The sequence below is a fragment of the Pinus tabuliformis genome, chromosome 7 (genome assembly GCF_031772625.1).
Source record: "Pinus tabuliformis cultivar Carrire ecotype Pingquan chromosome 7, CPIR1, whole genome shotgun sequence".
NCBI lineage: Eukaryota > Viridiplantae > Streptophyta > Pinopsida > Pinales > Pinaceae > Pinus > Pinus tabuliformis.
This window is the reverse complement of record NC_142293.1, coordinates 1830757819-1830882908: the sequence shown is the minus strand read 5'-3', so window position 1 is coordinate 1830882908 and position 125090 is coordinate 1830757819. Positions and strand designations below refer to the sequence as shown.

At 39.9% G+C, this 125090-nt stretch overlaps 1 protein-coding gene across 1 annotated transcript; it reads left to right on the top strand.

Annotated features, from left to right (window-relative positions):
* Window positions 1-12747: 12747 nt before the first annotated feature.
* LOC149255725 (uncharacterized) lies at window positions 12748-118145 on the top strand. The gene is made up of 8 exons (XM_089455119.1): window positions 12748-12815; window positions 13680-13749; window positions 14147-14263; window positions 17354-17492; window positions 17593-17951; window positions 56697-58266; window positions 117282-117517; window positions 117736-118145. Exons 1-8 carry the CDS (start codon window positions 12748-12750, stop codon window positions 117826-117828), a joined length of 2652 nt encoding a protein of 883 aa, XP_089311245.1. The 3' UTR covers window positions 117829-118145.
* Window positions 118146-125090: the final 6945 nt, after the last annotated feature.

Below are 125090 nucleotides of genomic sequence, written 5' to 3'. Positions count from 1 at the left end.
TAAGAATAGTTCTAGAAGGTCATACTTAGTGAACACCTGGGTGGGTATGTACCTTGAGAGACAATGATGGTGTCTATAAATCATTGGTCTTGCCAGCATTGTAGCTCATGGTCTCGTGAAGAGATGGAGCTATTAGTCAAGGCCTTGCACTATGACAATGTTGAGTGATATGATGCTATAACAGATGGGATTACCAATCCGACTCTTCTTATGAGATATCTTCAAAGTGATTGAGTGTGACCAGGTACCATTATGAATACCTCCCTAGTTAAGAGGGAGTGTTGTTGAAAAGTGTAACTAGGCGCGGTCTTCATAAGGACTTGTAATTATGAATTTATGAAATGAAGAAGACAAAAAATAAAATAAAATATATTTTGTAATACTTGCATCATGGGTTTCATGAGCAAGGAGTTTTTATTATAGGTCAAAGACTTCTTCTTGATGTCTTTAGGGATTTGTCATCTTGCCATAAATGTATAATTCAAAGTCATATATAGGAAGTGTTGTTACACTTGTAAAAGTCCTCCAAGATAGACAAGCACAATCATCCTATGCTGGACTCAATGCCTGCAGAAAGAAGTTTCATGTCGGCTCCAATATATATATATATATATATATATAAGTGACATGTCAACTTGATTATGGAGACATGTCGGTTCACTTATTCATGTTGGCCTAATATGGAGCCTAACCACTAGATATAGCCAACTCAGATCATTCCGCAGAAACAATTTTTCGATCACTCTCTGACTTCGGATAATAGAAGGATAGATAGAACTTCGGATAATTGATAAGAAGTTGGAGACAAAACTTCGGATAAATGATAAGAAGCTGGAGACAGAACTTCGGATGGGTGACAAGAAGCTGGAGACAGAATTTTGGATGGAGATTTCAGTGGGAATTCAGATCCCTCTTTAGTATACATCACAGTGACAGTAAGGAGAAGACTGTTCGGTGCTAGTGCTACTTGAAGACAAGGTCAGCATGATGTCAAGGTCAATGCTACTCAATGCAGGAAAGTGATAAAGAGAAGAACATGAGGAGGATGATTGTGTCTTGGTCTAGGAGATAGTTCTGGTCAAGTATTATTGTCAAGGACAATTTACTCATCTAGTGGAGAATCTATAAGAAGAGAGTTGCGGGTTTTCCCCTCAAGAGGAGGGGTTTTAGCCCTGGCTTGAAGCCTAATCATTGTGTCACTGTTCTTATTGTTTTGATTGCTATTTGATGTACTGCACATAAATAATAAATGACAACAATAATAGTTACACAAGTAGTAACCATGTGAGAGAATTTAAAATAATGTCTGCCCTACCCAAATTCTCAAGATGATTAAATACAAGTTCCATACCCTAGTACATGACAAAATCCAATGGAAACATTGCAATCCCCTCAATCTTGAAATCTTGAAAAATGATAAGTCTGCTGGATTTTGAGTGTGATCTAAAATTCTACTTTCTGCATATGAAATCCAATGAGGTTGGAACCACTCTCAAACATCTTGAGTCATTTCATGGTAATGTTAAAAATTTAAGTCAAAAGATGAAAATGAAAGAGAAAGGAGAATGTCACTTCTACTTTAAGAATTTAACATTACCATGAATTGCATATCAACACTAGGGCCAAATTCTTGTTTCCAATCTTCACTCCTAAATTGGCAGTGAGCAATTTTTTTTTAGGGAGCATATGGAGCAAATTTCGGGAGTGTGGGGAGCGAATTCTGGGAGTGCTCTCCTGGGGTCGCTCTCGATATGCTGTTGCCCGGAGCGCGCTTCGGGAGTGGGTTCAAGGGAGGGGGCTGCTCCCTCGCAACCTTGGTGAAATTTGAGTGTTTCCACTCCTTGAACCAATTAGAGTGTATATTTTCAACACTGAAACCAGCTATGGCGACTAGGGGTTCCCAAACCCTATAATTCTTTTCAAAACTCTCCAAGAGTTTTTTTCTCAAAATACAAGTGAATGAATGAGGAGAGTCTTCTCACTTTTTCTCTTTTATAAATTTGTGGCCACTTTTGCTACCATTTTACCTTTTTAATTTTTATAAAGTTATTTTATAATAGTTTCACTTTGTAAAGTTAAAATGACTTTTCACTTGCCTAGGAAATGCCCCCTTTTCACCCCTTAGACTTTGTAATGTTTCCTTGGGCAAATTAAGTCCCCTTATCAAATTTTCCCCACCTTAACCTATGGAACCATGTTAGGCTAGCGGACTCTGTCATATGCTTCCTAAGTGGTCGGGGACATTATACTCCTCCTTGCGCAAAATTGCTTCTCCTCAAGTAATTTTAACTCTGGATGCTTGAGCACCTGTGCACCTTCCTAGGTGGCATCCTCCATAGGTAAATCCTTCTATTTCACCAGGTACTCATTCACTGTCCTACTTTGCAGTTTCCTCTCCCTTGTTTCTAGCTTCTTCTTTGGAACCAAGATCAACTCTCCTTCCTCGCCTAATGGTGGGAGTTTTGTAGAAGTGATGACATGTTGTCCCAGGGCCTTTTTAAGACACGCGACATGAAAGACGTTGTGAATCTTGCATCCCTCAGGAATCTCAAGCTCATAGGCCACTTCTCCTACACGTCTCATGATTCTGTATGGCCTGTAGAACTTGGGTTTCAACGTTTCCGCCCCCTTTGTTTTGAGTGACGACTCTCTGTGGGGCTGAAGACAGAGGTATATCGTATCTCCCACTTCAAAGCTGCGTTCCACTTTGTGCCTGTCTGCATACAATTCCTGCTGGTTCTAAACCATCTACAAATTGTCCTTGAGGATCCTTAAAATATCTTGGCTCTCCTGAATCCAGTGCTTGGCCAGAAGTGCTCGACTATCCCCAAATATCCTATCTGCAAATGTTGGGGCATCGTATCCATATAATGCTTTGAAGGGTGTCATGCCAATAGACATGTGGAAAGTGGTGTTGTAGCAATGCTCTCCCAAATGCAACCACTTTACCCATGCCTTTTGCTGGCTAGTTACATAATTCCAGAGATAGCCCTCCAACCATTTGTTGACTATCTTTGTCTATCCATCAGTCTGTGGGTGATAACTGGTGCTTGATGTCAACATAGTACCCACAAGTTTGAATAACTCTTGCCAGAAGGCGCCCATGAATTGACTATCCCCTTCATTGACGATGGTCTTCGACAACCCATGTAATCAGAAGACCTCCTTAAAGAATAGCTCGGCCACCTGCACTGCTGAATATTTTGATGGTATGGTGAAGAAATGAGCAAATTTTGTGAGCCGATCTACCACCACATATATACAGTCTTTGCCTTGTGTCGGAGGTAGCCCAGTGATAAAGTCCATGGAAATGTTCTCCCATTTCTACTTCAGAATAGGGAGTGGTTGCAGTAAACTTGCTGGATGAGTGTGTTCGTGTGATATCCCCTAGCTTGATAATTTATGTAATTAAATGTGCATACGTGTATTTCTGGTTAAGTATGTTAGTTGTAAGACATTTTAAAATTTTAATTATTAGTAATTTATTATTGATAATAATTGATTGTAAATGTGTAATTATGATGTTTTATTTTTGTAAATAAAGAAAATTTGGAAAATTAGTTTTTGATAGATGGCTAAAAGAGATGAGGCTGCAAATTATTGTTGAAATATTTATTACCTATCAATAAGTCCCAGGCATCTAATCTGAATGATTAGATTTATTAAGGAAGTATGATATTGGCCAATTAATTGTTCCCTAAAAGATAGGGAGCTGTCTTTAGGAGCGAGAAACATAAGCTCATTAATGAGATGATAACTCCCTGCCACCTGTTCGTGAGATGGAGGCAATTATTAACCACCAAAAGTGTGGTAGATGGGATTGGGATAAAAATCTTGTCTACTTGCTATCAACATCATATCAGCGTCATACCACCATCTAGCTATGTGATCACAAGCAGTCTCCCTCAATTCTTTCTTCCAATGGTCATCTAAAGTTGGCTGCATATGACTTCTACTAGCTTGAGGACCATGTGCATCTAATGGAGAGGAGAGTGTGATAGTGAAATAACTTTTGATTTTCATATCACCCTTCTTTTTCATTTTACCCTTACCCTTTTTTTTCTTGTATGGACTCCAAAGAGGGAGGAACATAGCGGAAGGGGTTGGATGCATTAATACAAGGGATAGATGAAGAGCCCTCAAAATCAAAATGGGGGTTGGTAGCCATCATTGTTGATTTGGGGTAGCATCGGATGTGCTCTAGCCATGAAAATTGGTAGAGAGACTAAAGAGCATGAGATCTGCAAGACCCAGAATTCATTTTTGAAAATTCCATCCAGATGAAAAGTTATTAAAATAATTAATATTTTTAATGAGGTTCTAAGTCTAAACTTAGGAAAATAAAAATATTAATGGGTATTAATAAAGATAAGGATGAGAAGCTTCTAAGAGACGAAGATCAAGTCTATTTTAATCTTAGCCATTGATTAGAGACTTAATCTCGGCTGTTGATTCATCAACAGGAAAAGTATAAGAGAAGGCTTGAGGGTCAGTTGGAGATATATTGAGGGAGACTAGTCAATTCGATTTCTGGAGCGGGGTTTGCTGAGAAATTTGAACTAGAGGTCTGGACTGCAGCAAGAGGTAGCAAATATGGAACAGAGGCAGGAACAGTACCAGAAGATCAATGCAGAGATCAGAGAGGCAGATGCATAGGCAGCAGCACTGTGTAGTCACCGGAGGGCCTGCGTGGGTGACACAGAGAGGCCCAATGCTGACGCAGAGAGGCAGGCGCTGACGCAGAGGGTTTGGGAGCTGCGCAAAGGCCAACAAGTCTGACGCTGAGTTCGGGGGAGGTGCTGGAGAATTTATCTTTGTTGGGTAAGCCAGTTTGGCACCCAGTTGTACTCTAGAATAGCTGATTAATAAAATCCTCCTTTGTTGCACCGGTTTTCTGCATTGAATTTTCCGAGAACATTTGCCCAAAAATAACTATGTTGATGTGTTTGGTCTTTGTGCATGTATTTGTTTATGTTCTATGGTGTAATATCTGCAGTAGAGTTTATTTTAATATTTACTGAAGCGATTTCATAAATAACTTATTGAAGAATAAGTAGGAAAAATAAATCAGTTGCTGTAGTAATAAAATTTTCACATGGTATCAGAGCAAAGAATCAGAGACATGAAGGGAAAATCAATTATGGGTCGAGATCATGATTAGGAGACTCATGCAAATTTTCAGAAAATTGCACAAGGGATAGAAATCTTGATTTCTCTATGTTGGCTTCCAGATTGGAAGAAGAAGTTGCTTGTGTAACAAGCTCGACATCATCTGAGGTATGGTATATAGACAGTGGAGCCTCCTGGCATATGACAAGAATCCGGGAATGTTTCTCTGAGTATCAGGAGGAAAGGATGAATTTTCAGATCACCATGGGGAATAAGGCAAAGTGTACTCCAGTAGGAAAGGGGACCATAGTGTTTCAAACAAAAACGGGAGAGCAGTTTCGGGTCACCAATGTGCTGCATGTGCCAGGACTGGGGATGAACTTACTATCCGCATTGCAACTTCAAAGCAAGGGCTATGACGTTTTCTTCATCAAGGAGAAAGTGTACGTCAAACACCCAAGCTGGAAAAAGAAAGTGCAGGTCAGAATCAGGAGTAACAGGTTGTATAGGTTACAACTAGAATCACTAATGGCACTGATAGGCAGTCATGGGGACAAGGATCTGAATGAACTATGGCATAGACGAATGGGACATTCGCACCATGGGGCTCTAAGAATGCTCAAAAAAACTGTAACAGGAGTTCCAGATCTTAGTACAGAAAGAGATGATGTATGCAGAGGATGTGCTTTGGTAAAGTATGCCAAAGCAACATTTCCTAGAAGTAAAAACAGGGCCAAGAGTGTACTAGGGTTGATACACTCAGATATCTGTGAACCAATCCCCACTAAAGCTCTTAGTGGTGCCGAATGCTTTGTCACCTTCATCGATGACCACTCTAGGAAAACTTGGATTTATTTTCTGAAAACCAAGGATGAGGTTTTTTGTCGATTCAAAGAGTTCAAGGCTTTGGTGGAGAATTGCCTGGAAAGAAAATAAAAGTTTTACGCTTAGATAATGGTGGAGAATATGTTGACAAGGACTTCACAGACTTTTGCGCTAGGGAGGGCATCGGAAGCGAGTGGGCAACTCCGTACAATCTGGAGCAGAATGGAGTAGCAGAAAGGAAGAACCGGACTATCGTGGAAGTAGCCAAGGCCATGATGTATGATCAGGATATGCCAAAATTCCTGTGGGCAGAAGCATGCAACACGACAGTTTATGTTCAGAATAGAACTCCTCATCAGGCATTAGGCAAGATTACTCCAGAGAAAGTCTTCACAGGGAAGACACCTGAAGTCAATGATTTCAGGATATTTGGGAGCTTAGCATATTGCCACATACCCGAGGAAAAGAGGAAGAAGCTGGATCAAACTGCAGAGAAAGGATATCTAGTGGGATATAGCGAGAACGCTAAGGCATACAAAATCTATCTTCCAGGGAGCAGGAAGGTAGTAGTTTGACGAGATGTGAAGTTCATGGAGGATAGGGCCTTTAGAAAATCTCGAGAAATGCCTTCTGAGGAGCAGTCAAAAGATGAGCCGTTGGTCAAACCACTTCAACCAACGAAAGTCAAGAATTCTTCCTCGGATCAGGAAGAATCACAGGAGGAGGAGGAGCTAACAGAAGCACCTACTACCAGAGGAAGAACGAGCAGGGAACTTCGTCAGATTCTGCGAGATGCAGAGGATTTCATCAGTGCACCAAGAAACAATAAAAGGGAGCGAAAACAACTAGATAGATATCAAGCATTAGTAGCTCAGGATGGGGAGCCTGCCAGTTTTCAGGAGGCTGCTCAACATCAGGTTTGGTTGGATGCGATGGTAGAGGAATACAACTCTATAATGGTGAACGATGTCTGGGAGGTAGTGCTGAGGCCTCAAGACAGATTGGTGGTAGGTTCGAGATGGATCTACAAGATTAAATACGCTGCAGACGACAGTGGAAAAATACAAAGCCAGGTTTGTGGCTAAGGGGTATGCTCAGAAGGAAGGAATTGACTACAAAGAGACCTTTGCCCCAGTAGCCAGGTATACATCTATTAGAACCGTGATATCTCTTGCAGCACAGATGGGATGGGAGATTCATCAGATGGATGTCAAAACGACATTCCTGAACGGGGTGATAGAAGAGGAGGTATACATTGAACAACCAGAAGGCTTTGAGACACATGAGAAGAAGTCTCATGTATGTAGATTGAAGAAAGCCTTGTATGGGCTGAAACAGGCACCTAGAGCATGGTATGGTCGAATTGATGGCTACTTGCAGAAGATGGGGTTTGTCAAGAGTGACGCAGATCCAAATCTCTACTATCTGGTTGTAGAGAATGAGCCTCTAATCCTAGTATTATATGTGGATGATCTCTTCCTGACAAGATCATCCAGGCTCATCGGGGACTGCAAGAAGAATCTAGCCACAGAATTTGACATGAAGGATTTGGGATAGATGCATTATTTCCTGGGGTTGGAAGTTTGGCAGCAAAAAGGGGAGATCTTCCTTGGACAAGGGAGATATGCTACAGAAATTCTGAAGAGATTCAGGATGCAGGATTGTAGACCCATGGCTACTCCAATGATCACCAACTAGAAGAAAATTGATGCATCAAAAGACAAGGATGTTGATCCCACCTTATACAGGCAACTCATAGGGTCCCTGATGTATCTGGTCAATACCAGGCCAGACATTTGTTACGCTGTCAACACCCTCAGTCAGTTCATGGTGGAACCGAAGAGGGCGCACTGGGCAGTAGCCAAACATGTTCTCAGATATATATACAGGGAACAGTCGATTATGGACTCTTGTACACCAGGAGTAAGGATATCAGATTGAGTGGATTTACTGATGCAGATTGGGCTGGAAGTTCAGTGGATCGGAAAAGTACCTTTGGGTATTGTTTCAACATTGGATTGGGAATGACCTCCTGGTGCAGTAGGAAACAAAAATCCGTAGCTCTGAGCTCAGTTGAAGCAGAATATATGGCTGCAAGCACAACTTCGTGCGAAGCCATATGGCTTAGAAAACTGCTTGTGAACCTATTCAGAAGAAAGATGGAGGCGACCAGGATCATGTGTGATAATCAAAGTTGCATCAAGCTCTCTGAGAATCCAGTATTTCACGATCGGTCAAAGCACATTGATATTTGGTGTCACTTTGTCAGAGACTGTGTCCAACGAGGAGCTATACAATTGAGCTACACTCCTATAAGAGAATAGGTGGCAGACATCCTTACATCCTTACCAAGGCCCTTGGAAGAACCAAGTTTGATTATTTCAGGGAGAAGTTGGGGTGATAAAGAATCCATTTTAGTAGCAGAAATGGGTATGATGTTGCAGTGCAGATGCAGTGTTGGGAAGAAGGACCAGCAGCAACACAGATTGAGAGGGAGTTGCAGGGTAGATGTAGTGTTGGGAAGGAGGACCGACAACAACATGGATGCAGAGGGAGCTGTAGTACAGATGTAGCAGTGGTAGTGATAGAGCCATGGGTAGCAGTACAAGATGCAACAATGCAGAGGATGCTGGGTGAGGAGGCCTAGCATCAACAAAGGTACCATTGTCGTATAGTCAGAGTGATGCTCAGTGTGGAGTATTACTAGAGCACATTCCTCGCTAAGAGGGAGTGTTGATTTGGGGTAGCATCAGATGTGCTCTAGCCATGAAAATTGGTGGAGAGACTAAAGAGCATGAGATCTCCAAGACCCAGAAATCGTTTTGGAAAATTCCATCCAGATGAAAAGTTATTAAAATAATTAATATTTTTAATGAGGTCCTAAGTCTAAACTTAGGAAAATAAAAATATTAATGGGTATTAATAAAGATAAGGATGAGAAGCTTCTAAGAGACGAAGATCAAGTCTATTTTAATCTTAGTCGTTGATTAGGGACTTAATCTCGGCCATTGATTCATCAACAGGAAAAGTATAAGAGAAGGCTTGAGGGTTAGTTGGAGATATACTGAGGGAGACCAGTCAGTTCGATTTCTGGAGCAGGGTTTGCTGAGAAATTCGAACTAGAGGTCTGGATTGCAGCAAGAGGTAGCGAGTACGGAACAAAGAGGTAGGAACAATACCAGAAGATCAGTGCAAAGATCAGAGAGGCAGACGCAGAGGCAACATGACTGTGTAGTCACTAGAGGGCCTGCGTGGGTGACGCAAAGAGGCTTGGTGCTAACACAGACAGGCAGGACGCAGAAGGTCTAGGAGCTGCGCAGAGGCCAGCAAGTCTGATGCTGAGTCTGGGGGAGGTGTTGGAGAATTTATCTCTGTTGGTTAAGCCAATTTGGCACCCAGTTGTACTCGAGAATAACTGATTAATAAAATCCTCCTTTGCTGCACCGGTTTTCCCGCATTGGGTTTTTCTGGGGACATTTGTCCAAAAATAATTGTGTTGATGTGTTTGGTCTTTGTGCACGTACTTGCTTATGTTCTATGGTGTGATATCTACAATAGAGTTTATTTTAATATTTACTGAAGCGATTTCGTAAATAACTTATTGAAGAATAAGTAGGAACAATAAACTAGTTGCTGCAGTAATAGAATTTTCACAATCATTTGTTGTATACTCCTCTTCCTCCCAATTTCAGCCTCTATTTCTTTTTGCCTAGCTTTTTCTTCTTGAAACTTCTCAAAGCTATTTAACAATTCCTTCTTAATCTCTCCAATTCGTACTGATGGTGTTTCACATGGAGTAATTTGGCCTCTAACACCAGCCAAGTGTTGTTTCAGCCTATGAATGCCCCCAGGACCCTCCTTAATCTTTCTGACAAAATTTGCAATGCATTTGATTATCAACCATTTCAGCATACGCCCAAGCAACATCTTTCACTCTAGGAGCCATTTTTTGACTTGGAAATGAAAGGAAAAAAATCCGAAAATGAAAACAAAAAAAATAACATTGCTTCAATGTTCATTTCTTTTACAAAAAAGACTCTTTTCAATTTCCAGATTTGCACAAAAAAATAAATAAGCAAAAACATATTTTAGAAGTAAAAAAAAAACCTCTAGGCACAAACCGTCTCCTCAAATGCTGCTCCAATAGACCAACTTCTCAATGTTGCTCAAATGGCTGCCCAAGAAACTCCTCATTGCTGCTCCAAAAACAAACTCCACAACTCTTCACAAACTCCTCACAAATTCTCATACAAATGCAATGAGATAGTTGTGAGGAAATGAGAGGGGTTGGGTAGCTTTTATAGGGTTGGGAGAGGTAAATGGACCTCAAAATCATCCTAAAGCAAATTAGAATTGGCTGTGGGGTCCAATTTCCCTCCCAAAAGACCTCGCTGGCCATGTGTGTGCATGGGTGACCAAGCCGACCGAGTTATCTCGGGCTCGGCCGAGTCGACCGGTTTGTTATTAAACCAGCTGAGTTAGTGACCGACTCGATCGGCTTAGTAACAAACTGGCCAGCTGCTCCGTTTCATCCACCGAGCTGACCTGGCCAGGCCTTGGCTCGGTTTGGCTCGGCTGAGTCGGAGTTGGGTCGGTCGTTTCTAAAAACACTGATTTATACAAGTCGTTGAGGGTGAAGTGACACATCCATTGGGCTTCCTAAGCCTACATGATGATGTGGCCGACGTTGACAATTTGCACGTGTGGGCATAAATACAAAAACACATTTTTGCTTGTCCAAATTTGATGATCTTTAGGTTGATTTTGGTCCTCTCGAAGATAGGAATTCAATGCAATCATCATCTCCATCAAATGAGCTGTCCAAAGTGGAATTTAGCCCTAGTTGCTAATTTTAACATCCGCCCTTGGAACTGATTCAGAAGCTTTCTGACAGGGAAATAATAAACAATCTAAGATTTACATTGTGCATGATGATTAGATATTTTTCAACAGAATCTACGTTGGAATGTTTAATGCATCAATATTTCAGGTTAATCTTCCTGACCCATCATTAGGATTAGATGTTTATGATTGGAGTGCATGACCTTTTACAACTTATAAATATGAATTGGTCTGTGATTTTGAAGTAAGATTTTAGATGCAGAGTTCACTCTATGAATTTGAAACTGCTTCGTGGGCTCAAATCTATATTTAGATTATGGATAATAGGCAACTAGTTTTGATTTAAGTTCCATCCTGTTGATTTTTTGTGTTGCATCGAGAGCTATTCTCGCATGCCAAGAGGCCTCCTAAGTTGGCCTAGAAAATTTATGGAAATTAAAATAAAATAAATTTTATTTTTTGGTTTCATGTAGGCTCAAAAGGGACAAGTTGGCCCCACCATGAAAGGGTGTGCCCGTTGGGGTAAATGCACCCATTTGACTTCTATATATATACATGACGTGACACTTTATTTAATCACTTACTAATGATCATCTGTCTTCTATATTAATCACACATGGAGCAAAAAAAGATGAAGTGACTGAAGTTTGGACATGGTTTTGGCACAAATTTCTAGACATTTTATTGTAAACCTTGCTGAAGAAGAATTTTTCCTAGGAGTTGCTGGGTTTTCTCCCAAGTTTGGGTTTCCTCGAGAAAATTTTGTTCTCTATTGTGGAGGGCTGTCTCTTTATGATCTTTATTGTTTCTACTGTTTTCGTTGCATTAATGTCAAGAGTTTCTGTGTATAATTGCTTAATGATATCAGTGGCATAAGTAGAATTGAATGAAGATCATTAGAAGTAATTATCAAATAAAAAAATTAATTTTCTACTATGCATCCTCATAGAAAATTCAACATGGTTTCAAAGCAAGGTTGAGAGAAAAACCACTAAAGACAAATTTGTGAAGGATTATACGTGTGGAGAACAAAATCCCTAGAAGAAAGCCGCAACCAAGAAGGACAAGTTATGGTCTGTGCTTGAAGGAAGTTTTGTTCAAGAAGAGAGGCTGAGTATCTGTCCCTAAGAAGAGGCCAAGGGTTCTGGTTGGATCTATGCTGCTGGACGAATCATGGAAATAAATTCTATTATGCTATGAGTTCTGAAATTGGTATCGAAGTCTGCAAAGTTTTGTTCGCCTCTGAATTCGTTATCCTGATTGCTTTTTTTTTATTTTGTGGATCATGTCACTCGAACACAACAAAAGTCCAAATTTGACTGATAACCACCACATGTGAAGTTGGGTCAACATCTCTAATACAACTATTGATGGAAATCACATGCTAAGAATTAAGGCTCGGACTTGGCAAGGATGGCTTTGGGATTGCAGAGCTTGTATAAGCGTAAGCTATAGAAGATCGAGCTGGTCTTGGTAGTCAGATATAGTGAAAGGTTGATCCTTGGTTTGAGATTCTTTCTGTAGATGGTTATCGAGTAATTTGTCTTGGTCCAACTTTGTATCTGTTGCATCAATTTTTTTTGGTCTGAGTTTGTCTCTGCCATATGGAAGCATGCGATTTGGACATTGTATCAGCGTTTGGTGGATCGATCAAGTATGGCTGAAGGATCATGCAATTTGGGCTGTCTCTTTGGTGATCATTTAATAATTTTTATATGATTTGAGTGATTATGTGGTTCATAGCTGATCTGAGGTCGATTGTGGTATAATTGTCGATATGGGCACAAATTTGGGCATAGCAATCTAAGTCTTGAAATTTGTCCAATCGCATAACGTTTGCTCTGTTCAAGCCCAGTGCATAAGACAATCCAATTTGGTGAGGCTTAGAAAGTTATATCTATTTCTGTTTTGACATGAGCTTGTGGGTATGGGCCGATGGTAATATACAGATCTGAGCAATATTAACTCAATATGGTATATGGTTATGATGAAGTCACTCGTCTATTGGTGGCTCAGACTGTGACCTGGCACAATCAATGGTATGTAACTTAGAGAACATGTGAGGGTAAATCGTGAGTAAAGCTATGATCAAGGCTATGGCAATATAAATGATTGCATGGTTGCACCTTTTCTTATCAAGCGCACAACATGTTCCTTTCTTATGCTTTGAGGCTGTGATCTTATATATGTTCTGTAGCATCGGGCTGATGTATGATTCAAGGTGTGTGATTGTATTCATTGTTCGAGTGTTTGGCTCATCTGGTTTATGCCTATCCGATCCGAGTGCATGTGCTAATGTTTTGGCATAAATAAGCATTAGGCCTTGTGAGATGAAAGTCATAAGAGGTTGATCATGGTATTGCAACATTCAGCCAGGGATATTTGTGAGACTAGGTTCTATTATGTATTTAATCAACTGTGTATTCAGGCATGTTGTTTACATGATGTCCGACCAAATTGCTTACCAATAAGTAGTGGTTGTTAAATTCATCCATTCAAGGAGAGCCAAGTGATTGTTGGGTCGATCTGATAGTCCACTAGAGCAAAGTTTGCTTGTTTTGACAGGATTGTATAAGCTGAGATCAGACTAACTGTAGGATATTGTTATTGGAGTTGACTAAGTAATCTTCAGGATTGTTGCTCATCATTTAACATTGGATTGATATATAGATCTGAGTTTAGAACTCATGGTTTGTGATGCAAATATTGCTGCTGCTAGTTTTGACAATGGAATTTGTTGAGCAGAGTTGTTGAGCTGGGGTTTGTATTGCAGAGAGGACAAATCTATGGCACATTAGATTATACATAAGCTAACAGTGATGTGATTTTATAAAAAGGGGAAGTTTTGAGGAGAGCTATCTCATTGGTGATAACTGATAACATTGACAACAGTTCTGTGACAGTTGGACAAAAGCAGAAGCAGAAGCAAATGACAGTGATCAAAAGAAACTAATCTCTGTGGGAACATTGGAGGCAAAGAACAACCTAGTACAAGAGTTGAAAGTCCTAGGGTTTGTGAAACCCTAGAGCAAAACTTGGAGTGCTGAATGCAAGTGGAAGATCCAAGGGATGAAGAAACCGTAGCCCTTACAGGTCATGCAAGAAAGTAAAGCTGCATACATTAACAGTTGGTGTTGAGGAGGAGGATGGGCATTTCAAGCTTGATAAAGGTTGCAGATGGATTTCAGTGATTTTTGCATGAAGACAAGAATCAAGAGGGAGTTGAGTAATTTCGTACAATACTCAGCTGTTTCTGTCTTAATCAAGAGATAAGTACTTAATATCTTTCTCCCTTGATTATTGTTTTTTTTTTCTTTGGTGAGCCTCTTGTGTTTGTATTTTTTTGCTTGGTTATAATTGTTTCTTCCAGGGCCTCTTGAATGAGGATTGCAGGTACATTGTGAAGGTTGCCAAGGCAATGATTCTGGCAGTAGATGGCAGCATCAGGAAGAACAAAAGAAAGACTTGTGACAAGAGGGTTTTCCAAGTAAGAGGGTGCAACAATAACAGATTGGCCTGCTTACACGACAAAGGGAGCAGTAGTGGGAGAAGGACTTACTGACGTGACAAAGGGGGCAACTAAGACTACCACAGGAAGACCTGCTTCAGAAGCTAGAAGGATGTGGCCGAGTCACTTCATCGGAGACATGATGCAAAGAGGAGCAATAGAGCTCCATTACATATCCATAGATGTGCAAATTCTGGACATATTTCAAATATGAGCTTGGTATGATGCTGAATGTCTCCGTCATTGGAAGGGAATGATGAGGCCTTTATAGAATTGGGCAGACCTTCTCCTGAAGCCATAAAGGACTTTGGCTGGGTCATAAAGGATTTTGATCAAGGGAGATGAATACATTCACCTTTGAAGCCAAAAGGACTTGGCTAGGTCATAAAGGACTTTGACCAGAAAGGTGAATGGCTGAAGGAAATTACGGGGCAATTATAGGATACATTCACCTTTGAAGCCAAAAGGACATGGCTAGGTCGACTAAGAGGTGAATGACCTAGGGAAATTATAGGATTGGACAGATCTTCTCTTGAGAAGCCAGAAGGACTTGGCTAGGTCGACCAGAGGAGATGGATGTAATTCACCTTTGAAGCCAAAGAGACTTGGCTAGGTCATAAAGGACTTTGATTAGAAAGGTGAATGGTCCAAAGGCAAATTCTCTCCTGAGAAGCCAGAAGGACTTGGCTGTGTCATAAAGGACTTTGACCATAGGAGATTGATACATTTGCTTAAGGAGCCATAAAGGACTTTGGCCAAAAGCCTTGGATACTCATGTACATTTGAGGAGTTACATTGCCTACTCCAAGATGGAGTTATCTATAGATATGCATCAACATGACAAGCTCATAAACTCTTCTTAAGGAAGGAGAAATTTCAGCCTAAGGAAAATCTGTTGTAGACAAGGAGAATACCTCCCTCGCTAAGAGGGAGTGTTGAACTTTTGTGTAGCATCGGGAGGTATTCCCACATGCCAAGAGGCCTCCTAAGTTGGCCTAGAAAATTTATGGAAATTAAAATAAAATAAATTTTATTTTTTTGTTTCATGTAGGCTCAAAAGGGACAAGTCGGCCCCACCATGAAAGGTGTGTCCCTTGGGGTAAATGCACCCATTCGACTTGTATATATACACATGATGTGACACTTCATTTGATCACTCACTCATGATCATCTCTCTTCTATATTAGCCACACATGGGGCAGAAAAAGGATGAAGTGACTGAAGTTTGGACTTGGTTTTTGGCACAGATTTCTAGACATTTTATTGTAAACCTTGCTGAAGAAGAATTTTTCCTAGAAGAAGAGTTGCTGGGTTTTCTCCCAAGTTTGGGTTTCCCAGGGAAAATTTTGTTGTCTCTATTGTGCATGGCTGTCTCTTTATAGTTTTTATTGTTTCTAGTGTTTTCGCTGCATTACTGTTGAGATTTTCTGTGTATAATTGCTTAATGATATTAGTGGCATAAGAAGAATTAATTGAAGATCATTAGAAGTAATCATCACACCAGAAAAATATTTTTCCACTGTGCATCCTCGTAGAAAATTCAACACATCCATCATCCCTATTCAGATTATCAGGGTGTTTTTCTATTTCAATTGTTTCATGAATCGACTTCTTAATGTAGTGATCAATCCAAGCCACAATTTTTATTTCCTGAACGCAAATATTGATGGTTTGTACTATGAGAATATTCAGCTAGGGTGGTAGATTTGTTCACTTGATTATGCTGTAGATCCCTACAATGTGCTTTATTTTTTTGTAATGGATCAACCAGTTTCACCGATATGTGGGCAACTGAATACATGAATAATTATGAGATATACCTCTCCATGCTGTTTTGGATTGATTGGCTTCTTTACAAATTTATCTTATTTTTTAGTGTTTTTGGTGGAAGAATGATGGTCCGTATTTTTCCTCTCTTTAAAATCTTCACAATTTTGTTAGTGACATCTTTGTTATAAGTTAGAAAGAGTTTTTCTAGTACTAATTATTTTGCCGAGGATTCAGATTCCTTTTTGCTTTTAGGAAACTTTCTTAATTTGTCTTTTGTTATAGTCATTCATTTTCAAGGTATTGATTAGATACATTTTCTCTTGTTCAATATGGTTGTCATCTGCAATTATAATTGCTCTAGTAGCCAGAGTGTTTAGGATGCCATTTTTCTGCAAAGGATGGTGATGGGAATTGGCTTGTAGGTATAAGTCAGTGTGCGTCCCCTTTTGATATACTGTTGTAGCCAGAGAACAATCACTCTTTCTTATCGAGAAGGGCATCAAGAAAGAGTAGGAAACTGTCTTTCTCAATTTCATAGTGAGCTTCATGTTAGTAGACAGGCCGTTAATATGTCTATGAAATTCGTCCAGGCTCTTTTTTCATTGTGGTCAGTTAAGATTCGTATAGATATGTAGGGAGTTGACTAAATGAACAACTGGTTTCAACAGGGCTCCCTCCTTGTTAATCTTTGAAGTTTGGTTAACCATAGATTGTCAATATAGTTGCTTTCCACAGATTAGGTTTTTTGTTTTGTTTCTTCATCAAGTGATTAATTCTTGAACATGGTAAAGGTTCACGGTTTGTTGACTCTGCATGTCAGATCCAGGAAAATAAAGGAACACCATCTGACCATGCAACAGCTGAGGGCTTCAGATTATGAACATTGATGCTACTTTCCATTTTGACAATTGATATTGGAGTCAGTGCATTTTATCACCTGGAATCTGGAATGCATAGTCAAATTATGTTTGAAGTCTGATGTTTTCAAATTGTCACAGACTCACAGTGTTCATTGCAATAACCTCTAATGAAGGTCCTGGAAAGTAATTTGAAATGGTTGAATTTGTATTGTCTGGATATTGATGGTGTTTGCCCTAGCTTTTCTGTAAACTTATTATGCTCTTTTAGTCAGTGATAACATTTACTCTTTCTTGCATATTCTGGAGGGGGTGTTAGATTCTTTCTTGATTGCAGGTAAATGTTGATGGCTGGAAGCTCTGGAATTAGTTTTAGAAACACACGAAAGCATTATTCTATGCACTTAAAATGGATTGTTTTACTTGAGATGTATTTTAATTCATCTGCTTTCATCAGGTCATTGGACCAGTGAATTGTGCAAGGAGAGGTTGGGTGAATGTTGATGTGGATTTGATAGCTTGTGAAGCATGTGGTGGTCGCCTCAGCTTTTCTACTCCTCCTACATGGACACAACGACAAGGTACTTGACAAGGCTAGCTTAAATGCATTTTCTTGGTATGATATCATGAATTCCATTCTTGTTTTAATATAATTAACAGGTGGTTGCATGTTTTTATCAGTTGAGAGTGCAGCTGCTATATTTAGCACGAAGCTTGATGATGGGCACAAGGCTCTTTGTCCATGGAAGGGTAATGAATGTGAGGAAGATTTAGCACATTTTCCACCAACGCCTTCCCATGCTCTTGTTGAAAGTTACAGGGATCGTTGTGATGCACTCCTTCAGCTGCCAGCTCTCCCAGTTGTCTGTAGTTCTGCCATTGAGGAAATGAAGAGATCTCGGGCTCCTCAGATAGACCGCCTTCTTGCTCAACCTCCTCCATTACCAAGTGCAGCACTATCTCGAAATAGTGGAAAGATTTATGGAATTGAGATTGTTGGTGATGAATCTGCAGCTACTGGTGCTAATTTATATTATCAGGTTTGAGTTTCATGTGCCACCCATAATGTTCAGCCCATGGATTTATTTATTTATTTTTATTTTTAACAAGGAAAAAAGTGTATATTCGATATTTCAAGGAGAACTCAGATATACATATAAAGGTATCTATCCAACACTCCCAGAGGACTAGGTCTCTCTGCTGCTCTGGCAGTACTGACCATAAAAGACAATCTATAAATGTCCTATTAATACAGTATTCCATTAGGTCATGATGTTAAGTGCCAGGCCTGTAAGAAAAACTTTGAAGCATTCTATCACATAACTACTAGCTACAAACATAGATCATAACTTCTTTGTACATAAACGGAATTCTCTTCCACATTTCCTACATTTAATCAAATAAAAAAAGAACCTTGACTGGTGGTGGACCTCCCTTACCAGCTTCAGCTCAACAAACCCACCTGTAATAATAGAGCTTCTTTGCAGAGCTCACCTGCCTTCTAATTCATTTATCTGAATACATGCTGGAAAGAAACATTTATGCACTAAGCCCTTACGTTTCTAATTCAATCCATGATTGGGAGCAGTAGTGAGTTCTCCAGTTTATTTTCCCATTTGTGCAATCTATAATAAGTTTGGATTTCCCCCTTATCTGAAGACTGGTAATACCTCTTTCCGAAGCAATTTTTAACAGCAACCGTAGAGCATATAGTTCAGTCCTATTATTTGTTCCTTCCCCAATGGCTGATTGAAAAGTTCGACTATGATTTTCTTTCAAGTATTATCTCGCTCCAAAAACTCCCAGAGTCCCTTGGCATTCTCCATCGAAATATTCCCAAGCTTTTGATTTGTCTATATTAGGAAATTATGATCAGATTTCAAGTTTCTCTTTACTTTGTTTTAGGTTTTACTACACCACATATTGTATGAAGTTCCACATTGTGATTTTCATTACATTGATGGAGATTTGCTGCTGGTATCTGTTGAGAAATTAGTAGGTAGGTAAAATAGATGATTTATCTTACTTGATAATTACTTATGAATTTATTGTTGGCTTATTATTATTACATTTGTATTCTTTCATTCATCAAGCAATTACCAAAATGCAAAAATAGAGAACAAGAGACACATGATATATGCTCCAAGCGAGGGCTAACACCCCACAAGGGGAAAACCCAGAAAGTCTTCTCTTCTTATAGAATCAGATCAAAGTGAGATATTCTAGACTCAAAACCATCACAAGAACCAAATCATCCCTCCTTCCAAGATTCATCTTCCAACTTCTCATAAGCTCGGATCCAGATTCTTCTTTCAATATGATCATAATGACATATCATAGTACCTTCAGCCAGGGTACTCTTTCAACAGAACTCGGGCATCCTTCTTGTAGAACAGAACTTGGTGCCTTCTCTTAGAACAATACTTTATTGCCTTCTCTTAGAACAGAACTTCATTGCGCTTTCTTAGAACTTTGTTGCCTTCTCTTTTAGAACAGAACTTCGTTGCCTTCCTTTTAGAACAGAACTGAACTCGGGTATCACAGAAGAATAACAGATGCAGAACTCAAATGCTTTTGGAGCAGAACTTCGATTGTCTTCATACTCTTGTCACCTCAGGAAAATCGCACATTGACTTCAGAAAAAATCTCGCAGAACTTGTTACAGAAGACGAACTTTTTTGCCTGCCTTTTGGTTGATGCTAAATGCCAATTTATAGTTGTTTGTCTTGTGCGAAGGGTCATGACCCTTGGGCAGGCCGATTGTCAATCTTGGAGGGCCAACTTGGTCTTGTTTTTGACTCTTTAACAACAATAAAAAATCTTTTTCTTTCTTTTACAAAAAGCCCAAATGGGGCAGACTTAAGTACATGACTTTGACTTATAAAGAATTTTTTTTTTTGACCCTTTTTCTTTTACATGGAAAATATACAATGACATAAGTACACTGATAATTATGAAGACTGAACCTAGTTACTTTTCCAACAGTATCTTGTAGCATTGTACTGACTTGAGGTGATACATCTTCATGGACTGCCTTTTCATCATGGCATTGAATCATTTGATGGAGGTCTTTGGTTGGGGGAGTCTCACTCCTCCCTGATTGGATGATTATGCTTTTTGGTTTGGTGGTCTTTTCACGTGCTTTCCCTATTGTTCACCGCTTGGTTGCACTTTTGATGGTTATGTAGCATGCTATCTCATTATGGTGTGGTTTTGTTATATCTGTTTATCTTGGATTTGCTACATTTTGTCAATAGATGAGGGTTCTAATCCCCAAAGGGGTTAGATCATGCTGTTAGGAGGTAGATGTTTCATTATCTTGTTGGAGTTTCCTAGTGGATTTTATATGTGTTGATGCTATATTATTTGTGTCACTAGGAAGGGTGTTCTACGTGGTCCTTGCATTGAATGTGTTGTGTGGACATGATGATTGTATGGGTTACCGTTTTCTATTGCCTCCTCCTATGATGTTGATGTGGTTGGATGATGCATGTTGTGTTAATTTTAGATAACAATGGTATGCTTTATGCTTAGCACAATTTACTTCAATGCTCCTTAGCAACCCAATAACAGTTTCCAATTTCCAATAGCAATCACAATAATCATATTGACAGTAAAAGCAGATAGAACATAAAACAAACTGCAGAAGACAAGCCAAGACAAGAGGACACCAGATTTGGCGGATGCTAGGAAAAACCCCAATGTGGGGAAAACCCTTTGATCAATTCTTCTTATTATTAAATCAAAATTTCAGCACAGAGAGAGAGAGTAATAATACAAAGTCAAGATCGACTTGCTAGTTTGAAGATCCAGAATCATATTTCTTAGATAAATAGACAGCCTAATCACTGTTGTAATTCATATGAGCTGGTGACATACTGCTGAAGAAGTTTGGTTGGAAGAGGCAACATGCAATTCATTAATCTGAACAATCATCCACCTAGGTGCTGGAGTTTAAGACTGGTGCTAGCTGTTTCTGGTTAGGGTTAGGGTAAAACTGCTACAGACCTCACAAACATATCCAATACTAGCTTCAATTGCTGCGGCCTTCCTCCAAGGCAATCTGTCCTCCCTCTGGTATATTACTGAACTTAATTCAGCCCTCTACGTCAACCAGCCTTCACCAATCCAATGTCCAACAAGATAAGTCCTGCAGCCTACTTCAGAAAGGGTCCTGAAGGTACGGGCCACCTGGGAGAGAGGTTTTCCATCATAAGAACACATACACACTGTTCAGTTCTTCCTGATGCTTTCCATCATAAGAACACATACACACTCTTCAGTTCTTCCTGATGCTTGCGACCAACCTTAGGGGAAAATTTGGACCTGCAACAGAAGATGAATAAGCCCAAAAACAGTCCACAAAATAAGCCCAGATTTGCCCTTAAGAGGCTCAGTCTTCTGCCTAAGAGACTCGGCCCATGAACAACCCTGTCATGACATAGCCTAACCCTTCCAACTTTGCTGGACACACATTCCTTCTGCGGCTATTTCAGAGAGAAAGGATGTGTGTTATTGTTAAGTTTAGGTATGTTCTATGCTTAGAGCAATTTAATTCAATTTTCACAGTTAGCTCAATATCTTTTCCAGATTAGCAATCACATCAGCATTAAAGTAAATTGCAGATAGAACATAAACATAAATCGCAGAAGACAAGCCAAGACAAGAGGACACAAGATGTGGTGCTAGCCAGCGACAAACCCCATGTGGGGGAACCCTTGATCAATTCTTCTAATATGTTCTTCAATAGTTCAGTAGAGAGAGAGAGAGAGAGATAGTACATTTACAACAGAAGTCAACACTTTGACTTATCTAGATAAGAGCATAGATCATCTCTAAGAAGATGATACATGAGATCAATTGAAGACAAGCTGCTTCAACTGATTCTCCAAGGTGACTCCTTCACTTATCATTGTGCTGCATCTCGCCATCACCTCACTGTGCTGCACCATCATCACAGTGCTGGACCTAATGACCAGGTTGTGGACTTCATGCTGCTACCCCTGTCACTGTGCTGTTCCAATCACTGAGTTGCTCTCATCACGGATCTGCACCCAATGCTGCACTCATCACTGATCTGCACCCAATGCTGCACTCATCATGCTGCATTCATTACTGCATCCAATATGCTGCTTTACACTCACCAGTCTTAGCTGCTTGCTATGGCTTACAGCCTAGCAGAGCAGCTAGACTCCTCCAAAGTGCAGTCAACTAACAGTCACAATGTCTGCCTTGATTTGTCTGCAATTGTCCTCTAAGGGAAGGCTGTCACTGCCTTCCACAAGACTGTCCTCCATTTATTACAGCATGTATATATCTGACATGCCATACATCAGACTGAAGATGTCGCTGTCATGTGTTCACTAGATAACATACAACCTAGAGAGCAGACTTCACTGTTTCTTCTTTATGACAGTGAATTCCCAGTCCTTAACTCATGCCTTGTAACTGTTTTATCTACAACACTATGCTGTCACCTACAACACACCTAGGCACCTACAACACTTAGTCCATGCTGTCATCTCCAACACACTTAGGCACCTACAACACTTAGTCCATGCTGTCATCTCCAACACACTTAGGCACCTACAACACTTAGACATGCTGTCACCTACAACATACATTAGGCCTCCTTGTGCTGTTGATAAGGGCTGCATATTGTAGACAAAACAGCAGCTAGATATCCTTGATTAGACTGCGGATTAGGGCCTTTGTTTGCTGTTCGTTAGGCCTCCTTAGACTGCGGCTAGGGCACCTTATTGGACTGCAGATTATCTCCTCCTTAATGCTGCTAGAGCTCTCCTTTGACTGCGGCCAATTCTCTCCCTTGCCTGCGGCTAAGGCTAGAACATGTGGCTAGGGCTGCGTATTAGGGCAGTGTGTATGGAAGCTTCCTTACTGCTGTTAGGGTATCCCTTTTGCTGCTTCTAAGGGTTGTCCCAAACCCTTCCAGAACAACGTATATATAAGGGCATGATAGGCTGCGTTAGAGTCTGCTGTTTAGGCTTCCTTCACCATGCTAGATCTCCCTTCCTTCCTGCGTCTAGGGCTTCTTCATTAGGGCAGCGTAGATCCTTTCTCCATTAGGGCAGCGTTATCCCTTAGGATCTCTCCTCCTACTAAAACCCAAAGACAAGTAGAGAGGAAGAGATCCCAAGTGTGTAGAAATGACTTGAAGGCCACCTCTATTTATACTAAAACGTTGAGCACATGTGGGGTTTTATTTGGTTGCTGGCTGACCTTGACGAATTGTCCCATAACACAAATAAATTCATATCTCCATGAATACTTATCGGAATCGGATGATCTTTAGATCAATCCTATACCTCTCGATGAGAGGGATCCAAGAAAAATATCAGCTGCCATTAATAAGATGACCCACATGGAGTTTGGCCCTAGTTGCCAATTTTAACATTTAGGATATGAGAGAGCACCTCTATATATACTATTGATGGGGTCAAGAGACGTGACCATTGGGCTTGATGAGCCGACATATAGGAGAGGCCAACCTTAATAATCTTCATGTGAGAAAACAAAAATTCAAAATCACACTTCTTGTCCAAATGAGATGATCTTAATATTGATTTTGGTCCTCTCGAAAAGAAGAATTCAATGCAATCATTATCTCCATCAAATGAGCTGTCCCAAGGTGGAATTTGGCCCTAGTTGCCAAATTTAACACTCCCTCTCAACTAGGGAGTATTCCACCTACCAATCCATCTGTCATCATTGATCATCATGCCACCTTGTCGCCATGTATCATCTCTGTCATCTCTGCTCTGCTCTGCTGAACCATGATGTAATAATGAAGAAGAATTGATTGAGAGTGAGTCACAAGACCTTACCACTCTCCACTGACAAAAGTCAGTCCACATAACCATGTGAAGAACCGAAATCAGACTTGATCTCAAGTGATCAAGTTTGTTGAACATCAACATCCTAGACATAGGGAGTACGACAGTACACGATGCGTCCATCGGTAGTGCTATGGTCCCTATCCACTTTTCCCAACTCATTGGCTAGATGAGAGGTACTTCCCATGTGTCCCAGACTACATGGGTAGGATGATGCAAGAACATTAGCAGGGAAAGAATATATCACATCCTGCTCACAACCATACGTAGGGAAAGGAGAAACCACATCCTACAAACACATGTCATAACCACACGTAGGGAAAGGATGAACCACATCCTACAAACACATGTCATAACCACACGTAGGGAAAGGATGAACCACATCCTACAAACACATGTCATAACCACATGTAGGGAAAGGATGAACCACATCCTACAAACACATGTCATAACCATACGTAGGGAAAGGATAAACCACATCCTACACGCATGCAAACCATCAAGAGTAGGGAAAGGATGAACCATGTCCTACATGCATGCTAACCATCAATCGTAGGAAGGATCCTACATGTGGGGAAAGGATGAACCACGTCCTACCGACATGTCAACCATCAATCGTAGGGAATGAGCATCCGACATGTAGGGAAAGGATGAACAACATCCCACCTGCATGTCCACATTTTACAACCAATAGATGCCTATATGCATCTCTCACTAAGGTATTCATAGGAGAAGGTGAATTAGTCATCCTGCTCACATGCCATAGGAGAAGGTGAACCACTTATCCTATGCATATCCCATCAATCGTAGGGGAAGGTGAACCACTCACCCTACACACACGTGTCATCAATCTAGGGGAAGGTGAACCACTCACCCCACACACATGTCAACCATCGTGGGGTATCACAGGGGAAGGTGAACCACTCACCTTGTACACCGCGCACCTATAGGGGAAGGTGACCACTCACCCTATGGTCGCTCATAGCTCAAGAAGTACCCCAAGAGCTTCCAAAGCTCAATGTTCAATCTTTTAGCCAAAGAATCATTTATATAGGGAATAGTGCCAGGCTACTTTCTGAAAATGAAGACTAGATCTTGGTGACGTTATTGGATCGTTAGTATACACAACAAACATATTGATTTAAAATAGAGATCTACTTATTAATTCTTTGCTTCTTGCTCTTGCTGCCTCTCAAGGATGGAGCCTACACCAAATGGATGTGAAGACTGCTTTCTTGCATGGCTCGCTTAAGGAGGAAGTCTACTTGGAACAACCCGAGGGGTTTAAAGCAATGTTGCGAACATCGGCATTGCGATAGAATCAGCAAGGGTTCGGAAAACCAAAAAATCGTAAAAATTGGGAAAATATCGGTGCAAATCGGCAAAACATTGACAAAATCATGATACCATCAAAATATCTATAAAAATTGGCAAACATCGGCTAGGCCAAAAAATTGTGATTTCGAGATAAAATCAGGATGTTATCGAGATGTTTGCAACACTGCGGATCGAAGGACACACGTATGCAGATTGAAGAAAGCCCTCTATGGGTTGAAGCAAGCCCCTAGGGATTGGTATGAGAGGATTGACAACTATCTTAAGAAGCTAGGATTTACAAGGAGTGATGTTGACCCTAACCTATATTTCAAGGTTGAAAATGACAGGCCTCTCATTCTGGTCCTTTATGTGGATTATCTCTTTCTGACAGGTGCATACCCTCTCATTTATAAATGCAAGAGGGAGTTGGCTTCCGAGTTCGAGATGAAGGACCTAGGATTGATGCACTACTTCCTAGGCCTAGAGGTCTGGCAAAAGCCAGGTGAGATTTTCCTTTCTCAAGGAAAATACATTGTGAAGTTGCTCGAGAGATGTGGGATGGTGGATTGCAAGTCCGTATCTACTCCGATGGAACTCAACTTTAAGAAACTATGTGGAAGCGCTGTTGGTCTCGAATTGGCAAATCTTTTTGAATATAGACAACTTGTGGGGGCCTTGATGTTCTTGGTAAACACCTGTCCTGACATATGCTTCGCTGTGAACACGTTGAGTCAATTTATGGTCAAGCCTCATCACATACATTAGATTTCAGCTAAGAATCTCTTGAGATATCTTTGGGGCATAATCTATAATGGACTGAGATACACTGTCGAGAATTTGAGGTTGCATGGATATACAGATGCTGACTGGGCTGGCAGTGTGGTGGATTGTAAGAGCACGTCTGGATGTTGCTTCTCATTAGGGTCTGCTTCAAATTCTTGGATGAGCAAGAAGCAGAAATCGGTTGCATTAAGCACCACCGAGGCCGAATACATTGTAGCTAGTATGCCCTGTTGTGAAGCTGTTTGGTTGAGGAAGCTCTTCAGTGATTTGAGCACGTGATGGATACCACTGTGATCTTATGCGGCAACCAAAGTGGGATTCGCCTTTCAAAGAATCCCGTGTTCCATGACCGGTCCAAGCACATTGATATCAGGTACCAATTTATTCGAGATATGGTACAACAAGGAGCAATAAGGCTCCAACACATCAGGACTGATGAGCAGGTTGTAAATATCCTCACGAAGCCTTTGGGGAAGGTCAAATTCTTAATCTTTCGAGAGAGACTTGGAGTTGTGGAAAGATACTCCCATGAGGGTCCCGCTTGAGTTGGACATTGAGCTATGGGAGCTCTTGTGGGACTTGGGGTACTTCTTGGAGCTATGAGCGACCATAAGGTGAGTGGTTCAATTTCCCCTATGTGGTGCGCTGTGTACAGGGTGAGTGGTTCACCTTTCCTTGTGATACCCCATAATGACATGTGTGTAGGGTGAGTGGTTCACCTTCCCCTATGATTGACATATGCATAAGATGAGTGGTTCACCTTCTCCTGTTGATGCCCCAGCATACATCCTACCCATGTAGTTCGAGACTCATGGGAAGTACCTCTCATCTGTCCAATGAGTTGGGAAACATGGATACAGAGCATAGCACTAGCAATGGACGCATCGTGTATTACTGTACTCCCTATATCTAGGATGCACAGTGTTCAACAACTTGAACTAGGACCATATGAGGTTCTACCTTTGGATTGACTTTTGTCAGTGGAGAGTGGTAAGGTCTTGTGACTCACTCTCGATCAATTCTTCTTCATTATTACTTCATTTTTCAACAAAGCAGAGATGAGATGACAAAGATGGTACATGATGACAGATGGATTGGTAGGTGGAATTCTCCCTAGTTGAGAGGGAGTGTTAAAATTGGCAACTAGGGCCAAATTCCACCTTGGGACAACTCATTTGATGGAGATGATGATTGATTGGATTCCTCTTTTTGAGAGGTCCAAGATTGATATAAACATCATCTCATTCTGAAAGCAGAAGTGTGATTTTGAATTTATGCCCACACGTGCAAATTGTTCAGGTCGGCCTCATCATCATGTAGGCTCAAGAAGTCCAATGAATGTGTCTCTTCACCCACAATGAATTGTATAAATACAAGAGACCTCACACCTCATTTGGCACATTCATCACTCACACATTCTTCTCTCTCTTCATTTGATTGGTTCGTACAACATTGGTCAACTTCTCTCTCACACATGTGGCAAGGAGGATGATTTTTTGGGTAAAATTATAGGCCGAAATTTCAGAGTTCTAGGACAGGTTTGGCTAGCATTGATCAAGGACTTGCTGACCGAGTTTGACTACATTTCTGGGGTCAAAGGTTCGATTTTTCTAGGACACATCTCTGTCCACAAAAATCGATAAATTCTGGGTTGTTTGAGCTACGTTGACTTCAGAGTTGACTGCTGTCTAACCGCATAAAATTACCACAGTTTTCTCTCTCCTTTGACTGAGTTTGACCGAGCTGTTTTGGGCATAATTTATACTTATGGTCAGGCCGAGTTTGACTGAGGAAGACTAAGTTGCTTTGAGGTTGATTTGCTGCTGTTTTGACCAGTGTTGACTTTCTGGTTTGGGCTGAAGTTTGACTATAGAAATTTATAGGGTTATTTTGACTTTGTATTGGGCAAGCCAATTTGACTTTTGTACTCTCTCTGTGTGCTGAACTTTTGATTTAATAATAAGAAAAATTGATCAAAGGGTTTTCCCCACATTGGGGTTTTTCCCTGACATCCGCCAAATCTGATGTGCTCTTGTCTTCGCTTGACTTCTGCATTTTGTTTTATGTTCTATTTTCTTTTACTGTCAATGTGATTATTGTGATTGCTATTGGAAATTGGAAATTGTTATTGAGCTGCTAAGGAACATTGAAGTAAATTGTGCTAAGCATAGAACATACCATTTAACATTGTAACATTTGTTAGATATCACCTAGTTGGAAATGTGTCTTAAGATGTTACTACCCTTATTGGTGTACTCTTTCCTAAGTTTGAGTTAGAGAGTGGAGTACTTAGTACATTTTTTATGATCAAGCCTTTTTTCTGGTTTGATGGGGTATTAACTATGTAATAGTCCTTTGGTTGTGTGCCCTAGGTTCAAGCCTAGCTTGAGTTTCTATTTTATTACTATGTTGCTATAATGGTGGGATCATTGCTTAGAAGAACAACTTATTGCTTGTTGCAAAACTTGTTGGAGCACACCCCTTATATTGGTAATTTGGCACACATGTTCGTGTTGATTTAATTAGTTGGTGACTACTGGGAGGTTGGACTATGGTTTTATTTTAGCATAACCTTTTTGCATCCTTGCTAGGTTGATTTAACCATTTAATGACTAAATTAATTCATTTTATCACCCTAGGGGTTAATAGCTTGAGCACCCTACTTCACTTGGGAGATGTTCACACTTGGAGGGGTTTAATTGGAGGATATTTAGTGATTTTGATGGAGCACTCCTTTGTTGGGCACAATTTCCAAGGCATTCATGATTATTTTATTGTTGGAGAGGTTCACACATTCTCTTAGGGCACACTCTCTCTTATGCACATGGTTTGGTGGGATTTGTTGATGATGTTGGAAGACGACACATGGTTTTGTTGTGATATTGATGAGTTTTAGCTACCTTGGCACTTCTTCCTAGGGCTCATTTCACATGGATAGTTTTTTTATTATTTGTTGGGTGGTTGAGGTAGTCACATAACACAATTTTTTTGTTAACTTCATTGTTGCTGCAAAATATAGCAAGCATTGTGATGGCATTCACAAGGTGAGGGCCAAACCCTATAGCAACAATGACGAGATATTCCCATTGTCACCTCAACAATTCTCCTCCTGCTCTTTAGTGGAATACCACAAGGGAGGCTTCCCAATATTCACCTATAAAGATACTCCAGTATAGGGCTCAAGGTGATGAAAAGAGACTAGGTGAAGGCACTCTATATTGGACAAGGCTCTGTTCTTCTTGAGAAGGGATCTATGTATCATACACCTAGGCTAGATAACAACTTTTATAAGCTAGGGTTTCTTGACATGCAACAATACGGGGTACCCAAACATCTAAAAGCCAAGGAAAGGGTTTTCTAGAAAATAAGGTCAACAAAGTAATAGAACAAACCCTCAAAATAGGCTCTAAGTTGAAGCTAGCCTAGGGTTAGGGTTTCCAAGGCACAAAATTGAATAGGAGAAGATGATGTCAGCTCTATTAGGGAAAGATTCACCAACATAAAAGCTAGATTTTGCATTTAAAAGGACAAGTAGATAAATTTTTTATTTTTATTCCACCAACATGGATCCAAAATTCAAATGCCCTAGGAACAATTCCGCCCTAGGAAAAACCCTAGTGGCTTGCCTTGAGGAGCCTAGAAAAATATAAAAGAAAAAATATTTTAATTTTGGAGGTATTTGATCAACACAATTTTGCCAGTGCCTAATCCTACTTGGGTGATGGAGTCCTAGGATAAATTATTAAAAATTTATGACAAATGATTGGAGTAAGGGGGGAAATTTCAGTTTTCCTCTTTATAAAAACCTAACTATCTTTTTTAGGAGGGGAGAAATTAAATAAGAGATTCACACTAGGAGTTCTCCTATGGATTTCAAGGAAGGAGGAGTTCTCCAATGGAAGTCTCCTTGTGGGATGATCGAGTGGTTGGTACAATGGGATGTTATCCCCTCCATCCAGTTTGAAATCCCACTGGGGAATTGTTGGCCTACTGTGACAAGGCTTAAGGAGTAGGCTTCCCCCACCCTTGTGGAGTCTCGACTCTCGCTAAGTCATAAATTCCTGGTATATCTGGCTTATAGGTTATTGGATATACTCTTGGTGTTATAGTGGTGGCCGCTAGGTTTGATCTTGGGCCTCCCCAAGATTACTCCAATGAGTTATTGATTCACCATGGTTAAAAAAAACATAAAAACTAACCAAGATTTCCCATAAATAATATGCTTTTAGTTTCGGATCATAGAAAAACACTAGCATTAATTCATTTATATCCCAAACTATCAGCAATTAACTTACACTTTTTTCCATGAAATGACCTCCTTTCAATCCCAAAAAGAAGTCTCAAATGCAAAATCCAATCTCCAGTAGCAAAGGCAATGTAAAAATCACATCTTCACAAGTAGCGAATTAAGCAAAGGCTAACTCTTGGCCTAGAAGAGGGACCAAATTCTCTAGTGTGATGATGGATAAAAAGAATAAAGGGATCCTCTACTTATATGAGGTCCATCCCTTGATTTTACCATAAAATATTTGCCTACAAGCCCTGACACAAGTTTAATTTTGAGCGTTTGCCAAGACAAGGGGTTACGAGCCAACCCCATAGGTCAAAACAACATAATAATGCCATGTCATGCCTTTTTATGGGCCATAAATGGTATGCAAGTGCATGGATGGACTAGTGAGATGTCCCATCATCATAATCAACTCTAATCCTTGAGGGGAAGCCCTCAAGAAGTGCCTCAAAATGCCTCCATGTGTCAAAACTATGCTATGGGTGCCCTACATTACTCTCTCAAGGACTAGATGGGCAAAGTGGCATCATCTCTCTACAACAATAGGGCTCCAAGTGCGAGTACAAGCCCCCTCCTTGTCATCCTAGGTATCATCATCTAGACTCTAGATCAAGTCATGCCCATCAAATAGTGTCAAGGCTAGCCTGGGGGCATGTCGGGTTCGTTGGGTACAACATCAAGAATATCCAACATCAAGCAAGAAGAGCTCAATGTTTCAACATTGAGGGGTGCTCTAAGGTGTCAATCATTTGATGGAGTCATCAAAGTGTCCAACGCTCTGCTCTAGAGGGACAATGCTGCATCTGCAAAGTCATCACTGCTATTTGGAAGTATAAAAACAACCTAGGTATGATGTGTAGCGGAGACACATGATGTGCCCTCAAAGGTCTCTGTTGTAGTGTGAAGGACCACTTGGCAAAACCATCTCAAAATCAAGTGAAAGTCACCAATCATTAGGGACAATGACCATAAATGCATCATAATGGACCATACTTAATTGTTAAGGGGCATAGTAACACTTCAAATTGAGATCACCTTCAAATATCTAACTAGACCAAGTCCTGTAAAAGTGTTCCCTACTTATGTTAGGGATGGCTAGATGGTCAACCCTATTAGGTGTTTCTAACCACTAAGGGGAGGTGACATGTCCTAGGTCAACCCTTTAACCCATAGGTGTCTGTGATAATGTGGAAATGGATGGGAAAGACTTAAAGGCAAGTTTCCATGGTCATAGGACCAGCTGATGGAGGTCCATCATGGCTAGATGGTCAACCCTATTAGGTGTTTCTAACCATTAAGGGGAGGTGACATGTCCTAGGTCAACCCTTTAACCCATAGGTGTTTGTGATAATGTGGAAATGGATGGGAAAGACTTCAAGGCAAGTTTCCATGGTCATAGGACCAGCTGATGGAGGTCCATCATGTTAATTTTCGTGTGTTCTATGCTTAGCACAATCACTTACACAAATTCTTTCTTCAAGTGGCAATCAATTTATCCAATATTCTTCCAACAACAGTAAGCAATTGTAGATAGAACAGTAAATGAAATGCACAATAGAAGACAACCAAGAATAAGAACAAGAACAAGAGAGACACAAGATTTGGTCAAAGACTAGGGAAAAACCCCACAAGGGGAAAAGCCATTTCCAAATTCTTCTTCTATTAGATTGTCATCAAATGTTCAACAGAGATACAATGTTCCAATACATCATCAGTGAGTCAAAGTCAAACCTTTGACTATCCAAGAATCAACTAACAAATATCCAATCCAATGATGAGCTCAAAAGTCAAATCTGGTCAACAAGTCAAATTTGCAATTTTGGTCAAAGTCAACAGCAATAGCAACAACCCTAACCAATCAATGGTCAACAACCCTCCAAATCAGCTTGGTCAATAGTTAAAAGATGTAGCCTTCTTTGCTGGTCAAAATCCAGTGAAAACAATCAACAAAAGATCGATCAAAGGAGATAGAAAGTCTATGGTCAAACTTCAGTAAGTCTGCGGTCAACAATGGTTAAGGTCTGCGATCAACCTTGGTCAAACTGCCCACAAAACTTTGGCCTCTTGACCAATCAATTCGACCTTCCAAGATAGAGATTTTTCAAGTCAAATGGACCACATGTCAACCCAAGACAAATGCTAGTCAAAGTTGTCAAATCAGAAAGTCAACGCACCAATCAAAGAGCTCACCCTTCCCTTCACACGTGTGAGAACAAACTTGCAATTTCATAGCTATACAAAACATCCAAGAGAAGAGAGATGTGTGTGATGATGCTCCAAAGTGATGTGACATGAGGTCTACTTATATGCATCTCAAGGGGTCGAATTAACTTGCCAAGGCCGACTTGTACTTTTTTGAACATTTGGGTTCACCTTAAAATCAATATTTTTCCTTGACCAAATTAAATTCTTCCAAGGAATAGTTGGGGCTTCTCTAGGTGAGGAAGACTTTCTAATGGAGGGAATTTGTCCTTGATCTGCCAAATTAACACTCCCTCTCAACGAAGGAGAAATTTATGATTGCATCATAAGTTCCATCTCAAATGTCTCATCATCATCATCGCTGAATCAAGTCATATCTTGCCTCTGCTCATCTCTACTCATCTGCTGAACATTCTCAAATCTAAAGAAGAAGAATCATCATAGGGGAGCTCCGACTACCACCCTATATCGAAGGACAATAGGCGAGATACTACTTACCATGAAAGGTAAGGATCACACTCTATCCTATGACCTGTGACAATAGGCATGATACACTTACCATGAGAGGTAAGGATCACGCTCTATGCTATTGTTCGCTGATCTTCACATCATGACCCTCAAGAGTCAAGTGGTAGACCACCAACATCCACCAGATTGGGGGAGATACTCTCTTACCATAAATGGTAAAGATCACACACACGCCCAAGTCACCTCACCCATTGGCCAGATGGGGAGGAACAATGCCAACAAGCCCAACTTGTGGGTAGGATGCCAACTAGGGTATACTCTGTCAAGTCCTAGACGTGATGGTAGGGGGAGATACCCACTTCTCATAAATGACAAGGATCACACACATGCCCTATAGTGATAATAGGCGAGATACACTTACCACAGGGGGTACGGATCACACCTTATACTATTGTCTAGAGATCCCTCAACCCTAGGAGCTCTCTAACTCAATTCCTTTCCCTGTGAGCTCAAACAGGGGGGAAGAGCATAGCTCAATGTCCTTTATCAGTCGCGACCCTTACTAAGAGGGTCACATCCATCAATCGAAGGTTCTCTTTGAAGACCAAGAACTTCCCTTTCAGCAAAGCCTTGGTGAGAATATCTGCTATCTACTCATCAATCGAAATGTGATGGAGTCTTACGACTCCTCTCTACATGATGTCTCGAATATAGTGATACTTGATCTCGATATGCTTGAACTTGTTGTGTAACATGAGATTCTTTGCCAAACAAATATCGCTCTTGTTGTTGTAATATATCATTGTTATGTCCAGAACCTGCTCAAACAACTCTCCAAAGAGCTTCCTCAAGCATACTACCTCAAAGCTAGCCATGCTAGCAAAAATATATTATGCCTTAGTTGTGCTTGAAGCAATGGACTTCTACTTCCTGCTCATCCAAGATATCATGGAAAAACCCAAGCTAAAGCAACATCCCGATGTCATGGCAAAACCCAAACTAAAGCAACATCCTGATGTCATGGCAGAACCCAAACTCACAAGCAGTGACTAATAGAAGAGAAATCACTTAATTGCTATGCGCTAGATTTCTCGACATGGTATCAGAGCTAAGGTGATTAAGTCAAGGAAGGGAATTTTATCAAGAGACACACAAGGATCAAATCTCAAGGAAGACATCAATGGAAAGATCATCTTGAAGTCAAAGGAAGCATCATAACCCTAGATAAAAGAAGTCTACAAAGAAGTATTGGGATCATCATCAAGAAAAGAAGGCTAAAACCCTACATCTACTCAAGCTAAAGTATTTTGAAGACTATTAATCCAAAGGAAGCTAGATCAAAAGGCGGTGTCATCCCAGATCATTCTTGAAGAAAACTACCTTCATCAAGGAGAAGTTTTCTATCCTCTATATCATCATCAACATCAAGGAAGCAACAAGAAGAAAGCAACAAGAAGGAGCATCCTATCAAGTAAGTATATTTATGTCCACATCTGAATTTGTCAAAATGTCTTTTTGTAAGGAAAGCAATAAATTGGTTGGGGCTTCAAACTATCTTGCATGGAAGAAAAGGACAAATTTGAATCTCATTGAAAATGAGGTTATGGAACATGTCAAAGGTTCTATCACTAAACCAAGAAAGGAAGATGCTCAAGCTCTTGCCAAGTATATGAAAGGGGAAGTTAGGGCTCAAAGGATTCTCATAGAATCCATCAAGGATCCCCTCATCCCATATGTATCTAAACTCGAAACTTCAAAAGAAATCTATGACAAACTAGTAGAGTTGTATTCCGTAAGCAATGTTGGAGAAGTCATCTCATTAAGGCAATAACTCTACAAGTTGAAGATGTCAAGGGAAGATGGAATAACCTCATACTTTATGAGGATATCTGAGATCTAGGATCAACTACAAGATCTAGGAGAAGTCATGTCTGATAGAGAAATGACTACAGTTGTATTAAATGCACTATCGGAGGAGTGGGGTAACTTTACTTCAAGTATTTATGGGAAAAAAGAAGCTACTCCATTCCAGGATCTATGGTCACTGTGCAAGATTCAAGATTCTAGACTAAAGGCCAAATTTGATGTGGGAGTAGGTGAGCAAAATCAAGCTTATGTTGCAATGAAAAAAAGAAAGGGACAATTTGGAAAGTTTGGTCCTCAAAAAAGGAAGAAGAACATGGCTAAAATACAATGCTATGGGTGTCAAGAATATGGGCACTATAGGAGAGATTGACCTAAGCTCAAGAAGTACAATAACAAAACAGTAAGAGAAGAAGCGCACATCACCAAGGAAGTGGAGGAAGCTAAAAAGAAGAAATCCAATGAGGAGGAAGTAATAGATATCCACTATTGAGATAGTCTTCCTCACATAAGTTCTTTTCAAGTTCCTAAGTCGTCTAAGATATGACTATCATGATTCACTAAGTAAAATAATGGGATGCATCAAGGCATCATAGAAGCATTGAAAGCAAGAGCTCGTGACATCATCATAGAGAAGCATGAAAGATGGTTATAATCTATGGAAGTCAAGAATATAGCTCTTGGGAATCTCATTGGAAACACAAGTGGCAAGGTCATCTAGTACAAGGTTCATCATATATCTGTCAAATGGAAACATCTGCTGATGGGGATACTTTAGATCCTCAATGTTTTCTGATGGAATCTTCATGAAAGGTTCACCAATCATGAGGGGAAGCAATTGTTTCATCAAGAATTTCAAACTTGTGGAATCCATGGGATGATGGTATGATAACATAAAAATGAATCAGAGCAAGGGATTGAAGCTCTTTCAATCAAGGAAGGTGTTGCAGGAAATCTGGATGACCCAAAGGAAAATAAGGTATGTATGCTTACAAACTATATTGAAAAGTCATGTCATATGGTTGTAGGTAACATGGACCAATGCTCTATCTTAAGAGCATGATCAAAAGAAAGGATCTCCTCCCTCAAAGGAATACAGGAATAAATGGGTCACACATTCACTAAAAACAACATAATATGTCCTCATATGTAATATGAGGTGGTTGACTATAATTGAGGAATTTTGATTGGAAATTCTTGGGAATGAAATGCGTGAAGAAAGGAAGAGATCATGGAATATGCAACCATGGTAAAGGCAATCAACATCCGAAGGACCAAGAAGATTTAACTAAGATATCTCCATGGAAGATATGAAGACTTTGATGGAGTCTGGAAAGGAAAGAGACCCTTGACAATATATATCTTTGGGAGATGTGTCAATATGTATGCAGGATGCTGATGCAAACTAGAAGATGTCATGATGAAAGACCATTACAAAGGTAATGTTGTTTTTAATGTTCATTCCTTTATTTTTGAACAAATATCTGGATGGGTTTATGCAGGCTGCCGAGGGAATATCTATGGATGTCTTCCACAATTGATGCACATATAGTAGGATGAAAGATCTTTAAGGAAATATGGCATGAAGAAAGGCGAGATATGGACTAATGGATCACTTTTCGATGATGATGTATGACTGACTCATGGGTGGAAGTGATGGATGTTCAGTGCCCTAAGAAGAAGTCCCAAAATATGAAGAATCCTCAATGATGAAAGGAAGTTCATGACACCGTGAGGAGGAGTTCTTCAAGCAATTGGTTGTCCCATCATCTCCACTTGAGGAGCTGTTGTAGGTCCCTAACTAAGAGGGAGCCTGGAAACAAGTTTCTTACTTGAAAAAAAAACATGGAAATTCTTAAGCAAAGAGGGAGCTTAGGTACATTCCTTCCGTAGGAATGAGTACATTCACTTATTGGAATAGATGTGTCTTCCCTAATTCAGAGGGAGAGATAGACACATCATTCTTGTCTTCACTTGGGAAGATAGAATGGATTAGGTAAACATCTGGCATCCGATGCTCCTTGAGGATGTGTTAGGGCATCCAAGATAAGAGTAATCGTAGAGGACCGATATTCTTTGAGGACTGGGAATCCAAGATATGAAGGTGGAACACACCTTGAGAACTCGGTGGGGTATGTTCTAAGAGAGACAATGATGAGGGTGTCTATACATCATTGGTCTTGCCAACATTGAGCTTAGATCTCGTGGAGAGATAGAGCTGTCAGTCAAGTCCTTGCTATGTGACAATGTTGGTTGATATGATGCTAAACAAATGGGTTACCAATCCGACTCTTCTTATGAGAAATTCTTCAGATTGAGAATGACCAAGTACCATTATGAATACCTCCCTAGTTAAGAGGGAGTGTTGAAAAGTGTAACTAGGTTCGGTCTTCATACTGACATGTGTAATTGTGATTTTATGTAATTGATGAAAAGAAAAAAAATAAAGTTATTCTTGTAATGCTTGTCTCATGGGTTTCATGAGCAAGGAATTTTATTTTAGTGGCGGCTCCCATTGTGAGCCTTTAGGATTAAGACATCTAGTCATAAAAGTCAAATTGAGTCTATGTCATGTATGAAGGACCCTTCTTGGGTATGTTACATTTTGTATGAGTCATTAAATCAGTATGTAAGCGCTCCAAGACCAGGCACAAAACAACTCCTTCAAGTCGGCTATAAAATGGAGTAAATAACCTACTAAAAGAGACATGTCAGCTTAGCTCTCTTATGTTGGCTAATTTACAGAGGCAAACTACTATTTATAGGCAACTCGGGTTTCATCTTTGACACAAGTTCAGACATCTTATCTTCTACAATTCGGTTGAAGTCTGAATCGGAAAAGGGAGTGCGAAGTCAACTAGAAGGCAACTTACTAACTGGCGAGAAAGGGAAGAGGAAGATTGAAGTATTTGGCACTGTTTTGTTGAAGTTTCTAAGTCTACTTAGTTAGAAACCCTCCATGCACTTTATCTGATTTATTCCTACCTACTTGTTATTTTACTTAACAAGTTATTTACAATGTAAATATTGAAAATAAACACTAGTGCATGCTCAACATATTACAGATCAACAACTAAAGGAAACAGAAACAATCACACCATATGACACCATTATTTTTGGACCAATGTCCCCTGAAAAACCCAATGTGGGAAAACAATTGTAGCTATTTGAGGGTTTTCTTATTAAGCAATATCAGAGTACAATTTGGGTGTCGAAACTGGCCTACCCAACATAGAATTTCCTTGGCAGTAATACCTCTTAGTTTCTGACAAATCTCTTGGCTGAAACCCCGGATAATCCTTTCAGCAGCTCCTCAGCACCAATCTGTCCTAGAAATCACAGCGTCAGCGCCTCTCTGGACTGCGTTAGCCCCTCTCTGCCCAGTGCTGACCCTGCATCACCCCAGATGGGTCTGCGTCAACCTTAGGAGGCCCTGCATCAACCCTGTGGTCCTCTGCGTCAGCAATGCTGGCCTCTCTGAGGCTCTGTGCAGCGCCCGACTGCCTCTGCGTGAGCCCTAGCTGGCTTTACGTCACTCTCCCTGGCTATTGCGCTGCTCTCCCAGCACTATCTTTGCCTCTCTGTCTCTCTGTACTCAATGCCCCTCAGCTGCAACTCCCGATCACTAATTCTATCTCTCTTAGCAAACCCCTCTTTAGAGAATAGAATCACTGATCACTCTGGTGTGTTCTCCAAGTGATCCTCAAACCTCCTCTTATACTTTTCTTGTTGACATATCAACGGCCGAGATTAAGTCCCTAATCAATGGCTAAGATTAGATCTGGCTTGATCCATCTCTTTTGGACCATTCACAGTTTCATATTAATGCACATTAATATTTTATTTTCCCTAAGTTTAGAGTCTAGACTTAGGGACTCTAGTAAAAATATTAATTATTCTAATATCTCCTGAAATATTTAGAATCTGCCCAAACCCTTTTTGGGTATTGGAGATCTCATGTGCCCCAACCTCTCCACCAAATTTCGTGGCTAGAGTACATCCGATGCTACGCCAAATCAACACTCCCTCTTAGTGAGGACTGTGCTCTAACAATACTCCTCACTGAGTATTACTTTGATCATCCAACATCGGTCCCTGTGCTGATGCTAGGCCTGTTGCCCACCATTCTCTGCATTGGTGCCCATGGTTCTGCCATTGCCATTGCTGCATTTGTATGACAGCTCCCTCTGTATCCATGTTGTTGCTGGTCCTTTCTCCCAGCACTGCATCCGCACCGCACCTCCTCTCATCATGTTGCATCGTGCTGCCCACTGCTGCACTGCAACTCAGTTACTGAGAAGCAAGTAACTGATCTCATAAATTTGACCTCTCTGTTGGGCTAGAGACCCTCCTGATGCTGAAGCTCCATCTGCCGCTGACAAGTGCTCCCTCTCTGACCTCTGCGCTGTTGCAACAACTCACTGCATCTCGCACCATTGCATGCCTCTCTGTGCCATCCTGCACTGGTGCAACACTCCTATGCCTCTCGCACTACTGCAACCTGCTAGCCTCGCACTATCTCGGGACTCCTGCACTGTAGCTCTCTCTGCCGTTTCATCCGCATCCATCTCTACCACATCAGCGAGTCCTGCTACTCCTTTTCGGGGTTCCCGTAGTAAGGTCTAATCCAAGAGGCTGGGTACCTTGAGGATCCAGCCCCTCATCACCTGTAGTCCACCTGACTACAACTCAATGTCTCCCCACTTCCGGTCAAGTGGTGCATGTGCACTCATGGCATAGTCATCATCTGTCAAAACTTCCTTCTCTGCCCTTGCTGGCACTTTCTTAGTCCCGGAAGACTCTCCCTTACTCTTCTTCCTTGGACACTGGGTCGCATAATGACCCAGCTCCCCACAGTGGAAGCACTTGATCTTGGAGAGATCCTTCTTCTTCCCTTTTTCCTGCTTTCCCTCAGATGCTAGGGCAACATCTTCCTCCTCTTGCTTGACTTTGATCCCCTTGCTGCTGCTACCAGTGTTCAACTGCTGTTTGATCTCTTCTTGGCGAAGAGCAGCCCACATCTCATCCCAAGGTGGGAGAGTCCCTTTGCCCAGTATACTCTGGACAAATACCTCCCAGTATTCTGAGACGACATTCAGGGCTGTCCTCACCATCAACTCTTGATCCGGCGTGGCTTCTATAGCAGTCAACTGATCTCGGATCTCATTCAGTCCTCCAAGGAAGGTGTCAATCAGTTCTCCCTTCTTCATCTGATACGACCTCAACTGATTCTCAAGTAGCATTCTTCTCTGTACAGAAGTATGCTGGTACAATTTCTTGAGAGCCTCCCACATCTCATATGTCGTTTCCTTCTCGGCAATGTGTGGTACTACATGATCCTTGATTGTTGAAGTTTCTAAGTCTACTTAATTAGAAACCCTCCATGCACTTTAATTGATTTATGCCTACCTACTTGTTCAGTTACTTAACAAGTTACTTACAATGTAAATGCTAAAAATAAACACTAGTGCATGCTCAACATATTACAGATCAACAACTGAAAGAAACAAAAACAATCACACCATATGACACCATTATTTTTGGACCAATGTCCTCGGAAAAACCCAATGCAGTAAAACCGGTGCAACTATCTGAGGGTTTTCTTATTAAGCAATATTAGAGTACAATCTGGGTACTGAAACTGGCCTACCCAACAGAGAATGCCCTTGGCAGTAGTACCTCTCAGTCTGAGGCAAATGTCCCGGCTGAAACCCTGTATAACCCCTTCGACAGCTCCTCAGCCTCAATCTGTCCCAGAAACCCCAGCGTCTGCCTGTTTGGACTACGTTAGCCTCTCCTAGCCCAGTGGTGGCCCTGTGTTAGCCTATATTGGCCTGCGTCAGCCTTAGAAGGCCCTACGTCAGCTCTCTTGGCCTTTGCGTTAGCTACGCTAGCCCCTCTGGTACTCTGCGCAACACTTAGTTGCCTCTGCGTGGCCCTGCGTGAGCACTGGCTGCTCCTGCTTCACTTTCTCTGGCTGCTCTGCTGATCTCCCGACACTATCTCTGCCTCTCTGTCTCTTTGTACTCAATGCCCCTCAACTGCCTCTCTGATCACTGATTCTATGTCTCTTAGCAAACCCCACTCTAGAGAATAGAATAACTGATCATCTGGTGTAATTTCCAAGTGATCCTCAAGCCCCCTCTTATACTTTGCTCGCTGACATATCAACGACCAAGATTAAGTCCCTAATCAACGGCTAAGATTAGATCTGGCTTGATCCATGTCTTTTGGACCATTCTAACACAGTTTCATATTAATCCACATTAATATTTTAATTTCCCTAAGTTTAGACTTAGGGTCCATATTAAAAATATTAATTACTTTATTATCTCCTGAACTGCTTAGAGTCTTCCCAAACCCTTTTTGGGTATTGGAGATCTCATGTGCCCCAATCTCTCCACCAAATTTCGTGGCTAGAGCACATCCGATGCTACCACAAATCAACGTTGACCTCGTCAAGGATGATGCTCTTGGCCCTCGTCATTGCCTCCTCATACTTGTCGTTATCATTGGGGTCGACTAGGATAGATATTACCTTCAAGGCGAAGTTCTTGACACGATTTCTGTCAAGTACAGATAAGATTCTGGCCTTCCAAACTGCGAAGTTCGACGCTCCATCCAGTCTATCCTGGTCTCTTACTCCGTGTAGTGCCATGAGGCTCTTCTACTTCCCTCCTGGAAGTTCTCTGTTCGACTCCTCCGAATCTCTACTTCCCGTCTGGAAGTTTTCTTGTGGACTCCCTCTGAGTCCCGATTTCCCTCCTGGAAATCCTTCTATCGCTGTCGAGATGCCCCCTACTCTGATTGTCTTGAGCAACCACACTACTGATCTGGGTTCCTCGGCTAGAAACCCTCGGTAGCAACTCCCTCCTCTTGGCCTTGCTTTGTCAGGTACTGTTCTGACTACAGTACCTCACCAACTCCACTCTGCAATATTCCCACAACCTTCTAAACCCCAACAACTTGACGGTGAGAGCTCCTAGGCTTTGCGCAACCAGCGACCCGACCTCCTTAGCCAACTGTGTCAGCCCTCCCAGCTTCTACGTGGCTCTATGTGATGCTCCCTTTGCCTTCCTTAGCCTCTGCACTACCTCTTCTCGGCTCACCCTTGATGATGCAGGCACTGCGTCACCCTTCCCTTGTTGCTGCTCTGCTAGAAACAACTTTTGTCACCTCGGGACAACTGTTTTCTACTAGTATTGCTTCACTCGGTTGATGTCCTCAGTCCTCCTGTGATCTGCAATCACGTTTTGATACCATGTTGAAGTTTCTAAGTCTACTTAGTTAGAAACCCTCCATGCACTTTATTTGATTTATTCCTACCTACTTGTTATTTTATTTAACAAGTTATTTACAATGTAAATACTGAAAATAAACACTAGTGCATGCTCAACATATTATAGATCAACAACTAAAAGAAACAAAAACAATCACACCATATGACACCATTATTGTTGGACCAATGTCCCCAGAAAAATCCAATGTGGGAAAACAATTGCAGCTATCTGAGGGTTTTCTTATTAAGCAATATCAGAGTACAATTTGGGTGCCGAAATTGCCCTACCCAACAGAGAATTTCCTTGGCAGTAATACCTCTCAGTTTTTGACAAATGTCCTTTCGGCAGCTCCTTAGCACCAATCTGCCCTAGAAACCCCAATGTTAGCCTCTCTCTTGACTGCGTCAACCCCTCTCTGCCTAGCGCTGGCCCTGCGTTACCCTGAATGGGTCTGCGTCAGCCTTAGGAGGCCCTGCGTCAACAACGCTGGCCTCTCTGAGGCTCTGCGCAGCTCCCGACTGCCTCTGCATGACCCTGCGTGAGCCCTGGCTGGCTCTGCGTCACTCTCCCTAGCTACTGCGCTGCTCTCCCAACACTCTCTGCGTCTTTGTCTCTCTGTACTCAATGCCCCTCAGCTGCAACTCCCGATCACTAACTCTATCTCTCTTAGCAAAACCCGTTCTAGAGAATAGAATCACTGATCACTCTGGTGTGTTCTCCAAGTGACCCTCAAGCCTCCTCTTATACTTTTCTTGTTGACATATCAATGACCGAGATTAAGTCCCTAATCAACGACTAAGATTAGATCTGGCTTGATCCATGTCTTTTGAACCATTCTAACACAGTTTCATATTAATATTTTATTTTCCCTAAGTTTAGACTGAGGGACTCCATTAAAAATATCAATTATTTTAATATCTCTTGAACTGTTTAGAATCTGCCCAAACCCTTTCTGGGTATTGGAGATCTCATGTGCCCCAACCTCTCCACCAAATTTCATGGCTAGAGCACATCCGATGCTACCCCAAATCAACATGTTTTTGGGCTAGTTATCTCACACACATGACTGAAAAACTAGGGTTTTTGCAGTGGTATTATAACAGTAAAAAAGAAGGTCATCTAAAGGTCTCGAAGTCAACTTTATAGCTAGTCGAGTTCATCTAGAGAAGCCTCTAAATAGAGCAAAGAAGGGAAGCACCTCCAAACTTGTTACATGTGTGAAATTGCAGCAATACAAACTTCAGATTTGTGGAAAAGTGGTTGAATTTTCATAAGTGCAGTGAAGGAAGAAGTTTGACTTACGTTGACTTGTGTAAGAAGGAGAAGCAACAAAGAAGGATATTTGTGACTTGGTCTTGGAGTGGTCATTCTGTCAAGGGTCTAGATCTTGGCCTTGGTATTCGTCAATTGAAGGTCTCTATAAGAAGAAGAATTTGTTCGGGTTTTCCTCTCAAGTGGGAGAGGTTTTGGCCCTAGCTAATAGCCTATATTCTGTCTCTTGTCTCTTTATGGTTTATGCATTGGTAGCTGTTTGATGAAGAAGAACACTAATAACCTAAGTAAAAGAGGATCCTAATCTAAAGAAGTAAAAAGCACTCACAAGCAGTTACTAATAGAAGAGATATCACTTAATTGCTATGTCCTAGATTTCTCAACACTTAGCAGGGGAGCCCACCACAGGCTATGGGATCATCAGGTACAAGTTCATAGGAGTTTGGAGGATCGTAGGCTTCTAGGGTGAAAGGTACACAAGCTATAGGGACACAAGGCATAGGATCCTCGAGCACAGGTTCATTGGAGACCACAGTGGCATCATCGTCAGGTGTACCAATTACAGAGGAGGATATACCCATCCCGGTATAAGAGGCCACTTCAGGGAAAAGGAAGCCTAAATGGCTTTGTGATACCTTGCAAGAACCCTAAGAGACAATGGGAAGGCCCAAGTGGTCAGTTAGGGAGAGCAGATCACTAGAGCAATTTGATGGCTATTTGGCTATGGCGAGTAGCATTGTGGAGATCGAGCCATCTAACTATGAGGAGGCTGCAAGCCAACAAGTCTAGAGGTATGCCATGGTGGAAGAATATGCTTCCATCATGAAGAATTATTTGTGGGAGATAGTGCCAAGACCTGAGGGGAAGTCAATGGTGACTTCAAGTGGCTCTACAAGATCATGCACCTTGCCAATGGCAACATTGTGAAGTTCAAAGCTCGATTTGTGGCACGGGGGTTCTCACAGGTAGAGGGAGTTGACTGTGATGAGACTTTCACACCAATGGATCGAGACACTTCGATTAGAGCAGTGATCTCCATTGCAGCAGTGATGGGTTGGAAGATCCACCAGATGGATGTGAAGACTACTTTTCTTAATGGGATCATATAAGAGGAGGTATATATTGAGATAAGTTGTATTTTGTTGTTTTGTTTTGTTTGCAAATGTATTTTTCTTGAACTTCAAAGATAAATAAATTTGAAGAGCTTTCTAATAGGTTTTCCCTGGAAAAGATTGAAGGGGTTTTGCCTGGGTCTAAGTTGACCAAAAATCTGTGTGTATTTTTTATGTGTGTTGCTGGTCTCGTTATGTTCATATTTATTTTCAGCATGTGTTGACAGTCTCGTGTTTTAATCTGAAAATTTCATTTCCATAATTCTATATGTTAAATGTATGTTTATGGGAAAGGGAATTTAACTGAATGAGAGTGATAAGGTGAAATTAAAACTGGGATGGGATTGTTGGAAACTTTTTTATTCATCAAATTTCAACAGAATGTAGTGTCTATCTCTCCCTCTCAATTAGGGAGGTCAAATCAACCAAACCAAGCTTGTCCCTTAAGTATACAAGCTTCTTGTTCGGAAGTGATTTAATATGTCAGCTACTTGTTCATCAGCGGAGATATACCGTAGCTATAGCCCACCATTTTGTACTAGCTCTCGAATATAGTGATACTTGTTGTTGATGTGCTTTGTCTTTCCATGAAACGCTGGATTCTCAGACAAACAAATACAACTGGTGTTATCACAAAGTATCACTGTAGGGTTCATCGGTCCTTCAAACAAGTCGGATAACAACTTTCTTAACCATATTGCTTCTCTGCTTACTTCACATGTTGCAATATATTCAACCTCAACATTACTCAAAGCAACGATGTTTTTCTTTCTGCTCATCCATGAGACCATGGAGGATCCTAAACTGAAACATCCTCCCGTAGTGCTTCTTCCATCTTGTTCACTACCTTCCCAGTCGGAATCTGTATAGCCAATCAATTGGACATCATTCCTTCTATCATATTTTAGATAGTAGTTGATGGTTCCTTGCAGATATCTCAGAATATGCTTTGCTAGTATCTAATGATCATGCTTCTGCTCCAATTAGAATTCACTGAGTACTTTTACTGCAAAACATATGTTTGGTCGAGTATTCACCAAGTACATCAATGAGTCAACAAGTTGTCTATACCTGGAAGGATCCACAGGGCTTGATTCGAAGTTCCTCAGTCTCTTCAAGTTTGTGATTATCAGAGTGGTCATAGGTTTACAATCCATCATGTCGAACTTCTTTAGAATATTGATCACATACTTTCCTTGACCCAAATAGATTTCATTTAGCCCTTGCCAGACTTCTAGTTCCAACTAATAATGCATCAACCTAAGATCCTTCATGTCAAATTCTGCTGCCAGTTGCTTCTTACATTCTTCAATTCGACCTTCTACACTTGTCAAGAGAAGATCATCTACATACAGAAGATTAATTACAGGTTCATTATTTTCAACCTTAATATAAAGGTTCGAGTCAGTAGAACTTTTTGTGAAGCCTACTCTCTGTAGGTATGCATCCATTCTAGCATACCATGCCCTTGGTGCTTGCTTGAGGCCATATAATGCTTTCTTCAATCTGCAAACATATGGCTTCCTACTTTTGACTTCAAATCCCAAGGGTTGTCCAATATAGACTTCTTCATCTGGTGCGATTCATAAACGCAGTCTTGACATCCATTTGGTGGATGTTCCATCCCATTGACGCTGCCAGCGAGACTAATGATCTAATTGTTGTATATCTTGTTGTTGGAGCAAATGTTTCTTCATAGTCGATGCCTTCAAGTTGAGAGAAACCTCTGGCCACAAATCTTGCTTTATACTTATCTATACTTTCATCAGCTGCATGCTTGATCTTATAGATGCACTTGGAAGTAACCACAGATTTGCCTTCGGGCCTAGGTACGATCTCCCAGACTCCATTCTTCATTATAGATTGATACTCTTCATTCATGGCATCCTTCCATTCTTGATGTTCTACAACCTCTTCAAAGGTGGATGGTTCTACTTCTATTAATTTTCTCATGTATGTAGCATACACAAAATATTTCTTGGGTCTCTTACTTTCTCTAAATGATCATTGTGTTGCCCCATGACGTTCTACATCAAGTAGTGTGGATTTCAACCAATTAGGTCTTTTCCTTGTTTCTGGAATGACCATGAGTTGAACAGGTTCACTAGGCCCTTCTTCTTCATGGTGTGATTCTTCTCCTTCCTTGTCAACTTCCTCCTCAAATATCGGAAGTTCTTCATCATCAGAATCTATAGAAAGTTCTTTTGACTTCTTGAATGCTATACTCTCATCAAATATGACATCACGACTAACTTCAATGTGATGTCCATCTTTCATATAGATTCTATAAGCTTTTGATGAGTTACTATACCCAACAAATATACCTTTCATACCAGAAGGATCCAACTTCTTTCTTTTGTCCTTTGGTATATGAATATACACAGGACACCCAAAGATCCAGAGATGATCTACAGATGGCTTCTTTCCAGTGAACACTTCTTCAAGAGTCTTGTTATCTAGAGATCTGTGAGGACATCGATTCTGAATGTAGACCGTTGTCTTTGTTGCCTCTCCCCACAGAAACTTAGGTAGATCTTGATCGTGTAACATTGCTTTTACACTTTCTTCAATAGATCTATTCTTTCTTTCTGCGACTCCATTTTGTTTAGAATTGTATGGGACTATCAACTCCCTCTTAATCCTAGACTCCTTACAAAATTCTATAATCTCTTTGGATGTATATTCTCCTCCATTATCAGATCTTAGTATCTTGATTCTTCTTTCTGTAAGATTCTCCACTTCAGCCTTGAATTCTTGAAATTTTGTAAATACTTCATCCTTGGTTTTCATTAAGTAAACCCAGGTCTTTCTTGAATGATCATCTATGAATGTGACATAGTATAGATGGCCTCCAAGTGATTTTGGAGTCATAGGGCCACACACATCAGAGTGAATGAGATCCAAGGTTTCTTTCGACCGCAAAGCACAACTTCCAAATGGTCTCTTGGTATTCTTGCCCAAAGCACATCCCTTGCAGACACCTTCACGATCTTCCTTTAGATTCAGGATTCCATCTACTATGGAACTTAAAGTTGGAAGTATTTTGGAATGTAGATGACCAAACCTTCGATGCCAACGTGAACATGGACTAATCTCAGTGTGAACTAGGGCTTGGTTTACAGGAGATATTAATTTGTAAAGCCTTTCTTCTCGGATACCAATAACTTTAGCTTGATCTAAGCTTGAGTCTTTTCCCCAAACAACTACTTTGCCATTAATGAAGGCTACTCTATCTCCTTTGTCTTCTAAACTTGAAATAGAAAGTGATTTTTTGTGTAGACCTGAAACAAATAGAATGTTGTTGAGGTGGATGTTGCTTCCATCTTCGAGTTTTATGGAAGTTGATCCAATGCCCTTCACAGGATAGCTTTTGTTGTCTCGAAGTTCCACAGAGTAAGCGGATTTTTATTTTGATAAGGTCTTCAATCGGTTGGAGTGGCTAGTCCTGTGCCTTGATTCACCACTATTAATTACCCAGATGCCTTCGTCCTGGAATGTACCAGAGAGAGCCAAGAAGAGACCTTCATCCCTTTCATTGATTGATGCTTTCTTTGAAGAGAATAAGAAAATCCATGCTTCTTTGATACCTTTCTTGAGTTGGCTTGCAATTTTCTTGATGACCCTCTTTATTGTAGAGGATATCTTCATGATGCCCTTAGAGAACCAAAGCTCTGATTCCGTGTCGAGAATTCAATAGGGCAGTGAATATGTTAATTCTCTTAACTTGATAACTGTTTGTGTTATCTTTTACTTATATGCTTTGTTCGTTATTATTCCAATGTGCAATACATCAAACAACTACCAAAAACAGTAAGAACAATGACACAATATATAGGCTGCAAGCCAGGGCCAAAACCCTGCCTCTTGAGGAGGAAACCCGTAAATCTCTTCTTCGCTTAGATCTTTCAATTGACGAATACCATGACCTAGAGACTCAAACAAATACCCCCCAAGATCAAGTCTATCACGACCTTCTGCAGCAATATCTTCGACCTCCCAGTAGATCCGAAATTCTGTTCCCTGACAACTGCTGCAATTGCTGTTGCTTCTCTAGGAGACTTCGATCTCCCTCTAATAGCTGTCCTCTTGACTTCACTTGCCTTGTCTTGAGTCTTAGGGCTACTAAGATGCCCTAAGAGACCTTCACATGCCTTCCCTTCTCTTATGCTTCTAAAATCGAACAACAAGAGATCCAAGCGCAAAAACCCTAACTTCGATATTCCCAAGAGAGATAGGTAAGGCCCATAAACACTTTGACTTCTTCGACTTCCTCTTCTTCGCACTTCCTTCTTTGACTTCTTCTTCTTCTACTTCTTCGCATAAGAGATGAGTGAGTGAGTGATCCAAGTGGAGGACGAGTTCCTTTATATATAGGCTTCTTCAAGGGTGGATGTGGCTCTTCATGTAGGCCGACTTGACAACTCATTAGGCCGACTTGATCTTGGAGGTATTTTGACACTTTAAAGACAATATTTTTTTCTTTACAATTTACAATGTGCCCATAGGGTCTTCAATATATGACAATGACTCTTATACCTAGGACAAACCCTAGAAGCACTCAATGGGTGCTTGACCTATAAAATAAAAGAACTTGAGCATGAAACCCATGCTCCAATAATAATAATAACTTCTTTTCATTTTATATTTACAAGAATACATTTCACACTTATGAAGACCGAACCTAGTTACACATTTTTCAAGAAAGGAGAGGAGAGTATAGTGAGTACAGGGGCAAGGTCAAATAATACCAATTTTAAGGTACCCTCAAGTGGATTGCCACTGCACCAGTGCGAATTTCGAGGGTAGTAATTGCAAACTAAAGCTGCACAATTTTCGAGCCTCGTCTCATTTCACTTGTTTATCATCACACATTGAATTCTTTTCCTTTCCAAGAGAGTATGAGCTATTATTTTTCATTAGTATGGGCAAGGTGTGATTTTTATGGATGTGACTTTCTTGTGGATGTGATTTTTGCATGGAGACATTGTTTTGGGATTGAAAGAAGTGCCTTTTGTGGAAGATTTTGTAAGCTTATTGTCTTATTATTGCTATTTTGCATGCTTTTTGTTTAAAGTAGGTTTTCTATTGTGCCATGACTAAATGCTTCATCATTGCTAAAATTTTATTAATTATTACATGTAAAATTGTTCTCTCTAAGGCCTATAGGGAAACTTTTAATGTGTAGACCCTATATTTAATTTCTCCTCTTCACAAAAGCAATAGTTAAGGTTTTAAAAGTATATACCCTAGTGTCAGGCCCTGGAATTGGGTGCACATTTAATCAAACATGCACTGTGGATAACATCCCCATTGCACGATTTGTGGTGGCGATATTACACAAAGTTCAACGTTTTAGGGTTTTCGGTTGAGGACTTATACATGAGTGAGCGCATGCCAAGGCATGCTCGACTAGGTGAGTTGGACAATGAAGCAAGTCCATGTTGGCGAGGGACTGCATGACGAGACGAGTTGTTTGTAGTGGATGATGAAACCGGTGGGTGTGGCAAGACAAGGGCTTGCATGAGTAGAGGTCGCATCGGTTTCGGGCGTGAGTGATCGAATGAGGAGCTTCGGTTGGGAAAAACCGACTTGCGATGAGGAGAATACACAATGTGAGGAACACATGACTTAGTATATCACATGGTGGAATGTGCGTTGGGTTCCATGGGGGTGTTGGCATGGAACAGGCGACATCTCTTGCGATGGAGGAGGGGCGTCAGCTCGAAATGAGCAACATAACTGTGCGATGGAGTAGGTGCGTTGGCAGAATGAAGATGGAATGAACCAATGGGTGGGCCAACTTGTGAACCATTGTAAAGGCAAATTAACGGGCAAGGGGGCGAACTGTCATGATGGTTCACCCGCCCCCGCCGCAACATATAGATAAATCGAATTGCAGCCATTGGGAGGACAAAATGGGAGAGAACACAGTCACAAGGCAAGACGAATTGGTATAACTAAAGTTCAGGCGAGCTATGAGTTGCGAAGGAGTTCGGGTGGGTCTATGATAAGGAAGACCGTATGAACGAATCAAGAGACAGGCCTGCAAGAAAGTTGGTTATACTGGAGCCACGGTTTGAAATTTGGTGATTGGTCGAAGCAAGCCAAATTTTGGTGACAAGTCTGTGGTATGTAATTTTGGTGATTTTTGCATCTTTTGAGAAGGGAGCAAAGCCGGAGGGTTGAGGTTGTCCATTCATTGTAATATTAATTTTTTTAATAAATGAATTTTGCATGCTTTGCTTAATTTGTGAACTTTGTATGATTGTGGATTCATGGTATACTGCATTTATATTCTGAAGTGTTGTATGGATTGGGACAATATGAATGCTTAGAGTTCTATGTTGGAGAAGTTATGATATTTCACTAAGTAACTTATATAGAACCTAATAATAATCAACATATTGTGAGGCATAGTTCGGGTGGATTAATATTGTGTTTCTCTAGGTAGTTGCGAAACACATCGTGCATCGAATGCTAGAGGGGTCACGGTGCGGCAAAAGCACCTTGCAACCATGTGGAGCCCCTGGGGTCGTGACACTTCGACATCCCCCCTAGGTCCTTACTCCATCAATTTCCTTCCCTTGAACATTATCCATTAAGACTCCATTGAACCCTAGTAGGATAAAGCGTTGATCTATAGTGTGTTGATCATTCATAATTTTAACTAAAATTCATCTTCTTTTTCTCTCTCCTAGACGACTAGGGCAGCCACTAGGGTCTCTAGGGAAAATTTGTGAATATCATTGTAGGTTGAGTGGATGATTGTGTCTCAAAATTTAGGAATTATATCTATAACTTTATCTAAAGTGAAAATCTTGCATATTGCATGGTATACACCAACTAAATAGGGTTGATGTCACTCCCTTTGTTATTGTTTATGCATACCTAACAACTATAGAAATGCCTCCCTAGTTTAAACCTAGCCTATATTGGAAGATCTTGTTGCTTGATTGCTGAATATCTTTTTAGATATTTTTTCTTGGGTTGCTATATGCAATTGAATGCCCTATCATTGCATATCTTACAAGCCCTAGCTTATAGCAGACTATGTCTTGGTCTAAGTGTAGTGTACTTGAACCATAACGTAGAAAACCTAGGCTGCTGTAGGCTCGCCAATACTCTATCCAACAATAGACCTTTAACTCATCACCTTGAGCCTTAGTATTAGAGTATCTTTCTAGGTGATTTAGGGGAGCCTCCCTTGTGGTTTAAATCCACTAAAGAGCAGGAAAAAGGTTGTTGAAGTGGTAGTGGAAACCGTTTCTCTTTGTTGCCATAAGGTTTGGGCCCTATCCAGTGAGGCTTTGCATCGAGCCTGTTAGATTTTGCAGCAACAAGACTGATCTTGAAAGCGGTGTATGCTCTTCGAAAATACAAAGATGCACAATAGGTGGGTGAGTTGTTCATTAAAGTTATTGAAGATGTACTTGTTGATTCTTGTGTACTTGTTTGCAAGGCTACTATCATGATTGTGGAAGTTAAATAACCACATATATTTTTGACACCTTGCGCTGTTCATTCTTTGAATTTAGCACTTGAATATATTACCTTGGACGTGATATGGATGGGAAATATTATTGAGGATGCATGCCATATCCACAATTTTTTACAAAACCATACGAATGCCCTCACAATCTATAAAGAGTATGCACATCCATCATTGTTGAAAATTGCATATGCTCGGTTTGCTTAAGAGGTTGAAGGAGGTCAAGACTGCTCTTGGGGCCATGGTTATTTCAGAGTTTTGGTCTTTTTGGAGAAAGATAGATCAAGCTTCTTAAAAAATGGCCTAATATACAATATTAGATGATGGTTGGTGTGAGAGGGTATATCTTACCATTAAGATCATGGACCCTTTCTTCTCTTTGTTGTTGTTTGCAGAAATGGACTAGCCCATCCTAGGTGAGGTTTGTGCAGGTTGGGATTCCATGATTGAGTCTGTGAAAATTGTTATTTTATAGAATGAGTGCCCCAAGTATGGGACATTAGTAGAGACCTTATTCACCACCATACATGATATTCTTATTAGTAGGTAGGATCATAATTGCAAACCTTTGTGTTGCTTGGCTCACTCATTGAAACCAAAATGCCATAGTAATGATTGGCTGCCACAAATTTTCTCCTCACATTGAAGGAGATATTCCATATGGGAGGAAGGATGCATATAAAAAGCTATGCTAGGATAGAGCATCTCTTGGTGAGGTGGAGGAGGGCTTCGTAGAGTTTTCCACAAATATATGTAGGTTTGGAGGCTATGATGTGGTCAAAGATAGTGGGTTTAAGAAGCCCTATGCTTGGTGGGAAACTCATGGGGTAGCATGCCCTCTTGTACAACAGTTAGCCATGAGGCTTCTCTCTCATGTTGCTTCATCCTCTTGTTGCGAGAGGAATTGGGGCACATATAGGAATTTGTACAGTTTAAAGAAGAGAAATCTGGAGCAATCCAACATAGAGACAATGGTTTATGTGCACACCGACCTTCATTTTATTTGTAGGCAGATGGAGTTGGTGAAGGGAAAGTGAAAGATGTGGCATGTATTTCTTGATGATATGGGTTGAGCTTTGAGCAGCAGTGTTGAGTTGGCATTAGCCAACTTGTATCTTAATGAACTAGTGCTAGAGTCCTCTACATCAACAGATGCATATACTGGATTAGATATAGAGGAGTAGGATTGATGAGAGAGCAATGGCAATGATGTTGATTTTGATGATTTTGACATGGATGAGGACTATTGACAGTCATGGGCTATGGGATTCTTCCATCTATGGTTATAGTATCTATTTTAATTTGTATTTTCCTTTGGCATTCCCACCTATAGTAGTAGTGACTTAGTATCCTTTTAATACATTTTGGTTTTGATGACCTAGTGAGAAAATTGCAGTTTATGGTTCTAATTTCTTGTGTGATTGTGATTGACCATCATTGATATAGTACTAGTAAGTACTAAGTAGTAACTAGTTATATCATGTATGATTGAATTTGTAAAATGTAAATGTTCTAGTTTCTAAGCTGTAACCAAATTTGAATCTTTATCTTTATATTTCATTTTTGTATGTGCAATTTGCTATTTTTTTAATATATATATATATATAAACCATGGTCTCTATGTCTTGCTTATGGGGTTGCTATGTTTTGTACTGAACACTCACTTTTCCATGTCATTTGTGTTTCGTGTCCTCGTGGTAGGTTGACTTAGGGCATGATGTGATTAAAAAAAGTTTGAGGAAGTGTGACATGTCGCAAGAAAATAAACTATGGCGTGGTGCACCACAAGAAAACTTTGTCTTATGCAATGTGTCATGCCACAAGTGGTTCTCCAAGCGATATGTCGCACAAATGCAATGCTTTGGTCCATGAGATACATTACATGTATAAAATTTTCCTTATGATATACCAGGGGAAAAGAAACCTTGTGTCTGTACAATGTGTCACGCAAGTCAAAAGTTTTGGTCCATGCGATACAAAAGCAACAGAAAATTTGAAAGGATGCAATGATAAGGTGGATGCAAGGAATTCTCTTCAAATTTCCCTTTGTCGTGATACATATGAAATGGGGTTCTATCCCTAAACCAGCCTTTTCCATATTGCGTCATGTTTGGAAGAGGTGCAATAAACATAAGATGGGTTTCCAAAAGTGTGTCAGACTAGAGTTTTATTTCATGTGATACACTCAAAATGAAGGGAAACCAATCTTTATGTGCCCCTGGTGTCTCCTTTGTGTATTGCATGGTACCCGACTTTGGTGTGACATGCTTTTGGAAACCCATTTCATGTGTATCACACGAACCAAAATTTTGGTACGATGCAATAAAAATATTGTTGTGGAGATAGAAAGTTTGAGGAGGTGTGACATATCACATGAAAATATACTTTTCCACTATGTGATACAAAAAAGGTTGTCATAGGGAAAGAAAGCTTGAATAGATGTGGTATGTCGCAGGAAGAAAAACTTCGTTCAGTGCAATAAGTTGCAAGGAAAGAAAGATTCAATGGATTTGAAGGAAAGTGGGAATTTTCCCTTTGTCGCAATGAAGGAAAGTTTGAGAAAGTGCGATGTGTTTTGCAGATTTTCTTTTGATGCGATGTGATATGTTGGATTAATGCTATTTTTCATTCTTTTCCTCTCTAGCCATTATTTTCGGTCTCTGGTTACATTTTTCTATCATAGATTCAGATGAATAACAACTCACTCTAGTCCACACTCTCCTGGCAAAAAAGGAAACCAATTCCAAAAAAGCATAGGCAGAAGATGCTTTACAGCTGGCGATTTCAAGGCATTGACGGTGGAGGATGCGTAGATGGTTGCCGAACAAATATCAACAATCATGCAGTGATTCAAAGGTCAATTCAAGACATCCACTTCTATAAGAGGAATGCGAGAAAGCACAGATATAAGATGCTTTACAGCTGCCAATTTCAAGCCTTCAATGGTGGAGGATGTATACATGGTTGTCTAATACATATCAATGGTTATGTGGTGATTCAGAGGTCACATCAGGACATAGATTACATAAGGGGAATACCTTACAACGGAAAAATCACATAGGTGCAATATTTGAACTAGATGATTTTCTTGGGCCTCTTTTTAATGAGGTACCCTCATCATTCGGCATTCAATGTTCTAATCCTGTTTCTTGATGATCTTCAGGCTGAATTTTTTGACACTTCTTTCTCTGATGTTCTGACTTATTTTTGTGAAGTCACACTACACTTCAGCTCCTGTTCTCTTTATCTAACTATTTTGACAGTTGTAATCAAGCACCTTCTAGCTGTTTTAAGATAGTAGCCTTGCATGTCATGAAATATTATTTTCAGAGATTATTTGATCATCCTTATGTTCCTCATGCTTTTCATTTCTATTGGTTGAATTTAGTTAACCATTTTGTAGGGAGGAGTTGCTTTGCATTCCTATTGTTCTTTTGTTTTCTCACTTTAGTCCCATTGATCTCTTTGGTCTTTGATGGACATTAATATATCTTCTATTTCTCACATGCACAGGAGGAATGTCTTCACTGGAAACATGTTAGCTTTGTTTGCATTTGCCAACAGAAGTGTCATTTGATATTTGTTTCCCTGATTGACAATGAACACGATGCATTTGAGGAAACTAGGACTTTGTAGATATAATGTTTTGATGTTCTAATGTCAATCCTGATATTTCTTGATTATTAGGCCCTAAGTGTTTTCATGTCATTGTAAAGTTCATGTCCCAATGTTAAGGTAATGCTATGAAGTCATTAATCCTGATATTACATAGTGGTTACCGTTATACCACCAACCCCCAACCCTTTTAGAATTAAATAGGGATGGTTAGGTGAAATATTAAAATAAGCTTACCTTAAGCCTATAAAAGAAATCCACACTCCATTTTTCTTCAGTCCAAGGGATTTGAGTGTCTTGAAGCTTGGTTATGATGTTTATGTATTGAATTATGTTAGTTATTTGGTGTCCTCATTTTGTATCTGGCTCCTTCTGGCATTCCATTTGCAGCTTCTTAATTGTTTCTTGATATGGTTTCAGCCTTCAATATCCTGGTATTTGTGTCCTTGAAATAGTTTTGCTGATGTTTTGATGTGTTGGAAAACAAAATTCTGCCAAATACAATATCATATTGATCATTGCCTTGAAACATCTATTTGTATCATTGTATCATTTGCTTGATACACTGCTTTTGATGCATATGGTCAGTTACATTTTTTTTTAGAGGCATAGTTGTATACCTGTTATGAATGAATGGAGGATGAAATGATATCTTGTAGGCTTGTACCCACAAGCAAAGCATTGTGATTGCACCAGCATTAGTGATTGAACAGCGTATAATATTCAACGAAAGACAAATCACACCTTAAGGTGGTCATTTAGCTCTGGTCCATGTAATTGATGCTCAATCATCAGACCATTTTTTATTATCTAAGGTTCCTCATGTGCTGCCCATTGCTAGTGGATTTTGTGTAGGTTGCAGTGTGCAACAGATGTCATAGGGTATATGGCGCATTAACAAACCTATTGTTGTGATGACTAGAAGATAGGTGAAGGGAAATTCATTTTAATAACTATTACTTTAAAGAATACTGATGTACATTTTCCAGCCTTTCTTTGGATTGCACTCTTTGAAGGTTATGTATTTTACTATGATATGTTGTGAATGGTCAAGATTTTTTACATGTCAATTACCTTGCTTAGTCTATTCACTATCGGAGCTTGCAGTATGTGTATGTTTCTTGAACTATAGAAACTTGATCTGTAGTATGTACTTTCTTTCCTTCTGTTGGTCTTTAATTTCCATAACAGTCTAAACTCTGCCTTTATTTCTGAGAACTAACATTAAGTTTTGGGCAGGGTCAAAGGCTTATTAGCTTGTGTGGATGGGAACTGAGGTTGCTTCCTTATGTTGTTGACTGTGAGGATCGTTCTACTCAGCCTGTTGAAGATGCATGTCCTAGAGAATCATCTCCATGTCTGGTCCATGTTCACAGTCCCAGCATTCAGCTTTCATCAAAACCTGGGGTGAATGAAGTCATAGAATCATCACAGAACAAATCTGTTGGTATTCAGCGAAAGCCTGAGCCAGCCTCAGTGGTTCTTGACTGCAGCCTTTGTGGAGCCAGTGTGGGAATGTGGGCCTTCTCTACCGTCTATAGACCTTTGCAGCTTGTAACTAATGGTTCACTTGAATCACAAGAAATTTGCAAAAAAAACAATGATAGCAGTATGCGTGGTATGAGTGCAGCAAGTTGTGTTGGTGGAGTTTCGACCAGTGAAGTTAAAGGTAAGGAATACCTGGATGATGCTAGTGAGGCCATGACTAGCAGCTGCCAGAAGGATGTCACAGAGGAACGGATATTGGATTTGAGTCTCACAATAGCAGGGGGCCTTCCACCAACGAAGCAAAGTATTAATTCACAACTCCCTTCGCCTTCTATTATTCAACAAAGGAAACATGGATTTCATTGCAGCAGTGAAGTTGGTGACTGGGTTACATCAGAGTCGCATGAACCTCGGAACAATGTTCAAAGTAAGGGAAACTATGGTAGCTCTACGCAGAACAAACGAGAAAATACAGAGAGCACAGATGTTGACAAAGAAGGAATTGACACTGCAAGATCATCAAAACGTAAGAGAATGGAAGCCAGCTCTGAAGTTTCCAGGGGCATTTCTCATGTTGGTCAAGGAAAGACATCTGAAAGATTCAGTGATGGAGAAGACAATACTAGAAACAAGCGTAGGTGGAATGGGCCTGCTTTTGGTGAAAGACGTGTTCAGGAACTTGCCAGTAGTGAATTTCACGGGTTTTCTTCTGTGAATGCAGTTGATACATGCTACCATGATAGGACGGAAAATTCTACCGAGAGTGTGGATAATGTACATCAAGTTTCATGCAAGAGTGATGAAGGCATTGAAGAGGGTACTGGAACAAACATTGCAACTATCAGTACGGGTAGAATAGGTATTATTACTGGTAGTGTGGGAATGAATGGTTGTCCAGAAGTAAGTGGTTCTCAGACTGATGGTCGTGGTGACATTGGTGGGAATGATGTTTCTGTAAATAGAGCAGAAAGTAGAGCAGGTGAATCTGAAGTTTTGGTAGAAACTGGAAGAAGTGGACGAGGTGAGGTGAGTTCCATGGGAGAAAAGACAGGTTGTGTTAGTATTTGTGAGGAGAGTCAGCATGCTTTACTGGTTAATAATTCCGTTGTGGATTTTACCTCAAGCAAAGACTCTGTAGTAGAGTTCAGAGCTGGTGGTGAGAGATCTGAAGTGTATCAACCTAGTGAAGTACATGAAAAACAAGAGAAATCTGATGCCATGATCACTGAGCTCCAGACCACTGCATTAGAGAGAGATGCGATTATCAGGCCAGCACTAATAAGGGCTGATAAGATTGATAATGCCATTACCTCTGGATCAGGTATGTTTGATCCAGAAACAAATTCAAATGAATATTTTGAGCATAGCAGGTTGCTGACATATAGGAAATATGCCTTTTCCTTTTAATACAGAAAACAAGTTCTGTTAATTGAAAAATGTTTCCTTAAATTCTATATGTTTATTTCTTCTTAAGAACTGTCTATGACATGCGCTCATCTAAGACTAGCATAAAACATGGAAGTAGTCTTTGATAAGTTCAATTACATTTACATTTGCAAATAATGTAAGTTTAAGGCATATATCACCAGGTTTGAATTTTATTTAAATTTAGTTTACAAGAGACTGGCTAAGTTTTTGGAAAATATGTCTTATATTAACCAATGTTCCATCAAGGTTCCGGGGCGAGGGGGCGTGGGAGCGGCCTATGCAAAAGCTCCCTACCATTTTTTAGGAAACGTGGGGGAGCGTCAGGGTCTTAAAAATTTATAAATATAAAATATAATTTATTTCAGGGTCTTAAAAATTTATAAATATAAAATATAATTTATTAATTGAGTCCACTATGACAATTTAAATTGGTTTGAATTGAAAAGCTGCAAAGCATGATCATTGATATGAATATCATTTGACATTATCCAAATTTATAATATCATATAAAATAATAAATTTAAAATTCTAATTTATAATCATACATCAATGATCATACATTATGATTAAATCATTAAAGTTTAAAGTTTAAACCATATTGATGTTCCACTTCCTAGTATCCTACTATGAACATCGAATATTGAACAGCGAATATTTAATATTAACATAAAAATTTAAAATTATAAAAGTAAAGTTTGATACATCATACATCAAGAGTCCAAATTTTATAGAATTATAAAAGATTAAACTTTTAAAGTCAAGTCTGATACATCAAGAGTCAAAATTTTATAGAGTGAGAATCTGAATAACTGATAACACAAATGATAAGAACTGAGAACATCAACATATCAAAAGATAAACAAGCATAATGCAAAATATGCCTCAAGGTAATGCTCAAGCCTCAAGGTAATGCCCCGCTAGTCTCTGCATCCAGCTGCTGCATGAATAAATCAGGATCAACCATATCACCATCTGAATCTGAATCACTAGCATTCTCAAACATGCTAAGTGGCACACCAACCAACCCCATCTGTCTCTCATCAAGTCTCTCCTCCATATCTACCTGTGCATCATCCTCTGGATCAACATCCCATCGTGTTGCTGGTCCCTTCAAATACTCAGGTGTCTTCCTATGCTCAAGACGTAGGGCACTATGCACAGCAACTAACTTCTCCGCTCTTCTAGAGGTAAGCCTGTTCCTCTTGATAGAGTGGATGAAGCTATATGTGGACCAATTCCTCTCTGCTGCAGAGGAACTAGCAATCTGAGACAACAAACGCATGTTTAGATCTTTGAGCTCTGGAGCATCATCCCCATGCATCCTCCACCAACCAATTGGGTCATCTTGGGCTAGATCTATGCGATCTGCCCGAGCACCACGTGTGTTGAAGGGCCCACTAAGAGATGCAAATTGAACAAACTGTCTTCGAAATTTTGACCCCTGCTCCTCACTGTACATCTTTGCAATTGCATCTAGGAAGCCTTTCTTTACCTCTGGATCATCAATAGGAGGCACCCTCCTAGGTCTCTCAACATACCATTTTGGGTTTAATGCATATGCTGCCATGTGCAAAGGTGTGTTCATGCGATCCCACGTACGCTGAATGATGGGTCGAATCTGGGAAGTATAGAACTTTAATGAGGGCTCCCTCTGCTGAATGGCTACCTTCACACGACCCAACATGCTATCAAAGGTCTCATAAATTTCTCCAAGACTAGGAGCATCTGAATCTGTGTAACGAATGACCTCCACAATAGGGCCTAAGAATGACACCAAATAAGAACAATCTGCCCACCAATCATTGTCCAACACCTGAAGCCTGACCTTCTTCCCGGTGTCTGTCTTTGATTCTGACCACCTTCCCCACTCTGAACTCACAACCAAGGATTGTAGAGGTGCTTGTACCTCTATCATCCTCTCCAATAACAGAAAATAGCTAGCATATCTAGTATCAGTGGGCTTGAGGAATTCCTTCCTCGTGTGAGCCCTGTACATAGCCAAGGAGGTGTGGTGGTTGCAGATAAACATCTGCACTTCTCTTGCCGCTGACACCAAGTCTGATATCCACTGAATCTTGCCAATGTCCTTCAGTGCATTATTGAGTGCATGCACACAACAAGGAGTCCAAAAAATGTGTTGATACTTGTTTTGAATCAATAACCCAGCTGATCTACAAACTGCTGCTGCATCTGTCACAACCTGCACCACACTATCAGGCCCAACATCCTCTATAGCTTCTCGAAGAATCTCAAATTGGAAAGATGCATCCTTGCGCTTTCCAGAACAGTCAACAGCTTTAAGAAAGAATGGACCTTCTGAAGATGTCACTATGATGTTGATTAGTGGGCGTTTTCGGATGTCAGTCCATCCATCCATAACAATAGAGCAACCAAACCTCAACCATGTTTGTCTCATTCTCTCTTTCTGTACATTAATTTTGGACACTTGTCTATCCAAAATTGTTGTTCGTAGTTTATGTTCTCCGGGTGGTACATATGAAGGCCCTATTTTTGCAATTGCTTGGACCATTTCCTTGTAATAAGGAGAACGAACAACATGGAAGGGAATCCCATTAGCAAAAAGAAATTTGCCAATTGCATCATCTGTGTCATCTCGATCTAGAATGTTGTACATCCCAGACACTGTACCAGTACCACCCATTGCAGAAGAACGAGATGCACCAGTGGAAACCTTTGTCTTTTTTGATGAAGCACTGGATGGAGGAATATTTGTAGCTGGATCAATATGTCTACTAGAGAACAATCCTTTTCCAGTGGATGCCCTTTCTAGCCTCCAAAGTTGCTCTCTCAGAGCTGAATCCAAGTTCTTTGAGGAACACATATTCACTCCTCTCCCTGTAATAGCCAAAATGTGTTGCTTCACCCTGGTATAGCTGCCAACAAAGTGATGCCTACAAATATTGCAGACCCAATCACGTGAGCCACCACCAACTTTTGGATTCTTTTTCGGCAGTCTAGTTGCATAGATTAGAAGTGGTTTTAGAGGATTAAATGTCCCCTTTGCAAATTTTTCCAGCTCTCTTGGCGGGCCTCCAGAATCTACACCATGCCTATTCTGGTGTCTTGCCCCCTTGTGAGTCTGTGACCACTTTGAACTTCTTCCTGTGCATCATGTGGCTCACTATAGTGGTAGCTACCATCACTGTTCTGATTCTCACTGTTCCCAGAAGAAGTTTGACTTTGACTCATAGTTGTAACTTGTAACTTTGTAAGTTGCAAGTTGAATGGCAAGTCAAAATGTAAGTTGCAGCCTGTAGGTTGCAACCTGAAATGAAAAATAAATAAAAAAATTAGAAACATTACAGCCATAGCAGTGTAGCACATGCCACACACATTGAAGTTTTCAAGTTTTGAACACTGATTTTTTTTTTTAATTCACATAATGATAATATATTATTTCTGGCCATTAATTTACATAAATTATAATTCATTAAGATTCAAAAATCCAGAGAATTTGGTGGCTGGAAATTTAGTGTACTAACTTGTTCACTATTAATTACATATTGCATGCCCCCATACAAGTTTACAACAAAGATGATGAGCAGTGCATACTGCATATTGTTTCACAATTAGGCAACAAAACAACTTTAATGTTTAAAGTTTAATTTGGGCACAGTACAAGCATACTAAAACTGATTATAGTAATGATGACTAGAATCCAAAAAACTTGACAAGGGACACAGAGAATAAAAATAGGCATTATAGTAATGATGACTAGAACCCAAAAGACTTGACAAAGACTGACAGAGAGAATAAATATTAAATATACATTCTTCCCACTAATTTACCCCTTGTGAAGTCATTTTTGACATTGTGACATAAACCATCAAGGTAACTCTTGCTCAGGAGTCAGAATAAGCTTTTCAAAATTTAAATGTTAATTATATATATATTATATTCATCTCATTCATGCCCGTTAGTCCATTCCTTCATCCTTTTGGAGTCTTGGTTCATCTCCTTTATAACAGTTCAAACCTCATTCCCTTTTAGTACATACACTTCAGATCTGGGAGCTTTATTGACTATATAGCTGCTGGTTCAAGCAAGCAGCAGAGATCATCTTTGTCAGCAAAGAAATGGAAAGCTGATTAGGAGGAGAAATCTGTGCCTTTTATTTCTTCCATCGGTCATTTTCGGCTTTTGTGTGACTGATGCAAAGTTCAGAAATTTAATTTTCTGTCTTTAAATAAATTATGTTTTGGAGTTATTTAATGACAGCACATTAGGAGAGCAGTCACCTAAGCTTGAAAATTTTACACAATGCACAGTGCAGAGGGATACATGTCCACCATGTCCTGAGGGGTTACCAGTGACTACTGTCGCTAATGGTTGATACCGCCCTCCATCAGGAAACTTGGGGAAGAGGAGGCAAATCCATGGGGCATTGGCAAGGAACCAGCATCCACATTCTGAATACTTAAGTGCAGGACGGTGAGGGGAATCTATTCCCTTGGAAAAAATGAATGTGGATGCACACACAATTCAAATCAAAACTGAAAAAAGGATCCTTAGGGTGCCCAAAGGTCCATAACTAAGGTAAAACCATATTCCTCATTAATGGTGTATACTCTTACAAGCAAAACTCAGTTGGCAACTATAAATATCATACTGCAGAAGTCTAAAGTGATTGTAGGATGAAAGCTCCAGCTTAGAGATAACTGTTGGAAAACAATTCAACCAGCATTTCATTCAGTGGCTCCATACTTTAGTCTTAAAAGCCAAACAAGTTTTAACTGATTTGAAAATTAATACAAGCATCTTAACAACAAAAGCCAAGGACATTTTTAGTGATTTAGTTTAGCACAACGCAGAAGTGGTGTACAGAAGACGGTGGATTTTAGTAAAAAAGACTCAGCGTCAACCAATTTGAATTTCCATCCCGATTTCTAATCAGTGATAACGGCCAAGAAACAGTTGAAATGTTTGCAGAAAGTTATAATTTATTCTTTGCGTGCTGCGTCGGCGTAAGAAAAAAAATAACCGTGAAGAAATTTTCAGACTTTTCAGACTTCAACCCAAACAAAGGCACGCAAAAAATTATTGAACTGTTAGCGACATTGAACCGCATTTCCCCTACTTCATCATCGAGCATTGAATCTACTTCATTATAAGGGCTATTATACACTTGAAAACTTTCCGCATAAACTATCAAATTTTCGCCTCACTTATTAATGATACCTACAGTTTAAGGTAAATAGAAAGTATAAGTCGCATTTGTTAAGAAATTCTAGGTCGCATTTGTGACAAGAGCTGAAGATGAAATGGCAGAACAGGAGCTGAAGATCGCAGTCGTTTACTAACCCGTTAAGTTTTACGCTGTAGCAGTCCGCTCCTCAACACGCAGCGCTGCGAACGATGGGTGCTGCTCGACCAGACAGAGGGCGGAGTTCTCAGTTCTGGAATGATAAATTGTTGACGGAAATCCAGTGAAACACGCTCAGCAAACTTGCAAACGCTGTGTTGTTCATGGTGCAGGGTGCGTGCCTTTTTTATAACCTGAAACCAATCCGCCATTTCCCGCCATTTTCCAAGGACCAAAACCCTAAACGTTAATTAAGTTGTTAATTAAGTTATTAACCCCTTATTAAAGATTAAATTCAGATTTTAATTAATAAAAATGGTTCTTAATGCATTAACGCCCCCCCACGCCCCCTCTCGCCCCCCGTCGCCCCCCCACGCCCCCTCTCGCCCCCCCTCGTCCCCCCACGCCCCCTCACGTCCCCCCACGTCCCCCCACGTCCCCTTTTTCGGAAACGACTCCTCAGGGAAGGGAAACGTTTCCCTGGCACGTCCCCCTGAGTTTCCTCCATTTTGGGAGTGTGGGGAAACGTCCCCTACTCGTCCCCAAGTTCCCGGAGTGCGAGGGAGCGAGGAAACTAGACCCCTAGGGGGGGGGGGGGCGAGTCCCCGTGGAACACTGATATTAACAGAAAATTATTTACAAAACAGGAGTCAAAACTAGAATGGTATATACAAAGATGGATCATATCCTCTTATTCAGCGCTACTAGGACAGAAATAAAATCAAAATAAGCTGAAGAATCTAATTCTTTAGCATCTTTGATAAGAAGGTATGCTTTGGCTAACCACTGGACAGATACCTCTTATCATCAGACATGACAAAAAGATTGAAACATACTGATCTCATCAGAAAAAAATTCTTGCATTGTACCCTTCAAATAGTGAACAGTGCAATGATTCTACGACAATCCCAAACGCCCAAAAAACCAAAGAGCTTGAGGTAGCGTGAGTCTCCAAATAATGCTGCTTGCCAATGGAGTTGCCCCTAAAACAACACCAAGTGTTATTCCTAAACATATTCAAACAATTCTTGGTGAACATGCTGTCCCAAAGAATATATCTCACCATGCTTGGATGACCACACACTAAACAAAGATAATTATTCAGTGTGCTCTTCGTCAAACGAGCTTTAGATGGCAGCCCCGGATATATAACATGCCATGCAAAGAGCTGTAATTTGTAAATGAGACTAAGACACCAAACACTGTGTAGCTCATGAATCTGCATATCCTTAGTGTTAGCGGAGGTCCATCTCATATTTAGAATAGGGGAAAGGAGATGCTTCTGTTGTCAAAGCGAGTACATCTTTTTGGAGTCGTAATGCTGAATCTTCTTCCCAAACTTCCACCCTCAATCCTCCCAATTGGGGCTCTGCATATTGATATATAGCTTATGCAACCTCGTAGAAGGAATCAACCTATAATATCCTTGATAACCAGCTTATGATAAGCCATGAATGCCTGTTGATGAGCTAGCGATTTCCAGTACTTCCATGTCATGGCCTAAAGAGCCCAAGGATCTATCCTGAAGAAAACACCCTTCTTTCTTGACTTGTGAGCTTGGAACCGCAGATACTCAACAATACACTGATCCTGATGATTCCAACTCCAAATAGGATGCCAAGATAAATCTCGTCTCGCACCATTGCTTGATCAATTCCACTTGACCCAGTGTGGTAAAAACCTTCTATACCTCCCACATGCTTTTTGTAGTGTCCCAAGGGAATTTTTCACCCTTAGGGTTTCATAAACACATGAATGCATTGCACTAATTAGTAATAACACAGTATCATTTACAATTTTGCCAAATAATAGTAATGTTACAGGAAAGAGCAAGTGACATCAACAGGGTACTTCAATTGTAACCAAGTAGTATTAGTTTTAATTTTACAACCATTTACTAGGGATGTTACACCATACAGTATTAGCCTCTTCAATACAGGTACTGGTAATATATTTGAAGCAACAATTAAACACTAATAAATCCAACTGTTTCTAGTATCAACTTACTAACTGTCCTCAGAAATAGTTTGGCCAGATTTTGTGACCCGGCTACCTCAGTGATACTCCATCGAGCTTGCTGATCTAATGTTGCCTTTCACTGTGGTTTCGTCACTCTTCAAGCTGCCCTGATTTGTGCTGTGGGGATTGCGTAACCAATCGGAACTCAAGATTATGCCGTGCTTCCTCCAATGTCTCACAACTGACCCACATAACAGCTTTCAAATCCTACTGTCCACAGTTAGACTTTGGCCCTGTGGCTGCGGCCCTGTGACTGCGGCTGTGGTCAGCTGCGGCCCTACGGCTGTACTGCGCCTTTGCTGTCCTCAAACAAACCTCAAACTGTCCTCAAACGAGCCACAGACTCTGGAACGAACAAAGTTAATTCTTCAAGTGAAATACTCCAGAAGACTTGGAATATGTAGATCTCCATTTAGGATACAAGAATATATATTAAAATGTATGAATAAGAATGATGTTACAAATGAGAGTGAGGGGCCTGCTTATATACTAGGCAGGTGCCTCTTCATGGAAAGTCATGTCCCATTTAGACATGCCTCTTCAACACTAATTACTAATTAACTAATCATTATTACGATTATCATCATTGTTTATATTTAATATATTTTATTCATAACATTGCCTTCCTCTTCAAAAAGATTTGTCCTCAAAGCTTGCTGATGAAAAGGCTTGATCTCTTTTTCTGTTTCGAATGTCTTCTCGTCTCAGAACTGTCATTTTCGTTGATACAAGTTGATATGATCCTTGGAGTGATATATAAAATTGTCGCATGGAGAAAGGATTTGACCATCTTAAATTAATCTTTTGTGGAATCTTTCGATTACTAGAAACTTGTGATGAATTGTTATCACTACATTGAATTGTGCGCACTTCAGTATCCTTCCGAACATAAGTTTGTTGTTTTTGTTTTGAGAGATACAGATATGCATACTGATTGTAATCTCTACTCTTGTGATTTGGATGTAGATAAGGAGTTTGTCTTTCCCTTATCATGTGTGTGGCAAGATTTAGACTTACTTCAGGTTCTGATGTCGTTGAGTTGGTTACAAAGTCTTCACCTGGGTTTTTCATTGTTTGAACTGCAACTTCTAAGTACGTCCTTACTTCAGTTGGGTTTGGATTTGTCTGAATTGTGAGATTAATAGGATCCGTGTTTGTTTCCTTTTCTTTGACTTGGACTGTTATGTCTCAAGACTTTGATACTTCTTTCGTGAGTAATTCTTCTAACTTGTTTTTTAATGATTTCTTGTCATCCTCAAGTTTCTTAATTTGAGTGTGTAGACTTTGATTATGGTTTCTCAGATGTAAGAGTTCTTTGGCTTCTTATTCATCAACTTTATTTTCAATGTCTTGACTTTTAAGCTTCTCAAGTTCTCATCTTTTAGATCTCTAATTTGTTCCAATAACCTTTGGTTAAGGTCATTTAAGCGCAAATTTTCTTCTTCCTTCTCTGATAAAATCTCGTTTGAATTTATTCTCGACACATCCCTTTTCTTCTTCTAATTTTTTCTTTCATTCCTTAGACTTCTTGACCTTCACAAGTAATTTTTGGCTATGGTCCCTTAGATGCAAAATTTCCTAGTCTTTTTTTGGTAATTTTTGTTACATTTTTGCAAGTTTTTCATCTCGTTTTGTCATTTGCATCAATATATCATCTTGACATTCTTCCACATTACATAATTTCCCACATGTTGGACAACATAATTCACAATTTTTATGAATCCAAGGATATTCAATGTATGTTATACAAAACAGACATTTAGTCCAAAATAATGATTGTTGTGTGGAACTCATCTTGACTGCTTCCTTTTCTTCTTATACGAGCTTTTTGAATATACGAATATATTCTTTTTTTACTTCTTTTATAATTCTCTTCAAATATCCACTTCTTAATTTATTTATTTTTATATTAATTTCCCTCCTATTTTTTATTTATTTATATTAAAGGTTTAAAAGTTATTCTTTCAAACCTCTTTTTAAATATAACTCCTTTAAAATTTTGAATTGGAATTTACACCCTTTTTTTCCAAGGAATCCCCTTTTACCGTTATAAAAATATGTGGCTCTATTCCTTTTTAATTTTTAAAAGAACTTAATACTTTTGAATTTTTCAACTACTTTTTTTTTTTTTTTTGTTTAACTTTATAGATCCTCTCCTTGATTCAACTTGGCTTGTTATAAACCCTCAATAACGGTTGAATACCTCTTTACTTTACTTCAATGTTGTGTGTACTTGCAAATATATATAATCCCTTATTTTTAGAAAAAACCTTTTTAATTAATCTTTTTCTAAAATCTCTTCCCTTTTTTTTAATTAAAAAGGAATAAATAACATTACTCTTTTAGAACCTCATAAAACTTTGAGATCAATTATTATAATTTATGTATTTATCCTTTATATGGTTCGACTAAGTATATGGTAACTATTTTTGCGATCCAAAGAATATAATTGTAGTGTATTTTTAAAGAAATGACGACTTGACCTCAATAGTCATGACCATATGGCATAAATGATTTGGACGATAGTAGTGCCCCTTCGGTTTGGTCCAAAATTTTTGGCAAGGTTAAGCCAATATGGTAGGACATGATATATTGAAGAATCTACCGAAATTGGATAGTGAAACACTTCGATTATGACGACAACAAGGTTGACGAAAATTCGTTGGCCAAAGGCCACAATCAGAGAACGAGACTCTTGTGCAGCAGTTGAGTAGCCAGAGGATCGAACTGCTCTGATACCAAATGGAACGAACAAAGTTCGTTCTTCAAGTTAAATACTCTAGAATACTTGGAATATGTAGATCTCCATTTAGGATACAAGAATATATATTAAGATGTATGAATAAGTATAATGTTACAAATGAGAGTGAGGGGTCTGCTTATATACTAGGCAGGTGCCTCTTCATGGAAAGTCATGTCCCATTTAGACATGCCTCTTCAACACTAATTACTAATTAACTAATCATTATTACGATTATCATTATTGTTTATATTTAATATATTTTATTCATAACAGATCGATTCCTTTAGCTTGACCAGAAATCTCCTTAATGTGCCAAATCAATAATCAATAGACCATCCTAGATGAATGATAACAGATAATGGATGAAGAGAGATGACTGATTAGGGTGGAATCTTTCACCATTGAAATCAGTAGATATTAGCTAGGGTGGGATCATCTCCACCAAAACTAGACAAGGAGAAGGGGTCTTAAAACCCTCAGAGCCTTAGCTCACAAAAACAGAAGTATTCAATCCAAATTGATGATGATCAATTGATTCTATCTTTCCTTTATTTATAGATTCCTCATGGGGTTCTCTCTATTGTGAGTGGTTACAAGTGTAACCCCCAATTTGGGCTTTTTGGCCCCAACTACCTAAAATTTCCCATTTTTGCCCCAAAACATTGGATAATGGGTTTTCCCCTTATCAATGACAATAGCCTATGGGGTTGGATAAACTACTTTGTCCTCCCTTGGCCAATTAATTGGAAGAGGACATTACACTTTTGCAGATGAAGGACCCATAATCACTGAGAAGGCACGGGAAGGAGAGAATATCAGATTAGCCAAAATCACCTCAAACCTTAAGAATATGGTAAGCTGATTAGAATCAATGCCATAGTAAAATTTGCAAGGGAACATAGCCTTGAAAACAATGCACCACCCACTTAGCTACACGAATATTCCCTTAGGACACAACATCAATAAGGCCCAAATCTTGCACTTCCTTGGTCGTGATACACACATCCCAGGGAATATGGGAAGTCCTCTCTCATCCCCATACTTTGACACATAAAAGACCAGAGAATCTGCACCAGTTTGTTGAATTGGGCTTCCCTAGGGAGTCCACAAGAGACATAATAAATGTGATAATTTTGTAGAATCCATGGAACAACTGTCATCTTATTTGGAAAGAGAACATCTTTAAAGTTTCAGTGTTACAAACATCTCGATTTTATCATGAAAAGATTGTGAAATCACGATTTTTTGTTCTAGACGATGTTTGATGACTTCTACCAATATTTTGGTGGTATCTTAATTTTGCTGTGTTGAAGAATCTAGGGCATCTAGGTTAGGATGAGATTCTTCTGATGATGATAACTATTTGTGAGGTACTTTTTACTTTTTCTTATTAGCACAATCTTCTCTTATTATTATTAGTGTGTGTTCTCTTACTTCATCAAACAGTTACCAAAAACAAAAGAGACAAGAACACAAGATGTTGGCTCTCAGCCAAGGCAAAACCTCTCTCTCTCCTAGAGAGGAAAACCCTTCTGCAAATTTCTCTTATTGAAGCTTCAATTGACAAATGCCAAACCCTAGACCCTTGACAAGTAGATCCTCCAAGCACAAGACATAATCTCTCTTTCTTTTGTCCTTTAACTGATGCCTCCTTCTATACTGCACCCTAGCCTCTTCCTTCGCTCTTCTTCCGACAACTGATGGCACTTTCTGCAGAAACCCTAGGTCTCCTTAGAGACCTCTATTTTGGTATCTTCCTTTCCTTTTCAACCTTGCTTGGCAGTCTTCCATCTCCTTGATACTTAGACCAGAGAATGAGGCTTTTCTTGGGGTATATCTTCAAGTTAGAGGTTGATCCTCTTAACCTTACTGCAACTCTGATTTCTTTGCATGTGTGGCTGATCTAGGGCTTGAAATAGACCCTTTTACTTGCTCCCTTTCTTCGCTTTAGGTGGGACCTGCTTGAGATCTAGGCCTATTAGGAGCATCTTCTTAGCCCAATCAAAATTTATTATGTTGCTGCACTTATGAACCTGATGTGACTGCAGAAATACCCTTCTTCCTTCGCATGTGTGACAGAATTTGGACCAAAAACAGTCCTTCAAAACTCGGATTCCTTTCTCTCCTTCTTTGCTGGCCTAGTAGCGCCTTCTTGCTCTTCTTCACATCTCCTTCTTGACTCTCTTTCTCGCTGATTTCAGAGATCACTTGATGATCCTTTTGTGAGGTCGAACTGCCCTATATATAGGAGTCTGCCCTCCTATTTGGGCTGACTTGAGCTAGTGAGGCCGACTTGACTTTAAGTGCACCAAAATTCATTCTTTGAGCCGACATGAAGAAGAGACTTGTCTTTGCTTTGGAGGATCATCTTTGACATATTTCTTTGCAACGTTGCTTTGAACTGCCTTGTGAGGAGCTGTTTATGAAGTTTCTGAAGGCACCAATCCCACAGACCCATAGTTGTAAGACCTATTTGAAACAAGATCTTGAGATAGCACAAAATTATCCTTGGCTCAATATAATTCTGTAAAAAAAAGAATTCTGCTTGGAGCATCAACAATCCTGATAAGCCAAAACGCAGTCTTTGACATACTAACAAGTGACAACTACTCTAGAAGCACTACAAAATGGGTCCAAGCAACTCCTTGTAGCGCTAGATGACTCTTGATCCACTCATATTGATAGTAGAGAATCATAAACAAAGTGGCTGTTAACTATTGGAATTATTAACACAATCTGTACAGTGTACATGTGGTCAAAATCCTTTCATATGTGTCATTACTTGTAATGATGGCTAAGGCTGAACCTAGTCAAACTTGATATGTAGGCTTACTAATCCTCTTGGTGTGTGTGCCCATAACCCCTCTTGGGAGGATGCCTCATTTCAGTAGTTTATGAATGCTCAACGCAAGCTCTCATTTATACCATCTCATCTTGTGATCTTTTTGATTTGTAATACAAAGTGTGATAACCCTAAGGGTACTTATATTTGTGTTTTTTTCTCATGATTGGCATTTTCTCTTGGGTGCACCTGTGCATTTCTATATTCAACACACCTGTATTTTGCTTTGTCAATTTAATAGATGCAAATCCTAACCCTATGAATATTATATTCAAGATATTTTTGCTATTTAATGCAGATTTTGTCGTAATGTAACCCTAATTTACCCTTAAAAAAGTAAAAAAAGAAAATTTAGAGTTTTAATTTTTGTAAAAGATTGACACACAAAATAGATTAGTGCCTTTATCAATATTGGGCATATGGAACTAAAGGACGATGTTTATGGTAGAAGACTTGGTTGGAGTGAGCTATGAGAGAGATAATGTTAAAATTGGCAACTAGGGCCAAACTCCATGTGGGATATCTTATTAATGGCAGTTGATATTTTTCTTGGATCCCTCTCATTGAGAGGTGTAGGATTGATATAAAGATCATCCGATTCTTATAAGTATTCATGGAGATATGAATTTATTTGTGTTATGGGATAATTCGTCCAGGTCGGCCAACAACCAAATAAACCCCTCATGTGCTCCACGTTTTTGTATAAATATTTGAGAACACAACTCTCATGATCTCCCTCTCTCCACTTGTTTTGGGTTTGTCTTCTCTCAAGGAAGACACAGTGGAGAGGGTCATCTAAAAGAGCCCTAGACGTAGTCATCTAGGAGAGCCCTAGCCGCAGTCTTGGAGGAGATCTGGCCGTAGATCTAAGAAGCCCTAGCTGCAATCAATAAGAGTTCTAATGCACAACAAAGGGAGCCCTAATCCGTAGCAAAGGGAGCCCTAATCTGCAGCAAAGTGAAGGTTCTAATCCACAAAAAAGGGAGCCCTAATCCGTAGCAAAGGGAAGGCTTTGATCCACAGCAAAGGGAGCCATAATCCGTAGCAAAGGGAAGGCTCTAACCTGCAGCAAAGGGAGCTCTAACCGCAGCAAGGGGACAACCCTTATCCGTAGCTAATGGGAGCCCTAAACCACTGTCAAGAGGAAGCCCTAAACTGTTGTCAAGAGGAGCCCTGAGTCAAGGCCTTAGCCGCAACATAAGAAGGACTTCATTCGTAGCAGAAGGGACCTTATCATAGCATGAAGGAACGTGGGCATGGACAGCAGCAAGACAGGGAAGCTGCAGTCACAAGGAGGAGAGATTTAGGGCTGTATATGTATGCGTTTGAGTGCAGGTAAGTGTTGTTAGCTTGCCCAAGTTCATGAGGAAAGAAACGCTATTGTTTGGGTATCATTTGGGAAGGCGAAGTGCTACAACTAGCTATTGTGCTAGGTTGCAAGCCAGAGCACACAACTGAGGTTGTGTCAAGGACTGTCAAGGGTGGACAACACCTTCAAAGGGCAGCGTGGCATGAGGGAAAGCTCTTCAAGATAAATTGCAGTCCTAAAAGGACTTATCTCCTGACTGTGTGGTAGCCCTAACCTGAACACAGTCATAACAACAATGGGCAGCAATACATATGATCAGTATTGCTAGACATAGGTGCTGCAATGGGACAACATGGCAATGATGAGGTATTATAGCATGCATGGTAAAACATGATGCAACATGGGACAGTTGCAAGCATGAAGAATCATGGACAATAGCAACATGGTAAAGCATGGACAACTGCAAGTAGAGTGTTGTATGGGACAACAGTATAATACTTGATGTAGCTAGGACACAAAGCAACAATGGTGCAGCAAGCACATGGGCATAGCATGGTGTAGCCGTGGCACTAGGTAAACACTGGGACAACAACAACATGAGGTCCAGTATTGTGATGATGGGTGCAGCATGGTGCAACACGGTGAGGTGTAGCATATGGACGAGATGCAACACATGATAGGTGAATGAGTCACCTTGGAGAATCAGTTGAAGCAACATGTCTTCAACTGATCTCATGTAGAGATAATATATTAGTCGAAGTATTGACTTCTGTTGTAAATGTACTATCTCTTTCTGTCTTTCTCCACTGAACTATTGAAGAACATATAAGAAGAATTGATCAAGGGTATCCCCACATTGGGGTTTTTCCCTGGATAGCGCCACATCTTGTGTTCTCTTGTCTTGGCTTGTCTTCTGCGATTTATGTTTATGTTCTATCTGCAGTTTACTCTAATGCTAATGTGATTGCTAAAGATATTGAGCTAACTGTGAAAATTGAAATAAATTGCTCTAAGCATAGAACATACCTAAACTTAACATGGTATCAAAGGTGAGGTGAAGAGAATGCCCAAGCAAGAGTGAAAGAGCAATCACCGAAAACAGTTAGGAAAGGACAAAAGGATAAATGGGTTCCTCATCCCTCTTCAAATTCACCGAGGGTGAAATCGAAGCAAAGAATATTATCAGAATGGTGCAGCAGAATATGGCCTACCTAAAGATCTCTTCATTGGGAAGACTAGATCTTAGGGTGGAAGGAAAGACATCTTAGTTCGACCATTATGCGAAGGAGTGTTTGCATGGTAGGGACACATCACTTGATGATGATAACAATCATTCTAGGGACATCTTCAATGATCAAAGGAATGACAGTGCAGGTCATCAAGGTAACGACTGACTCTTCAAGAAAGCAAGGAAGCCCAGGTATGAAGAATCAAATGTTGTTTTTGACAAGATAAAGAAGTGCTATCTTGTATTGGCCCTCTACTTCAGGTTCTTTGGGAATCTGGCTTATTGATTGTAGCGCTTTAATGCACTCCATCAGATAGAAGGGTGCTCTCTCTAATTTGGTAGAGGGATTATACTTGGAGCCAGTGCCACCTATCCCGGAAAGGGTGTAGGGAATGTTACCTCTCAATTGAATGAGGGTAACTCGATTCACTTACAGAATCTCTTTTATGTACCTGATCGCAAGAAGAACCTAGTGTCCATTTTGGCAATGGAAGTCAAAGGTTTCAGGGTGGCATTCATCGATGGAAAGGTACGTGTTTAAAAAATAAAACTTTCTAAAGATGATTTTGAGTTCAGGGTTGGCAATTTGTATCAAGTTGCAGGATGGTCCATTGGGGACCATATCAATTGACACATCTGATCTATAGCACCGAAGGTCTACTTATGGGGCCCTACCTGATATGAGTCAGATGGTGACTCAGATGCCTGAATTCAAGAAGAGCATGAAGGTACATGTCTGAGATGTACCGAAGGAAAATCTTACAAGGGGACCATTCCCCTCATGTAGCAGGTCCACAGGTTTGGAACAACCCGAGGAGTTTGAGATTCATGATCGGGAATCTCATGTATACAGGTGGAAGAAAGCCCTCTATGGCTTGAAGTATAACACCCCGGGCATAGTATGAGAAAATTGATAGCTGTCTGATGAAGCTGAGATTCACTAGGAGTGAAACCAATCCAAACCATTGCTCGAAGGTTGTGGATGATAGACCTCTCATACCGGCACCTTTTGAGGACGACCTATTTCTGACAGGTGCAGACCCTCTCACTTGCAGAAGTAAGAGGGAGTTGGATTCCAGATATGGAATGGTAAACTGCAAGCCCGTGACTACCTCGAGGATCTTAACTTTCAGAAGTTATATGGTGGTGATGCCAGACCAGATTTGGGAAATGCCTCTGAGTTTCATAAACTCATCTGCATTGATGTTCTTGGTGAACTTCCGTCCGTATATATGCTTTGCAGTTAGCATGGTGAGCTCATATTTGGTTGAGCCTCACTAGATTGGTGCCAAGAATCTTCTGAGATATCTTCAGGGCACAATCTCTCATGGATTGAGATACACTGCCGGAAATATGAAAGCTGCATGATTATTCGAATGTTGATTGGGCAGGCAGTGTGGAGGATCGCTAGAGCACTTCTTAGTGTTGGTTCTCTGGATTCTACTTCGATATCATGGATGAGTAGGAAGCAGAAGTCGATTGCTATAAGCACCGCCGAGACTGAATACATAGCTACGAGTATGATCTCGTGTGAAGCTGCCTGGTTGTGGAAGCTCATCAGTGAGTTGTTTGTACACATCATGAATACCACTGTGATTCTTTGTGACAACTAGGGGGGGATTCGATTATTGAGGAATCCTGTATTCGATGATTGCTCCAGCAGATAGACATTAGATACTACCTTATCTGGGATATGGTAAGTCAATGAGCGAGGAGGCTCCATCGCATTGAGATTGATGTACAGGTCGCAGACACTTTGTCAAAGCCTCTGGGGAAAGGTCAAATCTGTGATTTTCTTGAACGACTTGGAGTCGTTGAGAGACCTTCGTATAAGGGTCCTACATGTTGCATACACTGAGCTTTGGGAGCTCCGGAGGGCTTGGGGTACTTATTGGAGCGACATACGACCACAGGGCGACTCACCCTCCCCTAGTGGTGTGCTATGTACAGGGTGACAGGTTCAACCTTTCCCTGTGACACCTCGTGGCGACTATGGAACAGGATGATTAGTTCTCCTGTGGGTCGGGATGATTAGTTCTCAAGATCACCTTCCTCTGTCTTGGAAGGTAGACTCGGTAGGCCTTTGAGACCTCACTGTAGCCCATAAATACACCCTTCTTTGACAAGGGTGTTGGAATTTGGGTAGCTCAGAAGGTTTTTGCGAGTGGAGAAATCCCACCAAAAGGGAGTTAGTTAGGCAAGTTACCCAAGTGGTTGGGGTTTTGATCCAAAGTAGTGGGCTTGAGACCCAAGTTAATTAATTGTTCAATCTAATTTGTGATTCAGTGGTAAAATAGGGGTTTCTTGAGGGATAAGGAAAACCCTCAAGATCACTCACACTAAAGTATAAATAAGAGGCCAAAGGAGAGGCCTAGACACACTTGTGAAGGACAACATGTGTGAAAGAAGTGAGCCCTAGGAACAAGTCGAGTTATGTCCAAGAAGGCCGCAGACACTAATGTAGCCGCAACTATTTGAGACAGCCGAGTAGGGGTTTTTGGCGAGTAGATCTGTTTTGGAGAGCGATGTTTATCTTTTAAGGTGAAGTCGAAGCCTGGTCTAAGAGTCTAGGGCTAGTCGCAGCTCAAAGGGAGGCAATAGAAGAAGGACCGAGGCTCAGACCAGGGAGATTGAGGGCACAAGGAGGCATAGTTAGGAGCACAAAGGGTTTCAAGCAGAAGACAACGAGATTGTTAAGACCTAATAAAGGGTTGTTAGGGATATGCCGAGGAGCAGATCAAGTGGACCGAGCTCTATGAGTTAATTGTTTAAGGTCTTTTGTTTGCTCAGAGGAGGCCGAATAGCCTTCCTTCCACTAGATGAGGGTTTTGTGTTAAGAGGATGCTTGTTTGTGACCGTTGGAAGTAGCCCAAAGCCTCAAGAATGAGGTTGTACTGAGTATTATCCTGGCGATAGTGAGGAGCAAACCATTCTAAGTGTGGAATAGACTATTCGAGGGAGGAAGGAGGGCATCCAAGGTTAAACAAAGCATAAAATGGGTAGGTTGAGGTTGCCTGGATAGGAGTGAGGCTAGGCCATGATATCGCTCAATTGTACAGGCAAGATGCAACAACGATCAGGACGGGGGTTGATTCCCGCCCTCTTCGTTCTAGCTATCTCCCTACAATAGGCTATGGGGGGTAGTCCCTATGAAATGTGAAGATGAAAGACCCGTCGACAACCGACAAGTCCGGGAGACACAACTGAATGGCCTAGCAACTTGGTTAATTTAGCAAGTTTAGAGATTTGATTAGATTACCTTGAAAGACCAGTGCCTTAAATGGAGTCAAAATACTTGCTTTATGTGAATTATCTACCAAGCCACCAGATGAACAGTTGTTGCTTTAGGATGCTTCACTATCCTATATGAAATGCAATACCTAAAACAAGTGAAATGCAAGATCTTGGTTTATTTTAGATTAGATGCCTAACTAGATGAGTTCTTTCCCTTAGCTATTTTGAAACTAGTCTCTAGAGTAGGTTGTGGAGAGAAGCCCAGGGAAAGATAACAATGGCCATATTAACAATACCTCCCGTAGAAATGTAACCACTCGATGCCTCTGGCACTGCAGAGACTGTGGATCTGACGACTGCAAGGCCATTGTGTTAACCACTAAAGAGGGTCTATACTTCGCAAGCTAGATGAGAAAGGCGGCCCTAGAGTCTTTCAACCAAGCTTATGCTTGGAGGTAAGTTAATTAAATGCAAGGCTAATCTAAAATGCAAGTGCAAAATATGAATGATTATCTTAAGGTGAAGTTGTTAAATGTTTTAAGTACTTGGAGACAAATTACAATGATATTCAATTTAGGACAATGAAGTACTTAGCAATGTAAAATGACAATCTTCACCAAAAGAAAAATGCTCAATGAAACAAGATAGATGGTGCCAAAATGTTGTCAAGATCTAGATAGACAATCGCTCATGAAGTAACCGTAAATATCCAAATTCAATGCTTCTTTCAACAATGCCAATTAGATGATGATCTTTAAACACAATTAGCAAATTCCTAAGGCCACTTTAGATTACAACAATGGAATGCCAATGTGCCAATTAGAGACAAAAAGAGCCAATCTCAAGATTACAGTTATGATTGTCAATGAAGTGCTTTTTGAGTGACTTGATTAGCAAGAAATAAACTTATATATGAAGCTCACTTGCAACAAGTTAGTAAATCCACAAGAAACAATATAACCAATTATCGAATTATCCACCTCTGTAACAATGACAATTAGAGTGTTAATCAAGGTTGTCATTGATGTCAATATGGCATTGGCTGGGATGGAAAATATTCTTGTAGATGCCAGATGATGATGATGAAGATGTCAAAATTACTCTTGATGGAAGAAGTGCCAATCATGTACCTAATTATCTAGAAGCACTTGATGACCATTCTTGATGTACATAATTAGAAGACTGCCATTGTATCCCTATGACATACACTATCTTACCTCCAACACTCGTAATGAAAGAATACATGATGACATGTCCTACCTCCAATGATGTGAAGCCACAATCCTTGATGTCCTTACCTCCAGTGATGAAAGATGACATGATGCTACATTTGATTGATGACATATCTCTGCACTATCTTGAGGACATGGTGACATTAATGGTGACATGTTGACCCTATGAAGTAGAAGGAAAAATAATGAAGAAATCCACTCATGAAGGAGAAGCCCATCTATGAAAGATTATTGATGTCCTCCATTTCTGCACTAATTAATGACCAGTCACATTAAAAAATATTTTTCTCCACCTTAGAGGCAGAATCTCACCACGAGACCTACACCATCTTGAAGAGCATAATTTTAGCTTTCCAACGAGCTCTTACTTGTCTCGGAAATCCTAATAGTTTGTGAGATATTGAATTTTTAAGACTAAGGAAAATAACACCTAACAGTGAGCTGACCTGTGCAAAGTTATATCAAGTCGGCCTTAATTCCAAAGGTCGTGTCCCTTCGTTCTAGAGTCGAAATCACTATAAATACAAAGCGTAGACACTCATTTCAAGCACAATTTTTTGGTCAAGATTTCAGAGAAGAAACAGAAGCAGGATAGGAGGCCGAGGAGGACTGTTTGGGCCAGTGTTGAGGGGGAGCGCTCCCCCTGGCTCCCGCTTCCAATCCGCGCTCCGGGTGGGAGCGACTCGGGAGCGCGCTCCTAATAAAAAAAATTGTGCTCCCTGCCAATTTAGGGAGCGACATTGGGAGCATCGCTCCTGGAGCGAATCGACCGATGCCGGGAGTGATCCGGGAGGAAAAAAGGCGTGGACGCGAAAAAAATTTCCAATTTAAAAAAAAAAAAATTGTTTTAAAAGCCCATTGTGGCAAACAAACATTTTATTATCACTTGAATGAGAGCAAGAGCAAGGAGAGCAAGAGCAAAGGAACGAGGAGAAGCGAGGAGTAAGTGTCGAGGAGCGAGGAGCAAGCCTACAGAGAGGTAAGTAACTTAGTAATTTAGTTAGTTTAGTTAGTTTAATTTAGTTAGGTAGTAATTTAGGTAGTTTAATTCAGTTTATTAATTATATTTAGTAAAAAAAATATGAATCTAAATTAAATTAATAGATTAAAATTATTAAATTAATTAATCTAAATAAATTAAATTAATTTGCAGATTCAAAAGCCTACAAATACCAAACATCATGGACCTGGCTATATTTCTTGGGATTTTCCTCTTCTTGGTCCCTTTTATGGTTATTATGGTGCTAGAGAGTAGGAAACGGAGGGGCCAAAATGAAGAGGGGGATGAAGAAGCTGGAGAAAGTGGATTTGATGAAAACCTCGGTGAGGAGGAGCTGGAGGAGGGTGAACTTGACTCTCAAAAACCTAAACAAGACCAAACCCCATTGTGGAAATATGTTAACAGGCCTAAAGCAGGGAAAGGGGGTGGAACCACTAAATTTCATTGCCCCCATTGCAACAATGATTACATAGGTTCATACACTCGTGCCAGAAAACACCTCTGCGGGAAAAGGCCATGGGATGGAGACAAACAAATAGGAATCAAAACTTGTCCAGCGGTGTCAGCAGCGGATAGAGCCAAATACATAAGGGAAGAGGAGGAAGCCCAATACAAATCAAAAAAATCAAGGGGTTTCTTTGAACCAAGCTCACAATCACAAGCACAAAGAACTCCTTCAGCATCCTCCCAAGGCAGTGGATATGGAGGCACAGGGTCATCAGGTTTAAGGCGTAGAACCATATCAGATTTCCTTGATGAGGGGTGTAGGAATGATGTGGATTCAAAGGTTTACAGGTTTCTCTATGCATGTGGGATACCATTCAATGTTCTTCGCTCACCTTATTGGCACGAAATGGTTTCTGCGATAAATGATGCCCCTAAAGGATACAAGAGCCCTGGGTATGACAAGGCAAGAACCGTTGGACTTGATCATGAGAAAGCAAAAATATCACATTCTTTGAATAGAATGACAAGTTCTTGGACTGACCATGGGGTGTCCATTGTATCTGATGGATGGACAAATGTAAAAGGCAAGCCATTGATAAGTGTTCTTGCTGTGTCGTTAGTGGTGCCATCTTTCTAACTGCACATGATTACTCAGACAAGTTCAGAACCGACATTAACATTGCAGAAGCATTACTTGAAACAATTGACCATATTGGGCCATACAATGTCATCCAAGTCATCACTGATAATGCTCCTAATTGTAAGGCAGCGGGAGCAATTATTGAGGATAAATACCCCAACATATTTTGGTCTGGATGTTTGGTTCACACATTGAACCTTCTGATGCATGATGTTGTCAAGAACAAAAATGCACAATACCAATGGATTGGTGATTTGTACAAGAAAGGCAAACAAATGATAAAATTTATTACAAATCATAGCAATACACATGGCCTTTTTCGCAATCACTCGAGATTGGAGTTGTTGAAGATTACGAAGAACAGATTTGGTAGCTATTACCTCACCTTCAGGCGCCTTTTGAAGGTAAGAGAGTCATTGGCTAGCATGGTATCAAGTCCACATTGGTAGGTATTAAAGGAAAGGGCTACAAATGCAGCTGATAGGCAAGGTTTTGAATTGGTGGAGGAGGCCGCTCTTGATGGTCATTTTTGGACAAGTGTGAGGCAAGTGTTGGATTTCACCAAGCCCATTTATCACATGATTCGGTTTGCAGATACAGACAAACCAATGATTGGCGAGGTGTATGAGCAGATGGATACCATGTTGGGGCAAATAAAAGATATTGTTTATAACAGAGATCCCAACTTGTACAAAATGATTCACGATTTTGTGTATGTATGGTGGAATAAACTTAATCTTCCACTACATTGCTTGGTGTATATCCTTACGCCAAAATACTACTCTACATCTTGGTTGGGCTAACCTGCACCAAGGGGTGAGATTACGACCAAACCCCATTTAGATGCAGAGATAACTAGTGGATATTTGCAAGCATTGGAAAAGTTGATACCTGACAAGGAGGAATGTGCAGCTGTGCGCCTTGAAATAGGCAAATACTTCAGTGGCACTGGTTTGTTTGGTACCTTCCATGCAATGGAAGACAGAGACAGATTTGATGCTCTCACATGGTGGGAAACATATGGCGGCCATGGACTCTTGCCAAAATTGGCAAAAAAAGTTCTATCACAGGTTATGAATACTTCTTCTGCAAAGAGGTGTTGGAGCACCTACAGCGTCATACACAATGTGAAAAGAAACAGACTCAATGAAAAGCGAGCAGAAAGCTTGGTTTATGTGCACTACAACTTGAGGTTGTTGAGTCATTACTGTGATCGGGCTTATGAGGATCCCACATATAGAATTAGGGACAATCACCCATAGGATGACAATTTGGAGGATGGTATAGTGCATCTTGAAGAACTGGAAGAGGAACTTATAAGGGATGAAGATGAAGCAGCTGCAGTTGCAACAGCCATGCCACCTCCACCTCCACCATCCAGTAGCAGTGCTCGAGGTCTGAGTCTTGTTCCTTTGTTGTCGCCACCTCCATCTACACCCTCACGTGGAGGGCATGTGCCTTTTAGTTCTAGTCGTCGGTCTGTGCTGGAGACTCCTAGAAGACCACCACGACCTGCTTATACTCTTGGAGACTCTCGTGGCAAGGGCCACATGTAGATTTACAGTTTACTTGTCTTTTCTAGTTTCTATTAGTTTTCATAACTGTTGAGTCTTGAGTCCTTGACTCTTGACTCTTGACTCTTTCATATCATAATGATATTTTTTGTAAACAATATATGACTATGACAATGAAAATTTGAAGTTTGAAGTTGGCAATTATAACTCATTGGTAATGATTGTGAATTATGAATATGATGCTTCGTGAAAGACTAAAGTTGTTTCATTTCATTTCATTATTCATGTTCCATTTTATAACATTTCATTTCATGTTAACAGTTAGAAGTTAGGACTTAGAAATATCTAAGATATTACTTCTTGTAATGGTTAACCGATAAACTTAGCTTACAAGTACAACTTTGGTGATCAATGATGATAAATGTTATATATTGAATTTTCAATTTTGAAAGCTTGAAGTTGAAACTTTAAGATTGAATTTGATGAATCATGATTCACGAGACTCATTATGTTGCAGTTGTAATATGTATTTTACTAACTTGTGGACATGGTTGATGAAGATTATAATTTCTAGAATCTAGATGATTGATGTGATATGGTTCAATGATAAATCTATGTTTTTTTTTATGTTTTTTATATCTAATTCATCATTCTACATGTTTTTGTTGACATATATGTATAAAAAATTAAAAAATATAAAAAATATATATATTTTTAAAAAATCACTCCCGGATTCAGTCCCAAACCGGGAGCTTCTGAAAATGGTCGCTCCCGCTCCCGCTTTCGCTCCCGCTTCCACTCCCAAGTAACACTGGTTTGGGCTAATTTTTGTGATTGGGTTATCATCTAAGAGCTAAAGAAGTGCAGATCTCAGAACAGTGACTACATTTTGTGGAGAGATACTTCTAAAAATGTGTGGCAGCAACCTGTGGAGATAGTCCTCACCTCAGAATTGAAGTAGCTCGGACTGTGGGTGTTGTTCAACTTGGATTGTGTATCAAACATTTTCGCTGAACTGTGGACTGTGTTTTTCCGTTGACTGTGGGACTGTGGGTGTTGTTCAAATTCGGATTGTGACTCTTCTATATTACGGACTACAGTGGTGGACTTTCGGTGCTCAGACTTCAGTGAAATAATAATACTTCATCTTTATGACTAGTTCACCACTCAAACTGCTCTTTTCACTATACATTTGTGGACAGTGACATTCTCGGAGCTGCTGAATATTCAGACTGTGGCTTGGGTGCTCAGACTTGCATTCATTACAGTGATACATGTGACATATATATATATACTTGGACAGTAATCTAGAGAACGAGCAGTGACCTTTTGTGGCATATATCACTGTGGCTCGGGTTCTGTGAATATGCAATAACATACCTTCTTCATGGTGGCACAATTTCTTGGTGGCTTGGATTAGACTTAAAACTAAGTTGGAAGGGTAACATATAATCTACTCAAGTGCACAACTTCTCGGTGAAGTGGACAGTCACTGTGGCATTTCATATATATACTTGACTATGTATAAAAGAAGGTTGGCATACCTACTCACACTTTAAGAAGGTTGGCATACATACTCTCTTGAAGATATTATTGAAGACATTGTGAAATCATTTGAAGGGGCTCTTGGTGTAGATCTTTGTACTTAACTTGAAGTAATCTTTGGGACTAACCTTGGACCAGATTTGAAGAAGGTACATAACTATTATTAGAGCTGGTGCAGAACTTGGTGCAGTTCATTGAAGACACATTGAAGTGTTGTATTGAAGATCATAATGCAATGTTGATGTCATGATGAGGTAACTTGAAGATATTGGTTGTGTATTATGAAGAACAGTGGTGACACTTTCTGTATGACAAGGTTGTCATTGATGACATGACATGGAGACTAAGTGAAGGGATAATTGAAGATTGACAGGGCTCGGTGAAGAAGACTTTGGGAAGATTGACAAGGCTCGGTGACTGCTCAACTGAGTCAAATGTCCTTCAACACCTGCGATAATACCTGCATTCACAAAACACTTGTTAAAACAAAAATCATAAGGCATTAGTGCCTTACTTCCCTCTGCCAACACCTCAGTATGCTGTTCTGAATTCTCCCTCTCAATCAGCACATCAGTATGCTGATTCTCTCTTCCCAAAGAATTCTCTAAAGAACTCTCAAGACTATCAACCAGTCTTCCTCTCATACCATCTGTTTCCATGATGTCTTTCTGTTCTCGTTCACTGTACTGAACTCTTTCTTCTGCTGCAATCTCCCTGTCATACTCAGAATTTACCAACAAATATTCCAACAATGCAATTTCCCTATAGCATTGCTGAAGCATTTCACTATCACTTACAGTCCCTGCACTCACACACAAATCTTTAGTTTGAAAATCACAAAGTTCAACAGTCTCAACTGTTGGTTTATATACCAGCTCTTCAAGCTGATCCTCTTCCTCATTCACAAGAACATCCTCTTGTACTGTAAGAGCTTCAAGTACAAACGCATTGCTGCTTTCTTCTTCCAAGTATTTATCTCCTGAAAGACTCTTTTCCATACTTGTGACAGCTTCACAAGATTGCGCATCCTCCTCAGTAAAACTTGTAATCACATCACAATTGTCAGCTATAAAAATACAAGAGTTCACATTATCCAGCTGATCTAGATCTGCCCAGTAACTCAAGAAATCATCAATGATCTCCTCCTCTGTTTCACCAATGGAAACCTCCACTTCCAACTCAGCTGCTCTGAGTTCTTCACGTCTCAACTGTACATTCATCATCTGCTCGAGCTTCTTCAGCTCCTCTGTTAACTGCATGTTTATCTGTCGATCTATTTTCTGCTGTAGCCTCTGCCACTTCACCCTCTTCCTCATATTCCAACCATGTCTCTGGTCTTTCAAATTTTCCTGTAACAATTCCATCAACAACTCAAGATGAACCGCGATCTCAGCGTTTTCTTTCTCATACTCTTCATCAGTCCACTGCTTCAATATGCCATTTACCTTGGCGTCTTTCTCCCTCATTCCACTGTGGCCTCTTTCTAAACCTCTGCTCTCTCCTTTATGACTTTCAATAGTCATCTCTTTCGCCATGAGTTTCTCACCCATGAGTTGCACCAAGCCTCTGCAACAGTAAACTCTCTGCTGCCACTTACCTCACCAATCCTTCCTCCGGATCTGGTCTTTTGGTAATCACCAGTCATCTGCTGGAACCTTTTGAGCATTTCTCCATCGCTCCTTCAGGCTTCACTGATCTGCAACTTCCAAGAACACACTTGTTCTTTTCATTCAACCTCTGTTGAATCTTTAGGTTCTGCCACATTCACCTAGAATCCCTTGCTGGACTCCTTCATCACTGCACTCCAGCTGTGATCTGCTTCTTCCTGCTGAGATTTCTTCACTATGCCGGTAAATCAAATTTTGCAAATAGTCTTCAAACCAGAGTTAAATATCAACTACAACTCACCTTCAAGATCCTATTGATCTCGCTTCATCTTCCACCTGCACAACATCTTTGTGCTGCAACATTCATCAGTCTCAAAATCTGATCTTAACACATGGAATTAATAAAAAAAACTTCATCCTTCAAACAGAGCTATTCCGGCTCTGATACCAAAAATGATGGCAGGCAGGGCCTGCAATACCCAGGATCTCCATCAACTCATGCATGTAAAAACATGCACCTCAAACAATTCCCCAATTCTGTTTCAACTGCGGTTATTTTCAACAAATATGCAGAAGCTTGTAATCTCACATACATACAAAATGTAATTCCAAATCAATTCAACATTCCCAATGCTTTAAAATTCAAGTCCCTCTCTTCAATGCGCCTAACTCAACGAATTGAGATTTAAGAAACCCCAAATTTTATGTGTCCATTATTTAACACATCTTAACCATCGATTCTGCTTTTCTACATATGAACCAGTTTAATAAAATACACAACCAATAAACAGGCAACTACTCACTATTCACCGCCTCGCGCTCTCAACATCGAAGCTGGTTCACCAACATTAATGTAGCGCTGCCTTCACTTTCCTGTATCGCACTATCAGACCATTTGATTTACTTTCTCTATGAGATCATACAGTCCTCTTTCTGGACTGATTAAACTTTCAACTCAGCATTAACGCAGTTAACACATCGATCGACTTTCAGCAATCTTCTGAATCAAATTCAACAAATTCAAGTTACCTCCAGCAATACCTTATATCCTGTGTTCTTCATTCAATCGACTCCATTCCCAGCGCTATCCAATCGATTCCCACCTGCAACTTATGAAACATATATAAACGCAGTCTTGGATTTCATAACGATGGCTATTTCTGCAATTTCAAATGTCAATTCATAAATTTAAACCACGCATTCCCTTTACCATTCAACGCTGCTCAGTCTTTCACCTTATTCAATGCTGTTAAACAATCTCTGCACATTCATACCAAACAGGATTTCATATATGAACAAATTACGGCAATAGAACTGGTTCAACATAAAACGACAGCCACCATGCCATTTATATTCAATAACATCCAACAACGTTTTCCATCAATCAAATTCTGTTTCATTTGTCAATTGACAGGACATAAGATTAGATACAATTATAAACTTCTGCATACGTTCCAGAAGATGCAAAATGCTGAGTTAGACTTTGTCATAACTGACATCGCTCCAAGGAAATAGAGTTCCCCACGCTTCACCCAATTTAACATACCTTCAGTTCATCACCGCGGCATATAAAACATGAATCTAGCAACTCATTCATAAGTCGACATTAAAATCAATTCTTCGCAGAAATACCATTAAAATTCATGCACTCCATACAATGATTCATTCATATCTCTACTTTAAGTAATTACGCTATGCAAATTGAATTCCATTCAACGTGTAGATCGATTTTAATTGAAATCGACCTTTCCTCCTCCTATGCTTTACACAGAAATTCAAGCATCTCACTCACATTCCATGCGTTGAGAACACAAACTCAACTACATTGACCAGTGCTGTAGATCGATTTCCAGCTGCTTCAAGTTATCGCTCCAATTTCACTGTAGTGTAAGAACTTACAAACACTATACACATGCATCCAATGTCAAATTCTAACTAAAGGTCGATCTCAATATTTGCTCCCCACTATCAACTATTCCAGCATCGATTATTCAGAACGATTTTCCATTACTCTGTAAAATTTGACTCATTTCATGGCATTAAACTCAAACAACGATTTCACCACCAGATTATATAAAATGTGCATTCTCAATTTAAACTCAGTTACAGAAAATATACACCACTCCAGAAATCGAACCACACAACTCTGAGAACACTTTTCACATTAATAATAAAAATACTTACAGACTTTGTCTTTGCCAGATATTCAACATTAACGACCTTACAATTGCCCGGAGGCTTTCAAGCTTTGGTTGTCCAAGCTTCACTTTCTCCTCTCTATTCTATCCTATCTACCCTCTTATTTGCCTTTGAGGCTCATAAATTTATACAAATTGAATTGAACCAATTTAGGTTCAAATCCCTTTAATCACTCAACAAAGTCCTCAAATATCTCAACACCCCTACAATCTAGATTTTATCCCTAAAATCTTGAAACTAAATCTAACTTAGGCTCCATCATTAATTCTTAATTATCTCAAGGCTAATTCCTCTCATGTTTTCAGTTGTTTGGAAACATTTACAAATCCTCTCAAAATCTCATAAATATTTACATAAAATTAATAATTTCTCAAAAACATGAGACCCCTTAGTTTTAATAAATACAAGGTATTTTTCCGAGTCTATGCTCCTGCATCAGACTCCCAAGGTAGAAAATGATCATGATCTCCAGATCATGTGGTTTAATCTTTGTCTGCCTGGATCCCACATTTTGTTTTGCAAGTTATCATCAATTTCTGCTGTCGTATGCTGCTTTTCTCCAGGTCTCCATATCTTATGCTGTCTTGCTCCACTTGCTGCACTTTCACAACCTGTCTCCGTCTTCATTTTGCTGCTGCTGCTGCTTCTCCTCGTTCTTGCTGATGTCTTCCTCTGAGACACTTTCGACATGATTCTTCTGATTAATTCAATTTCCTTGTCCAATAAATCTTCAGGCTGCTGATTTTTTGCTGCCTGCTGAGCTAAGACGGCTTGCTTAGTTCTTACTCCTATGCTTGTTTCCGTTCTTACCTTCTCATTTCTTACTGCCACCCAATCATCCATGCCCTCTTGTCTTCTACAACGGAAAACTTCTTCTCTGTCTTCTCCTATCAGCGACTTATTGGACTGATACATGTACTTCTTTTTGCTATCTTCATCACTCTGCATCTGCAATTCCCAATTCTGAAATTGAGATTCTTTCTGCACTGAATTTTGACTGTTCAGCATCCTTTCCAGCAGCATAACTTCCTCCTCCCATGGATTAGAAATTTCCATAGAATTCTTGTCTTTCTTCTTCATTTGACTGCTCAACTGAGTCAAATGTCCTTCAACACCTGCGATAATACCTGCATTCACAAAACACTTGTTAAAACAAAAATCATAAGGCATCAATGCCTTACTTCCCTCTGCTAGCACCTCAGTATGCTGTTCTGAATTCTCCCTCTCAATCAGCACATCAGTATGCTGATTCTCTCTTCCCAAAGAATTCTCTAAAGAACTCTCAAGACTATCAACCAGTCTTCCTCTCATACCATCTGTTTCCATGATGTCTTTCTGTTCTCGTTCACTGTACTGAACTCTTTCTTCTGCTGCAATCTCCCTGTCATACTCAGAATTTACCAACAAATATTCTAACAATGCAATTTCCCTATAGCATTGCTGAAGCATTTCACTATCACTTATAGTCCTTGCACTCACACACAAATCTTTAGTTTGAAAATCACAAAATTCAACAGTCTCAACTGTTGGTTTATATACCAGCTCTTCAAGCTGATCCTCTTCCTCATTCACAAGAACATCCTCTTGCACTGTAAGAGCTTCAAGTACAAACGCATTGTTGCTTTCTTCTTCCAAGTATTTATCTCTTGAAAGACTCTTTTCCATACTTGTGACAGCTTCACAAGATTGCGCATCCTCCTCAGTAAAACCTGTAATCACATCACAATTGTCAGCGATAAAAATACAAGAGTTCACATTGTCCAGCTGATCTAGATTTGCCCAGTAACTCAAGAAATCATCAATGATCTCCTCCTCTGTTTCACCAATGGAAACCTCCACTTCCAACTCAGCTGCTCTGAGTTCTTCACGTCTCAACTGTACATTCATCATCTGCTCGAGCTTCTTCAGCTCCTCTGTTAACTGCATGTTTATCTGTCGATCTATTTTCTGCTGTAGCCTCTGCCACTTCACTCTCTTCCTCATATTCCAACCATGTCTCTGGTCTTTCGTATTTTCCCGTAACAATTCCATCAACAACTCAAGATGAACCGCGATCTCAGCTTTCTCTTTCTCATACTCTTCATCAGTCCACTGCTTCAATATGCCATTTGCCTTGGCGTCTTTCTCCCTCATTCCACTGTGGCCTCTTTCTGAACCTCTGCTCTCTCCTTTATGACTTTCAATAGTCATCTCTTTCGCCATGAGTTTCTCACCCATGAGTTGCACCAAGCCTCTGCAACAGTAAACTCTCTGCTGCCACTTACCTCACCAATCCTTCCTCCGGATCTGGTCTTTTGGTAATCACCGGTCCTCTGCTGGAACCTTTTGAGCATTTCTCCACTGCTCCTTCAGGCTTCACTGATCTGCAACTTCCAAGAACACACTTGTTCTTTTCATTCAAGCTCTGTTGAATCTTTAGGTTCTGCCACATTCACCTAGAATCCCTTGCTGGACTCCTTCATCACTGCACTCCAGCTGTGATCTGCTTCTTCCTGCTGAGATTTCTTCACTATGCCGGTAAATCAAATTTTGCAAATAGTCTTCAAACCAGAGTTAAATATCAACTACAACTCACCTTCAAGATCCTATTGATCTCGCTTCATCTTCCACCTGCACGGCATCTCTGTGCTGCAACATTCATCAGTCTCAAAATCTGATCTTAACACATGCAATTAATAAAAAAAACTTCATCCTTCAAACAGAGCTATTCTAGCTTTGATACCAAAAATGATGGTAGGGAGGGCCTGCAATACCCAGGATCTCCATCAACTAATGCATGTAAAAACATGCGCCTCAAACAATTCCCCAATTCTGTTTCAACTGCGGTTATTTTCAACAAATATGCAGAAGCTTGTAATCTCACATACATACAAAATGTAATTCCAAATCAATTCAACATTCCCAATACTTTAAAATTCAAGTCCCTCTCTTCAATGCGCCTAACTCAACGAATTGAGATTTAAGAAACCCCAAATTTTATGTGTCCATTATTTAACACATCTTAACCATCGATTCTGCTTTTCTACATATGAACCAGTTTAATAAAATACACAACCAATAAACAGGCAACTACTCACTATTCACCGCCTCGCGCTCTCAACATCGAAGCTGGTTCACCAACATTAATGTAGCGCTGCCTTCACTTTCCTGTATCGCACTATCAGACCATTTGATTTACTTTCTCTATGAGATCATACAGTCCTCTTGGACTGATTAAACTTTCAACTCAACATTAACGCAGTTAACACATCGATCGACTTTCAGCAATCTTCTGAATCAAATTCAACAAATTCAAGTTACCTCCAACAATACCTTATATCCTCTGTTCTTCATTCAATCGACTCCATTCCCAGCGCTATCCAATCGATTCCCACCTGCAACTTATGAAACATATATAAACGCAGTCTTGGATTTCATAACGATGGCTATTTCTGCAATTTCAAATGTCAATTCATAAATTTAAACCACGCATTCCCTTTACCATTCAACGCTGCTCAGTCTTTCACCTTATTCAATGCTGTTAAACAATCTCTGCACATTCATACCAAACAGGATTTCATATATGAACAAATTACGGCAATAGAACTGGTTCAACATAAAACGACAGCCACCATGCCATTTATATTCAATTCCATCCAACAACGTTTTCCATCAATCGAATTCTGTTTCATTTGTCAATTGACAGGACATAAGATTAGATACAGTTATAAACTTCTGCGTACGTTCCAGAAGATGCAAAATGCCGAGTTAGACTTTGTCATAACTGACATCGCTCCAAGGAAATAGAGTTCCCCACGCTTCACCCAATTTAACATACCTTCAGTTCATCACCGCGGCATATAAAACATGAATCCAACAACTCATTCATAAGTCGACATTAAAATCAATTCTTCGCAGAAATACCATTAAAATTCATGCACTCCATACAACGATTCATTCATATCTCTACTTTAAGTAATTGCGCTATGCAAATTGAATTCCATTCAACGTGTAGATCGATTTTAATTGAAATCGACCTTCCCTCCTCCTATGCTTTACACAGAAATTCAAGCATCTCATTCACATTCCATGCGCTGAGAACACAAACTCAACTACATTGACCAGTGCTGTAGATCGATTTCCAGCTGCTTCAAGTTATCGCTCCAATTTCACTGTAGTGTAAGAATTTACAAACACTATACACATGCATCCAATGTCAAATTCTAACTGAAGGTTGATCTCAATATTTGCTCCCCACTATCAACTATTCCAGCATCGATTATTCATAATGATTTTCCATTACTCTGTAAAATTTGACTCATTTCATGGCATTAAACTCAAACAACGATTTCACCACCATATTATATAAAATGTGCATTCTCAATTTAAACTCAGTTACAGAAAATATACACCACTCCAGAAATCGAACCGCACAACTCTGAGAACACTTTTCACATTAATAATTAAAATACTTACAGACTTTGTCTTTGCCGGATATTCAACATTAACGGCCTTACAATTGCCCAGAGGCTTTCAAGCTTTGGCTGTCCAAGCTTCACTTTCTCCTCTCTATTCTATCCTATCTACCCTCTTATTTGCCTTTGAGGCTCATAAATTTATACAAATTGAATTGAACCAATTTAGGTTCAAATCCCTTTAATCACTCAACAAAGTCCTCAAATATCTCAACACCCCTACAATCTAGATTTTATCCCTAAAATCTTGAAACTAAATCTAACTTAGGCTCCATCATTAATTCTTAATTATCTCAAGGCTAATTCCTCTCATGTTTTCAGTTGTTTGGAAACATTTACAAATCCTCTCAAAATCTCATAAATATTTACATAAAATTAATAATTTCTCAAAAACATGAGACCCGTTAGTTTTAATAAATACAATGTATTTTTCCGAGTATATGCTCCTGCATCAGATGATGACATCAACAAGTTAAGATCATAGATCACTTCTCTTAAGGCCCAATCATGTGAAGCAACCAAATGAAAGAAATGGAGATCATTCTATCAAAGAAGGATGAAGAATGCAAGAAAATGAAGTAAGAAATTGTCTTTCTTAATGAGGAAGTTTGCTTGCTAAATAAGAACTTGAAAAGTTCTGAAACCCTAGATGACATCCTAAGTCATCAAAGGTCTCCCCTTGATAAATCAGGTCTTGGCTATGTAGGTGAATCCTCAAGCAAGAATGATAATGCTTCAAACAACAAGTATGTGAGGAAGCCAGAAAGAAATGTTGATGCTTCCAGTTCCAGCAAAGGCAAGGAGAAGAGTCAAGACAACTATGGAAGAAATCCTACTCCAAGGAGACTTGCAGATAGAGGAGAGTTGTAAAGGTATAAGGGAGATTCTGCCCAAACCATTTCTGGGTATTGGAGATCTCATGTGCTTTAGCCTCTCCACCAATTTTCGTGGCTAGAGCACATCCGATGCTAACCCAGATCAACACTACTCCATTTTTCTTCGGATTGTAAAGAGCTGCCCACTCTCTTCTGATGCCCTCCCTAGCGCAAAAATTGGTGAAGTCCTTATCGACATATTCTCCACCATTGTTTGAGTGCAAAACTTTTATTTTCTTTCTTATCAGATTCTCCACTAGAGCCTTGAACTCTTTGAATCGACGGAAAACCTCGTCCTTGGATTTCAGAAAATAAATCCAAGTTTTCCTCGAGTGGTCATCGATGAAGGTGACGAAGTATTTGGCACCACTAAGAGCTTTAGTGGACATTGGTCTGTAGATATCCAAGTGTATCAATCCTAGTACACTCTTGGCCCTGTTTTTACTTCTAGGAAATGTTGCTTTGGCATACTTGCCCAAAACACATCCTCTGCATACATTATCTCGTTCTATACCAAGATCTGGAACTCCTGTTACAGTTTCCCTGAGAATTCTCAGAGCCCCATGGTGCAAATGTCCCATTTTTCTGTGCCATAGTTCATTCAAATCCTTGTCTCCATTATGCTATCAGTGCCATTGGTGATTTTCGCTGTAACCTGTACAACCTGTTACTTCTGTTTCCGATCTGTACTTTCTTTTTCCAACTCAAATGTTTGACGTATACTTTCTCCTTAATGAAGAAAATGTCATAGCCCTTGCTTTGAAGTTGTGATACGGAAAGTAAGTTCATCCCCAGTCCTGGCACATGTAGCACATTGGTAGCTCGGAACAGCTCTCACATTTATGTTTGAAAAACTATGGTACCCTTCCCTACTGGAGTACACTTTGCCTTATTCCCCATGGTGATCTGAAAATTCATCCTTTCCTCCTGATAAACTGAGAAACATTCCCGGATTCCTATCATATGCTAGGAGGCTCCATTGTCTATATACCATACCCCTGATGATGTAGAGCTTGTTACACAAGCAACTACTTCTTCCAATCTGGAAGCCAACATAGAGAAATCGAAATTTCTATCGCTTGTGCAATTTTCTGAAAATCTGCACGAGTCTCCTGATGTAGATGCCTCTGCATCATGATCTAGACTCATAATTGATTTTACCTTCCCGTCTCTGATTCTTTTCTCTGATACCATGTGAAAATTCTATTATTGCAGCGACTAATTTATTTTACCTACTTATTTTCCAATAAGTTATTTACGAAATCCCTTTAGTAAATATTAAAATAAATTCTATTGCAGATATCACACCATAATACAGAAACAAATACATGCACAAGAATCAAACACATCAACACAGTTATTTTTGGACAATTGTCCCTGGAAAAATCCAATGCGGGAAAACCGGTGCAGCAGAGGAGGATTTTATTAATCAACTTTTCTTGAGTACAACTAGGGTGCCAAACTAGCTCGCCCAACAGAGATAACCACACGACAGTAATACCATAAAATCCTATGGCACTTCCCCTAGGCTCAACATCAGTCTAGCTAGCCTCTGCGCAACTCCCAGACCCTCTGCGTCAGCACTCTGCCTCACTGCGTCAGCACTTGGCCTCTCTGCGTCACCCACGCAGACCCTCCAGTCACTGCACAATCCAGCTGCCTCTGCGTCTGCCTCTCTGATCTCTGCGCTGGTCCTCTGGCACTATCCCTGCCTCTCTGTTATGTACTCGCTTCCTGTCACATCAATCCAGACCTCTAGTTCGAATTTCTCAGCAATCCCCTCTCCAGAAATCGAACTAACTAGTCTCCCTATGGTGTCCCTCCAACTGGCCCTCAAGCCTCCTCTTATACTTTTCTCTGTTGATGAATCAATGGCTGAGATTAAGTACCTAATCAATAGCTAAGATTAAAACATACTTGATCTTGGTCTCTTAGAAGCTTCTCATCCTTATATTTATTAATACCCATTAATATTTTTATTTTCCTAAGTTTAGACTTTAGAAGCTCATTAAAAATATTAATTTTTTTAATAACTCTTCATTCGGATGGAATTTTCCAAAATGATTTCTGGGTCTTGGAGATCTCGTGTGCTTTAGCCTCTCCATCGATTTTCATGGCTAGAGCACATCCGATGCTACCCCAAATCAACAAGTCATTGTAAGAAGGCAGATTGTAGGAGTTGATGCGTGCAAGGCTTTTAGAGCACCAGAAGACCCTTATGAGCAGATGATGTGCAAAGGTATTGGAGGAGCAGTAACTCTATGAGTAGAGGTGGCAAAGGACTTGCTAGGGCTGTGGTCATACAAGTGGACTGAAAGGGCTGTGATCAAGCACTTCCTTAGTAAGAAAGTCAAGTTTGTTCTTGTTCTTGGGCAAATTGAGAGTCCAATGTTGTTGACCTCAAGCCCTAGTTTTCCTTGTATCAAGGTTAATTGTAAGGGTTGTGATCCCTGGTACAACCCTATGACTGTTGTATTAAAGTTGTAATATAAACAAGTTTTGGGTTTGCATAAATTTTTGTGTACATTGTTGATTCATTGTTGTTACATTTCCGGTGTGCAAGGGCTTGATGTTGTGGGTATTTCAGTGTGTTTGTGATCGTGTTTTAGACATAAACCTGATTTTGAAGTAGCAATTTAATTAAATTATTATTGATCTCCTAGTTAAATTCAACCTCCAAGTCAAGTCAGGCTTCAAGAATAATTCAATTTTGGCTCGAAAAATAAATTTGAAACTCAAAATTGAAGTTGGTTTCCCTCCATTTGTTTAAGTCGACTCCCTCTTAGAAGTCTCCACAAATCCTATATAGGGACTCGTATGCCCTCCTTTTTTGCAATGATTTGGTGCATTTCATGTTAAATACCTCTAGGAATATCTGCGGCCTTGTGGACACACGCCAAACTGAAGTAGAAGGTCGAAGTTTTGGAGAAGGTTTTGGTTTTTTTCATTCTTTGGTCATGGTTCTTCGTTGAGGTATTTTGAGCATAAATGATCATCTTTTATCTCTTTTTTTCACGGGTTTACTAAGGCAAAGCTATCTGAGGTTTTCGGCCCTTCAAGGCCACAATTATGCGGTCCTCTTCATGTTTGAATTCAACATATTATCCAAGGGGTTATCACACATATCTGAAGGCAGGTCAAGCGTAATTTTAATGTCACTAATGGACATTTTCTGAACAACAATATTTGAAGTATTTTGGCCCCTTTGTATAACCCTTATCTGAGGTTTTTCGTCCCATTTGAAGGCTCACATTTGAAGATTATTAGAGATATTTCGACTCCTTTGTTTGGAATAATTCTGTGAAATTTCAAAGGCATTTTGTTGATAGTTAAAAGGTACTTTTGGCATCAAATCACAACGTGGTTGTGAAGTGATCATTGTGAGTGATAGAGCTGAACCTATGTGTGCTTTTTGTTGTGGAGTAATCTTTCTACGTGTGGATTCTTACTATTGAAAAGTGCTTGGAGTAGTGGCTTGCATTCACAAATTTGGGCAAGAAGCGGAGTTTGTGGAAAATCTGGTGGTGGCTTGCTGCATATGGTTTGTGTTGAAGAAAGGTTTGTGTCCATATTGTGGGTTGTGTGGAAATGTATCTGCGTAGAAGTGTGAGGTCGTTTGGAAGTGGGAATCTACGTCACTAAGCTTATATTGTTTGAGCGAGTGGACTGTTGTGCGAGAGCATGAAGGATGCACAACAAATGGAGGATCATAGTGAACGTCAATTTGCAACGAGAGTTATGCATGAATATGCAACGTAGTCTGTGTCTTCCAATAGTGTATTTTAAATGATGCTTACAACGTGGAGATCTTTGCCTAAACAGTCTTGTTACCGCTCAAACTAGCAGGGGGTCCTAGAGGGGCACTTGCTAGGTCAAGAGCAACAATGAAGCTAAAGCCCACTGTCACCACAGCGAAAGATTCCTAGTCTTTACGGACTTTCGCCGATGGGATGAGACCTAGTATATGGAGAATAACTTGTGAAGGGTAGATCCAAGATGGATATGAAGTGATTTCAATGACCCTTACCTAGGAGAAGCTCAAGAATGGGACTTGCTTGCTTTTTAAGTAAGGTACAAAGTTCTCTACGGTAAAGGGGACGACGATTTAAGGGCTAGGTTTAGGGAGTGTGAATGGTGGAGGAGCTTCCTAATCCCTAAAATCCTTGTGAACTTGGTTTACCAAGTGGCTTTTGAAGAATTGACTTTTGGCGAGAAATGGGACCACACGAGACCAAGTGGACCCAGGTTAGGTCAAGAGGAGAGAGTGTGGCAACCAATGATGAGATTGACCTAAACAAGGAGGAGAAGGGGATCAAAAAAATGATTTTCACTTAAAGGTGCAAAAACGATCCCTATGCAGAACTAGCCTAGGGAAACTTAGGGAAAAAACTAGTCTCGAGGCTAGGGCTTGGGATATCTCACAACCCCACCATCGAAATTCCCTCAAATTTGGAGGAGGCCTAGGAGACACACCAACACAATAGAGGCCAAGAGATCGAAGTTTGTCTATGGGTGGTTTGTTGGGAAAATGATGTCGTAGAAGCCCTAATGTGGCTAGACCTAGAATAAAGGAGAGGTGAAGAAAAATGATTCTTCAAGTGATCACCTTATGGTAGACCAGTGCCTAATCCTTTGGGGAGATTGGAGTCAAGAATAATGATGAGGATGGACTTCGTTTCTGGGTCAAGGAGGCTTCAAGGACTTCGCTTAGCATCTCGGGCAATGGAGAGTGACCTTAAAGCTTTATTCTTTGTTTCGCAAAAAGAGATGGCTTATCAAGATAAATTCAATGATAGAATTATCCCTAGGGAAATTCATTCAACATACATGGTCCATACATTGAGACCAAACCCAAAATGGAGACCATCTAAAACACTACATAAGATCCAATGCGTCCTCGCACCTTCCAGCATATGAAGTGATTAAAGTAATCAAGTAAAAGAGTCTACAAACCATGGACAATAAGTGGGCACTTCATAATGGCGTGCCCTTCCATAGTAGGCTTCATGATATGCCAATGTCTGCAAGCTCCAAAAAGGGTTAACCAATCATCCTATTAGGTGGTTTCTACTTCTAAAGGGGGTGATATGTTCATGGTACATCCATCAGATAGGGGTGGCATGTGGTAAAATGATGAGATGGAGTCAGGAATGAAAGGGGTAATTTTGGGCCACATGTTGGGGTACACGGGTAGCTAATAAAAGGGAAGCCCACAATTGGGTAAATAATGTATAGGATGGAGCAATCGTGGTACAAGAGTTACCCCGACCTTGATTTTTCCACCCTTCTTCAAATGCCCTTTGCCTATTATGATTTTCTTTGGTTAACTGCTCGGGGCTCAAAGGGATGAGATCATGATGTACAAAGTATAGCAGTGGATACGCCCTTTTAAGGCGGGGCAATTCTTTGCCCATCGAGGGTTGGGACAATCATGGGTTCCTGAATGATAGAGGAGACTCGTCAAGGGCCTCTAGGAACCAGGGTGATGGCCATGAAAGGGGGTAGAGCTCATGTAATGGCTTTCCCCATGTGCTAAATGTGTTTGTCTCGACCATCTTTTACATTTTGTGGTACAATTTCCTGTTGAATGTGGCCAAATATGCTTTTTCTTTTCTTTTCAGTTGCATCAACCTTCGAGGCATTGTTCCAGGCCCGACCCAAGATGTGGGGTGAGGGGAGGGGGTGGCTGACCCTATGTGGAGCCAGTGGAGGAATGTGGACCCAGGTGGGTGAAGTGATGAAAGGGGGTATAATTGTGAAAATTCTATCACTGCAACAACTGATTTACTTTTCCTACTTATATCATAAGTTATTCATGAAATTACTTCAACAAACATTAAAATAAATACTGCTGCAGATATCACACCGTAATATAGAAACAAACATATGCACACATTGACACAGTTATTTTGGACTAATGTCCCTGGAAAAACCAGATGTGGGAAAACTAGTGCAACAAGGGAGGATTTTATTATATAGCAATTTTCTTGTACAACAGGTTGCCAAACTAGCTTACCCACAGATAGACAAACTTCCAACACTTTTCTAAACCCAGCGTAGGCCCTACTGACCTTTGCTATAGCCTGAAACCCTCTGCTTCAGCCTGAAACCGTCTGCGTTAGCCTATTGAGGCTCTGCGCAGCCTCTCTGGGCTTTTGCGTCACTCCTGCAGCCTCTGCGTGGATGACATAGGCCCCCTTCTGGCTCTGCGCAATCTCTGCTGCCTCTGCATGGCTTCCTCTGGCTTTGCATCTGCTTCTTCTACGCTGATCTACCGTCTCTCTGTTTTGTTGACACCTAATCATCAGGATTGGGTGAATATTATGTAAATAAATAATAAATAATATGAACAGTCATCGGGAGATGAAGTGAACAATCTCTCCCTCATGTATATAATAAAGACCACCTGAAGGAATATGATATACGAATCAATTTTGCTTTGAGGAGTTACTGCCTGGCTTGACATGGTATCAGAGCCAGCTCCCAAAAATAGTTGTAACTCCCTTCTGCCTACTGCTCTCTATCCTCTGCCCCTGTGGGGTCTGCCTACTGCGCTCTCTGTCCACTGTCTACTATGCTCTCTGTCCTCTCTGTCTACTGCGCAGTTTGTTCACTGCCTCTCTGCGTGCCTACTGTGTAGTCTATCTACTATTCTTACTGCCTAAATTCAGAAAACGTTCCCATACCTGCATGAAGGAACGCTGCTGCGTTGAGAGAGGGATGGCTTCAGTGTATTTGCAAATCCTGCAGAACTAGAATATCGTCTCCCTGACTGTGAGAGTAAACCATTCCGCCCTTTGATCCACAAATACTCTGAAGAACACTCTCCTCTGTGGAGCTGTGGTGAACCTGTGAAGCATTATCTCCGTTGAAGACGTTTGGTGGAATAGTTCTGGTTTCAACGGAGGGTTCTCTTGCTGCGTGGCCCCAAGAGCCATCGTGAGGTTGTCAAATTGAGCTCTGAGAGCATGATGCGGCTGCTGGGTATGTGAGCTCTGCGTAAGCACACCTGCGTTGATGTCAAAGCACACCAAGTTTACTGAGTGTTGATGCGGAAGCGCTGGTATATGTTGAAGTTTTTTTGGCTATACGATTGAAGTTTTTGGCTATATGTTGGTATACAAGCATTGTATTAACGCTGTTTTGGTACGTTGTTCATGGCATGTAAAATGTGTTAAATGCCATACGTTGAACGCTGTTTGGTACGATGTTCATGGCATGTAAAATGTGTTAAATGCCATATGTTGAACTGTTTTGATACGTTGCCTGATTTTGTGCATGTTTTAAAATCGTAGCTGTGTTGAAATTTTTTGAAGGGCTGCATTGGGTGATCAATGTAAAAAAAAAGAAAAAAAGAAACCCATATATATTTTGAATAGTGCGTATTACCAAAAAGAAAGGCCGATATATATCTCTTGGGTATTGATATTTGTTGTCAATTTGAGTTTGCTGTCCAGTCATATCAGAACTATATTTTTTCCCATTAAGAGTAAAAGTTTTGCAGCAGAAGTTTTTTTGTTACAGTATGCATTCAATCATATCCATCGTGGGAATAGTTCTCACTGGCAAAGAGAACTATCCTGAGTGGTCCCGGATGATAAAACACACGCTCATTTTCAATGAGTTGTGGAAAGAAGTGTTTGTTGGAGACGGAGACAGAGCCAGAACAACCTACCTCAGACAAAGAGCTCATCATTTGGGAAAACAAGAACAACAAAGCTTATGCATTAATCGCAGCATCTGTAAATGAAGAGGTGAGTCGCCATATTTCGCCATTTTCAACTGCTTTTGAAGCCTTACAAAAGCTGAAAGAACTCTATGACTCACATTCTGCACTTGAAGTTGTTCAACTCATGATTAAACTCTTCACTCTTGAACTGCAAAATAATGATCCTCTTGCTCTTGCATCTGAAGTAAAGTCTATAATGCATGATATCAAATCCACTAAAGTTGAATTGGATATTCCTCTTATTGCTTTTCTCAAGGCACTTTATCCTACTTACTCCAATTATATTGAGTCATTGCAAGCAAATGGAAATCTCAAAGATATCACCTTTGACTCTCTTGTGAAAAAGTTTGCTGAAAGAGAGAAAGCTTTTGGAAAGAAGACAACCCGTGAATCTTCTGAAAAGGCTGTGTGCCTTGTTCATAAAGAAAAGCATCCTGCTCAAGATTCTTCAAGAGGAAGAGGTGGTCAAAGAGGAAGAGGAAGATATTTTACTTTTTAGAGGCAAGGGGGGCAGACACTCTCAAGGAGAAAAGGCAAATCTGCACTGCATATGCTGCAAAAGAAATGGATCACATGATGCCTCTACATGCAAGTTACCATGGGACAAAATTGAGCAGCAAAGAAACCAATAGAAAGGTAAAACTGATGATACAGACAAAGGTAAAGCACCTGAATCCCCTCACTATGTTGTGGCCCAATGTAATATTGGAGTAAATGAAGATTTATTTAATGCTTCACTTGCTTCTTGGAAAATGATTGGTTACTTGATTCAGGAGCAACTTGGCACATGACTCATAGAAAAGATTTTTTTGAAGAATTCACTGACAATGTTGATGGAGCAGTATACTTTGCAGACCAATAAAAAATCAAGTCATCAGGGCTTGGCACAATCAGGCTTAAACTGCCTGGTCTTCTAGACTTTCTTCTGCATCATGTTCTATATCTCCCACAACTCAAGAGAAACTTGCTATCCTTGGTTTACATCCGCCAGCAAGGTCACTCCATTCATATGTTTGATGGCAAGCTTGAGGTAAGAAAAGCATCTAACCACTCACTTGTCATGAAGGGAATAGAAGAAGAAAGGCTTCTCAAGCTGCAAGGTACCTCTGCTCGTGCACAACATTTCTCATACAATTCTCATTATGAAGAAGGTACACTTCCATCAAGTTTATTATGGCATGCTAGACTTGGACATTTGAACTATGACAACCTCCGCTTGTTGAAGAAAAATGGTGTTGCTGGTTTGCCTACAATTCCTAAGAAATTTAAGCAATGTGATGCTTGCATTCTAGGAAAGCATAGCAAACAGTCTTTTCATGATTCACATTCAAGAGCACATAGAAAACTTGAACTCATTCATTCAGATTTATGTGGTCCAATGCTTGTTCCTTCTGCAAATGGAAACAAATATATGATGACATTTATTGATGACTACACCAGAATGTGTTGGGTTTATTTATTGAAGAACAAATCTGATGCTTTTCAAACATTCAAGAACTTTCATAAATGGATTGAAAATGATGCACAATCTCATATTGGGTCTATTCGCATTGATAATGGAAAAGAATACACATCAAATGAATTTGAAAACTATCTTCGCCAACATGGGATCAAACATCAAACAATTGTGCCTTATAATCCCCAACAGAATGGTTTAGCTGAAAGAATGAATAGGACAATCTTAAATATGGTACGATCCATGCTCTTTTTAAAAAATGTAAAGATAATGTTTTGGGCTGATGCTGTTCTATGTGCTGCATATATAAAGAATAGATGTCCATCTAATGCTATTAGAAACAAGACTCCATATGAAATGTGGTATGGACATGTTCCTTCAGTAAAGCATCTCAGGGTCTTTGGTTACAACCTGTTATGCCTTGATACCAAAGGTACATAGAAACAAACTTGGTGCTAGAAGTCGTAAATGTATCTTCCTAGGGTATTCAAACACCTCCAAGCATATCGTCTATATGATGAAGTAAATAAAAAGTTTGTTGTATCTAGAAATGTAATTTTTCTTGAATCATCCAAAACTGACAACGTTGTTGAGCGGCAACTTGATCGCTTGGATAGATTCGCAAAAGAAAAATCATTTCAAGAATTTGATAATCAAATTCCACATCTTGAAGGGGGGATTCCTATACTAGATCAACATGTGGAATCTTCTTCTGAAGAACACTCTCCCCTGCATGAAACTCCAACAACGGATGATGCTTTAAGTGATGTGATTGACAGAATTGGGAGACTCAACCTTGATTCAGTCCCAACTCAATCAGCGGAGCAACCTGGACCATCTGAGAAAGGTCCCCCAAAGTGGCTGACAAAGACACTTGAAAGTGTTCATCCTGATGAGGTTGGAAAGACAGGAACTAGAAATTCAAACCAGCAAAATGGAGGTGATGTAGATGACTCTAATTCACCTGTTGATATGGATGTTTCTTATGATTGTGAATTGAACTTGTCTACAGATTTTGAACCAACTTCCTTCAAAGAAGCTGCTTCTCATGATGAATGGAAAGAAGCGATGCAAAAGGAGTATGATGTCCTCATAAAGAATGGCACTTGGAAGCTGGTTGATCCTCCATTAGGAATCAAACCAATTGGCTGCAAGTGGGTCTACAAGAACAAGTATAAAGCTGATGGCTCACTTGACAAGCACAAAGCTAGGCTTGTGGAAAAAGGTTTTGCACAGAAGGAAGGGGTCGATTATAAGGAGAATTTTGCCCCCACAACAAAATGGGCTACCATCTGGACACTCTTTGCCCTAACAGCTCAGAACGGTTGGAAGGTCCATCAAATGGATGTAAAAACTGCTTTCTTGAATGGAGATCTGAAAGAGAATGTTTTTATGTCCCAGCCTGAAGGATTTGCTGTGAAAGGACATGAACATAAAGTATGCAAACTTGTGAAGTCCTTGTATGGCCTCAAACAAGCACCACGAGCTTGGTATGAAAAACTAACTGAGCATCTTCTGAAACTCAATTTCAAACATTATGATCTTGATGATGCAACTTTATTTGTCAAGAAAGTTGGCAAAACAGTTGTATATTTTGTGGTATATGTAGATGATCTTTTGATGACAGGGAACAACGAAAGCTACATTGCATCCATTAATAAGGAATTGGGGAAAAGTTTTGAAATGACTGATTTGGGCTATGTTCATTACTATCTTGGTATTGAAGTAACCCAACATCCGAAGTCCATATTTCTCTCTCAAAAGAAATACACTGGAGATCTGTTGAACAGGTTTGGCATGACAGAATGCAATCCTCTTACTACTCCAATGGAACAGAAATTAAAGCTTACATCTATTGAAGGAAAAGAATTTGAGGATGCAACAAAGTATAGACAGCTTGTAGGAAGTCTCAACTACCTAACTACTACTAGACTAGACATTTCGTTTGTTGTTGGAATCCTCTCCAGGTTTATGCAAAAGCCTTGTGAGGGACATTGGTCTGCTGCAAAAAGAGTTCTAAGGTACTTGAAGGGAAGTCAAGACTTTGAAATCAAGTATACACAGGTGGATGACTTCAGCTTGATTGGATACTCTGATTCAGACTTCGATGGAGACAAAGAAACTGGGGTATCTACTTCAGAATATGCTATGAGTCTTGGATCAGGAGCTGTCTCTTGGAGATCACGCAAACAATTAGTTCCAGCAGATTCCACAACAGAAGCAAAATACATGGCAGCAGCTGAAGCAACAAAAGAAAGTGTGGCTTAGGAAAATTCTTGAAGATTTGCAGGTAAAACAAGTACAATCAACTCCACTCATGATTGACAATACCTCTGCAATAAAGTTGGCCAAGAACCCAAAGTTCCTTGATCGAACGAAGCACATCAATACCAAATATCATTCGACATCATGTTGAGGCCAAAACAATCCATCTCTGTCATTGTTCCACTAATGAGCAAATTGCCGACATCTTCACCGAAGCACTTGGAAGAGAAAAGCTTGAACGATTCAGAATGATGCTTGGACTCACCAACATCCCTTCAGATTAAGGGGGGGAATGTTGAAACCTAATCATCAGGATTGGGTGAATATAATGTAAATAAATAATAAGTAATATGAACAGTCATCGGGAGATGAAGTGAACAATCTCTCCCTCATGTATATAATAAAGACCACCTGAAGGAATATGATATACGAATCAATTTTGCTTTGAGGAGTTACTGCCTAGCTTGACATGTTCTGTACTTGCTGCCTCCTAACTGCTCTCCAGACCACTGGTTCAATTTCTTAGCAAACCCCGCTCCAGAAATTGAACTGATCGGTCTCCCTCAGTGTGTCCTCCAAGTGCCCTTCAAGCCTCCTCTTATACTTTTTCTGTTGAAATCTCAACGGTCGAGATTAAGTCCCTAATCAACGGCTAAGATTAGATCTGGCTTGATCCATGTCTTTTGGACCATTCTAACATGGATTCATATTAATACACATTAATATTTTATTTTCCCTAAGATTAGACTTAGGGACTCCATTAAAAATATTAATTATTTTAATATCTCCTGATCTGTTTAGAATCTGCTCAAACCCTTTCTGGGGATTGGAGATCTTATGTGCCCCAACCTCTCCACCAAATTTCATGGCTAGAGCACATCCGATGCTACCCCAAATTAACACTCCCTCTTAGCGAGGATTGTGTTCTAGCAATACTCCTCACTAAGTATTACTCTGATCATCTGGCATTGGTACCTGTGCTGATGCTAGGCCTTCTTGCCCAAAATCCTCTGCATTGCTGCCTCTTGTACTACTGCCCGTGAATCTGCGGCTACCACTGCTGCATCTGTACGACAACTCCCTCTGCATCCATGCTGCTGTTGGTCCTTTCTCCCAACACTGCATCTGCACTGCAACTCCCTTTGCATCTATGTTGTTGTTGGTCCTTTCTCCCAACACTGCATCTGCATTGCAACTCCCTCTTTATTCGTGCTGCTAACACACTACTTTTGAAAGGGGTTCTTTACCATCCCCATCTTTTCCTTGAAGTAGTCAAATTTTGACTTTCCAAGGGCCTTGGTGAGGATATCTGCCACTTGTTCCCTTGTAGGAGTGTAGCTCAACTGTACAACTCCTCGTTGGACACAATCTTTGACAAAGTGACACCGGATATCAATATGCTTTGACCTATCATGAAATATTGGATTCTCAGAGAGTTTGATGCAACTCTGATTATCACACATGATTCTGGTCGCCTCCATATTTCTTCTGAATAGGTTTACCAACAATTTTTTGAGCCATATGGTTTCACACGAAGTTGTGCTTGCTGCCATATATTCTGCCTCAGACGAGCTTAGAGCCACGGACATCTGTTTCCTACTGCACTAGGAGGTTATTCTTGATCCAATGTTGAAACAGTACCTAGAGGTACTTTTTCGATCCATTGAACTTCCTGCCCAATCTGCATCAGTAAATCCACTCTACCTGATTTCCTTCCCCTTGGTGTACAAGAGCCCATAATCAACTGTTCCCTGTAAATACTTGAGAACGTGCTTGGCTGCTGCCTAGTGAGCCCTCTTTGGTTCCACCATGTACTGATTGAGGGTGTTGATAGTGTAGTAAATATCTGGCCTGGTATTGACTAGATACATCAGGGACCCTATGAGCTGTCGGTATAGGGTGGGATGGACATCCTTGTCTTCTAATGCATCAATCTTCTTCTAGTTGGTGATCATTGGCGTAGCCATAGGTCTACAATCTCCCATCCTGAACCTTTTTAGGATTTCTGTAGCATACCTTCCTTGCCCAAGGAAGATTTCTCCTTTCTGTTGCCAAACTTCCAACCCCAGGAGATAATGCATTTGTCCCAAATCCTTCATATCGAACTTTGTGGCTAGTTTCTTCTTGCAGTCTTCAATGAGTTTGGATGATCCTGTCAGGAAGAGATCATCCACATATAATACTAAGATAAGTGGTTCATTCTCTACGACCAGATAGTAGAGATTCGGATTCGCGTCGCTCTTAACAAACCCCATCTTCTGCAAGTAGCCATCTTTTCGACCATACCATGCTCTTGGTGCCTGCTTCAGCCCATACAAGGCTTTCTTCAGTCTGCATACATGAGACTTCTTCCCATGAGTTTCAAAGGCCTCTGGTTGTTCAATGTATACTTTATCTTTTATTACCCCGTTCAGAAATGTCGTCTTGACATCCATCTGATGGATCTCCCATCCCATCTAGGCTGCAAGAGATATCACAGTCCTAATAGATGTATACTTGGCTACCGGGGCGAAGGTTTCCTCATAGTCAACCCCTTCCTTTTGAGCATACCCCTTAGCCACAAACCTGGACTTGTATTTTTCAATACTGTCGTCCGCAACATATTTGATCTTGTAGATCCATCTTGAACCTACCACAGATCTATCTTGAGGCCTTGAAACCACCTCCCAAACATCGTTTACCATTATGGAGTTAACTCCTCCACCATCGCATCTAGCCAGACCTGACGCTGAGTTGCCTCCTTGAAGCTGGTAGGCTCTCCATCCTGAGCTACTAAGGACTGATACTTGTCTGGTTGTTTTCGCTCCCTTTTATTGTTCCATGGCTCTCCGATGAAGTTCTCTGCATCACGCAGAATTTGACAAGTTTCCTGCTAGTTCTTCCTTTGTCAATAGGTGTTTCTGTTCGCTCCTCTTCCTCATCCTGAGAATCTTCTTGATCTGAGGAAGGATTCTTCGCTTCCATTGGTTGAAGAGGCATGACCAACGGATCCTCTTTCGAATGCTCCTTGGAAGGCATTTCGCGAGATCTTCTGAAAGCTCCGTCCTCCATGAACTTTACATCTCGTCGTACTACTACCTTCCTGCTCCCTGGAAGATAAATTATGTATGCCTTAGCATTCTCGCTATATCCTGCCAAGTACCCCTTTTCTGCAATCTGATCCAGTTTCTTCCTCTTTTCTTCGGGTATGCGACAATATGCCAAACTCACAAATATCGTGAAATGACTGACTTCAGGTGTCTTCCCAGTGAAGACTTTCTCTGGAGTAATCTTGCCCGATGAGGAGTCCTGTTCTGAACGTAGACAGCTATGTTGCATGCTTCTGCCCATAGGAATTTTGGCATATCCTGATCATACAGCATGGCGCTAGTTGCTTCTACAATAGTCCTGTTTTTCCTTTCTGCCACACCATTCTGCTCCGGATTGTAGGGAGCTGTCCACTCTCTTCTGATGCCCTCCTTAGCGGAAAAATCAATGAAGTCCTTATCGACATATTCTCCACCATTATCTGAGCACAAGACTTTTATTTTCTTACCTGTCATATTCTCCACTAGAGCCTTGAACTCCTTGTCAACATATTCTCTACCATTATCTGAGTGCAAGACTTTTATTTTCTTACCTGTCAGATTCTCCACTAGAGCCTTGAACTCCTTGAATCGACAGAAAACCTCATCCTTGGTTTTTAGAAAATAGATCCAAGTTTGCCTCAAGTGGTCATCAATGAAGGTAAGGAAATACTCGGCACTGCTGAGAGCTTTGACTGACATAGGTCCGCAGATATCTGAGTGTATCAATTCTAGAACACTCTTGGCCCTGTGGTTTCTCCTAGGAAATGCCGCCTTGGCATACTTTCGTAGAGCGCATCCCCTGCATACATCGTCTCGTTCCGTACTTAGATTCGGAACTCCTGTTACAATGCTCCTGAGAATTCTCAGAGATCCATGGTGTAAGTGACCCATCCTTCTGTGCCATAGTTCGTTCAAGTCTTTGTCCCCATGACTGCCTATTAGTGCCATTGGAGATTCTAGTTGTAATCTGTACAACCAATTACTTTTGATCCCGATCTACACTTTCTTTTTTCAGCTCGGGTGTTTGACATATACCCTTTCCTTGATGAAGTAGATGTCATAGCCCTTGCCTTGTAGTTGTGACATGGAAAGTAAGTTCATCCCCAATCCTGGCACATGCAACACATTTGTGGCACGGAACCGCTCTCCCGATTCTATCTGAAAAACTATGGTACCCTTTCCTATTGGAGTACACTTTGCCTTGTTCCCCATGGTGATCTGAAAGTTCATTTTCTCTTCTCGATATTCTAAGAAACACTCCCTGATTCCCGTCATATGCCACAAGGCTCCACTGCCTATATACCATACTTCTAATGATGCAACACTAGTCATGCACGCCACTTCTTCTTCCAACTTGGAAGCCAACATAGAGAAATCAAAATCTCTCTCTCTCTCTTGTGAAATCTTCTGAAAATCTGCATGAGTCCCCTGAGGTGGATGCCTCTGCATCGTGGTCTCGACCCATAACCGATTTTCCTTTTCTGTCTCTGATTACTTTCTCTGATACCATGTGAAAATTCTATCACTACAGCAACTGATTTACTTTTCCTACTTATATCATAAGTTATTCATGAAATTACTTCAACAAACATTAAAATAAGCATTGCTGCAGATATCACACCGTAATACAGAAACAAACATATGCACACATTGATACAGTTATTTTGGACTAATGTCCACGGAAAATCCCAATGTGGGAAAATCGGTGTAGCAAGGGAGGATTTTATTATACAACAATTTTCTTGTACAACAGGGTGCCAAACTGGCTTACCCACAGATAGACAAACTTCCAACACTTTTCTAAACCCAGCGTAGGCCCCACTGACCTCTGCTACAACCTGAAACCCTCTGCGTCAGCTTGAAACCCTTTGCGTCAGCCGGAGGCTCTGCTCAGCCTCTCTGGGCTTCTGCGTCACTCATACAGCCTCTTGCATGGATGACGCATGCCCTTCTGGCTCTGCGCAGTCTCTGCTGCCTCTGCGTGGCTTCCTCTGGCTCTGTGTTTGCTTCTTCTGCGCTGATCAACCGTCTCTCTATTTTGTACTTGCTGCCTCCTAACTGCGCTCCGGACCACTGGTTCAATTTCTCAGCAAACCTTGCTCCAGAAATTGAACTGACTGGTCTCCCTCATTGTGTTCTCTAAGTGCCCCTCAAGCCTCCTCTTATACTTTTTCTGTTGACATCTCAACGATCGAGATTAAGTCCCTAATCAACGGCTAAGATTAGATGTGGTTTGATCCATGTCTTTTGCACCATTCTAACACAGATTCATATTAATACACATTAATATTTTATTTTCCCTAAGTTTAGACTTAGGGACTCCATTAAAAATATTAACTATTTTAATATCTCCTGATCTGTTTAGAATCTTCGCAAACCCTTTCTAGGTATTGGAGATCTTATGTGCCCCAACCTCTCCACCAAATTTCACGGCTAGAGCACATCCGATGCTACCCCAAATCAACAATAATGAGTGGAAGGGGAATGATATGTATGAATCGGGGAGCGGGACCACGCATCCAAAATCAAGGTTTCCCATGAAATAACATCCTAGAAGCCCAAAGGTCAGTAAAAGAGATCCCACGAGACTAGGATTCAAGGTTAAGACCATAATAGAGACCTAGGGGATAAGGGCACAGACCTAGTCCACTCTTTCTGCCAAATCCCCCCATTAATTCATGCCCAATAATCTCCATGATAAGTAAACTAACGTACTCAATCACAAAATGACATGACATACCTTTAGGTTTGGGAGGCCCACCTTCAAACATGATAGATGGGTGAGGGACCACATGGCTGGTTGAGGTGGCAGAGAAATGGCACAATGAGCTAGTTGGGGCTGCAAGGGGTTGTTGGCTGCTAGCTGAGGACAATCATGGAGAAAAAATTTCTCCTGGGGATATCACCCACAAAATTGTGGGTAACAAGTCCTATACGTGAAGAAACATACGTAGCCATGCGTAGCATTGTGGGATTATTGTTGTAGTGTGGAGTTGTTATTTGTGTGTGTGATTGTTGTATTTAAGGGGCCAAAAGAGGAGTGAAGATATACGCTGAGCCAACCTCATGTTGATTAGTGGACACTGCAAAGTGTGTAGAGCTACAAAGTAATTGGAGTTGGATAATGCATGGACTGCTATATGTGACTAAACTTGCAATTGGAAGACTTGTGCTAGAGATTGGGTATTTTTCACTTTGTTGGTATGGCATATACTTTGTTGTTGTGGAATATGTGAAAGCTATGTGTGCAAAGCTCTCCTTTTTTTGTGTTCATTGCTAGTACATTCTATAAAGTGATTTAAATTTAGAATCTCTAGTGTAGTGTGTACAACATTCGGTTTTGAATTTGCATGATATTGATCTCCAATTTCTAGATACATGTAAAATTATGTTTGATGACAATGTTGATGCAACAAAGCAATTGCCTACGTGTACAAAAAGTAGAAAAGAATCTCATGTTGCGTGAGAAAGTGAGCCCATAATTAGTAATTACTACTATTGGAGAGACTTTATGAGCTCATGTGGATTTGCATAATGGCCCCAGTGGTGATAAAGTCTACTACTAATGATTAGCATGCACATGCAGATACTCTAAATTTGCTCATAAAAATTGAAGACCAATGTATTGGGTAGAGCCCTAATTGTTGGGCAGAGTATGTAAGAGAGATTGTTGGTGCATGCAAGTTAACAGGGCTTGATACTATTGGGTAGAGCTAAGAACTTCTATTGCAGGTATGTCAGATGTGCTAGGGCTTGATGCCATTGAGGATAAGATATGCTAGGGCTTGATGCCATTGGGCAGGAGATGTGCTAGGGTTTGATGCAATTGGGGATATATGATCATTATAATGACTTCAGAGGATTAAGTGGTCATTCTATTTTTGTAGTTGTTGGAGTTCATTTACGTTTGAACTATGAATTTGTGTTGAGAATATATTGATGCTTATTATACTTATGACATGTTGGTATACTGCTAGGGTAACCAACATGATAATGAGGTTTAAGACTATGTCTAGAGGTTAATGTTGGACTTGCAATATGCATGACTTGTTAAAGCATATTGACCAACCCTAATCAATGGAGAGTATTGCTACTAATGTGATAGGACAACCAGAAATTGAAATCTACGTGAACCTTGATAATGTGGTGGTTATGCGGCAAGACAGTGATGATTGCAGATCCACGCAGTGACAGACAGTCGAAAATCTTATTCAGTTATCTCTTATCTTTAGGGTGGCAAGGTGTTGTTGTTGAATGGTGTCATTGATACCATCGTCAGTCGTTGAACGCTTTTAATAGTCGTCTAATTTGCATTGATTGGAAGCTCCAAATGACAAGAAGCCCTAGGAAGCCTTAGATGCCCTGCACTTATTAAGAAAAATGGATGTAAAGGACAGTGATATTGATCGTGAGATCATCATCATTTGTTTCTCCTCATCGTGTTGATTCCAACAGTATGTGGCATGCCTCATAACTCCTCACGGTTGAGGAGATACGACCAATCAAAGTTTTGTGCCCCAAATTTGGATTAGGGCAGCTTGACGATTGGTCATTTTTGGGCCTATTGATGAACTTAAGTTGGCATTTTGATAATTTTTATAGGGCTTAAACTACCCTAATCGACCCTCCTATAAAGCAAGGCAAATCCTCTTTAGGTCGGCTTCAATATATGATTAAGGTTGGTGCCAAAAGTTTTTAAAATTGAAAATTCAAGTTTCAGTTTTGAAGGTTGTTTCCCTCAACTGTTAGGTTGACTGCCCTATTGGTGCCCCTTCAACTAATATAAATATGGTGCACAATTTCCTCCACAAAGCATCATTCTTACACGTCTATTCCTCATGATTCTTTTGCGGCCTTTGTCACACACAACTGAAGAAAGTGATGTTTGAAAGGGTTTTTTGGTATATTTTTCTGTGATTTTCAGACTTATTTCTTTACTGTTTTGGGTTGGCTTTTGGCTAAAAGTTTTGTGGCAATTCGGCTGTCCTGAGGCTAGATCTGTGGAGAAAACTGAAGCATTGTTCCTGAGGCTGATCTGAGGTCATTCAGACTCCTTTCTGAGGCTCTCTCTGAGACCTGGTTAAGAGTTGTTTGAGATACGTTCAGCCCTATGTAGCTTACATATGAGTCATAGGTCTTGAGGCCATTCGACCCTAGAATAGAAGCATTTACAGTGGATATATTTGCACTCTGAGGTAGATTTTTTTGAGATCTCTGCGGCAATATTTGAGGACACTTAGTGGGAGAACAAAGGCTAATTCGCACATTGCCTAAGGCTCTCTTGCTAATTTGGCTGCTCAGGGATAGATTCCCTCCATTGGACAACCTTCCTCATCCAGAGAAACCCCTCTTTGCCCTTGGAAGAATTTAATTTGGTCAAAGGAAAAATTAATTTTTTAAAGTGAAACCCATGAGTACACAAAAGTACAAGTCGGCCTGGGCAAACTAATTTGACCTCCTAAGAAGCATATAAATACACCATTTGTCACATCACATTGGAGCATCACATCAACACATCTCTTTTTCTTTTGGAGGTTCGACTACTGAAATTGCAGGGCTATTTTTCACACGTGCAAAGGAGAGAGAAGGTTTTCTGGTTGGGCCGAGTTCTTCTTTTGTTTTGGACTTTGACCAGCGTTGACTTTTGGGAGTTTGGGCTTGGTTGACTTGGTTTTGACTTTTGGATCAGCTTTGGAGGCCGAATTTAAAGACAAGGAGAGCAAAGATTTCTAGGCACTTTGACCTTGGTTGACCGCAGATCTGAAGCTGCTATTTGACCGCAGGGTTGACCTTAAGGTTGACCAATTTCTAAGGCACTTTTTGGGACTGTTTTGACCATCTTTGACTGAACTAAAGAGGTCGAATTTTCTGCTGCCAAGATCAAACTTTTTGGAGGCACTTTTGACTGCTGAGCATTGACTGTTTAGGGCATCATTTGCTGCTGTTGACTGTTGTTGACTTTGACCAGAATTGCAGATTTGACCTGTTGACCAGATTTGATTTTTGGGCTCATCTCTTGAATATTGGTTAGTGGATTGTTGGACAAGTCAAAGATTTGACTTTGACTATTTATTGATGAATCGGAACATTGTATCTCTCTGCTGAACATTTGATGACAATCTAATAATAGAAGAATTTTGAAAGGGTTTTCCTCCTTGTGGGGTTTTTCCCTGGTCTTTGACTAAATCTTGTGTCTCTTGTTATTGTTCTTGGCTGTCTTCTTTTGTTTATTGGATTTACTATTCTATCTGCAATTGCTCTGTCATTGGAAGATTAAATTTATTTAAAAGTGATTGTTATTTGAAGAAACAATTGGGCTAAGTGATTGTGCTAGCATAGAACAGTGGAAATTTAACATCTCTATATATGGCTCGACCTTATTTTTGTAGGGCTTTAATTGATGGTTTGAAGGCAGAACAATGCCTTCAACGTGGTTCAAATGAACCTTCTTCGGTTGACTGATCAAGCCTATTCCAAAGATATATCACTACAAATTTGAATTTGAATCTCTATGGCAATCATTCACTAGTATTTGTAAGGACTGCTGGAAGTTATTTTGGCATTCTTTAATGTGAGTTTTGGCATATTCCTTGTCAGACCTATGATCTTTAATTCAGCCCTAAAACCAAGGGTAATTTCTTTGAGGTTCATTCGCAGTACCTTAAGGCCTAATGCAATCTCTAAGCCCTAATTCGAGCTCTCTTGAGGAAAACCTTGCGTATTCAGTTGACATTGGTACGACTGTTGAGACAGATCTGAAGCCTGTTTTTTTTCCCTAATTTGGAGCTTTTCTGTTGGAGACATTCCAAAATTCCTGAGGCAACTGTGTGCAGACCTTGAAGCTCTTTGTCATCTATTCCAAAGCATACCTACAGGAGTGGTTGTTGAGGGCTAATTTGCACAAGTCTGAAGCAGTTTTTCCTGAGGTCTGATCCAAATTCTCTAAGGCATTATTCATACAAAGGCTTCTCAGAACTGTAGTTTAAGACCAGAATTGTTTTTGACTCGAAGACAAGCCAGAATAAGTGCAATCAAATATATCTGGACAAGAGCATCTTTATACACAAAAGTGGCACACATTGCAGACAACTTTAGGTATAACAGTGGCATCAACAAAATTAAGGTATGAAACTCATTATGTGATTTAGTTGAAGGCATGTTCCAGGAATTTAAAGGAAGCTCTAAAGGGGTCTGAATCATACTGTATATCATTAAGGCATCTTCCAGGCAAGGTCAAACAACAGTAGGCTTGTTGATTGTTGAATGTGTAGCTGAAGAAGTTTGTTTCTCTACTGTGCATCTAAAGAATACATCAACTGTAAAGGCATTATTGCAGAGTAGTCATCTGTGCAGTTTGCCATTACCCCATCCTTGTATTGCCACATTGATGAAGCTTGTTTATACTACTACTATGATTTTTAGTGTTGCTGTGCCTTTGAGAGTTTGGTGCCAATATTGTTTGACTGAAAAAGGTTATGTTGTAGATGCCAAGAACAGCTGACAGGACAGAGTTTTGTATGCCATGTATTGCCATATCTTGTCATGAGATTTGCAGGTTTGCCTATAGCTACCATCTGATGTTTATTGACATTGAATGGGTCAGTCTCCTTGAGTGCATATTGTTATCTGAGTTGGACAGTGTTGATATACTGACCAGCTGATTGTTGAGCAGAGGATTTATACAGTAATGTTGCAGCAGTTATTGACGAAGTCTGAGGTGTTGGCAAGGTATGATTGTTACAAAGTTGAGGCAAAATGTTGGGAACCAGAGCTTGTATGCTTCTATTATTTATTGCAGAATCTGATTAATAGATAGCTGCCATGCACTGAGAAGTCAGAGTATGTATGAAAAACAGATATATGCATATTGCTAGGGTTTGACAGTGACACCCATCTGTTGAGCAGACTTCATATATATTGATATATTTAGGGTTAGTATATTGAGTAAGATATTCATGTATTTGGACTAGCAGAGAATACTATTGATGTATTGAGCAGGTGTTCAGCCAATTGTTTGAATTTGGCAGACTTATTTATGAGCATATGTTGCTACTGATTGATCAGTTAAGGTTTGGTAATTTTTGCTGCTGATGACCTTTGTGCCAATATTACAGATCAATAAAGCAAGCAGACTATCTTGATATTATTTGAGCACACTTGGATCCAGTCTGAAAATTGTGAAATGTGTTACGCTGTGGTGAATTGAAGGGTGGCAGGGTGGTGCAAGGCGGAGATTGGAGTCTCCTTCAGGTTGGAGCCTAAAAATACTTCAGGGCGGTAAGGTGGTGCCAAGGCAGGTTGGAACCTATGCGGGGTGTTGGAGCATCCTTTCAGTCAGAGCTGATAAAACTAAGGCATGGGAGCGCTCTTCTAGTTGGAGCTGGTAAATCAAAGAGTTGGAGCTTTCTTCATTTGAGCTTGTAAATCAAAGGGTTAGAGCCTCCTTTAGTTGATGGTGAAAATCTTGGAAGTCAAAGCTTCCAAATTGATGTAAATTTTTGAAGATATTAAGAAGCGTTAGGTGGTTTTTCTTCCAGAAGGCTTTCCACTTAAAATCTTTTGCGTACTGTCTTGGATGTTGTGTATTGTTGAATGGTGTTGCTAATTTATGTTTTGATTTAATGCTAATGATAATTAATGCTCTGTGAAGTTATAATTAACTAATTTAAGAGAAACACCAATTCACCCTCCTCTTAGTGTTTCCAATAGGTGTGAGGTGGAGATGGAGTTTCCTTCAGGTTGGAGCTTGAGAACACTTCAGGGTGGTAAGGTAGTGCAAGGCAAGAGTGTGAAGTCTCCTTTAGGATGGAGCCAGCTAGAGAATACTTCAGGGTGGCAAGGTGGTGCTAGGGCAGGTTGGAGCCTGTGCAGGGTGTTGGAGGGTCCTTCTAGTAGGTGCTGGCAAATCAAGGTGTTGGAGCGTCCTTCCAATAAGAGCTGGTAAACAGGGAGTTGGAGTGTCCTTCTAGTTGGAGTTGATAAATTAGGGTGTTGGAGCATACTTTCAATTGGAACTCATAAATCAGGGGGTTGGAGCCTCCCTCCAGTTGTAGCTGGAGAATCCTGGAAGTTGAAGCTTCCTATTGATGTAAATTTTTGAAGATCTATATTAAGAAGCGTTTGGTGGTTTTTCTCCCGGAAGGGTTTCCACCTAAAATCTTGTGTACTACCTTGATGTCGTGCATTTTTTAATAGTGTTGTTAAAAGTTCATGTGATGTGAAGCTAATTTATGTTTTGATCCAATGCTAATGTTAAATTTAATGCTTTGAAGATTATAAATTAACTAATTGAAGTGAAACACTGATTCATCCCTCTCAGTATTTCCAACAAGAAAAAGCTTAACATGTCAAATCCAGATTTTGTTTGTGATGGGTACACTTTTACTAGGGTTATGATAGAGAAGTTCAGCAATCAATGCCACTAACATCAAGGCACATTGAGGGTTAGGTGCTCTTTATTAAATGCTAGTTCCATACTCTCGTACACCCTTGTATACAAATTTAACATTACCGTTAATTGCATAGCATATTCTTAACATTACCATTATTTACAATGTACATACAATTAGTAGGACCCTAGGGTTGAATATTAGGCTGCCAAACTCATAAATTATTGTTTTTTATAAATAATTTATGTACGGCCCACATGTGCCAAACAAGCATGTTGTACCACCCCACATGCCGTATGGATGCTGAAACCTGATGATGAATGTGGAATCGTTGGGTATGGTGCTTGAAACGTGTTTTAGCTGGGCTGAAACACATTTCAGGTGCATTTCGATGTTTCTGTACTGAAACACAGTTGATAGGGGGGGGGTCCCATGTTTCCTTTAGCATGATTGTGACCTCAACAATTTTATAGAAACTTATTTGTTTCCATTCTGGAATCCCAGAATTCATATTTTCTTCATTTGTCTCCTAACAAAGAACTAATCGGGATGAATAGAAGAGTTTAAACATGGAAACAAATAGGCTTCTACAGGTGAAGTATTTCCTACAAGCATTAATTTGCAAGTAAATGGAAATAAGCTATATTAGATGGAGGGGGGAGTGGGACACTAGAAATTAAGAAAAGGGTGTTGTTCAATATTAACAGAAATAAAATATGGTCTCATTTTTATCTTTTTTTCTAAAATGTACAAATAGTTAGCCATCTCATATTATTATGTCATTTCCCAGGGCGAAGTCTGGAACAGAAGACATGGGGGAAAGGCATGGCGTTTGATCCCATCAAGCAGCATCGACATTTCTGCCCATGGGTTACTGTTCATTTTTCAGAAGGAATGCTAGCTGGTGACAAAAACACAGGTATTTGTGGATGGCAACTTACAGCTGATGCACTGGATCAATGCAACGCACAGGAGCTAACTTCTGCTTCTCTGAAAGAATCAGGGTCCACCTCATCTCGATATAAGGTAGGCCATCTATAAACCTCACTTGATACTTGTAATTACTCCTTGATTATCTGACAGTTTTTGGATTAGACTTTCTAAACATGATTATTGCAAGCACTTGTGATATAAATTATCATCATGTATAGGGCTATAAGTTATGTACTATTGTAAAGTTTTTAGGGGAGTTCTTGTGTACTCACAGTGCACTGTAAAGTTGAAAGCAGAAATTTTAATTGCAGGTTAATCCTGTGGCTTCAGTTCGCCAATTTTTTGAATCCCCTTCTTCAAAGAAAAGCAAACGTAGTCACGTTCACAGCTCAACTCACACCTAAGCGCTTGCAGTGAATTCTTATCGATGAAAAGTTTCATGGGTAGTATTCATCTTCAAGTGAATGGTTTTGTAGAAACTTTTAGTATGGTACACTGTATTTTAAACATATTGATATACTTGTGTTGTCGATGGTCACCTTCCATAGAAGGCTTACATATTTACAGTATATGCCAGCTTTCATTGTTTACTTGCAAGATATCTGGGTTCTGGGTTGGTCACTGTGTATTTGGAACACTTTCAGATAAACTCTTGTGGCTAATATATTGATGTAGACCTTTTTTTATACATTGAAAATACTTCAAGATTGAATTCTTGTTATATCTCACGTTATTATCTATTAAAATTCTGCTTATGGATTCTGTCATGTGCACAATAGGGACCATTATGAGTAATGAGTTTAATCAGCTTCCTTTTGTCACATTAGATGGAGTATACAAGATTTTCATTTTTCTGGACACACTACCAGACATGGTACACAGGAAGGACATGTTGAAGTTTCTACCAAAAAAATCTCTTAATCTGGCAGCGGTGTTCTGATTTCAGGGAAGGGAATCTATCATTCATGTATAATATGACATGATGAGAATGAATTATATATCGCAGATGTCCTGTAAGGGGTTTGAAACATAGAATGAATGGCTTTATTGACAATCTCTTTCTTACTTCCTCCAAAACTTTTATACTTTCTCAGCTTCTCATTTTGGGGGCAGTGGTTTTCAGTTGGATATTAATGACATCATGTATAATTCATGGAAAGAATCTATGGAAATGTTTAAGAATAGGATCGGTATGATGAACAATAAATATAAATTGAGTACATGTTAGCATATTGGTTTAGGTTATACAATCTTGGTACCCAGAAACCAGTTAAATTCACCGCAATTAACTTCATTTAATAAGTCCAACAGCAACCAAGATTATATAATTTTGGTACCCGGTGCACAAACCAGTTAGATTCACTTCATATGACTTCATTTAATAGGTCCATCAGCAACCATCCCAGCCTTGAATGATTGGGATCTTTTGCATTTATAGTTTTTTTTTTTTTTAATGATATTTTATTTGTTTTAGATGTTACAAAATCTGAATTTTTTCCCTGCGCATGAGCTCTAGAGCACATTCCATTGCAAAACCAGAAATTGGAAGCAGTTGAGTTTTTACAGTTTCTTCAATGTGTATCTTGATGATTATATCAAAGTTCTAGTTAAAGTTTGTAATGCAATGCTGTTTGCTTTATGGCTGCTCTCTTATTTGTCCTCGTTCTTTTAAGGAGGACTTGTTTCTGTTTTCTGGCTTTGGCAAAATGTTGAACTTTGGCTGCAGATTTCATCAAGGTGTTGTTAATGCATTCCATATCGTTTTGAGCATGCAAAATTTCAACTGTGTATGAGCTGGCCTTTTACAGATAATCTGTGTACCATCTCTGCCATACAAAATTCAAGTCATTGCTGTGGATACAAAAGGACCCCAACAGGTTTGGTCCAGAAAAATTATACTTGTGAATATCTTAATATGCTATTTATGCAGAGGTTGCTGAAGAAAGCTAACGTTGAAGATGGTTCCTACCTGATTTGAAATTGTCTTATCCAAATTTATCTTCCACAAGTGAAAATGCAAATATGGAGAAGAAAAGTGATTATTACAGAATAATGCAAATCAGTATTATTTATAGCAAAAAGAAGTGGTCATATCACAGGCTGGCTTCACAAAGAGAATTATGTTAGAAGATTATCTTGAAAGTTAAGAAAGGTAGAAGGGTGTTCCTTTTTGGGTCAATCTCGTTTAGGGTTGAAGGGGTTACGGAGTATTGAGAATGGTGTAATTGTAATTTCTTACATTTGGCTTGGTTAATTCATTGTGTCGTTATCTCAATTGGTTAGGGATTAATGTAATCATCTAGTATAATACCAAGATGCAGATTTAGTATAATACTAAGATGAGGTGATGCAGGTGCATCAATAGTAATACATATATGTCGTGTTTGTTGTTTTTTCGTAGGTTATAAATATTTCCGGGTTCATTCATGTGTGGAGAAATTTGTTTAATCTCTTACATGTCCATGACATCTTCCATCCTCACAAACGAGCCTACAAATAACAGTTTAATTGCTTTAGCATAGTTGACCATGTCTTTAGGGGTGTTGGAGTAATTTTGGGAATTAGTTATGATTCACCAGGAAGATCTGAACCAAACTATTGAGGTTTGAATCATCTTCCTCGTAGCATGTGCAAGTAATATAACCAGCTGTAGCAGTTGCTTGTATGTGAAGGGGTTAATAAAATAAGTGTTTGCAGACCTGCAAATCGTTGGGAATATTGAAGCAAATCATTGGTTCATTTGCTTGTTTTTTAATATACACTTTTTGTGATTGTTGAACTCTGGTACATGATTACCCTGGTGTGATTCAGGGCAGGGGTGTTTGGAAAATCTTGGTTTTGAATGATTGATGAGAGCAGCTTGTCTTTGAATAGTATGGGTTTGTGAGAGCAGGGTCATCATTGAAAAGCGTGGTCTATGGTGATTTGATGGTGGCTTTTGTAATTTGCCAGCAATACAATTTGACAGAGCATAGTTGGATGTTTGAAATTGTTTTGTGGATCTGTAATAGTTGGGAAATTTGGCCTCAACAGGGAAATTTGGCCTCTTAGGATAGGCCTGAAGTTTGGCCTTCTACAATGGAATTTGGCCATCTACACAAATCTGAAATTCAAGCTTCAAATGGGACAGAATTTGGCCCTCAAGAAGAGGTCTGCAATTTGCCTTTTTACCAAGGCCAGAAATCTTCATAATGTGTGCCAAAATCCTCCCAAAATAAGCCAAAAACCTTTCAAAAATGTGCCAAAAATCCTTCCCAGAAAGGCTCTCCAAATCAGCCCCTTTTCACTTTTGGTTCATGAGGTATGAACCTCTGAACTTTTCTTTGCTTGTTTGAATAGATCCGAACTTGCTTGACTGAATGACTTGAAATGCTCCTATCATGTCAATGCATAGTGCATTTGAGGGCTGACTTGTCTACTCACTAGACTGGCTTGTGCAATTGGTAGAATGTACAATGAATATTCGAAAAATGATTTATCCTAAACCATGAGGAGTTAGAGGGAGTGTCATATATCATTGGAAAGGTTTCAGAATAAGTTTTCCAACCATGTATGTTATGCTTCCATTTCAGCAGTAAATGGATTAAGAATGCAAACAAAGATAGGGTATCCAAATGGGGCATTAAAAATCCAAAAATTATATTTTGAAATATGCTATTTGAATATGTAACTTTATCTTCCATTTGGACAACCTTTGACATCAATGACAACTTCTTTCAACAATCTTCACATTTGTCATTGATGGCAACCATCATACCCTCCTTGTGAGCTCCTCTTGCCTTTATGCTTCTGGATTTTTCTCTCCCCCTTTGATATCCATGGCATAGGGTAACTCCCCTTTGTTAAGTTTTTGAATGCGATAGATACAAGCACAAATTTCTGAAATAATGATAACTACTTCTAATGATATAGATCTTCTTTTAATAATTCCAATTTATCATGAAGCAATTACAGTTCAGAAATTAAACCATAAAACCGTAAGAACAGTAGAGATCACAATGCACAAAAAGGACACAAGTTTTATCCTGATAAAACCCACTTACGTGAAAAGTCCAACAACCTTTTTCTTAGAGAAATTCTTCAGTTCAACAAGAGATACATCTAATGTTGCTAGTCAACTATGAGGTCAAACTGACCAACAATGCTTATGATCAAATTTGGTCTCCAGTCCTCAAGTCAAGCCTCCAATCTGCCCTGCAACTCGGCTTGATCTGATTTTCCCTAGGTTGAAATTCGACCTCTTAGAAACCTAGAAATTCAGCCTCCCAGTGTGCCCAGAAATTCGACCTAACAAGAATATGTTGCCCAGAAACATGTGCGTGAGCTAGAGCGGGAGATGTGAGTTAGAGAAAGAGAGAGAGAAAGATGATCTTCGTCCTGCATGTCCTTCTATTGGATGCTCAGACACTATCTTACTTGTGAGAGGTCGATTGGTGCCTTTGTGGAGGAGGTTGAATGCCTTTATATAATGTTCTACCTTTGCGATTGGGTGTTGTTGACCACACTCTGTCAATAGTCCAAGAAGTAGGGTACAAGTCAATGGACAATTTTTTTTTCGAAAATCAGTGTCATCATTCAGCGTCAATTTTGTCATTGTAAACTTAAATTCTACGAGTTTGTTGTAAATGATGCTAGTATGACCATTTAATTATGTAACACCTAGATAAGCCTTTGATTTTGGAAAAAAATTTCATCTTAGGAAGTTTTTTTAACCTCACCAAATTATTTGTGTTTCTAAACACGGATAATCGGCAGAGTTTTTTTCAGCTTAAAACCTGAAGCTAGGGTAAAATTCATTGACAAAGTCTTTGGTGAGTTCTAGTGTTATATCAAGTCTTTTGTAAAAGTGTGTTTGGGAATAATTTAAGCACATTTGGCTAAATTATTTTATTGCAAACACACTTGGTCTATACTAGATCATATTGTGTCGCATAATTGGGTGAATTACTAAGGGTCTGTCTAAAGGTGTTTTCCCCTTTCAAGGGTTGAATTAATTGTAATATCTTGATGTAAAAATATTTTGGTGTATGGTCCCTCATATTTAGACACCATGGTTAAAACATTTGATGGTGGGAAAAATTATTAATCCCCTCTAGTGTCAAAATTAATTTTTCTGCCTATATGAAATTAAAATTCTAAACCAAAAATTTAATTAATTTTGAGTCAAAAAGTAAGTATAGATAAAATAAAATTCTTTCCAAGTGGAAAAATGAATTTTGGAGAAGGTAGTCATTTCTAAGGAAGAATTAAATTGACAAACTTTATTCTAAGACAGAAAAATCACAAGAAATTCGTTGGGGCCAGAAAATAATCAAGGAAAAAAATCAAATTTTTAACAAAAGTTGAGCTTATGGACCAAGGTGATTAAGTCGAAAATGATTTTTTTGAGGAAAAAAGGTCAAAAATCATTTTTGGACCAAGAAAAAAGGCAATTATTATGGAATTGGAATTTCAAGATCAATGGACGAGATTTTTTTTGCATGGATCAAACACCAAGTAGTTGTTATTATCCAAGATCAAGTAAAAAATGTGCAGTTTTTTGGACCTAGTCATTTTCCACTTGGAGGGGGATTTATTTGCTTCTCATTTGACACCGAAATTTTGTAAAGAAATTCTGAGTCAAGCTTTGCTGGTTGTAATACTTTTTTAGATCAATAAAGCAAAAAGTCCTTGGGGATTACTCTTGATGGTGTCCCTCTTCGTTTTATTGTGGTAATGTTTTTTGGATCATGTGCCTAATACTCTATACTGAATAAGTTATTATTTCTTCCGCGATTTGTTGGATCAATTATTTACACAGGGATCTTGTATTAGTTGATGGGTTTTAGAGAAACATTTTAATTTGATTTATCTAGCATGTATATCTAGATTTTGAAAGTTATTATGTTGTATACATCTCTTTTGATCTAATAATTTGATTTTAAGTGTGTAGAGACTTCAAGTATTTAGATCTTGGATGTGGGGAAGTTTTCGGCTAGACCAAAATTCAAGAGCTTATTTGATTAAATTTCATGGGTTATCTAACAATTTCATTCAGGATTTTGGCTATTATTGCTCACCCATAAAAAATATTTCTCTTAAATTTAATTTTTTGTGCATTAAAGAATAGATTTGCTTATAAAAAAAATCTCTTAAATTTATTTATGCGTTAAAAAATAGATTTGCTTATAAAAAATATCTCTTAAATTTATTTGTGCATTAAAGAATAGATTTGCTTATAAAAACCATATAACATTGTGAACTATTTGTAAATATTTCTTCTAACCATGTATTTATTTTCTATTTTTTTATTTTTTTAACAGCGATCTGGCCTTTTGGTGAAGAAAGTCTAATTATTTTGAGGACCAAACCCTCCCTCCCTTTGTGACCTGGGTTATTAATTTTTTTTGGGGTGAAAATTTGAAAAGGGAGAATTCATTTAATTTTTTTTTTGCAGATTTCGTGGAGTTTTGACCATTCATTATGAATGGCCGAGAGAGTTTTTTAGACTCAAAACTGGGTGGGTGATCTAATTTGTGTTTGCAGAGAAAAACAGATTTCCTTAAGTCGTTCTCTTCATTAACTATTGGCAAAACGATTTTTAGGGTATACGGCCGGAAATTACCTTTGAACTTTTTTTGTGAGGGCCGCAGACCTTTGTGGCCTTATCTTTCCCTTGACCCAAAGCTCAAAATTGACTGCCACATTTACCTGGGCGAAAGCCATTTTGGGGTTTGAAACTTTTTGCAAATTAATCAAATTTCTCAAAGGTTTTAAAGTTTCAGATTTAAGGAATTAATTGTAAATTTCTCACAAAAATAATGTTAAATTTTGAGCCCCTGTTTTACCTGGTCGTGAACCATCAAAAGGGTTTTCATTTTCTCCTCGAGGATCGTATTCAGTAATTTCTAATACGTTTTGAAAGGGTTGATCTCATTCACCTGGTGCGAAGTTCTCCTTGGACAAGAAAAAATAAATCTTAGGAAAAGCGTTTTCTGAAATCAAATCGAGATGCTTTTGTGGCTTTTCTCTCCGTTGAGCCAATTCGATTTTTTTTTAAGAAAGAAGATGTAATCAGTTCTTCCAAGAAGAAATTCGAAGTGAAGCTTTGAAGGAATAGAGATTTATTTTCTTGTGCAAACCATCTGCAATCTTGAAGCCTCCATTTGATTAGCCGCAGATCAATGTAGTTATGAGGACTCAGTTCTGATTTCTGAAGGAGAAATCTATTCTGTGGCAGTCGTCTTCATATTTTCTGGAACAAAATCGATTTCCTAGGGGAGCCGTCTTCACGTTTGACCTTGCATAAAAATTTTCTTTGCCTTTCAGTAGTACAAGCAAACCCAGGTAGATAAATTTTGTGAAAGTGAAACGATGAGGACTCAGTTCTGATTTCCCAAGGAGAAATCTATTCTGTGGCAGTCGTCTTCATATTTTTCTGGAGCAAAATCGAATCGATTTCCTAGGGGAGCCGTCTTCATGTTTCGACCCTTTGCCATTCAGTAGTACGAGCAAACCCAGGTAAGTAAATTTTGTGAAAGTGAATGGAATTTAACCTTTTCCGGGCCATAAAGTTATTTCTCTTAATTGAGTTTTGACACAAGCAGTTCTCATGGAAGTAATTGCTATGGTGCTTTTTATAAGGTACTTAAAGAGAATTGAGCAAATGTGAATAGGTAGATTGCAT

What these genes read in the sequence shown, in the direction of transcription:
- LOC149255725 (XM_089455119.1), top strand. Translation starts at nt 12,748, where the DNA reads ATGGTATATGGTTATGATGAAGTCACTCGTCTATTGGTGGCTCAGACT. An exon ending in GTGCTAATTTATATTATCAG is followed by an intron (nt 17,952 to 56,696) that starts GTTTGAGTTTCA and finishes AGTTTTGGGCAG; the next exon opens with GGTCAAAGGCTTATTAGCTT. An exon ending in TGCCATTACCTCTGGATCAG is followed by an intron (nt 58,267 to 117,281) that starts GTATGTTTGATC and finishes GTCATTTCCCAG; the next exon opens with GGCGAAGTCTGGAACAGAAG.